The sequence below is a fragment of the Thunnus thynnus genome, chromosome 1 (assembly GCF_963924715.1).
Source record: "Thunnus thynnus chromosome 1, fThuThy2.1, whole genome shotgun sequence".
NCBI lineage: Eukaryota > Metazoa > Chordata > Actinopteri > Scombriformes > Scombridae > Thunnus > Thunnus thynnus.
In genome coordinates this window covers 16,836,744-16,980,922 of record NC_089517.1, presented here as the reverse complement: position 1 = coordinate 16,980,922, position 144,179 = coordinate 16,836,744, and the positions used below count along the sequence as shown (strand labels likewise).

At 38.0% G+C, this 144,179-nt stretch overlaps 2 protein-coding genes across 5 annotated transcripts; one reads left to right on the top strand and one right to left on the bottom strand.

Moving 5' to 3' along the window:
- Window positions 1-33,243: 33,243 nt before the first annotated feature.
- On the bottom strand, window positions 33,244-87,308 carry mettl15 (methyltransferase 15, mitochondrial 12S rRNA N4-cytidine). 3 transcript variants are annotated; one of them, XM_067587354.1, is made up of 6 exons: window positions 87,220-87,308; window positions 85,491-85,742; window positions 56,451-56,587; window positions 43,266-43,457; window positions 40,944-41,122; window positions 33,244-34,810 (listed from the first exon to the last, which is right to left on the bottom strand). In XM_067587354.1, exons 2-6 carry the CDS (start codon window positions 85,725-85,727, stop codon window positions 34,389-34,391), a joined length of 1,167 nt encoding a protein of 388 aa, XP_067443455.1. In that variant the 5' UTR covers window positions 85,728-85,742; window positions 87,220-87,308; the 3' UTR covers window positions 33,244-34,388. The 3 variants fall into 3 exon arrangements, with proteins under 3 accessions (XP_067443455.1, XP_067443463.1, XP_067443471.1); XM_067587362.1 differs by lacking the exon at window positions 87,220-87,308 and adding an exon at window positions 86,803-86,885; XM_067587370.1 differs by lacking the exon at window positions 87,220-87,308 and having other exon boundaries at window positions 85,496-85,622.
- A 10-nt stretch (window positions 87,309-87,318) lies between these two features.
- Window positions 87,319-118,900, top strand: kif18a (kinesin family member 18A). 2 transcript variants are annotated; one of them, XM_067587331.1, is made up of 18 exons: window positions 87,319-87,474; window positions 88,766-89,111; window positions 90,529-90,686; window positions 91,855-91,959; window positions 92,477-92,587; window positions 92,836-93,033; window positions 97,909-98,085; window positions 98,203-98,277; window positions 98,415-98,515; window positions 104,635-104,797; window positions 105,284-105,448; window positions 106,346-106,467; window positions 106,595-106,875; window positions 108,624-108,680; window positions 114,590-114,965; window positions 117,560-117,652; window positions 117,840-117,937; window positions 118,213-118,900. In XM_067587331.1, exons 2-18 carry the CDS (start codon window positions 88,796-88,798, stop codon window positions 118,347-118,349), a joined length of 2,733 nt encoding a protein of 910 aa, XP_067443432.1. In that variant the 5' UTR covers window positions 87,319-87,474; window positions 88,766-88,795; the 3' UTR covers window positions 118,350-118,900. The 2 variants fall into 2 exon arrangements, with proteins under 2 accessions (XP_067443432.1, XP_067443441.1); XM_067587340.1 differs by lacking the exon at window positions 87,319-87,474 and adding an exon at window positions 87,609-87,857.
- Window positions 118,901-144,179: the final 25,279 nt, after the last annotated feature.

Sequence of the window (144,179 nt, the reverse complement as noted above, 5' to 3'; positions counted from 1 at the left end):
TGATTTCTAAGATTTTTTTCTACTCCACCGAGAAAATGGTGGGAGAATTTGTTAAATTGCTGTATCTATATCTGTTCATTTCAGGATTTCTTGATTTTATTGGCCAATTCTCAAATTATAGGATACTGCATCTAAAAAATATTGGTATTGGTCTTTTAAAAACCAATAACAATATGTATAATTCTAAATTATGAAATGTAAATTGCACTGCAGTATCCTGATGTTCTTTGAAAAAAATACTAATGACATAGCCTTGGTGTCCTTGGCTGTAGCCCTGTCACTGTGAACGAATTGCTGGAAGTGTAAGTGACTAAACTTAAGTAAACCACAGCCTCTGTGAGTAAAGAGGCTTTTTACAGCCACCTTTCAAGTCTACAGGAGTCATGGTACTCAAAAGAGTATCACTTCATTAAGGAAGCGCAACTTATATGGTTTATTATAGCACCGATTTTAATTAATTTGTCACACAAACATTTTTTAAGAAAAACAACCAAACAAACTTGCATTCAGGAAGAAGAATATAGCCTGCAGTTGGTTGTCTTGGCTTTAAAATATAATAACCAAATATGACCTTACTCAGGAATTAAAGACCTTCAAAAAATCTGCTATTTACAATTTAATTAAAAGATAATTTTACTTGGCACATTACAGACAAAATTACATATTGCATTGGTCTGGCCATCTCTCCCACAGTCTTCATTCCATGAATTATTGAAACAGCGCCCCTCTCAAATGTAATGGATTGTAAATGTCATGTCAGTTTGTGTGGTGGAAAAGGGTATTGCACTCCTACACCAGAGGCCATCTTGTAAAGTCTACCGTGGGGAGGAGAAGCTGTCGTCCTTTAATTAAAAGATAGTAAGTATCTACGAATCAGTTGTGGGCAGTTGTCATACCACTGTGAGAGTGAATGTTCAAGATTATAGAAGAAAAAAAAACTACAAAGTTAACATTAAGCCAGCAGCAAACTGGCCTCACACCAGACAAAAGCAACATCATTCAAATTAAACAACTGGGAGTGTTAGCAAGTTCACCAGTGTTGCTAATGCAGCACATTTTCAATATTAAACAATAGTATAGGTCTAAAATTCAGCTGGCAATAAACAACCTAGTTCCATTTATGCCATCTAGCAGCCTTAGTAATGGACTCCAGAATGACCCATAGGTCCCATTTGTTGCTTTCCAAAGCCATTATAAATCACTGTTAAAAAATAATTTTGTTTTATGGTGTGTTGACGCTGTGGTTAAGGTCTGGTTAGTTTCAGGCACAAAAACCACTTGGTTAGGGTTGGTTTGGGTTAAAATGATCACTTGAAATCTAGTTTATATTTCCTTAAAGTTTCCATCGTCAAAGTCACCTTTGTCGTCATGTAAACGCGGCTGGAAACATGACACTCACTGTTGGAAACGGGAAGTTAAAAGTGTTCTCCTGCAACAATGTCCATTTTTTGCCAACTAACTAACTATCTAACCACAACTATCTGTCCATCCACCCAACCCACCTCCTCCTAATATGACAAAATCATCTTATCAAGTCACCTTATACTAAAACAACCATGGGAAATTAAACATGGATATTGACCACTTTGTCTTCATAAAGAGAATAGTCTTTAAATATTGTTACTCTCCCTTTGTCTGTAGTCTACAACGTCTCTGTCATTGCTCGTCATGGCTTTACTGATGATTAGCGGTCCAACCTAGCTGAATGTATTTACTTGTTCTGCAGTTGTTGTTCTGTTTGTCTGAAACCTTAATTATTTGCTTGAACACTGAAATTGTTGCGTTATTGTGCACTGCTTACACAGACACAATCAATAAATGAGACAGAGGCTTATTGGTTTTGAAAAAAAAATTGAGTTTGCCATGTATAATGAGTAATCTGCTTTAATACTTAATAAGGCAGTTGCTCTATTCCACTCATCTGTTTTTTATGCTTATGCTAAGAAGAGAGATTATAGAACTGATCAACACATTAGTAAGGGCTGAATTTCTGTAAACAGAAATAAAAGCCAAATCAGTATGTACCAGAAATCTAAATGTGATGCTTGAACTTATGATGTGTCCCACAGTAAAAGAATTGTGAGTCATGCTTTTGATAAGTGCCTGATGCAGTCAGTTTAAGGTTCTGATGAAAGAAAACAAGAACCTTATGGGGATTTATTTTAGTTTTGTATTAAAGTATTATTTCATTATACTGATTCGTTGTTCATGTAATGATTTAATCTCATTTCATCAGATTAGGTAGCCAGATGTAATTTCACTTGATAAAATCCCATCTCCTCTGGAAATTGGTACACATATATAGACAGCCAAGTTTTAGCCTATTATCATCCGTCTTGTCATTTTGCCTTGTTGCAAGTGATGAAATATTTAAAAAGCAATTAGGGTTTTCTCAGTGATCATCACATGAATCAAAGAGAAAACGTAGGGGAAATAGATCCTAAAATGCACAATTTCTGTGTTCAACAGTGAATCCAGCTGTTTATCAAAGTACAAAAGAAGTCATTCAGATGTTTTCTTTGATAGATATGCTGCAATTGAGTATTTATGTTGCTACTAATACAGTTCCTGAAACATAAAATATTCCTGCCCCACTTGTGGTGTTTCACCCGCAGATAGAACAGTCAATAAAAAAGTTACCATCTTCCAATTTGTGTCAGGATGCATCAAATACAGCAGAAAGAAAATAGTCATAATACCAGCAGAAAACATGGTTCACTTTAGACACATAAATGTACTCAAATTCATTTATGACTGAGGTTTTGCATTACAGACAAAAGTTAAGCTTCCTATTGTAACCTATTTAGTATTGGAGCAAGTAAAACATCTTAATCTCATAAACTACACTCATAAATTACCCTAAAAGAGATACAGTTGTTGATCAAAATATTGAGTAACTGAGCTAAAGGAATTGTTCATACTACTGAAAATTAAATATAAAGCATAAAGTCTGTCCAAAGGTGAAATCAAATGGACCCATTTTTTATCTTCAAAGGAGCTCTAAGAGTGTAGTTTGGGAATTTGTAGGCCTAGAATCGAGATTTTGTATTTTCCTTTGCTGGTTTTTGGGTCAGGGGCCTCATATGGGTCAAGGAGCCCACTGATAAAAGAGAATTTACATTTACATCAACTCAAACAGTTGATGATACATCACTGAGCAGAGACATACCAGTTCTCTAACAAAAGACACTCCGCTGACTATCTCAATGGAGTGACGTCAGTCCCTAAACAGCTCTGTGTTCTGTCATGCAGAGACGTCGGCCAACACCGCAACAAGTCTGGTAAATCTAAATAAAAGCGGACCGATTCTTTTTGTACATCATGCTGGAAAAATGCATAGTATGCACAGTGTTTCGCAAAACGGGCAAGGCCCAAGTCATGTATACATCATTTATAAGAAGAAGAGGGTGAAATGATAAATAAAAAGGAGCCGGGTGTTTGGAGGGAGAGTGTGAGTTGCCCTCCAACCTTTCAACATGATGCTTCACGATTAAGGTAATGTAATAAAGGTTTACTATGAGGATAGAGGGGCTGGTGAGTCATAGGTCAACGGTGGGTGTAAGGTGAGAACATCGGAAAGCCCGAGGCGTTTAGGGACTTAATGAGGCCTCGTGCATCTCCCGAGCGCCCAATATTAAGAGTTATTACTTCCTCTCCTGCTGTAGCTACAAGCACCTTGTTTCATTCACAGCCTTTGTACAACTGCTCTAATCGCATACACACACGCTCACATAAACACATGTATGAACTGCCTTTAGTGCTTTTGTCTTTGCTTTTGTCTTTCCTTATCCAGTTTAAATCCAAATGTGCTCATGCATGTCACAAATACACCTTTTTTTTTTACAAGCATCATGATCATTTTCTCAACTACAGCCATTGTGTATATTTGTAGTGATGAAAATAGGACAGTGCATTTAAAACATTTAACTTATAGCCAAAACAACCTTCCTTGTCTCTACATATGACCATGTAGCCAGTTCAGCTGGAGTTGCATTGCTATATCATGTCATTACTTTGCTGCATCTTACATCTCAAACACTCTTTGCAATGAGGTGGTCCATTGAATGTGCCAAAGCACTGGTCACTGCTTCTCATACAGCATTTCATCAAACGCAACTCCATTTATTACGTTTCATTCAGGAAACTATGGAGGCCTGGAGGGGAAAATAATGGAAAAATAATTTGTGCTCTTGAATTAATTATTTGTGCTTTTGATTTAGCATAACATTCATATACCCTTCACACCATGGATCACTTGTGTTTAAGGTTTTACATTGATCTTGGACTGAGATATGTGGATATACTTCAGGTTTTGGCTGTTAAATACATCTTAATGTTATATTTGAGATTCTTAAATGCTTTTTAGAGGAAAACGTGGTTTCGCTGTAAAGACTTTGATGACTGCAGATTTCTCCTTGTTAATAAAAACTCACCTTCAGGGTTCTTGAGCGCTTCATCAATGTCTCTTTGTCATCTTCTTCAAACTTCTGTACTGTATATGATATTAAATCAAGGGCACAAATTAGTCATTTGTGTGTTCAAATTATTAAATAGATATCACAAATTATTAAATTGTGTGCACAATTTTTTTGTCCAACTCCCAGACTCCATAGAAAACCACATGTGTAGTTTGTTAACATACACAATCTCTTGTAAAGTATTGCTTCATGTTGCTTCTCCTCTCTGTAATAACTTGACACACGTTGTTGCAACACCTCCGGTAATTTTTACACCTAAAAAGGTAGATTAGATCATGTAATGATGCAAAAGTATCTGTCTGACAAATGAGGTTGTTGAGATAGTAATGAAACTGCCATTCATCCAAGAGACTTACTGAAACTGGTCTGGCTGACTGCTTTGTTTAAGACTATAAATACTCCACTGAAGATGCTCGATTGTGATGTTTCCCTTGACCAAGCTGATGTGAGATATTTATGCAAGACTCATTCAGAAATATGTTTCTCACAACTAAAATATGTAAACTGCCATTTGCTAGTCAGACTGAACTCCTGCTCCCACAGCAGTTTGTGACAAGTTTCAATATTTACATTTTTCTGTGACATCAAAATGCACCAGACTTAACAAAAGAAGGATGAATATGGAGCAGAGTTCTGGCTTTGTTCTTCAAAAGGAAACAGTTTCTGCTCCTCACAATATCTGAAATGCTGTCACTTGGACTCCCTCCATGGAATTATAAGCATTTACAGGCTCTACCTTGTAACTGTCAAAATGCTAAGTGTTGAGGGTCAGTGTCGCTTTGCAGTTTTGGAATACCTGTTCTGCCACCACTATTTCTTTCCATTGTGTTTTGTGGATTTATTTTAGACATTAGTAGTAGTGACATTACAAGCTTTCAACTGATAAAAAAAAATCAAAACATCTTCATTTAACCCGACAAGAAATCAGAAGATAGTGGGATAAGACACAGGTGTTTTTAGTTGCCGGTCTACAAGCTAAAAGAGAGGATTGTGGGTTCATTTGAGTAAAACTGTCGAGTGTTTCTGGGAAGAGTAACATTTATGTATAAACCAAGAGACACCTGCATTGGAAGCTACACAGTCTATTGTCGTTAAAATATGTCAGAAGACACATTTGTTTTACAGTGTGAGCATGTTCCTTTCAAGGGCTTGCAGCATAAATGCAATCATTTATAACTGAAGGAAAAACATAGTTGTTCTCTTTTTGTCTGGACAGGTAATTTAAAAAGTCACAGCTACTTTTCTGGACTAGATTTGTTCTTCCTTTTTCTTCCTTTCATTGTTTACTTGAGATGATTTGTTTTCAGTTTTGTCTGGTTGTAAATTATTCTGTTATCCAGAGTTTTGCCGTCTACAGGGTCAATGGAAGTAGTGCTTCCACCTTAAAGTCCTTATGATCACATTGGATGTTATATACAAGACATCAGCGCTGGAGACTGAGGATCACCTCCTCACACTTGAGGGAAATATGAAGTGATCTCTGCAGAGAGAATCATCAGAGAATCTGAACAGCAGAGATGAGATGAGGTACAGACATAAAGTTTGTTGTTGGCTGAGAAACGTTAACTAAACCTCCTTCATTTATTGGATATCTAGTAAAAAGTTGGTAGTGATTTCCTTTTTCTTTGGTATTTTGCTTGTTTTGCATCATGCTGCAAAGTGAAAAAGTCAGCTTTTAAATGAATCACAGACTGACAAGCGACCAACTTCCTGTGCCACTGTGCTTTTTCTGTTAATATACTTTCTCTCAAGTGTATATATTCTGTTCTCACATACATACATTCTCATTTTATATTCTTTATAGTGGTTTTTGTTGGACCGACCAAGAACCAGCCCTATAACCGCAGGTGTCCGTGAGTGAGTGATGAAGTTACACCATTGGTCGGCCAGCCAAGTGTTGGAGTTTCCCCAACGGCTGTTGCTCTTTCAAAATGAATCAGTGCAAGATGATGGTCGCACCACTGTCCTCTGCGACAGCGGTGCGACTCAGAGTGACTGTGTTTCCTGCTCTGAGCTGGCAACACTGTCAGCAGCCAGTAAGACAGATACTCCGCTGTGCGTTTGGATTTTATAACTAAACTAATATCATTATTTCTCTTTTTTATTTTTATTTCTTTTTGACAAATAGGTAATGCAGTAACAGAATCTGGATCCATATTTGATCAGCACAGCGTAGTTTGACAATTTTATCTGAGTTTCATGAGTTGTCGGCTTTCTTTTTTTCCCAACTTTATTGACTAAACAACACACGTTTGTTTTGATCTGAGATGTTGGTGCTATATTGCGACATCTAGTGGTTGAAAGTTGTGTATTACGACTTTAACAAGTCAACAAACTCAATTGCTGAACTTCTGTCATTTTAAATGAAATTTTATGCCCTGAAAAAAAAAGATTAACCTTGTTATATGATTTTTTAAAAATCCTCAGTGAATGTGGATTTCAGTAAGTCCTTCATTGATCTGAGGCATTGTTCAAATCAATCTGGTGTTGATGAATCTCAGGTTTCCGGGACCACGTACAGTATAATTCAATCATTGAATAATTTTATAGCATTAACATTATGTGAATAAGAACACTAATATTTTCTTTTATTAGTCAGTTCCTAATTATTGGTCCACAGTCATTCATCCAGTCGTTGATGATATTTGTTTTCAGCTGAGTGGTAATAAAAAGTCAGTCTGTTAATGTGCCCTCCTACCATTCTAGACTATGACTCATATCTAAGCCTCACTGCAGAGAGTTATATGTGATGTGAATACTTATCAAGGCAACAATCCGAAACTTGTTTCTACACTTCAGGCTTTTGTGAGTAAATCAGTGGCACTGGAGCACACGTTTGCTTTTTTTTTTTTTTTTTGTATATCAACGATCGTACATGACACCACATCACACCATGATGACAGAGAGGATGCAGATATATGTTTTGTGAAATAGAATATAAAAAGGAAATGTATTGATACACAAATATTTGATTTGCTTTCTGGAACTGCTCTGATTATCCATTTAGATCTTACTTTTGATGATTTGGAAAGAGAACCGTATTCAGATAGGACATTCACATGATTGGTTGCATAATAGTGTTATTAAGATGAGATGCAAAGTCACTTATTAATATGTGGCTCTTGTTTACAAAGAAACATTTCTATACTATACTTTTTTCATGCTTGAAAGTTGCACTGTTATTGAGTGCGTTTTGAGGCAGGGAGGGGGGAAATGCTATCTGACCAACTGAAATAACTGTTGTTTGACGTCATGACTTTATTTTTAGAAGGTAATATATGGGTGTGGAAGTGCCTTTTCATGTTAGAATCAAAATACAAACACATAACATACACGTACTGATGCACCCGTGTGCACATGGGCAGACAATCACGTGTGCGTGTGCAGGCAGATGAGAGCTTTTTCTCCTAATACCAGGCAAATGTATATTCACACCTGCTGATGAGCTATATTTGTTTGCACGTGTACTGGTATGCAGTGATTTCGAGGGGTCACTGTGTTTAAGCCATAGAGAAACATTAGAGGTCTTACAAGATGGCTGAATTTTGTATTGCATCAGAAATGGAAGGATTTCAGATATATTTTTGTCTCTCACCTATAGTATGCTCACAGTGGGTGAAAGTATTAGTGGGATTATCCTGGTTTGTCACTGGCTTCTAGACCTCTAAGCTCACACAGACATGTGCAGTCCAACATGCCTTAAAACATATTACTATTCACATGAAATAAACATGTAGCAAGATGCACTAAAAAAATCTATGTGGGTAAAGGAGAGAAACATGTAAGCAAGTAAAAATGCACTCATAATAAACAGCTCTATTTATATATCACTGTTCAAAACAAAATGTTCCACAAAGCATAAAAATACCAAAATATGGCAAAACACGGTCAAGAGAAAATAGTTTGGGCTGCATATTGAACCTCAACATTTTTTCAGTACAATCTGAAATGTGTTTGTAGCACAAAGTATCAAAAACTGTCAAGTAAAAAAGCATCAAATGCTCGTTCAGATCTGTAGTCTTGTTAACTTTTAGATTACTTTCAGGTTTAAATAATAATATCAATTTTTATTTTGATGTTAGATGTTTTTTTGTTCTTGCTGCTTATGTGTAGAAAACATTCAACATTGGATAAGTTTGGCTTTTTTTGTTTAATTTACATTCAAATTTTCAATTGGATGTGACTTTTATACCAAAGGATTGTTTGTTTTCTTATTTTTTATTTGTTTTATTTGTAAAGGACTGTATAAAATGGCAAAGCTGAAAGCTAATGTAGCAACCTGATGATAAATCTGTGAAGTTCTGCAGAAGCTTCATTGTTGTATCAGGTCAGTGTTGGCATCAGTTTTGGGATTACCATTAAATTTAATGTGAAAACCACTTGGGGCCTTTGGGGAATTCCTTTTTGTATTTTAATTTCTCACTTAAGTTAGGAAATAATATTAATACATAAAATTTGATACATTAAAATGGTTGGCCCCTGAAGGAAGCAACAAAGAGGTTTTATTTGTTTTTAAAGCACTTTATGCAGCCGAGACTCAGACTCAAAAAACTTTTTTTTTTTTTTTTGTAGAATTAGATTACAGTGTTACACCTGCAAATTGAAAAGTGAAACATGTATTCATTCGCTAATTTACTAATTTAATTTAGTCAGTATCAGTTATAAGGTCCTGTTTGTCTGTTGGTAAGGTTTAACCAACATTTCAGACTTTCAAATCGTTTGCATGTATAAAATAAACATAAAACAAAACAAAATAACTAAATACATTTTAATAAATTCCTTCAAACTAAAGAACAGTCAAGTCTTAAACAGAATTAAGAGTAAAATCATATTCTTCTGCTGATATACAGAGATGAAGAAATCTTACCTTTGTATGTCATTGCAGTGTCTGTGTCCTGTATGGAAGTCCAGGACCGCCAACATTAAAATTAAATTAAATAGATATTTTTATTATCTTTGTAATAAATATTTCATTTTCCATTTGCATGTACATTTGTGCAACCAAATATAACATTAAAATGTGTCACATTTAATAACTTGTCAATTGACAAATAATTAGTGCACTGCTAAGTATAACTCAGGTTTTACCTGATTGTTTCAAATCTGCTTATCAAATCCACTTTAGAATCCCTTATTGAATCCACTTGGGTTCAGCTTTTCACACTTCTAAGTAATTAAAAATGTGATGAAAATAACTAAAATTCAAAGATTGATTTGAGAGCTGTATGTAGCTAATTAACATCAATGCTGTTAGCAACTTGACAAAAGGTGAAATTAAAACTCATGATCACTCTACAGTCGAGAGTGGACTGTTTTGTTAAGTACAACAAGACCAACAGAGTGATGAGTCCTCTCTGATCAAACAGTCTCACTGATCATGTTATGTCAGGTTCAGGAGTCAGATTTTCCCTGTTAAACTTGCTTGGGAAAATAATTTAACATCAACAGTTTAATAATTTTGAAACAGAAGGTCCTACAGTAGCTATATGTACAGAAGTAACTACACCTGATGTTCGACCGTGTTTCATACATTTCATATCTTCTGGCTACTGCTAAAAACTTGAACGTTTCTGCCTTCTCAGCTAACAAAATATGGTTACAGATATCAATTCAATCTTTGAATTTTAATTAAATTGAACATATGTATAGCTTTAATAAAGCTGAAACAATTAGTCAATAAATCGATTAATAGATGAATCAAGAAAATAATGAACAGATCAATAGATAAGGCCTGGATCACTGCGGAGAAACTGCTATCACACTGCTGCTGCTGCTGCTGGACAGCTTTCTGTAATTTAAAATGTGAAGTTTTGTAACTTACAAAATTTTATTCAATTATTTATTCATTGAGAACAAGTGTACAATAACCCTGTTTGTATATATGTGACTCTTTGGTTGTGTTCCTAAAATTGTTTATGTGAACATCATAAACAGTTTCAATCCCCAGTTTAACTACTAATCTGAATTATTCTGCGAGGTAGATTAAACTGCTGGTAGCCATAGCAACAACTCTTATGCTTCAGTTAACTCGTTAGTGAAACTGCACTAACCATTGACCTAGCCATTAGGTTAAAAGGGAAAAATGGATCAAGATTTATAAACAGCCTCTAATCCTTTAACAAGCAGCCGAGGTTTAAGTGCAATGATAGACTTCTACAGTAGGTGTCCTGATTTAGAAAGTTACTAATATACTCAGCAGATATACAGTACATAGTATATAGTATACAGTACAGAGAGTTAATAATACAAATATACCCTCACTGATTATATTGAAAAGTGTTCCTAATATTTTGCCCCCCTCATGTATGTTAACGGGCGGACAAAACATTTGTAACACTTTTCAATATAATTCACTCCAGTGAACCACCATAACTCTCTATGGTCTCAATAATAAACATAAAGTAGAATTATCACCTTTCTGACAACAAAAAGAAAATCTGAAAATGAATAAGCTTCATAAAAGTAGAATTTATGGCAGAGCTGTTGTATTGGATTGCATTGGATTGCACAGTTGAGTGGAGTGTATGTTTCATATTTGTAAATATGAGACATTTTGCTGTTTTCTTTTGTAGATTTTCTTTTGTTTTTGTTGAATTCTTACATTTTTTATATTTTTCAAATCAACAAAATAAATATGCCAAAAAAACTGTATTACTGAAAAATATGTAAAATTTGTCAAGAACCTACTGTCCATTTAAACCAGTACATGGTAGAGCCAAAGAAGCAGGATACTTTTATTGACCTGTGAGGACTAAATAAAGCTTTAGGTTTTTTTTTTTTTTTAAAAAAAGGAAAAGGTAAATATGAATGAATAAATGAATGAATGTGGGTCTGTGTATGCATGCGCATCTCTGTGAAATTTCCACTGAAAATACCAGACAGCATTTCAGTCAGTAGGGGGAGAAAACACTTCATCCCACTGTCGGTATCAGAGCTCTTGGTCTCCTCTCGCTCTCTCTCTCTCTGCCTCCTGAGTCTCCCTCCCCCACTGTAGGCAACACCATGAGTCAGAGAATGGCACATTGACATGAGTGGCATGGCCATCCTCACACAGAGTCAAAGATACAGCCTGGACTTTATTTCACTGTCCAGATTTTGTGAATATATGTTCTTGAAGGAGCCTCAGTCATAGATGGAATAAACTTTCAGAAACCATCATATGTAACTCAAAATCAGATTTATTGTTTGGAAAGAAACACATTTATGGAAACAGACACAGTCTACTATCAGAGCCTCAGGGAGTTAGTTAAGGGCACAAAATTGTAACGTACGACTCGCTGAGCTTTTTTTCCATCTCTCTGCTTGAATCTTTGCCTCCCTTTGCATCTGTCATGAATCAGGAAGTTGTCACATTAGATCATTGATGAAGACTGAAGTTGTAATAGTATGTAAATATGTCTTTTCAAGAGGGGAATCTCAGTGGCGTTGTCGGGTAAAATCAGTGGCACACAGATATGAATTAAAGGCAAGGGCAGGTGAAAGTGAGTTTAACGCTGTCAAAGCCAATTATGGTATTAATTAATTCAAGTTATAATGACAAAGCACAGCCCTGTCTCCTAGAAGTTTTGTTCATGCTACTATCAGTAATTTGCAACACATTTGGACAGAACAAAATGCTGCCTGGATTATGTTTTCTGCATAATTTTCTACATAATCACTAACAATGTATTTAATTTGTTTTCTATGACAGTATTCACTCCTGCAATACGATATTTCCTTGTATGTAGTAACTAAAGCACAAATGATGTTTGTATGTTAAGTTTGGGGAAAGATGGTGGTCCTGGTTTGGTATTGACACAGGATGTGTTTCATGTAAAAATAAAACATATCGCTTCCTTCACTGTAAAAAATGTTGCCAGTGAATATAATCCAGGCAGCAAATATATGTTCCCTTCAAAACATTTTTGAATAAATAAATTAGTATAATACTTTATGAACATAATTCCTAGATGAGGTCACAAAGTAACAAACACATAGAGTGTTTACTATCTACAGCTATACCGATCTGTAGGCCACAGAATGTGACATTGTAATCTTGGCAGTTCATACTGTGGTGATCACATACAGTATTTGTAATGCTGGTATCAAATAGATTGTTTGGACCAGAGAGTTATCGACAAGATAGATGCAAAAAGCAAAATGTGCAACAAATTGCAAAGTAACCAAAAGTTACTTTCTTTCTTAAAGTGCTGTAGATTTTGAAATAGCTTAATGGCTTTTCATGTGTACTTTATATCGTTGTCTTTAAAGGGGACATATCATGTTTTTTGTAATTTTCTGTCATTTATATACTGTTATGATGTCACATATCTATGTTAAACATGGTCAAAGGTCCAAAACATGATGTTAACATATGTAAAAAAGCCCAGGCTTCAACCGGTTCTGAACATTTCATTTGCAGTTTCATTTTTTTCTACCTTGCCCTGTAGCTCGTTGTGCGTGCCCATAAACGACTGTCCATTCTGTAGCCTTTGTTGCTAAGTTTTTTCCATGTGTTGTTTGCGTTGTTCACCCGCATATTTCAGATTGGATTTCAGCTACAACATGTATGGATGTATTTGAGAAGTTGACATTTGGGGTAGAGAACGAGAAAAAGTAGTGAAATCTATTCCCTACTACTATAGTTTGTTTCATGATGTGTTTACCAAGCCTCCTCGGCCACAGGAAGTCTGCTGATGGACAGCTTCCTGAAGCTGGCCAATCAGAGCAGAGTGGGCTTCTTGTGACGGGAAGCTAAAACGGCCTGTTTGAGAGAGAGACTGAACTGAGGGACTGCGGAAAGGGTCAGTATAAGTTCAATAAGGAGTTTTTTGAAATATAAATCATGCAAAGATATTCCAGTAGAGCCCCAGAATATAAATACAGACCTGGAAATGTGCATAATATGCCCCCTTTAACTCTGCAACACTCCGTTTGTGGTTTGTCTTTATCTTGCTTGGATTCAGCTTGGAGGTGGCGGTGATAGTGTTGTCTTTTAAATAAAGCTTACTACCAGATTCTGACCATAATAATAACATGCTCTTAACCCCCAGAAAGAGCTTCCAAAAGTGTCTTGGGAGGTACAAAGGGCAAAGGCCAGGATGCAGCGACTGGCAAAGACAGAGAGGTCAGGTTAGGTCAGAGGCAGGCCAGCATGCAGGCCAGAGACAGTCAGAAAGGGAAAACAGAGGACATGCTTGGCAAGTTAATGAAGTCAACGTCAATACTGGTTTGATGGCACAGGTTTTGTAATTGTTAGAAATGTTTCATGAAACATCACTAAAACCTTGAAGTCTGGTGTCCTCTGAGTGCTTGTATTCCGTGTTTGCTCAGAAGTGACTGTTGCTGTCGTATTTGAATTACATACGTACAATTTCTTGTCAGAATTAAAACTAATAAAAGGAGATATGAAAAGCACATCAAAAAAAAAATCTCGTTTGTTTGCTTTTTCGGGCTGCTTGTGGGCATCGTAACAAGCTGAAAATGTAGATTGTCCTTTTCTCACATTAAAGTTGTGTTGGCAAACTGTTACCAAAAAGTTGCCAATTCACATATCTAGCAGACATTCATTTGGACTCTGTAAGTCCAACCTTCACGCTTCTTTTAACTCTGTTTTGGTCTCCACCAACTCCTGGGGGGGAATTTCTGGCTCTTTAGCTGCTAAATGCTCCACTGTGTACATCAGCTAGTTGCCAACTCTGTCTGTCATTTGGTTCAGGGCAGATAGCTTACAGTTGTTGTTTTTTTTTAAAAACTTTTTCTCTGAAAGCAGTCACCTGCTGTGGCTGGAGACAGCAGGCATGGTGACATGGTGAATTTAAATAAAAACATTAATATAAAACAATGGGCTGAAAAGTTTTAAAAATGCTCTGTAGAACTGAGGGGAACCGCAGATATGGGTGATAATTCTGTGTGGGGTTGTCACTACACTGACCACCTTACATTACACAGTAATTTGATGCTGATATCTCACATGTATTACAAAAACTACACAGTACTCTGAGGAATAATTTTGCTCATGAAGAACTTTTTTTAAACAATTATCCCCTTTGGTCATATACATGTTTGTTAAGTTTGTGTATAGTATATGTATATATGTATAAGTTTGTGTAAGTACTATCAGTGTTATCTTTTCCTATCTTAGTATTTTTTCTAATCATATGTGTATGCTAAATATGGTTGCTCTCATTGGTTGATAAAAATGATGTTATCATGTTATTTTTAGCTCCACAAAATGAGTTTCTTTGAGAGGGATTATAGTTATTAGGCATAACCTGCAGTCTCTACTGTTCATGTTTGACGTCGTGTACTGTATGTCTCTGGAAATACAATTATAACAAATATTGCTGTAATTTTAGAGTAATTTCCAAGTGAATAGTTACGTTGATTGGGCTGCAGTAAACCTGGATTTATGTCAGCGGACCACATACGCTCAGAAAATGAAAATATAAGTGTAGCTAAAATGTGAATATTCTTAGATAATAAATGAAATAACAAATGAGGAAGTTGCCATGTTTAAGCATGATAGATGGGGTGAATACAATGGTTGAATGCACCTTATAACCAATCAGAAAGCAAGGGCAGACTAGTAGAAAAAAATGAGTCACGATTTTGATGTCTGCCTTTGCATTATATTGGGGTATGCATCCCAAATAAGAGAGCCTAAAAATAGAAACATGGGTAAATGGCATCGCACAAACACACACACTCAACACAGACATGTTGTGCATTTTAATTGTCTCACCGTTTGAAGTAACTCAAAGTGAATATGTGATTTGTCAATTGATTCTTTTCCTCCCAGGCTATGAATAAAATGCTTTAATTATTGATGTACTGACGTCAGATGTCCGCTTGAATGTTGTATGTGGTGCAGACCTCTTTCTCCGGGCAAGCTACTTCCCCCACCCCACACTCTCAACCCACCAGCACCCCCACCGCCACCCCTCCTCCAGCAGACAACCTCATGCTCCCCCTAGCTGACGCCCCTACCTGGCATGAATGGAACTTGAACATGTTGCAGGCAGCTTGCAGACAGGCGTCAACCAATTGGAAAGAGCTTAATGCAAAAATTAAGTCTGTATCTCTATATCTATCTGCCACCCCTCGCCTCTATCTACTGCAATCCTCCCCACTAGGGGCTCGTCTGCGCCATGCCATCGGAGCACTGTTACACTGTGGAGCAACTAGTATCTCAAGTAAATTGCATCTCAAAAGAGCTGGATGTGTGTAGAAATTATGGAAAACTGGGTTTTTATAGGTTGTTCTGAAAATATATTGTGCAAGATATTGTGAAATAAACATTTATCACTCTGTTTTTCACAGAGATCGATTCTGACAGTTGCTGATTATTGCCGTGATTAAAATCTCTGTCCCATTTCAGGACATGTTCTCCTCTAGTAAAGCAAGAAAAAGTGCTTGACCTTGTATAACTTTTGTGTTTTACGCCATACAACTAAACGTAGAGAAAACCATAAGGGGCAGAATGAAGGTGATAACTTTAGTTAGTTGATCAATTTCAGGAAAACCAACCTTTTAAGGATGCCACTAATATTAGCACTATTTTACCAATATTTGACAATTAAGTGTTTTACTTGTTTACATTAACGGCTATTTTCATTACTGATTCATCTGTCAACTATTTTCTTGATTTATCCATAAATTGCTTGTTCTAAATATCAACAACAAATTCTCACAAGTAGCTGGAAATAAGCAATCAAGTATAAAAAATAGTTGCTGATTATATTTCTGTCGATCAACTAATCGATTAATCAACATATAATTTCAGCACTAAATGTGATAGCTTACACTAAAATGAAAATAAAGATGTCAGAGAGTAGTAAATGACTAGTAATTCTTAATTCTTGAGACAATAAAGATTGTTATAATACATGTCACTAATTCTTGTTTTGTCCATCTATTTATCCATTTTTTAATCAGTGCTGGCTGGGCAATGCCTGTTCGGAGAGGCCCTGCGGTGGGTTAAGTGATGAAGGTTAGTACTTTGTGTCTGAGCGGCTCCTCAGAAATATTTAAAGTGTTGTTCTGCTTGTGATGGGTGAATCATCACAGCTCAGATCTGCCAGCCCCGATCCATCACTAACAGTATATCCTGCATTAATGAGCTCCTTATCAGCATAAACCTACACTGCTGAGATACATGAGCATTTGCTCTCTTAACCTGTACATGGTTAAGCCTGGGAGATATTAGAGGATGTCGGACTGTTGTGCGGTTCTTTGTCTAACTACCAGTGTCGAGCAAAGGTGTGACTCATTGCGCTCGCACCACCAAACTGTGTGTTCTCTGTACATTATCGATACGAATTTATAATTTTCAGTGTCAAGGTATCTGAAAAAATCATTTGTCTAACACATAATGACAAACCTTTGCACTTCTTTTGTTTGTTACATCTTTTACTCAGCTTTCTTTGATTACATATAAAAACAAAAGAAAGCTTTCACCATCATTACACATAAAACATTTCAGGCTTGATGAGTACCCACCCTAAAGTGAGGAGAGAGACAAAGACAGACAGGCATTGCTAGGACTGGCGTATGCCATGGATGTGAAGAGATCCTCTTGAGGAGGCGGAGGGATGGAGGGAGGCAGAGGCACATTGAAGCAGATGCAGAGAAATGTGAGAGGGTGTCAGTGAGACTGGTGATGACGCGCTCATGGCTGCGGAGAGCTGGCGAGGCCGCGGCCCTGGCTCTGACTCACCTCATCCCCACGGGGCCTCCTGGTTGACGTCACTCAGCGTGCGCTGTGGCATTTCTCTGCTTCAACTTCTTTGTGAGCAGCAGCCACACTTGAGCCTTTCTCACATCTAAGAGGCTCTGAAAATTTGTATTTGTCTGTGCTTACAGTATCTATCTATCTATCTATCTATCTATCTATCTATCTATCTAAACATACAACCGAAGCTTTGTCTATTTTTCAGTTTTTTGTCTAACTGCCAATGTTTAGCAAAGGTGTGACTCATTGCACTTAGACCAAAAAGAGAGAGTAACATGCTGTACATTATCAATAATTTTCACAATGTTTAGGTATATGACAAATTTCTTACATTTTCTACCTTTTTTCAGTATTTATGTCCTTCTGAACAGACAACCAAAGCTTTGTTCTGACATTCACGGAGGCATATTTTCTTGATTAAAGGCTCAATTAGATGACTTTATAAACTTTTAAAACAGTACAGTATATTAGCAATGTGATACATAAAATGAATGCAAAACTAATATATACATATAGCTTCTACATTAACATGTTAATGGCACAACTCAGCCTGTGTCCTGTGCCTGCATATTCAGAAAAGAAAATGCATTATTATCCATAATGGAGTGAATAATGGATTAGCTGATGCTCACAACCTTCACCTTCTGCTATCACCACAGTACAAATACAACCATGCAAGAACAAATACACTAAAGAAACTTAAAAGTTGCAGATTTCTGCCATGACCTACAAATTGCTATTCATTTACAGATGGATATTTATGCCTTTATTCCCTGTAAAATGGCAGATCAAGAGAACAACCATTGGATTTCTACAGTATATAAGGGGCAGCACATGAAGATTTGCTGCGGTAAGTAGTACACCTTGCTCTGCTCTGCTCTCACCTCTTGGATGTACATGAAGTCCTGTTGGCAGGTAAATCGCTAAGGTGCAGTCAGGTGTTTGAGAGCAGTAGGTGGTGTGTTGCATTGCTCCAGCAAGTTATAAAGTGCTCTTTACTGTATTTCTGGTGGCCATCGCGAAACATAAATCCAACAGTTGAAGAGGTTTGTAAAAGTAAGAGATGTTGGGGTGATGTTTGTTAAATTCTATACTGTTTTCAGTGTAAACACATTTCAACAAGGTGCAGAATCTTTAAGTCAGTTTTAATATGTCATGTCTATCCCGAATTCTTGACGTGGAAGACCTCTAAGATTGAGACATCGTTTCTTGGTATAGATATATATATTCATTTAATCTTGGACAAGTGAAACAACAGTGTGTCTGAACATGAATAACTTACATAACAATGAACCTCTTATTCAGAGATTCAGATGTCAGCTCTGAACATTGGTATGGTTTACTGAACAATCCAGCTCTGGATGGGAACACTACCTTAAATACTACTTTATCTAACATGTGTTGAATGTTAGATATGAAGGGCACAGTCATCTGCATATAGAAGTTCACAGAGCTGCGTATATAATATTCAGTTGTCTTTGCCTTAACATGGCTGCCAATAGGAAACAGTACACAGCAGACGTGCATGAGAGAATATACTGGCATGTATTTGTGTCTGTATTCAGCATCCGTTGCTCTCAACAAATGCTTTTTTTGAGTTTCACAAATAAGCTACAAATGAATTAATGTTCATATTAAAATGCATCTATCAGATGAAGACTGTCCCCCCAAGAAAGACAGCACAATATGTCGTAATATCAGTCGTTCAAAAAAAAAACAATGTATAGTCATGTTTGAGTGACAGATGCCATTTAGCAGCCATAGTAATTATGATCTGGAGCAGTGGCGCAGTTGAGATGACATATACATATGTCGATAAATGGCGGCGTGGATGGAGGCATTAACCCAACAGTGGACTCTGCCACAGGAGACCGCTGTTCATTTCCTGTTTCTAACCACAAGTGTGTCATTTCCAACCGCGAGTCAGGACAGTTTTTTAAAAACCATAACTAAGATTGGCCCCTAACCTTAACCTCATGGTTATTGTTGTAGCCATGACAACTAATGTCACCTAACTTTTAGCAACTTTAACTCGCATGTTTGTCTAACCATAACAAAGTGATAATTTTAACCCAAATCATGATCTTTCCCTAACCCTAACCAAGTGGTCTTTGTGTCTAAACCTAACTAGACCTTAAGCAAAGCGTTTTCACATTATAAAACATCTTTATTTTTTAACAATGACTGTTAATGGTTTTGGAAAGCAAAGACAAAAGATGTTCTGCCGATTACTGACAATAGAGGCACCAGATTAGAAAAAACTCCAGCTGTATGAGTTGTTCTGGAGTCCACATAGTCAAACAACATATTTGGTCATTTAATTTGGAGGACTTGTTTGATCAGATGCTACTAATACTAGCTGATAATTAGATGTTCAAGCACCACAAACAAAATTCCCATCAGCTTTAATGTATTGGCGGTCTCAGAGGTCTAATGGCTGACATCATTAAGGGTATTTGGAGAAATATGTTCATCTCATATTTATCAAAAACATAGCTTAATTAAATATATTTAGTTTTGAAACAAATTGTCACTGCATTTGAAATTGATTTTCAAGCTTTTCGATTACACTGTGGGCAATTGGAAACTGTGTCAGATCTTACAAGGCAAATAAAATCCAGCCACACTAAGCCAAGACCTCATTGATGTCTCTGTCATATGACTGTATAGACAAACAGTGCAATGAGCTGTTCTCATCTGTTACTACCCAGAAGCTATAGAGCCACAAGCAACACTGACCAAGAGCAGGATGAAGCTGACTTCAGTGTTCACCACTGTAAGACACAAACACCAGTCTCTCACACCCACAAGTCTATTCCTAGACATGCAACCACCAAAAAAGAGACCAAAAGTGTGTCACCTGTCAAGAATTCGCCACCACACCCCAACTTGCTGCTCTGTACAGTGAAGAGAGTGCACGCACAAGCCTAAAGCCTCTCACACCCACTCATGGACCCAAGGAGACCTGGTCATAAACTCACCATGCACTCTAACCCATCCTCTCTACCTCCACTGGGTGTGGGCAGTATACCCAACACAGCAAGTCTCACACGCTACCTGTTTGTTTCTGTGGAGAGCTGCAGCAGGATTAAGATCCCACGGGTCCCTGGGGACCCAACACAAATGTTGCAGCAATAATGCTATCAAAAGTGGGCAATCAGCATCATAATCACGGGATGAATGCAGGATGAAATTTCATATACAGTATATAAATAAGAGAGGCCGTCTGACATTCTAACATCTTTGTATTTATTGCTACAGGAAACTGCATCGAAGAAGCCGGTAAACAGTATGTTTTTATTCAGTTTTAGTTCCCATTGTATCAAGTTGGGTGTGTTTTGTACTTTTAAAAGCATTAATTATACTAAGTTTTCAGTTCATGCCTCCAAAGATGGCTTATTAAACAGTTGAGTAACTGTATTTGCATTAATTCAGATTAAAAGGTTTCTTACAGGCTACAGGACATGGCAGATAGATGTTCAGTAGAGAGAGGGGGAGTAAATCTCTAATAGCAGGTCTGGGATATGATGCATCTGCAGAAGCGGTGGAAATGTTTGAACACGCTGCAGGAGCAGTAACTCTGTGGGTGTCGGAGTGTGTAACCTGTAGCATTTAGCAGCCGTGATTAGCATTACTGTTAGTTTATCGTCTGAACACAGGTCACCGTCTTCACATTTAGCAGGCAGAAATGTTGTTAATTTCTTCCCCTTAGTGCTTTTTTGGGGGGTTAGCATATCATTTGTGGAAAGAAATGTGTGATCTAAATGGATTTATAGAGATCAGTATATAAATATATGCAGGAGCTATCTGCTTTAAAGGTAATCTACAGGATGTTAAAATTAATTATAAAATAAACTGAGAGCGAGTGTCAGTCAGAAACCTTGCTGCTGCATTCTGTACTGATTGCGGACATATTTTGCTGAATCATTAAGATAGGTAAATATAAGTTGAAATAATCAAGGTGGGAGGAGATGAAGCCATGTTGCTATGTTCTTTTTTTTTTTTTACAACACCGATATAATATTGGCAGTATTTCTGAGTTGAAGAAAGCTATACGGAACAAGGCTCAATTTGTCCATTGATGTTTATGGATCAAAAACAAAAGAGAGATCTCAGGACCAATTTCAAAACTCAAGTCTTGCCAGAATTCAACTGTATGAAGTTAGAAGTCATCTGTCTTTAATTGCAGCAAAGCAAGATCACTTTAAAACAAAAAATATGGTCCCCTTCAACTATTTCCAACAGTTTTTTTGGCAACCACCTTTATAAATACTTTAAAGCTGCACTAAACAAAATCCTTGAGGAGGGGTGATTTCAGAACAGCCAGATTGAATGTACGAAATTCTCTGAGCCATGTTGACGTTGTGATGAATAACCGAATAGTTTTGACTTGAGCTTCTGACTTTACAATACACGTGCAGACATGACAAGTTAAACACAGTAATATGAGACCTGCAGCATATTTGGTTTTAGTTAAAAGATGAGCAGCAGCCTTATTTACATAAAGTGAAGTCAAGCCTCAGGCTAAATCAAGTAAATAATGCATTGCAGTTGTCGTGACAACACAAAAGCACAAATCATTATTTGTCTTAAAAATGTTAGAGCAGGTCAGATAATAATGATGAGAGGAAAAACTTAATTGAACTTTTAGCCATGTATCCTGCACAACATTGGATACATTACCCAGCTTCTACATTGAATTCTTCATATTAGTGTAACAGCAAAGTGTCTAGATAATGCACTGGGCCAATAATAAGAAATTTACTTTGGGCAGAGTTCAGTTGAAAGAAATTTACTACAACAAGTCAATCAAGAACATACCAGGAACATTTTTACTGCTGTTTTTGTCTTTTTTGTGGCATTAACCTGCACAAACTTAAAGGTGACATATCATGTACAGTTCCAGGTTTATATTCTGGAATATTTTGCTTGATTTACTGTTCAAAAAACTCCTTATTTATCTTATATTGGCCCTTCATGCAGACCCTCAGTTCAGCCACTGTCTGAAACAGGCCGTTTTAGCTCCTGTATCTTTAAGGCCCCCCTCCCGATGAGCCCACTCTGTTCTGACTGGCCAGCTCCCAGAAGCTTTAGCTGGCTCCAGAGGCTACGCAAACAAACAATAGTAGTAGGACTTTGCTTCTTTTTTCGTTCTTTACTCAAAATTTAAACTTCTCAAATACATTCCTACATGTTCGGGACAAAATCCGAAATTTGTGAGTGTACAAAGTGAACAACCTTAGCAACAACCTTAGCAACAAAGGCTACAGAATGGATGGCCATTTGTCAGCATGTGTGAACAATCTGATGTCAGTTTGATGGGGAATTAGAGGTAACTTTGAAAACAGAGCATTCAGAGCAGGCTGAAGTCTGAGCTTTTTACTTTCAAGGACCATTTTTACATACATTCACCTCAAGGTTTGGAAATTTGACCATGTTTAACATAAACATCTGATATTATAACAGTATATAAATGACAGAAAATCACAAAAAGCATGATATGTCTACTTTAACAGCTTTCAACTGTGAGACATGGTTGAAACCTCTGGAAAAACCCCAGTAAACAGACCTAAGATTTTTTTTATTTTTTTGTCAAACTGTTTCCAAGATCAACAACAGCAGTGTGAAATGAACTTTCACGCTCGATTTGATGAATGACTCTTGAAATTAGACATTTTCCTTTAGAGCAGCTGCTGATGCTGACATTGGTAAGCTTGAAATGGGGAACTGAGCTAAAAGCAGTACTACTACAAAACATATTTACAACAGTGTTAGGTCAGAGAAATTCAGAAACACAATCTCTGATGCACAGTGAGTTAACTAGGTCCTGTCTTTACAGTTTCACAACAGTTTCCACAAGCCAACAGGAATCACACTGATGAGAAAACCATAAAGCAAGACATGGAGAGTATCCATTAAAGGTTGGAGTGAAGGCGTCCTGTGTTATAGAGTAATTTACACTTGCACAAACATTTTAACCCCAGGGTGACTGTGCGGCGTGTGACCTCAGTTTCACTGTCATTCTAGTGAGTGGTTCCTCTGTAAGAGCCAAATGGACGACTGCTGGGAATATTGCAGGCTTGTACCCAGACAGGCAATTTTCCCTACGGTGGGATAATGGCAGTAAGTGGGGGGGTGGTGGTAAGATTTAGTCATATACAGTACACCTACCTGTAAGGTGGTTATTTTATTCTGCTGCCACCATCCAATATATCGCCTCATTGGTGTTGATTACAGACAACTCGTGGTTTCAGGGTTTTGCCATCTCACCTCCTACAACCTGATTTAAAGGTAGTTGGTTTTTTTTTCTCCAGTGTAATTTTTTCTCTCTCTTATTGTGTTATTTTACCGCTATATAGGGGGAAAAAAGCCAGTTATTTTCTTGGTAAAGCATTTGCAGAACTGCTATGAAATGAAATACATTTTAGTGACATGGCTTGAACTAAATTTAGGGGAGAACGAAATATAAACCACAGATCATCTACAGTACTTCCATTTTCACAAGAGAGCAGCTCCTGAAAGAATAGCATGACATTAGAGATTCAAGTATTTTCCCTGGTTTGTAGCTGTTCATATTTCTACATATAGATTAAGCTTTCATCATAATAATAACAACCAAATGTAATCAAACATACACTACAGGCAAGGCAAGTTTATTTGTATCACACATTTCAACAAGAAGGCGATTCAAAAAGCTTTACATAAAACATGAAGGGCATCAAGACAACATGTAAAAGAAACAAATTATAAAAAGACACATTTAAATACAAATAGAAATAGAAAGAAATAAGTTGAAATAAAATAAGACATAAAACAGGAGAATAAAAGTTACAGTGCAGCTACAGTTGTACTGGTGAGATATGAATCAAAAGCCAAGCCAATCAAGAACAGTGTATAATTGGGTGGATCAGGACAGGAAATGATTATTAGAAGAAGGGCTATCTCATATTTGAAATTATATTTATAAAAACATTATGTAGCCCCCTAAAATGGTAGTAGGTTACCTAAAGACCTATTATTGGGAATTGCAAGAAAGTTTCAGAACGACAGAGACACAGAGCGTCCCTGTAACCATAGTAACTACTCTCACTGCGTGTGCATGGTGCAAGAGGAGAGGGAGAAACTGAGATTACTCTGAGCAGCATGCATTAGAATACATTACAATAATTGTGTTTATTATAATTCACTGCTGCATGGTGCTGCTGTTGTGCTGTGCTGCTCTGTCTTGTCTGCCTGTGCGCTGTCAGTGTCCTCTTTTCGTCTGATTTACAGACTGTGATTGACAGCCAAAGCATATTGTGGCAAACGATCAGCGATAGGTTCAAATGAACCGACTTAAAGGGTGGTCCAAAAATGTGTGATTTTTTTTATTACTTGTTTTTGTCAGTTGCTGAAAATAGAAAAATGATTGTTGATATAGGCTGCTTAAATATAATCACCTGATTGCGGGACTGTATGATGATAAGTTTATTTTTAAAAAGACAAAAAGTGGGGTAGAAAAACCATAACTTTGCTCCCCTTAACTGAATAATGGGGATGCATTTGCATTTCTTGGTATGTCAAAAAACATTTTTTGCGCATTTATACACTAAAATCCTTCTCTTTTTTCTCTTCTTGTGAAACATTATTAAATATTTTTAATGACTCATTTTGCATTTGTATTTATGTGTCGTAGTAGCTAGCTAAGATGCATGTTTGAATATCAGTTGTTAAAAACTTTGTTTACATTTCCAAAAGCGCATGTTTGCAGTCTAATTCATTAATATTTCTTCCTCATTTTCTGCTTTGATCAACTGTCCAATGAATATTTGATATTTTTGCTTGTAAAAAAAATGACTTAAATTAAGATAAATTATTAAAATTGTTGCAGATTAATTTTCTGTTGCTCTACTCCGACTACATTTCCTGTTTAATCAGGAGTGCGTCATCTTACAGAAAGTCATGGCAAACATGTCAAAGTGGTCCACAGTTTTCAGCAAAATTAACAGTGCAGATCATTGAAAACGTTCAGCTCCCTGAGTGAAAGCAAACTTTTACTCTCAGTTTACCATCAGTTATAATTTGGCAGTAGGCGAGGCTTTTTAATCATTGTTTATTTTTACATTTGTGGGACTCCCTCTTGTTCTGGCAGATGTCTTTGGCAGGGTTTGTTATGCAGCCAGACAGAAATAAGCAGGTGCAAAAAATGCAATTGGCTGTTATAGAAGGCAAGAAAGACAGTGTTGTGTCTCCTTCAGCTTGAGACCCTCGAGTAAGTGAGCTGACATCAGGTCACGCTGTACACCACCTGACACAACAAGTGGCACTCTGATGATGGCTGAGACATAACAAAGAGGCTGTGATCAGCTTAATCTCCAGGATGCACTAAAACACCTTTGATTTATTGTGGTGATGAACTTTGGTAAACTCTAAAGATGTTAAGAATTGTTATTAATGTTTTTTCAATGTCGTATTTTAATCCCTTGTAGTAAGTTTCAAATTGAAAGTCAGCAAAATGCAGAAGTGTAGCCCCTGGCTGTACACTTGCGCTATTATCCAACATGGCTGTCTTCTTTCACAGTTGGATCTTTTTCCCATGAGACCTGCAGGCCCTGCGTCAATCACAAAAATTATTCAAATAGCTTTGACCTCAGTGTTTTTCAGTGAGAATTCTTTTTATAGCAGGCGGAGCAGCACAGATAGGCAGGGAGTGAGAGTAGGAGGGAGGGAGTAAAGATGTGGATAGAATGAGCTTTCTGTCGCTGCCTCAGTCTGTTCTCTAACGCGGTGAAATTCATACATCCTTCAGTCTGTCAGAGGGGGAGCCACAGTCTCTTTCCTCACAGAGAGAGTTAATGGTCACAGCACCTGGATCACTTCTCTCTGCCAGAAATGGCAAAATAACAAAAAGCAGTAGTCAGGGGTAGATGAATATCTAGAGGTACTGCATAGTCATTCATTTCTGGGGGTAAAGATTGACTTATTGTTTCATGCTTTAGCCTGCAGCACATTTTTCTTCTTTCAGTTTCATATTCTTTGTCTAGTCGTTTGTTCTTCTGTTTGGTACATACAATTCAACTGAAAGTCGTTCTTACATTGTTAGGTTAACATACTGCTCCTCAAATGGATATCAAGTTCCTTGGTTACTCTTAATTTCTACTGTATAACAATTAATTTAAATTTACATAAATTTTATACTGTTTATATTTTTTTGCCAAAGGTCAATAAAAGGTTTTAGAATATCTTTGGGGTTTTTTCAGACAGTGAAGGGAAGAAATCTGCTTGGGCTTTGGGAAATTATAATGGTCATGTTTCACTCTTTTCTGACATTTCATAGACTAAACAAGTAATCTATCAATCAAGAAAATAATTGGCAGATTCATTGATAATGGAATTACTCCTTAGTTGTGGCCCCAATAATGAGCATCTCCAACAGCCAGTTTATATTGGCAGTTTACAATATACAGTATATTCCTTTAGTATCCCTGCAAGTCAAGGCCTTGGTTTATAGATATGTTATATATATCAATTAGATTATTATACAGAGCCCAGACTGTCCAAACTCATACTGTTGGAAGAATCTGCACATACGTATATACAGTATATATGGTTAAAACCAACCAATATACCTCAAATAAGACCTCTTAAGATAACAAGCATATGTTTATGAATCTGATGATTAGATATAATCACATTTATGCAAAATTTGGATTAAGGTTTATTTTCTCAACCACATTTTACAGTTACTCTGCACTTTTCACCTTATTTTGAATAAAAAGTTGGGAGAGCAGTATAGACAATTCAAGAGTTTCTGCTAAATATTTGTATATCATTGCACATTACTGTTTAACAATTAAACAATGTTTAGTACATTATTGTTTATCTATTATATTTATATATATTTAAGATTTTTGTAAAATTTAAAAAAATATTGACATCTCTCAATTATCAATATCTAATATTTTTTTATTAAAAAGTATCCAAGCAGTCTCTTCCCCAAAGAAGACATTATAGAACATTTATTGTTCATCCCCAAGCCAGAGAACCACAATAGACTGAACTCGGGCCGTTGCCAAACACACATCAGTCAAGTGTTGGAATCCAGCATGATGGATTAACACACAGATCTTATTCTGTAGGCAGCGTATTAAACAAGATGAAGAGCAGACGAGCTGCAACTAACAATAAGTTTTATTATAGATGAATCTACTTTTCTGATGAATGGTTTGCTACATAAAATGTCAAAAATAATTACATTATAATATTTTATAATGCCTTAAATGTAATATCACATTATAATAATGATAAATTCTCATGTCAGATTAATGGAAGTGATGCCATAAAATTGTTGATCAACAGTCAAAAAACCCCAAAGGTATTAAACCTGGAAGCAGGAAATGTGTGGTATTCTTGCCAGATAAACTACTTGAACAATTAATCGACTATCCAAATTGATTGCTTTGTTGATCGACCAACAAGTCCATTGACAACCACAAGCCTGCTAACATGCTTAACCAAGATGGTAAATATTATCTGTTAAACATGAGCATGTTAACATTTCCATTGTGAGCAGTAGGTTATTTGTTAATTTTTAACAGGGGAGATGGCCCAATGGGAAGGTTAGGGTTAACCGTAACTCTAGGACTGCAGAATTATCATATAGGCCTAGTCTAATTCTCTATAATTTCAATTTCATAGAACTGCTATTAGGCTAAATACATATTTTGTGTAGGCTCATTCTTTTACTGGATGTGGATATTAAGCATTTTAATAATGCTTATTTTTCAAAACACATTGTAGTTTTGACGATATAAACTTTACCTCCAATTAAACTGAAGTTGTCAAACTGTAGCAGCTGAGCGTGGTGTAGGTTAATTTCCTTGGTCACATTACCTGCTCAACTCCCAGGTTACCCCAAACAACTATAGTAACAACTATATCTGCAGTCATGTCTCCCCTCAAATATTTTGTTACTGCTACTTCAGCACCAGGGACAGCGCCATGGATTTATCAATACACAGCACAGTTAGGCTACTAATATTTCAGAGCCATGGTCAGGGCCATAGATTCTAACTCTCACAAACCTCAGTCAGATAAAGGATCAATGAATTAGGCAGACTAGACTAACATATTAAACTAAACAACCCCTCTGCCTTTCCAATCTCTCTGCCACGAGGGGATGGGAGGTTAACGAGGGGGATGCATTTTGGTCAATTTGCCTATTGTCACCTACTGATTGTGAAAATGTTAGCATGGTGATCTTTAGCTCAAAGCAGTGCTATGCGTAAAGCTCACAGAGCTGCTAGCGTGGCTATAGACTCGGACTCATGTTTCGAGTTAAGTTGGCTGCCAGACAGAAATTTCCATCAATTATCTATCAAAACGAAGAAGGAATTTTCATTCTGTATGTTGCTGAAACATTAATGATTTACAGAGCATTTCTGTCTTCAAGTGCGCTGTTTCCTATTTATTAAAAAAATTGCATTTTCCATGTCTCTTGGTAACTTATTATTTCTTCTTTCATAATTATTACTTATTTATTTTTGAAAGAAAGAGAAAGAGGAAAAAACTGTTGAACTGCATCACATCACACACAATAAATTCCAGTAAGTTTCAATGTCAGTACTTCATTTTCAGTGGTATTCTTTCATACCTTGAATTTTATTTCTTCTGACTCTGGGATTTGTGGAACACATGTAAGTAAGGACACATTGATACTGGGATTTCATGTTTCAGCACTGAAAAAAAAGCTTCTCAAGACTAATTCAATGCAAGGCTCAAATACCAACATTTCTCAAGATCAGAACACAACTGTGTTTCAATATTGTTAGTAAGTTCGATGTGATGTTCAGTGTTTGTGTGTCGTGACAGCTGGAGGTCGAACTGTCATTTTCTAGAGAAAGGATATCACAATGACAACACTTATGTACTTTTACATGAGTTTGCCTTTGTTGCACAAACTATTAGCACGTGGTAAGTATTGTGTTGAAATTCTTGGTATATTTTCAGAACAGCTCGCTCTACTTTTCTGACTGTGAAGTTTTTAGCGTATGCTTGTGAAGCTCATTTCTGTCCTCACTGGCATTAAGTGAAATAAAATAGATGATGGAAATTAGCTTTTTATTTTTTTTTAAGTTATTATTTATTGCACAACATCAAATTTTACAATCAAGACAAGCAAAGACTGACAACCAAATAATATACTCAGGAAAAACAAACACAGATGCAAGCCTAAAAAATTAAACAATAAAATTAAATAAATACTGAATGTAAAAAGGAGAACATGTTTCTTCATCATTAAATATTAAATGGTGGACATTTTTAGAAAAGCAGAGACTGGAAAAGGTCATTAATCAATTTTCTGTTTCTTTTACCAACATTTTTAGCAAAGAAATGCAGCAGTGAAATCTGATGATCACGAGAAGGACCGTTGCAAAATGACATGGCAACAAACTGTTTAGTTACAAAGTGCTGGTATGTGATTGGTCTTTAGTGAGGTGTGCATTTTTTTGTTTTGTTTTTTTTCCCATTGACTTCCATTAACTTTGTTCCATTAATGAAATTCACACTCATACTGGGAAATGATTTACATACATTATATTTATTCATGATGTGTTTGTTTAGTCTCATGCAAAGCAATTAGTAAAATGGTAATTGATCAAGTGTCCAGCCAACCACACAACGAGCAGAGACATGAAAACTGGATTTGTTTATTGTACGTACATCAGTGCTTTTAAAGATGGAGTTTCAAAGTTTAGCTGCTTTTTGTGACTCAGACCTACTCAGACCTAACATGAAATTGAACTTTAAAAAAAACCCAAGGCACTGTTGTTTTGTATTCTTGTGTTGAACTGAAACAATGAAAGCTATCAGAGGAATAAAGAGTGTATGTTTGCTCCAAGTGAAGACATTCATCCTGTGTCTACAGGTTTGTTAGCAGCAGGATAGGTGATGCTCAGTGTGTCTGCTTGCAGTTTCAGAGACGTGATTCAACAACAGTAGCTATTAGTTACATACCTGGTAGTCAATTTATGGATTGATCCAAGTCTACAATAATAGCATCGTCTTACAGTATATTTACTGTTATCTAAGGTTACTGTTTCCATGGTGATTGAGAATTTGCAGTAGTCGATAACAATAATTTGTAATCACTGATGTTCCTGTCTTGTGATCTTCTCTTGCATCCAGCAACAGACATCATTTGTTTTTTATATTAAGAACACAGAATTTTAGACAAAAGAGGTTTTAAAAAAAGCATCAGGAAGACAACTTGTCTCTGACACCGCTTACATTGTTTATGCACTTAAGAGGCCCTGCAATTGAATCTCCCTCTTGCTACAAATAAACCAATAAATAAAACATCCTCATCTCAAAAGAAAAAAAATGAACTTTAACATATTTGGTATAATCCTTTTCAGTAATTAGCTTACCTGAGACACTATTTTAAAATAAAACACCATCTGTGCCACAATTTATACATTCATCCATTACATCAAAATACTTATCCACAACATAATCTACATCAACTGAAACACAGTAAAAGTAGCAATACCACAGTGTAAAAAAACTTGTTCACATAAAAGTCTAGAATTTTAAGTACATAAGTATTATTTGCATATAGTTAAATTTTAATCCTAAACATTTTCATAAGATAAACATTGTTTTTATATTATTTATGGATGGCATTTTCTTAACAACAGTCAATCATTGTTTTTAGATTCTAAGATGTAATTACATCTCTATACATTAGTGTCCATCGTTAGTAGCTGAGTTAGTTTGACTAACAGGAGGGATTCACAGGAAACTATGCATTTACAATATGTAATCCAGCTTTTTTAATTGAAATCAGCCTCCATTTATTCTGTTCACTCTCTTACAGTCATATAAGCTACAGTATATTCAGTTTATGCTCACACAAACAGAACATTTCCTACTGCTGCTGTTTCACATTAAAAGCGCTGAAATGGCGAAACACTGGATGGCTTTTACTGTGAAGCTCTGACTGTGACTGTTCATCAAAAAAGCATCTACTAAACCATAGGCTGAAGGAGTAGCCACAGTGAGTTGTTGGAGAGCTGTAGACTACTCAGAAAGAAATCAGATACTTTATTGATTGACTTTATTAAAAACATCTGAATAAACAGATACACCAGTTTGTCTTCTTCTGTGTTATTTCTGCCAAAACAGCAGCTCAGTGTTTGCTGTAGTATTAAACTACACTTGCTCATCCCACGAGTAACCATGGGTGTTGCCAAATCAACCTAAAAACACAAGAAATGCCCAGTCAGTGTTGCATTATATTTTAAAGGTCCAGTGTGCAGAATTTAGTGGCATATATTGGAAAATGGAATACATAGGTATATACATAATTATGAATACAATCATAAGTATGTTTCCATTAGTGTATAATAACCTGAAAATAAGAATCGTGTTTTTGTTACCTTAGAATGAGCCCTTTATATCTACAAAGGGAGCGGGTCCTCTTCCACGGAGGCCGACATGTTGAACCGCCATGTTTCTACAGTAGGCCAGAATGGTCAAACCAAACACTGGCTCAAGAGAGGGCCTTTCACATTTTTCACGAGTTTTGTGGCCACCATAGGTTCTCCTACACAATTGGAGGGGGAGGGAGTGGTGGTGGTGTAGTGGAGTAGAAGTATAAAGTAACATAAAATGGAAATACTGAAGTAAAGTACATCTACCTTATTTTTTTACTTACTTACTCTATTTATTTTTACTTGAGTAAATGTACTTAGTTACAGTCAACACATGGCTGTACTCAAATATCTGTCATGAATATCCAACCTTATGGTACAAAAAGCTCTTGACCTGCTTAATGACTCATTAAAATCAACTAATATATTAAACATGACCAGCTATTAGGCAATTACTTCACACATCAATTATAAAATATTGCTATAAAAATCTGAAAATTAGACATCAGTCTAATCTCATCAGTGCTGTGGGTACGTGTGGTGAGTATGACATATCTGTAATCTGTAGATCTTAAATTAGTGTTGTATTAAAACACACACCCACACATCAAACTGACATCACATCCTGCATGCCAGGTATAATAGCAGCAGTACATAAAACACTTAAAAGGTCAAGGATAAACCTTTTAGAAATGCACTGTACTTTAAAGAATACATTTCACTAAAGAATGTGTTCACTTTTACGCTTACATGAACACCACAGTACCACGCACCAGTGTGGAATGAAGTCGTGAGTAACATTTTCTTACCCCTGCTCACCTCCTGTTTCATAGTAAACTGTTTTATTCAGTAAAGCTCTTATGGCAGCAGAGTAGAAACAAAGTACTCAAAAGATCAAATGTCATGACATCCTCCGTCAGCAGGGACAGTAATTCGCATTAACTGATGTCAAAAGTGAGGGACATTCAAATTCAAGATATGGCATCATTTCATATTAGATTAATACAGCATATAATTTTAGACATGGTTAAATGTTGCTTGCGCTATTTAGTTTCCAAGGTAACAAGAAGGGTATATTTAGAGTGCACTAAACTGAGACAGAAGAAAAAAGTGTTAATAATCTTGATGGAGCAATTACAATTAGTCAAAGTCAAATAGTAAAGATCAAAACACCTCATCTGCTTACAGCTGAAGGTGAGAGAATGCTCAAGAACAACCACCCAGCTCATTCAGCACCACTTCTGACACTTGCGTCATTCAGTATTTAGTGGCATTACTGATTCATACGGTACAGTAGAGGTTTCACTTGAGCTACTCATCAAGGGAGGTTCAGGGGAAATACAGACTTCGTTTTTTTTGTGCTATATTCTAGGTGATTTTGCAGCAATAACAACTTGATGCTCTGTCAAACATGAGCAGGTCAAGAAAATTAAATATATCACAAATCTTTACTTTAGGTTTGCTTTTTTTCTTATAAACTTCTGATTTAAGAATTCAGAAAAGTGTGTACAATCACACTTCTTATTCTTTAAACTCATTGCCTACCATCATTACAGTGCTTTATCAAACCAAAATGTAGCACTGGAGTGAAAAATTGGCTTCAAAATACAAAAAGGCAACCAATACAAAGGAAACCAACTGGTCATATATTTGTATTTTTATTTGGGTATAAAAAGTTTTCATCACAATTATATTTTTAGGTAAAACCTCAAACTTAAACCAGCTGTCATACAATTTTGTGTTCATAGTTGTGGCTCTCACTTGAGTTTGGGCAGGGTCTTCAGTGCTGAGGCAAGTTGAGAGATTTCTTCTGGAAACCAAAGTTAAAGTAATTAACTGTAAACATAATCAACTTCTTCTAATTAGTTCATTAGGTTTACTTATTTCATGATTTAAAATGTAGTTCTTTAAAACATGGAAGTTCATTCTTGACCTTTGGAAACAGTACATGTACCAAAACAATCTAGTATCAAAGGCCCACTTACTAGCTTTCAACCCCAACTTGTGGTCTATATTAAATGAATAGAGCTGAGTCAGCTGTCATCAAGTGACCTAAATATGCAAATTTCTCTCTGAGTCAGCTCCACTCGCTGAATGACTGCTATGAAATGCAGTTGAAAGCTCTGAAAGCTAGTAAGTGGAACTTTGAGTTTTTCTTTTTTTTTTTTTGCTTTGTTTTTATTCTCCATTTTGTCCAAATTGTAACGTCCAGTTTTCTATGCACTGCAGTCCTCATCACTGCAGACAGACACGTGCTACATCTGTGACATATGGTGTCACCAGCCGCTTTTGCCAGTAATGAGCTTCAATGGGAGAGCGCTCCATTTAGCAGGCTGATGTTTTCACTCCCAGAGCCGACCCACTGGCAGTGCTCCAACCAGTAGAAATCACCAGTACAGTGTTTGATGAAGACAACCCTCACTGGCTTCCCACCAGCAAACGCGGCCAACTGTGCTCATTGCAACACAAGACCAAGCTGAAGGTGCCGCTATCAGGAATTGAACCCTGGGTATCCGCAGAGGCGGGCTTTAAATTAGAAACTGTAAAAAACGTAATTTTTAGTGTAGCTGAGTACACACACACACACACACACACACATACACAAGAAAACTAACAATTACAGAAAAAAACAAACAACATAGTAGCATCCTCCGCAAGCAAATTACTGCATAAATGCAGGTATAACTTTTGCTTCACTTGCATCAAGTATTCAGTGTAAACAGTTGTTCTTAAATAAGTCCAAATTTTCTGATGATAAGACACAAAATCCTTGGTGTGACGTAATTAACGTCTGAGTGCTGCCCTGAGCTTTGCGGAGCGTCCTCGAGGGTTCTCTTGTACATCTTCCTTCTCTGGCTTGATCACTTTTCTTTGCACAGGAAGCCAATAAACACTTGCTCTTTTTTCCACCAGTTTTTGCTTCCCGTTGCCTTGTTTCTTCGGGCTGAAGTGATACTGATCTAGATTAGATAAGTCGTCTCCCTGGAGGAAACGTTTGACCAGTCTGTCTTCTAGTGAATGAAAGGTAATTACGCAGAGACGTCCTCCAGGTCTCAGTGTTGCCTGGGCAGCACGCAGACCTGCGTGTAGTTCGTTCAGCTCATCATTCACAAAGATGCGCAGAGCTTGGAAAGTCTTGGTGGCCACATGTGCAGATCGGTGGAGACGGTCCTTACGTGCATAGACAACAGCTGCAGGAAACGATCCTAGAGACAAAGAAATACTTTGTGAGTGGATCTGGACTCAAGTTTAAAGCATTACATTTTATTATCTTTATTATTTTTATTTGCAAATAGAAAGAGTAAAATTACATAAAGAAAAATACAAAAAAGCTATTTATTTATTATTTATTCATTTTTAATAACTTCAATATAGGAATAAAAATAAATTAAAAGTCTTGGATTGAACATTTGAGATTCAAGATTAGGTGTCTACAGCCATGCAAGATAACGTTTGCCATGTTCATGTTGGCTTAGCAAGACACTGTGCTAAAATTAGCTAATTAGCGCTTAACGAAAAGTACAGCGGAGGTTAATGGGAAAGTCATTAGTATAGCAAGTATTTGGCCAAAACAAAAGGAAACCGATCTGAAATTTTGACCTGTTGGTGGTACAAGAGGAAAAGTCAGAGGATCACCAAAGTCAATAGGTTTCATCTTTTGGGGACCATGAATGTCAGTACAAAATTTCGTGGCAATCCATCCAACAATTACAGAGATATTTCAGTCTGGACCAAGGTGGTGGGCCAATGTACTGACAGATACTGCCATCACTACAGCACTGAACTTAAACCAATCACTCCTTGGATAACAATGACAACTTAATCCAAGGTTTAGCAGAATAATAACATCAACATTCAGTCTGGCGAATGGATTTTACACACACAAAAAATAAGTATGGCAATGTAATATATGCAGTCCTGCAGTCCAATGCATTGAAAAGTGTACAGACTGATGTACTGAGACGACAAAACAACTGCTGAACAAGCTCATGGGCCAAGAGGGTCAACACTTCAGGTCAAGCCTCTCCAGTCTACGTCCATATAAGAGATGAGGCGCTACTTTGAGGTCAGCAACATACACGTGTTGGACAGACAAGACAGATCATTTGAAAGGAGGAGCAAAGGAGTCAAACTGGAACAACCACCCATAAACGAAGAGGGAGCCTGCTACACCACTTATCAGCTACCACGCCATCATTTCATACCTTGATCCATGTGACTCTGAAGACTCTCATGTGACCTAATGACTCATACATGACCTCAACAACCCCACAGGTGATATCAATGTGTGAATAACAGGAAAGAGGTTGAAACGCCTGGAATTCTCCACTAGTCAGGAGAACTGAAGAAACCTCTTAAATGAAAACATTTTCAATAATTAAATAAATCCAGTTGCATTTGACTTTATAGACACAGTAGGTCTGTTTATATTATTTATTCAAGAGGAGTTAAATTAAGTTCAAAGGAAATAAAAAAAGATATAGGCATAGCACAAAAAAGACATAGAAATATATACAAGTCACTGTAAGCAGTGCAGAGAGAGAGAGCTGCAGGTCCATCAGAGCCTCCGTGCAGAGCAGATGGAGGGTGGAGATGGTGTTGATATGGCTGATGTGTCACTAAAACACGGAGGTAAACGCAGCCAAATGCCTCTCATGATCTCTCAGTTCATGAATGCCAAGTTCAAGTTAAATCTTATTGAGCACAAAACAACTCCCCATGGCTCGATTACTGTTAAAAAAATACCAAAATGAAATATTAATATTATGTTTTTTTGTAGTTATTGCTCTCTGACTGCTGCACTCAGTCTGGGCCTGCTGTCACTGATTTTCCATACTTAACTTTTCTTTTCCAGTTATTCGAGCGATCCTCCCTCACAATAAGGAGAAGGACTTGCCTCACTGCAGACATGCAGAAAACACTTCAGATGCCAGGAAAACTGCATTTACAGGCTTGTGCACCTGTTTGATAAATAACACATTGGATGCAAAATGCATCTGATTTTAGCCACAAACGAGTCAATAAATGTGGAAATTAGAGGTTAGGGCCAAAAATTGACTGAAAATTTGCAGCACATTTGCTGCAAAGTTGGGAAACATTAGCCTGAAATTAACTGATGTGGAGAGATTGCACGGCCCAGCTTGATCAAACCATAAACACCACGCAGAAGACGAAAGAACAATTAAACAATTATATATACCTAAAGAGAAACTGCAATAAATAGAGAAGTGAGTGATGTGGCATTTCTCTCCTCCTGCACTAAACAGCCCAAGGTGTGACTCACACTGCAATCAATACAATGCCTGCACAGCAAGGACCAGCTCTGGTCTGGCCTCACCAAGCCATGTGCTCTCTCTCTAATTCATCTTTCAAAGGTCCTACAGACAGATCCATGGAGAAAAGAAGAGATTAAGATGTGTACATAAAGGAAAATCGGTTAGTTAAGAGGGAACCACAACATTGTGAATCTATTACATTGGACAAAATAAGACAATTATCAACACCATCTGCAATCATTGAGCTTATTGTAGAATCTTGTTCTTGTTTGTTAATACATGCTATAAACATCAAACATAGAAACTGCAGATGTCTGTTATGTCTCATCTACAATAAGCTCAATGAGGATCTTGACTGTGTTTGATGTTCAAAACAACTTTAACAGGGCAACTGGAAACAACTTTTTTTTCCAGGTCAAAATGTTTCAGTTTGAGTGACAGAAATATTGGATTGAGGTTGCATCAGCAGAAATCAAGAATTTATCAGATTTAAGTGCCTGGTCACACCATGAAGTTGCACAGTGGAATGCATTTACAGGTACTCGTGAAATAGGCGGTGCTGGAAGCTTGATGGCTTAGTAACTACTCATGGGGATAGTTGGTGAGCTGTTGTAGCTGGCAAGTTAAATGATAATATGTTAGCTAGCCAGAAATATGCTTACACAAACCAACTACAATAGCTCACCAAGCTAGTTATTTGTATTACTAGATGATTTGTACCACTGACTCCTCTCTCACAGCTGCCTGCAAAACATTCCTCTTTTGTGAAGCTGTGGATACTACAGCAGGGCTTCCGTTCCCTCAAATATCAGCACATATGAGATGGTTTGCAGTTGGTCAACAATGCAAATTTATGTGTCACAATTCACCATACTGAATATGCCACAGCTCCATATGGATTTACTTTGCCTCTGTAAAGAGGATTCACTGATTGTTGCAATTCTATTATCATTGAAATCACTGAATTTAATTGATTTGTTCAGATATTTTACTTTTATAAATGCTGGTTTGACTTGGCCATAAGAGAACATATGAAAGTGGCTCAAATCATAATTTAATATGTTTATTTAATACATTTACGTGCCTTTAAAAACAAGAAAAATTTTCCCCAAAATAGGGCTGGTCAATTTATAGAATTAATTTGATTATTTAAAATCTGTTTTTCCACAATGCGTAAAATGTCTAAATCATTAAAATGGAGTTATAACAACACGTACAAATAAGGCTATTTTTAGTTAAAACTTCTTGAGTCACGACACATTATTGATTATTGTAACTCCAGGTGGCAAGCGGGCTTTGGTTACAAGAGTTGAAGCACTGGGAGTTGACTGAACAGACTGCAGATTCTATTTTGTTCAGTCTGTCCCTACTTGCTAGCTACCTGGTAGTTAGTGTTAGCTAACCAGCCAGCTGTCTGCATATATCAGGCATATATTTTGTCAAGAAACAAACAGCAGAAGAATGACTTGGTGAACGGACCATTCAGCTCCATTTGTGCTGAAACTGATTATTAAACTTGATGCCGGTGTTCTAGCAGCAGTCTGGTACTGACAGTCCATAGCTGAGAGGGATAACTTATTTTATGCATAATGATGACAACTTTACAGGTGGTGCAGGTCTTTATTATTGTTGCTCAACTGTTTGGCACATGATGTCCTAAAAATATGATGTTTCCATCCTGTATTTTGCAGGAAAAAAAAGATAGTAAAAGTTGATGATAGATAATCAAATGATATATGATTAAATTTTTTGGCTTTATCACCCAGCTCTATTCAAATTACAAATCAACTTTCTGCTAATATCAACCTATTGAAGATATATCAGTATATCTAAAAAGCTTAGTAACAATAAAAAAGGACATTTATATTTATCAGACATTTATATAACAATTCGTCCAGGAATAATCACAAAAGAAACTGTTGATAAACTTTGTTGAACAAGGTTCTTCTGTTAACAAGTTTTTCTGAACTGCTTTTGAATTGCCAGTATTAGCAAGCACATAAATTAATGTTGAATTAATTCAACAATTTGGAGTAGCTAAGGCTGATGCCCTTTCGTTCAGCAAAGTAAACAAATTTTCATTTCAGTTATGCGCTGGGTTAAACATGGCTAAGGCTGCTCTGCTGTATTTTCACTTTGGGCTGTTGAAGCACCTTTTAGAACAAAAACAAACAGTTCTTGGCTTAAGGGTTTTTCTGTTACCATCGCCGGTGTATGCCATAGATAATGTGTCTCCATGGTGGCCTACGGTATCTGTGTTGAAGTCACTTGCATTATTTTTGTGGCCTTCCTTTACTATATCGTAGAAACTCCTGTTCCATGCTGGGGCCAGATGCACAAAAATGTGTTATAACAACTCAACTTATAGCACCCATACTGAGAGACGCTTTACAAAGTGCCACATAATAAAGGATAAAAAAGAACATAAACACAGGGCGAGAAAGCCTTCATGGATGATTCCAATGTATTAAGCATAAAAAACTATTGAATTAAAATGACGTTTATCAATGTGATTCAATTCCATCCACCACCCCCACCTTCACACCGTTTACTCTTGCAGTACAGCAATGAACACTGGCACTGAACACAAATCATGTCCTGCAGAATCGTCCAATATCAACGGAAGTCCTCTGGACACTGCGCCAGTATTTACACCACGCTGGATAAACAGTTGAAGAACAACTGTGCCAAACATACATAAATCCCCACTAGAGACAGAAAGTGACTATACAGTAGGAGCTGTTGAAAGTCTGCAGACATAGTAAGATGTTAGAATTAATATATAAAATGTTCACAACAGGCTTTAATGACTAAATGACTCATATTTTAAATTGATGTTGCTCAAAGACAGACATATCCGGAATAAATCAGCCTGAAACTTTGTAATGTGAGCTCTATTCATCTGTCTTAATAACAAGTGATGTGAAGCAAACAAAGTCCAGTGACTAAAACCATGTGTACGCACAAAGATGGAAAAACTCCTAAGTATTCTTTTTGTCAGATTTATAAAGTTGTGCGTGGGCATATTTTTGTTTTAGAAATCTCAATCATTGTAGAACTGGGTGCATGTGAAAAAGCCTAATTTCCACTTTAGCCATACATAGATGTAGTCATCATTTGCTTCAGTATTTGTTAAAAAAATAATAATGAAATTAAATATTGATCTAGACATTAATGAACTACTGAACAGTGTGTAACAGAGATACATCAACTGGAAAAAAAGAGAGTGTGAAAATGAAATGAAGAGGAGGGAAAATATGACCAAAAAGCTTTTCTTACACAATGTCTTAATACCGCTGCATCCCTAAATTAATGTGCCCCCTCCTCACATAAGCCCTCATCATTTCTCCTCAGACTGCAAAGTTTTTCTTGTCAGCAATGCTGTCACAATTGGTCACAGGTCCCCCCCCCCCATAGAACTTTCTTAAATCAAGACCTCTTGGATTGTGTTGAATAAACATCGGCAGTGACTTGCTATGCTCTTCAAAAAAAAAAAAAAAAAAAAAAAAAAAAAAGATCAAACAGCTGCTCTTACTCGCACCTGTTCTCCCAGGGTGACACTGACGCACATACTGCTCTGTGCAATAACTAGTGAAACAACATCTCACTCGTTCAGCAGCTCAAATCTGGAGGCATACGACTAAAAAAAAACAGTCAGTGCAGACAAACAATGTAATCCCGGCTTTATGCACGAGTGTGTCATGTGTGTGAGCATATGTGGGTGTTTGCATTTGTGTCAGGTGTGTTTGCATATTTGTGAGCAGAGAAATGGGGGGGAAAAATATAGAGGGGTGGGGTGGGACTGTATGTGAGATACTGTTTGTTTTCAAGGCACTGGCCACCTCTGGCTCTGTCTTTGTCTCATCTTTATCTCTAAAATGAAAGGTTAGGAAGAAAGGCACCAAAAACACAGGCAGGAGAGAGGACGAGATTACAGTCCACGTAATTTTCTGTGACAAATATGTCCCACCGGGAGACAGCCTTAATAACTCCACTCGTGTTTTATTTTCCCTTACAGCCTCCAGAATGCTGCGGGGAATTAATCAGGATAGTGTCTAGCTACCTGCCACCACGCTGGCCAGCTGCTGTGTCCGGGTGATGGGGTTGACACGGCGTGCCTCCACAATGGCTGAAGCTATTTTCCTGGCGTGTCTCTCTTCCCCATATGCAGTGAGGATGGATGCAAGAGCCTGTTGATCTAAGGTATTCACAACGTCAGCAGCGCAGGGCATGTCGGGGTACCTACGCACAAAGAGAAGCCCAATTAAGCTGCTTGACGTCATGTCCTTGCTGACAGTGGCGAATCCTGACAACCCTGAGATACAGCTGAAAACCTTTATGGCTGACAGTTATGAATAGAATGATTGTGAGGGAATGAAAAATGAGAAATGCAGCTTGTAGCTCATAATGGGGTTATCTTAGCTGGTTGCTTTGCATATTATACTGACATTGTAATGTGATTTTTAGATATATTTTAGAAAACATTCAAGAATCCTTAATTTGTAATATACAGTATATGGATGCACAGAAATTTGAGCTTGGTAAATATCAAAAAGACATGCATGACTCTACTTGACATGTCTGCACAGGGTTTTTAGATTATACTGTATATTATGTTATATATAATTTATTCTCTTTATATGGCTGCAAAAATATGATTATAATAGTAGAGTAATGACAACATTTGAATATTAATTATTCAAATTCCATTGTGAGAGCCCGTTTTGCATTTTTGTACACTTACTGCCGTATATTAAAATGTTACTTCAAAGTATAGCCCGACTGATAGTGAGTGAAAAAATCTGATAATAATATAACAGTCAATATTAATTTATTTAAATACACACATAACTAAAACAAACATTTTTGATAAGGATCCAATAAATTTGGTCTCTGTTGAACAATGAAACGGTGACATTGTTTCTTAATAAACATATCATTACGTGTCATATATTGTCTTACACACGCTATGACAGAACCCAGTCCTAATTATAGTTTAAGAGCAGTTTTTTATTGTTAATTACATGATCCATGACAAAAAGGAAATGGTAACACAGTCTGCCAAGTAATGTTTCATATTCATGATTTTGTTACATAAGCAGTACAAATCAAATTCAGTGATGCTTTTATCTCAACTTAACTTCAAATATTAAATTAAATTCCTTTATTAGCATTTTAATTGTACAAGTCGACAGCACCAATAGCAACAAATCCTCATAACTCATAAAAGTGGAATTTGACGTTTTCAGTGTTTCCTGATATGTGACCCCAGTGGTTCTAGTCATGGTTAAAATTAGGGAGAGAAAGCCTTCATGGTTAAAAGAAACCATTGCTGACTATTGGTGGGGGACGGGGTATGAATGGTGTTCTCCAGTGTCAAACCCACATAAAATTTGTACACGCAACCATGCAAACACTGTCTCAACAGCTAGTTTAAACAGGAGGTGTTTAAACCGCATTTTTCAGTCTTCCGTATAACCATGATACCAATAGTTCATCAATAAGGTTTGCCCGATTGCCCACGTCAAGTAAAATGCCAAGCCGGGCTAGTAAATCTGGCAACTCCCTTGCCCAGTCAGGCAAATGGTAAAAAAAACAGTAAATAAATAATCAATCAATAAATAAAATTTCAATCTTTTTTTGGATAATTGTTGTATCATGAATTATGTTCTCTCTCTGGCACACAGCATAGCCCCCTCCCCTTGCACACATCGGAGAATATTGGCATGCGCCGTTGGCCAATCAAGAATTGAGTAGGCTAGTGGTGTGATGCGTTTAACAAACGTTCCTCAAGATTATGTGAGATCTGTCAAATAGAGGAATCAGTGGAGCAGTAATTTTTCACTGCCATACTCGCGAGAATGAGAAACATTAAAAGAGGGAAATCAGGAAGCTAAGATCGGAATAAGTGACTCTAAAAAATGTCTTTGCCATCGTGTTAGGGAGTCTATTCCATTATTTAAAAGAAAATGGACTGATCAAAAGAATGTAATGTTCAGTGAAATATAGGGGGGGGGTTTACCTTTATTTATAGGACTAGAACAGATTGCTTGTGTGGAAAACATATGTTGTTTTAGGCAGTTACACAAACAAATTAAAAGTTTCCCATTACTACTTTATTCAACTTTATGAACAAATTGAACAGAAGAAATAAAAACACTTGTTTTCTGAATGAGTACCAATGTTTTTTGCACGTTCCCATGTTAGCTATACCCCTTACCATTAGCTGCACTTACATTACTGCTCTAATGAGTACAGAAGTAATTTCAAGGCACCAGTCACTTTGAATATCCAGGGTCTCCCAACATGATTTATTAGGAAAATTAAGTCTGCTGGTTTTTATGTCCAGTTTTGTTAATGCAGAAAAATCCCAATAATCTCTCACCTCTCTCCATCCATTCTCATATCCAAGGGCCCATCCTTGCTGAGGGCGAAGCCTCTCTCTGCCTGGTCCATCTGCATGGAGGAGCAGCCAGCATCCAACAGGACAGCATCAATGCTGCCTGGCTTAATGTTCATGTTAGACAGCAGGGCTTCAAGCTCGCTGAATCGTCCAAGCAATGGTTTCACACGGCCACTGGAGAAATTATGAGACAGAGGAATATTGCATGAAATTATACTTTGCATATCACTTTGTATGACAAAACTGGTATCAAAATACTCGCCACATATAGATGGAATAAAAAAGAAATCCACTGATATCCAGTGTTTTAAGATGGCAAAAAGAACAAGGTATGAAACAAACAATAACTGCAAAGTGTGTGAGTGCAATCAACATCTCTTATCTTTGTTTCTGTTTGTTTTTTAAGTAATCAGTTGATCAGCTGAATCAATTAAATTTGAGTGCAATTAACAGGGTTGGCTAGCATTTATTAATTCTCATTTTTAACATGAAAAACAACAAATGCTAGAGAGGATAAAGGAACAATAATAGCACAGCCTAATAAAACAAGACAAAAAGAAAACAGTGGTGGCAATGTGTCAAACATTACATATACAGATGAGGGGTTAAATAACAAACAATTGTTACAAAAAACAATACTTCATAAAATGTGCACAACATATAAGAGAGATAAAAAAAATATGGTTGTAACTGAAGACATGTTAATTATTACAATTTTGTAGTAGTAGAAAATGCCTTTTGTAAAAGTTTAAATTGTGGAGAGGAGGAGGTATTTCAAACAATCCAGGTTAAATAATACAGTAAAGGAGGAAAAAGGGAGTTATGTAGTTAGGCTCCCTAAATGAGCTGTATTATTATAGTACGTCGGAGCTTTACGTTGTGATCAAGCTACAGAGTGGTGAGTCCAGGGAGGTTTCTTAATTTCATATGATTTGGTGAGAGTTTAACAATTTCTTCAATATGTTCTGTATAAATACATGATGATATGTATTTGAATCAGGGGGAGTAAGATGTGGCCTGATTTGACTGTAAAGATATATTTTCTGATTTTAGTTTCCTCAGTAAATGAAAAATACAAACATTCTGGGTTTTTTAAACCTTAAAAATTTCATGATTTACCAATAAATAAGGATGTACAATCAGAAGACAGCAGACAGTTATTAATACCAATATCAGCATAAAGTAGGCCAAAAAATATAAAATATAAAAATACCTATGGTAGATGAATCATTAATAATAAGGTAAGAAGTGTAGTGGACCGAATATGCTTCCCTGAGGTATGCCAATATTACAAACAGCAGGGGCAGAGGTTACATTTTTATCACCGGGGATCAGTTAAATAAATAATATTAAATAATCTTTAAAACTGAAGGGTAAAATTGGAAGGAGTGTGATTTATTTAGTAAAATCTAATTATTCACAGTATCAAATGCTTTCTGAAGAAGATGTCCATCCAATTAAATACTGAGTTTTAAGTATCTTGAACATAACTAAAAAAAATAAAAATTGGTCTGATTTTTAAAAAGATATTCAGTTTACTGCCATAGAAGACTAAAGAAATCAGAAAATATTTACATTTGAGAGCAACTGCAATCTGATCTGCTGGCCACTGAGCAGTTCCACTGGAGCAGTTTGGGGGATAGGAGCTAGTCTGTGCCCTCCCTCATTATCTTAGTCATGGTAATAAGGGAGGGGCAAGCACTGCTTTTTCACTTTCTGAATGCTCTTTCTGCTCTTGAATGCAAATGGTAAGTAAAGTTCCTGCTTCCATTTATAGGAAATACTGACTATTGGTTGTTTTATGTTTATATCATCATACATACATTGAACAGAGACCACACCCACAATTAACATCTGGTAAATCAGTGTAAATTTTAAACAGACATGTTTGTGTAGAGACTAGGTGAAAAAACAATTCAATGGAAACCAACAATAGTTTGTGTAGCTTTCTGTCGACAGTCCAAAAATAAATCAGATATTTCCTTGGAAGCCAGGTAAACTGTTTTAGCTAGCCTACTGAGATCCTTCCCCGTATCTGACAGTGCAAGACTGTGTACTCAGTCACTTCCTCATGCACGAGTGGTAAGATCCTCCAGCCACATTCATGCATTTTTCATGTGACCTTTTAACATTGTGTGAACAAAGATGATGGCAGAAGAGAGCAACAGGAGTGAGCATCTATACATTAGGAGCGAAAGGTCTTCTGCAGTGTTTTCAACTCATGTGGTTGCCAGATATAAAAATAGGTCTCTGGTAAAGTTATTAAACAAAAGTAACAAAAATATTGCACTTTGATTTCTAAATGGCAACTTCTAACTTTTGTACATAAAGGACCCACAACCAAGTCAAGCTGCTCAACTTGACTACACCCTTCCCCATCCAGCAGTCAGTACAAAGTGTAATCAGTATGAGGTTAAGATCCATTTTTAATTAGTTTTAAACGCTGATGTAATATGTTTTAAGACCTCAACATGGGACTCACCAAAAAGGGAACTCCTGCTCGCTGTTATGACTTCTCGTGAGACTTTTCTGTGTGCTGAGATGACTCTGGGACAATTAAAACATTTTCTACTTTAGCCTTGATTGGAAGAACTGAAATACTGATGGAGTCCTTAACAGCTGGTGCTGCTGTTGGTATTCATTTCATTCATTCTCTCATTATTGGGATGCATTTTCAGTTTTCCTACTCTGAAATAAACTGTTTCGCTAAATCTAGCTGCCTGTTTATGATGAGCATTCATAAGTTTTGCCCACTAAATCATGGTTCTGTTCATACAGTATCACTTACACGTATGGTAGACAGGTTTAAATATTTGGACAAGTGGGATAACTTTAGCAAAGTGAATGAAATTACAGCTTACACTGCAAGAGGAGCAACATTAACAACCTAATGGGATAATATGCCCTAAATTTGTTGTCTTTCTGAGCTGCCTGTCCACTTCCCTGGGATCGAGTTTGCAAGTACCTCTGATGCCCAGAATAACAAAACAAGTTGACCTCAAATCAAACTAACTTGTTATCAGATAATACAACTATAGCTATTTAACTTTAGAAAGCAACACCGCTTGAATTTGTTTTACCTCTTGCGTTAACATAAGGAAGCAATGGCTGGCTAATGTGGTCCGACGGCCTTTGTGCTGTGAAAATTAAGCAATTCTCTGCTTTTAAATGAATGCTATGCACTTTCAAATGCTCCATCACATCTGATGTCTTACCCATCTTTGAAGCTACTAGCAACCTGTGCACATACGTTGAGTCACTGCTCTCAACACATGAACCTCCATCTGGAGGAGAAGGCCTGTTGTTTTTCCTGAATGCTTACCACGTGTAAGCTAGACCACAATAGCCATCACAGTAACTACCATTAATTCTCTCTCCCTCACCATTGGCACATTTATAAGGAGAACTGGTGCACCTAAATATAAATTTGAATCCTATTGTCTTGAAAACTAGTTGCAAAATGTGACTTAATGGCAGCAGACTGGGGCCCTGTAAAGGTATCTTTTGCTATTAGCTTCCAAGTAGCTGTTGCTCTACTGCTTTTCTACAGTTTTATTTATTTTTACTAAAGCAATAAAAGCACTAGAAATATACTTTTTTTTCAGAAGTAATAAAACAAAGCTAATAATTGCAAATATACTTGAAAATATACTTTTATTTTATTATTTACATAATTTTATGTAAAAAAAAAACAATAAAAGAGTTTTATTGCCGAGTATAAATATCAATAGGCAGCATCAGTATCAATACAGGTATCAATAAAATAATGGTATTGTTACTTACTTCCCATCTCAGATATTTTACTAAGTTTGACTCTTTCCTTTTTAATGTACATCACAGTGACTCCACCTTTCTAAAGATTGACTACGGGCATTCAAGGAAAGAACTCAAATTGGCAGGTCCTCTATTTCAAAGCCCACTAAAGACAGACAAAATGGCAAGGGAGCATCTCACCCACACTGCCAGGGCCTTCCTCTGTTTTGCTATTGTTATTCACTATCTTGCACAGTAGTTAATTTGTTGAAAAATCTATAGCAAAGGCTTTCTTGTTCTCTCCCATCACCTGTGCAATCCCCTTCTGTTACTGCCCTCTTTGTAGCATTTACCACACCACCTACATTTCTTGATTTTTTTCCCATTATTCAAAGATGCAGTATAAATTAATCTCTTAGTGCTTGTTGGGTGGGAGTTTACAAACTTTTATCTCATTGGGTTTAGAATATTTTTGACGTTCTGGACCATTTTGTGATTGATATGTCTTGAGAAAGGTCCTTGTGACCGGAATGGCAGGAATTGACTTTTTTCTCTGGAATTGGATCTTCGGGGGAATTGATTCCCTGCACCACAAACAAATGATGTGCATGTTGCCTTCTACTCATCTGACACTCTGGACCTGCCAAATGTGTCTCCAAAATTCACTTAAGCTCCTGATTATCCAGGTCTTCAACTTGCTAGATGTTGGACTTTTTTGACCAGCTAGTTGCCTTTGTCTGCAGTTTGGGCAGGTGGCGCACAGTACATGATTTTTCGCTGTAACAGTTGCCTGCCACAGCTGGGAACAGGTCTGATGAAAGCAGTAAGAAACCAAAGTATAAAGTATGGTTTTGGTCATTTTTGGATGGTTTGTTACCTCACGCAAACTCTTTTACATTAAATATACAGTAATGATTTGATTCAATGTCAATATAAAACATATTGATTAATTCATCTTTAAAGAGACTATAAGGAGAGAATGTAATAAATCTTTACATCTTTACATGGCAACACAGAAAACGTTAATTTCAATCATCTACCTTAATCTGAATAATAAAGAATATTACAAAGTAGTAAATTACAGGTTTTCAATAATGGTTAAAAACAAAACAAAACAAAACAAACAAAAAAAACAACTAATATGGTGGCATTTATAGTTATTCAAATTAATGCAAACATTGCTAAATTACCATACTATACATTTATAGTACCTTGTTAGCCAACAACAAACAATTAGCTATCTATAGTGGGTGGTTTAGGTGATGGTAAAGGTAAAGGTATCAGTAGAGGGAGAAGATGAATGTTTGGAGAAGAAAGAGGAGACAGAGCTCCTTTAAGTGTTTGGAGTGCCCGCCAGCAAAGCCACGAGTTTCCCAATGAATGTTACACGAGTTAGGCTGTTTAAAATGATTGCTGAATTCCTCATTTTATTAGTCTGAGGGAATTGAAAGAATGTGTGCCCACTGTAGAGTACCTTTTCTGTGTTAGTGCAGACAAGACACATTTTTTTGGTGCGGTCAGTGCCAGCTGCCATACTGACGGGCAACAGCAGTGAGTTGGGCAAGAGTTCAGGTTCAGACTGAGCGAGACCTCATAGCTTTGTTTGAGGACACAGATGGTAGGAGTTAATGTGAAGTATTGCTGCATTACCTCATGAAGCAGCGCTCTCAACCCTGCCCAGTTAATGAATTCAGTTCATGAATGGAAAAGGTGGCAATGAGTAGACTGATAGAACTTAACATTCAAATACAAAAGCTTTTATGCTGTTTGTAGTCATTTTATACACAAATCTGAAGCAAATATTTTATCATTTCACACAAAGTCTTGTAGTAGCTAGCTACAACACTAATACTGAAAATTCCGCCATGCTTATTGAAGACAGCAATTGCCTGCATTGCAATTATTTTAAAAATAAAATGTTTTACACAAATTACTTCTACTTTTTAATTATTGGAAACTAAAATTCTGAAATCTGTGTGTCCGCCCACACACAGGTGATAACATACCTTCCACTTAACACAGGGGCTTCTTCTAGATCATGTTTTTGTAAGCCACTGAAGGATTTAAAAATATGCAAAACAGTTACATAACATTTCTAAATTATTAACTTCTTTATGTGGCTTAGACACAGAGTTGGAGATATAAATGCCTTATGTAAGGTCTTATATTATTAAAGAGGACAAGTTTCAGTGGTGTATGTGCTGAGGTCCAAGTGTGGGCTCATAATTGCTTAAGAGATCTCAGCTATTTATAGTTGTAGCACCCCACAACATTGACATCATGCAAAATTTTCTTATTCTGGCATCTCGCTGGATCAACCTAACACTGAAAATGATTTTCTCTAAACTCACACAGAGATAGACCAAAACTTAACGTAATTTAATGTAAAATTCCAGTAACAAACATTAGGTGTCAATGCTGATAATAGTGGTGTAAGTCAATGGTGAAGCAAACCACTCATCTTGACCACAGCTTTTAGCACTCAAAAACATGTTGGCACATCCCCCATTTGCACTGAAAAATCCCCGTTTTGTGAGGTAACCACGTGCCAAGTAAAATTAGAACTTCTGAGTTTAAATAAAGTTAAATGGAGATCAGAATTCTCATCATTTTCTTAAGTAATGTACGATTATCATGTGGTTGCTCTGTGAGCTTTGGTGAATTCACATTGCACTGATCCACAAAGAAAACACTGCAACAGTTTTGCCATATTGTGGAAAATCTCTTTCTATTTACTTCATCTGGATATTTTTGGACGTTTTCTTTTTCAACAAGTGTTCTTATGTCCTCTAGTTCTGCATCTTTATCTGAGATAAAAGGTCATACTGTCTGTTGGTCCTTAATACACAGAGATGGTTTGAAAGCTCTCAATACAAAAATTGTTAAATACTTGTGCAGAGTCAAACGGTGTACAAAATTTCCCACCACTGTCCTTTTGACACTACAGGCTCTTTTGAACCTGCCAAAGTGTTTAACGCAGCTATTCTCAACTAGTGGACCATGGAGGCAGTGGTACTGCCAAATGGTTCTTTTAAAATTAGAAATAATTTTTTTTAGTAATTCACAAGGTAATTTACAAAGCTAGTTAATTTTATATCTAAATGAACTCAAGAATCCACATGAATAAACAACATCAAATTCAAATGCATAATTTCAATGACCAGTTACGTTTGAATATCACCATGCCAATCAGGACACATCATCAGGTAAAGACTGCCACTGTTAGCTAGCTAACGTTCCCTCAGATACAGTGACACAAAATGGATTGGTTTTTGAAACAAAAAATTGATGTGGGAGACAACCCTGCACCAGTAAAAGCTCCAAACTGTGTGGTGAGGAAATATGATACCAGAAAATACCCTGAATATATTAAATTATAATTCATAATGACAGACAGTGATGCTGAGCTGAAAGCACAGTGTGTTAAATGCGGTGAAATCTTGTCAAATGAGGCACTAAAACCATCAAAGCTCCAAAGACAATTAAACACAAAGCACCTGGGATGTGTTGGGAAACCAAAAGAACATTTCTTAAGGAAAAGGGACGGGCTTCAGACACAACAGAAAGTCATCACAACATTAACAACTCAGTCAAAAGCAACTCTGAAAGCTACCTTTATGTTTTCTGTTTGTGTAGCTCGTAGCAAGAAACACTTTACCATCGCAGAGGACCTTATTTTGCTTAGTGCTGTGGATATGCCGAGAGTTACTGAGGGAGGCAGCTCCAACTAAAATTCAGTCAATATCACTCTCCAATGACACCATGAGCAGAAGAATTGCTGACATGAGTGATGACATCGAATGCCAACTTGTGGAAAGAATAAAGGCAAGTCTATACTTTGCCATACAGCTGGACCAGTCGCCGGAAGTTAGCAATGCCGCTTTATTGTTAGCTTTTGTAAGATACTGCAGGGACAGTAATCTTCACAAGGATCTACTGTTTTGCAAAGAGCTTCCTACAGGAACAACAGCAGATAATGTAATGTGCTGCCTTGATGATTACTTCACCGAAAAAGGTCTTGACTGGAAATACTATACAGGTGTTTGCACAGATGGCGCTGCATCAACGACAGGAATACATCACGGTGTTGTCAGACAGATCCAAGAGAGGGCACCAGACGCCAACTAGACACACAGTTTCTTACGAAGGGAAAGCAACAAGGCAGATATCACCAGAACTGCGTGAAGTCATGAACGTGGCTGTGAAAACTGTTTACCATATTAAGAAAAATGCACTCAAGTCACTCAAGGTGTTTTGCTGCTCTGAGAGAAAGACTTTAAACAGATCATTTGCAGCTCTTGTACCACACTGAAGTAAGGTGGCTTTCAAGAGGACATGTGCTTAACATCATTTTGAGCTGAGAAAAGAAGTGCAGACATTTCTGAAAGAGCAGCACTCCCCTCTTTCTGAGCATTCCACTGATGGTAACTTTTGTGCAAAACCGGCTTACTAATGAGATGTATTTGACCAGTTATATCACTGCAAGGCACAGTGTTTTTCGTTTCAGACAAAATTGAGGGCTTTGAGAAAAAACTTATTCTTTGGAACTTAAGAGTCCAGGAGGGACGATTTGACATGTTGTCACTACTAAGTGAAACTTTGGAAGCCTCTCCTCATGTCAACATATTTAGTGCTATAACCCAGAATTTGACTCAGTTGTCACGAAAGTTTGCAGACTGCTTCCCAGTGGACCCATGACATAGAAACCTTTGGATTTTGGACCCTTTCTCTGTAGATCCTGCTTCAGGAGACATGGCTCTGTCCACTGTGTTGGAAAATGAACTGATGGAAGAATCAGCAGATAGCTGCCTGGAACTTCAGCTCACACAAGGTGACCTTATTGACCTTGGATATTGACTGCCAGACAATATCCTTCTCTGTCAAAACAGGCAATGAAATTTCTTTTGCCTTTCACCACCACCTATTTATGTGAGTCAAGGTTTTCCCTTGTGACTGTCACAAAATCAAAGGCAAGGAACAAACTGAAAGCAACTTTGAATGCTACTCTGCATGTTAGCCTCTCACCCATCCCACCATGACTTGATCTTATTATTTCCCAGAAGCAAGCCCAAGTGTCTCACTGAGGGTAAAGAAAGTATTTATTTTGGTCATTACAGCTACAGTGGCATAACACGTATTTACAACCCAGTTGATTTTTTTTCCTTTTTTGTCATGTTATGTTTTTTTTCTCATTTATTTGGGAAGGTGGTTCTCGGAAATTTTTTAACAATCAGAAGTGGGCCTTAGGTTACAAAACATTGATAATATTAATATATTCATATTCATAAGTATGTTTTAATTAGTGTGTAATCACCTGAAAATAAGAATTGTTGTGTTTTTGTTACCTTAGAACGAGCCCTTTATATCTACATAGGGAGTGGGTCCCCTTCCACGGAGCCCATCATGTTGCTCCACCACGCCATGTTTCTACAGTAGCCCTGAATGGACAAACCAAACACCGGCTCTAGAGAGGGCCTTTCGTGTTTTTCACGAGTTTCGCAGCCACCGTAGGTTCTCCTACATGCTTGGGAGGGGCAGGGTGGGTGTTGGGGAGGGGGGTATACAGTTTGCTGCAATCTGCAACCTCAGCGTTAGATGCCACTAAATCCTACACACTGCACCTTTAAAAGCTAGAAAATTACAAAGTGGTAATCTAATACATTTTAACAAACGGTTTTAAATTGCATAAGCAAAATATATGATAGATTGTATAAAAAGCCATGAAAATGAACAATTTACTTGCTTGAGTGTTGTATAACAATTAAAACATGATTTTGTAATACTGCTATTTCCAAGGTTCCAAGCCCTACTCAGACATTGTTTACTTAACATAAAACATAATGATGGCTACACTTCTTCACACACCATTCCCTCACTTAAATATTTAAATATTTGTTCTTGTCCATCTGGAATAAGAGTACACTCAGTGAGGACATTGAGAACCTTTACAGCAGCCTCAGTTTGAGCACATGCTCATTCAACACGATGCTGCCTCTTCACAAATCAAGCCTGAAATATTCCCTTGTGTTGACCTGCTCAGTTCCTTTACCTGCGTCACTGAAGCCTAAGACAAGATGCTGATTGATTGCTTTCAGCAGGGGAGCAGTGATGAAAATATCTACAGTCCAGTGAAGAAAAAAAAGAAGAGGCTACAAACATAGAACACACAAACACAGAGGCTTCTGTTTAAAAATGCGCTTTGTTCAAAATTTCAATTTGTGCTACCTCATTTCACCTCAAGAAGGTTATAAAAAACTCTTTGTGACTTATTTATTTAATATCAAAGCTATTGGAAAATTAATTAATTAATTAATAATTTCTAACAAAATAGATGTTTGCTCTTTGGTGGTTTTGCCATTGTCTCACATGTCATCAATAACTGTTAAATGTTTCCTTGGTGTTTTTCCACTTTAATGATATCATCTTTATTTTCTGGTTGAAAAGCTTGTTTCTGAATAGTTACAGTATCAATTGTTGCATCACAGAATAAAAAGCCTCCAAATATGGAATTCTTCACTGGCTATTGCTTATGATGTGTGATTGACTGAATGAGGTTATTAATCAGCTAGATAAATCGAGAGAATAGTGACTTTCAACTTGTGTGTAGTGCTGAACAGTGTGAATGACTATAATGCTTGGCTTGGTTTTGTCACTATAAAAAAAAATCCACCAACCCATTCAATGTGAGGAAGAATAAAGATGTTTTAACTGTATTCAGTGTACATTCCAGCCAGGACACCACAAAACTAACTGGGTATACTAAAAACAATATTTGAGTTGGGGAACAAATAACTAAATAACTGCAAATTGGCCTTGATATCAAATTTATTACATACATGTACAGTATTTTGCTGTAACAGCTGTATCTTTGGGCAGACGCATAATGTTAAACAAGCTTTTTGACATTAATAAAGCATGATTTACAGTTAAGATGTAGCTTAGGGGCTAAGTGCATAGTCTAGTGGATTCCTCCTACAAGGAAGGAATTTGATAAAATCACCACAGTTTCATCTTGGGTACTCAAGATTAGTGTCACTAATTCAGTATCTGACCAAATGTGAAATATGGTCACAATCTCTCCTTCTGTTCCTGAGTTACGGTGTTGAATAATGGCCAGAAAAAGTGTTTTTGCAGAACAATATGATGTCACAGTGAAGTTGACCTTTGACCTTCTGGATATGACATGTAATCACTTCATCATTCAATCCTATTAGACATTTGTGTGAAACTTTGTCATAATTAGCATGAATCCTTGAGCTATGGCAAAAAACGTGTTTTGTGAAGTCACAGGGACCTTTGACCACCAACTTCTAATCAGTTCATCCTTGAGTCCAAGTGGACATTTGTGCCAAATCTGAAGACATTCCCTCAAGGCGTTCCTGAGATATCACATTCACGAGAATGGGACAGGTGGACAGACGGACAACATGAAGACATCATTCCTCCGGCCACTGCTGTCGCTGGCGCAGAGGCATGAAAATAGCAGCATGGAGGGAATCAGTATCTTGTGCATGCACATGTATGGTTACATACTGGATGATGCTTGAGGAACGCTTATTTTAGGTTACTGTTGCCCTATTTGTAAGACACTCTGAGGTCCACTGCGTGGTTATTGTCGAACTTTGTAAAATTTGCAAAGTGAAAGGAATGAAACACTGAGTTCTGCACGCAGCTCCTTGTTGATGATTGGCTCGATGGGTTGTGGTATCCCAGAGCCAATTACTTCCTCTTTCTCCTCCTTAAAAAACACATTCGCAATCAAATTATTTTTAACGACAAGAAAAATGGGGAGGCATTAACAAAAAGGAAACATGTACAGCATACAGCCAGGGTGAAAGTTTTATCAAAGACACATCACGTGTCTTCTGCTTTTTTTGACTTAAAGATCAGCCCTCCTGTGTGGTCACCGTAGATTTGTCCACAACACTTACTGAAGTGTCGTAGAGCAACGGAGACTCCTTCATGGGCGAGGATGTGACTCACACGTCTACGTCCACATAACAGTGATGGGAGAAACACTTTCAAACAAACTGGAATTAATGTACCAATGTTTTTTTTTTAATTCTGCTATCTTAACGTGACACCCAACGTGGCACTTTGTGTAAATTCCACAAGTACATAGTGTGTAGAAATATAATATCACACCTTAATAGCTTGCCTGTGACCTCATAAGCACACATGTACATCTGTTTTCAATGCTGCTTGTAGCCTGTTCAGATTTATTTATTGTGGGCACAACTACTGCGAAGCTTCAAGTGCAGGGAAGTCATAGCAACAACAAGGATGGTGAAAAGCAGTCAGAAATGAAAGAATAGCAGAGCTCAACTTGAAGGAGACAAATCCTATTAACGACATGCGAGAATCAACATTCATAGAACAGACGGTTACTTTTATAAGCTAATGCTTTTTAAAATTAGGTTTAGATTCACACTAACATTCAACAGTTTGCATTAAGGTTATACTTTCCTCAAGACATGGGAGTGCAGAGGAGAGAGAAAATCCTCCAACCCTGTTGTGTGGATGCACTGCGTAGGCTGCCAGGGTCTTTTACTCAGGCTTCCAATAATATTGGTTAATTGCAAAGATTTCTCTAGCTTCTCTCAGCTTGCATCACGAGTAGGCGTGGAAGAGTTTACAGCAGGGCTATATTGCTGCTGACAGAATACAGTGTTCTGAATCTCTCTCTCTCTTAATTGTCATTCCCTTCTCACAGGCACATTTTTCTGGCAGATTCCCTTGAGAGAGGTTTCCCCAGAATCTACGTAAAAGGATTCCTTCCCACGCCATGGTCTTAGGAACATCTCATTTTCATCCTCCCTCGCCTTGCTCATGCACACACACACTCCCTCTCACCCTGGCATTGTGTCCTCGTGTCTCCCTGTTCGCTCACTCTTGTTTTCATTTTCTTTTTTTTTCCTCTCCACTTTTTAACTTCTCTGGGCTTCTCTCTACTTCCCGCCCCCCCTTGTATCTTATAGATCCTCCGTGGGAGGCAGCATCTCCCTCACACTGCAGGCGTGGGCCCTTACTCTGACAAATGACATGCCGGGCCCACCAGCTTTGCGTGGGGGGGAGAAAAGCTTTAAGTTAAGAAGGAAGAATGGATTTGATTGGACAGTGAAACTCAGGGGCTGTATCTTGGCGAGCAGTATTTGATCGGCTCAGGCAAGAAGTGAGAAATACAGGGAGAACTGCAATACTATATCACACCTACAGTATGTTTTTTTTTTTTTTTTTAGAGATAATGACCACAAACCAAACACTGCTAGAAATGGTCAAGCTGCCAACTGTGACAATAAAAAATTATGGTAAAACATTAACCTTGATATTGTATAAACATTTGTCTAGACAGCTTGTGACAAAAACATTAGCTTGTGTTTTGGTGAAGTTGATCCTTTTCAATAAATCACTTACGAGTGTTCCTTGGCCAACTGCTGGGCCAGAGAAATGGCTGTAGGATCTCGGTCTAAGGCCAGCACTGTGACTTCAGGAACCATATTCAGTATTGCTTTGGTATGACCACCACCGCCAAATGTCATGTCCAGGACCACCTACGTGCGAGAAAAAGCAAGCAAACAACACATTCTACTCACAACAGGATTTCACAGACACATTTAATCATCATCGTTTTATCATCACAATGATAATTCTTCATTTAACTGTTCACAGTGTTGCACTGACATATTTTTCTGAATCTGTCCTATGATGTCAATAGTAAAGCTAAACCAAATTCAAAATTGTCTATATGTTCAAGGTAGACTTCCTCAATATACAGAATATAGATTTAATTGATAAGGAGGGTTGATATTTTCAGCGAAGAAGTTGTCAAACATGTTCCACAAGCTCTTTTCATTTAGTTGTTTTGTTCTGTTCTTTGTGTTTTACAAGGTTGTGACAGATCAAAATGTATTGTGGAAACAGTTCATCTGGAAAAATGCACTGATACAAGATAAACATGACAGGGCCAGCATTTGTTTCCCCATAATTTAAATTAGCTATAATGTATTGCAAGTTGTGACAAATGTTTATTTTCCTTGCTTTATTTTAAGTCCCACAGGAGTGTTTCCATAGTCCAACTAAATCATTATTTTTTTTCCCCTTCAGTAACCAAAAGCACCACATTAAACAAGACTTGGGTCTCATGTTTGATGGCGTTAACCTTGTTCTTTATTAGGCAGAAAAAGGATGGTCCTCAAATCTGACACATACTGCTAGAATTTAATGTGGTTTTAACATAGTGAAAAGATAATGAGTTGTGTGGATTGTCCATGTACAAGCCACAGAAACTTGTGATAACATGAACCTTCATTAGAGGTAAACATGTTATTTCAGATCAATATTCCAAATCAGTTGAAGCTGCACTAATCAATATCTGTATATGAACAATAACTCAAATGGCTACGTGTGTGAAAGGGGTTGCTCGTGGTAACAAACCCACAGAGAATTATCACTCGACTCTGCAGTTCCTCGTAGCTCTTTGCAGCGTTTCATTGTCTTTCAGATTGTTTTTGCAACTTTATTGTTTGGTTCACTCTCACCACTCTCATCAAACTTGTTTCCACCCACAGGAAGCAACTGATAAACCACAAGGTAACCCCTAGGAAAGGTGGAGGTGGTAAGCGCTGCCAACTCAGTAACTACAAAAAAAAAAAACATGGTCACCAGTTAAAAAGTGACACTTGTTGATCTGAAACACCTGCAGTGCAGCGATGAGATCTTCCACTCACATCCCCATCTGTCTATGACTGACTGAGCCATTTGCCTTAATTTGTAAAAACTCTCAAGCGTTTCAAGCAAATGTAGGATGTGATCGATAAATCAATCACCTTCTGAGCTTGAATCAGACAGATCCAGACACAAAATAGATCATGGTCATAACAGCAGCTCACTACTATGATTCGCTAGTAAACCTGTAAACTCATTGTACGCTACCTGCCTAGCACCAAACAACAGACAGACCAAGTTAGTGATTAGCTGGTAGAACATAGTGGAGCATTTAGCTGCTTAAGACCTAGATATATTTCTCACAGAGGGAATATTAAACTTACATAAGTCAGGTCACCAGAACCATAACACAAGTACTGTGGAGTGTGATCCACTGCTCCTTTGCCGCTGTTGCTATAATTTACTGCAAAACTATAATCCTCCCAATGGGGGAATTACAATAATATGGAATATTTGCCATAATGATGGTGCTAACTATTGGGGTTAGGCTCACTGTTAACCAAATTGAACACTGTGAATGGAATGATTTGGAGACAGTAGATGTCGCATTGCACCCTTAGTAATATCCGAATACATCAATGGAGGCAGGGTTGTCAACTGTGACGCTCTTGGTGAGACACACATGGTATCAGGCTCTGTCTCATGTTATCACGCTACCAGAACAAATGTCACACAGAATAAAAAGAAATGACTCTATGATGAAAAAAATTTAATCAGCTAAGCTCAGGAGGCCTCCCACAATGATGAAAACTGAGTCGTGGAGATTTTCGGTCTTTATTAAAACTTTTAAACACGTTGGAGTAGAGGTGTAAAAAGATTAAAAATTATATATGAGCAGCCCGTTTAAGAAGAAATACCAATGAACATGTCACAAAAAGACATATGAAGATGAGTAACTTGGCTTTGGAAAGTTGATAGCACCCTTTGTTGTCATTCTTTTCAAGTCAAATTGAATAGAGATGTGCAGTAGTGTGTCATGCTGACAGCCACAAACATAAAGGAGGCTTTGAACTAGCAGTGCATGACAACATTCAATCATGTCATTTTTACTCAGAAAGGACACTCAAGATACTCTAACAGTTGTGACTCTGTGACGCAACCACCGGACAGCTGTTAGTCAAGACCAAGTCTAGGCCAAAACCTAGTATGAAATATTTGAAGACTTAGATGTTTGTTTAAATATAATATAAGATGGCAACTTGAATATCAATAACAAGTCATGTTCTTTGAGTGAAATTTCCTTATCAAAATATATTTTAAGATCTAACTGAAAATCAGCCCAAAACCATGTCACATGTACACACTAAATAAACACATTATAATGTTTCAACTATATAATTACAAAAAGAGCATTTGTCTTTTATATTAGGAATAAATGTGATAAGCAAAGTGATGAGCACATAACACCAGTTGACAGTGCATTATTTACAGTAGTATATTCTCACTTTGGGAGACAGGAACACTGTATTTTCTCCATAAAAAACTTATCATATGAATACAGAAGCCCTTCACAGTTAAATAGCTGTTTTACAAGCAAAATGTTGTTAAACCGATTCTCAAAAAATAATTTGTTTCTGTATGTGATATTGACATTATTCTATAAAAAAACATTTGTGAGGAGAATAGCTAACCTTAAAAAGCATTATGGATATTACAGCCATGCCCTTAAAAAATTAAGTATTGCTTTCAATGAATACTCACGAGTCAGTACTTTTCAATGGATTTTCAATTTCAATGCAGAAAGTAAGGTCTGTGATTGACAACAGAGTTTAAGTATGTTATAAGACAGAAATCAAGCCTGTTAATATTTCAAAGTGAATTCTTCTTACAGTAAATTCACTGTGCTTGTTTAAAGTACAAACATTTTCTTTATGAGAACAATGTGAATATCATAACCCTTTGACTGGCCGACAAGATATTTTCCAAATGTAAGAATGACACTGGATATCTGCTGTGTGAAAGTTCAGGTTGTCCTAAAAAGATACACAAGAGGATGATCAGTGGGAAACATGTTGTATAAACAATAAGGCTTAAAATCAGCAAAGGATACACTAACTTTTTATTGTATTGTATAGACTTTGTATTAATTAAATTGTGGACTTGTGAACACCTTCCTCAGGATATTTTGCATGCCAACATTATGGTGTGTTACAGGCATTTATTAACTGTTAAACACCACTTATGAATGTATCAGGTGGGGGTATAGGGTGGGAAAATATTTTATCAATGAAGGACATTTCGAATATCTGCAAACTATTCTGCCACAGCATCTTTAAAGTTAGTTGGGTAGCTGTTAACTCAGCTGTGTCTGTGTAAAAACACTGGCAAAGCAGGAAACATGTCCTGTCCAGATATATTTCCTTATATATTTCCTGACTGCCACAGCTACAAAAAAATCTCAGCCCTGCACTGACTGAGCAGTCTGAGATTGTTTGAATAATTGTATGGATTATGCTTTACTTTTCATTTTTTCAAATTTCTGCTCTGTGATTTATTATAATGTCAGCAAATGGTAGGGAACAGATGTAAAATGACACAAAAGGAAATGCCAGCTATTCCCCACAAAAACATTAAACATGTCGATCGATAGTGACGTTGAAGGTGGGGTGTGTGCGTGCATGTGTGAGGGAAGAAGTGATCAATGGCGGTTCCCTCTCCTTTCCAGCGCACAGCAGCAGATGGGGAGGGGGTGTGGGCTAGTGGGATGAGTCACACGCATAATGAACTTGCCTGTTGTGCTATTCAATACAAAAAAGGAAAAGGAAAACACAAACACAAACAGCAAAGTAGGCTGGCTTTTATCGAAACAGTCGACATAAGCGACCAGGAGACTAACTGGTCCTCCACAGGAGTGTTTGCAGCACTTGTCACAACAATCTTTTGTCACATCTTGAGGAAGCTGTGGCCAAAAGAACAAAGGTAGTGTATATTTATTTCACTGGAGCAAGTGATAAAAAAGACAACCGACTGATACTCAGTATTCTCAGAGGTGGTTGTTTAGTAATATTAATACTGTATGTTTACTCACATTTGAATCACTGCTGCACTGAAGGTTGAATACAAGTTTCACCTCTACTTTTACACAAAAACACACCGAATATACCAAGCTAAATATTAAATGCGTACAACCAAAACTTGAGAACTGAATGTTTACCAGGTCATTTATAAGGTAAATTGAAAATCTAGCCCCTTCATCCTGAGGGAAAACAAGCTTCTTCAAAAGCCCTGAATGCCGTTCTGAAAATCTTCCCTCTTTTTCATGAGCCTGCTACTTCTGCCACCAGATGGACAAAACAACTCCTTGAAAAGAGTTGGTGATAATGGGTTTGGCATTTGCGATGATGATTGACACCAAACTTGGGAGTGAGTCATTCACATTGATATTTCATACAGAGGGGTGTCAGCGAGGCTCTCAGCTAGACCAGGTCTTCCCAGAGAAAGCAGCAGATTGGAATAAAGCCAGAACACTACATGGGTCATTTCTGTCTCTAAATACAGAGACAATACTTAAAATTAAAATTAATTACTGTAGTCTAGATTTTGTTCTCTATTTAGGGTGTGTAATATCTGCCTTTCCCAGCAGAGGGAATAGGAGAGTTAGGAGTGGTCCGAGTGGTGCAGTCCGACAGTGAAACTGCAAGGTGCTATAATGCAGGACACTTCAGCAGTTACCCCACAGCATTCTTAATGAGAGCTTTTTCTTCCCATAAGTAAAAGGTTAACACATTATAGACTCTCATTTGTTATGTTAAAATCAAAAACATGGATCAGAGCATCTACATAAAGAGATTATACAAATATACATAATGTGAGAAAGTATATTTCTTGCATTAATGAGATTTTGCAAACATAATTCATGCAAAAGTAAAAAAAAAACAACAATAAAAAACATCCTGTATATGGTGGCCATATGGAAAAATGGGGCCTCATCTCAAGTCCTCTTATGGTTGAATTCATTAGGAAAAGGGGAACAGGAACCTGAGAGAAGGCTGAGTACTCACCTAAATCCTACTTGTGACTCCCCAGCCCAGGTCAGTTACAGTGGGGGATCTAAAATGTCATTGAGGGGAGTTTTTACAGATCTTGTTACACTAACACACAGACCATTAGGGAGACAGATACACAGGTACAGGATCGCTTTTCTTGTCGCGTCCGTTGCCATGGCAAGAGTGGAGGTAACCGGTTTGCATTTCTTTCTCTGTCACACAAAGTTCATGGCGAGATACAAGTGCACACGTATTGGGCAGGTTTGCGACATGAGAGCCCTGTATGAATAGATGAAGGTGGAGGTTGTGATTATGGGAATGATGGGGGTTTCAACAACTGGCGAGCTTTAAGTACTGTGGTGCAGTGGCTACATACCTGAACAGTGCCTGTGTGGAATGGACTTTGGAAATAAATCTCATGCTCAAACTGTATCGCTGTTCTCATACAATAAAACAACACTCTAAAACAATTTTAAAAACACCACACCTGACTCACATTATTAGAGTTTCAATACTTGTCTACATGTTTGTCTACAGCTTACCACATGTTGATTTTAACTACTTTGAAAATAAGTAAATTACATTTTTTCCCTGTCTCTACTTTATTGGCATGAAAGTGATAGGTGTTTGTATTGGTCTTGCAGGTAGGAGGTTGGGTGAGGGGGGAGGGTGCACCAAAACAGATGGCCAGTGAGAGCAGACAAACTCAAAAAGGCATGAAAGCTTCCCGCAATTACTCTGTCAAGAGATTATGTTGACGGTGATCAGTGATGTTTGAGATGTATGCAGCCTTTTGCCTAACTAAAGGTATACCAAACATACTGCCCATGTGTCTGTTAGTGAATAAGAGAGAGTGAATGAGTGAACAAGTGGTACAGGAGCACAAAAATGTTGACAAAACTCTTCGCCAGAGGGCTCCTTCCAAATGCCTCTTTGTATGTTGAGATAATCTCTCTTTTGTCAATGGAATGCTGCAGAGTTGCAACAAATACTTTCATTCCTCATCTATTCAGTGCTGTTTGCAGTCTTTTGGCACAAGTTTAAATAAAGGCATTTGAAGAAGTATTTGAGCTAGTTAAGACAAGACACGTCTACACGTGTAATAACAGCATTTGCTAGTGTGCCTCCAAGAACACCCATCTGAAGTTTGTAGGTCGTTTCCGAAAGAATAAGTGAGAATGAACAAATCCTGTCGGAGGCACACAGTCACAAAGGACCATAAAGGAAAGCCTTTTCTGAGTCAGCCAGTACATATGCAAGATATTTAAAATTGTAAAAATGATTTGTTATTACTTTTTATGTCCCCTGATGTTAGAATGCTGAGTTTGCTTAATTCTTCTCCAAACAGATATGAATTATCAGAAATTTGTGAAGGAAAAAGCAGCCAACTGTTACAAAACTTAGAACTCACATAAGGATAATTAAAGCAGGATTTATTCCAGTAGTACAGCCTTTTTTCTGTTATTCTGATGTATGTGCTGTGTGTAAAAACTAACCTAAAAATGAACTGAAATAAATCCCAATAAAAAGATGGGAAGAAAGGTATGACATTGTGTTTTACTTTTAGCCATACAAATTCTGTGGCTATACAGATAGACTTTGGTCATTTCATCGGTCCATTGGCTAGTCCATCAGTCCACCTGTGCGGTCTGACACTTTGATCCACAGTACAATATTTCATTTATTGGAACGATTATCGCCATGAAATTCAGTGCAATATCTGCAATGCAGATATTCATGGTCCCCGAAGGATTTGTGAACGTTCAACCTTATCATGGTATTTACATTTAGCATACTAGTAACGCTATGCTAACATGCTACATGTGTTAAACACGTGTTAACTGTAGGTGAGAAATGATTAAATGTGTGCTGGTGTTGAGAAAATAAGGACTAGCTCAAATAAACATGAGAGTAAAATAAATGTCTTATTTATTTACTCAAATGTTTTGAGATAGGGTTATTATTATTTATTCATGTATTTGACAAGACTTTTGAGTTATGACTCACGAGGGGGGCAAAATATTAGGAACACTTCAATAGAATGCACTCCAGTACACCACAACCACCCACTACGACCTCAATAATAAACATTAAGTAGAATTATCACCTTTCTGACAATGCCAACAAAAGCTGAAAATGTGTAAGCTTCATAAAAGTAGAATTTATGGCAGAGCTGTTGTATTGGATTGCATTATATCGCACCGGTGTTCCTAATAAAGTGCTCAGTGAGTGTATATAGTTATGTATATTCACCTTTTGATATATTTTTGACTTAGTGAGTGGGCTACCTCCAGACTACATGTTTTTTTGTCATGTTTTACCCCATACTTCCCTGTATTACTAGAGACACGTCAACATAAACCTCTTGATGCTGCCTGAGGAAGAGTGCCATGCTTGAAACATGTTGCAATCCAGAGTAGCTGCTTATCCAAGCCGTACCCGTTTATATTCCTGCACATATTAAGCTTATTCATTTCTCTCACTTTTTTGCATTTGACGGCTCCCTTCTTTTTCACTGAGTATTCATCTTTGCAAAAGTTAGTTGACTGAACCGATGAAAAAAACAGTAATATTATTACATATGTTGTTTATTAGTGTCAATCACTGCACTGTTACCTGCTGAGATTTCACATTTTCAAACAAGCACACTGGGTCACTTTCTTTGTTTTGCAGGAAATGTGCCCACACCTGCCAACATGTACGCATATAACCCATATAACAAGGCTGAAAAAGGTTAACATTGCTGGGATCACACAAAGTTTAACAAAGGAATAATGCTACATGCAGGAGTACTATATAAATCATAATGACAAGTTCACACTTAACTAGAGTTGCAACTAAGGATTCACAGACAAGCAATGTCTTCAAATTGCTTATTTTGTCCTATTAAATTTAAAAAAGGTTTCTAATTTAATGCCACGAAAAAGAAAAGCAATAAAATGTTGCAAATGTTTCCTACCACAAAATATTTTGCATGATTAATCAATTATCAAAACTTTCATCATTTAATTTTTCATTAGTAAGCACCAAAGGGTCCAACAAACCACACTACTTAAGTGACTTTGCAAATGAGGCAACAAGAATCTACAACTTCAAGTCAAACATCTTCCCCTGAAGAAGAGATCACTGGGAAAGAGATCAGCCCAAGAGCCACAGACTAAAAGAGACCGGTGGTAAATATGTATCATATACTGCACAGCCATATCCACAGAGGCACAGTTTATACACTGCAACAAATGGGTTAGTGCAGTTTTCAGTGTCAACCATGTACACTGAAAATAAAGATCACTGAGTAATACCTAAAATCTAAATTTTCATGTACACAAGTCCTGACAAAAATATCAGCTGCTGAATGTTGGAGTTTCTTAAGTAGTTATAAACTGCCTTTGGATTCTTCTTGGATATTTCTTTCCTGACAGAGTCACAAGTACAGACTTGGCATTCTTGGGTCTACCAATTAGACTATGTTTTGCCTTTTTATTCTAGACAAATCCCTTTTTTGGATTGGCTGCAGCCTGACATAGGCCATTGGTCTACAGATGTGTTAAGCTCTCAGTGTAGCACAAGGCAGAGGACATACTGGAAAACTATCTAAACAATTTCAGGAAGCTGGCTAGTCTGTTCTCCCCTCACCATATATAGGAAATTTCAGGCGTATTTAGGGCTGTTATGAAATACACACGGATGGTTAAATGTCATTATGTTCCTTCTGATGTCACCTTGTGTTAAGCATAGGCTGTGTTCATAAAGTGTAACTGTTGTTACTGTTGTAGAGAAAAAAGTAAATAGTATTGATCAAATATATGACATTTGCCTAAATAAAACATCTTTAAGGTCTAGATAAGCTGCAGAAAACGCTGCACCACAAAGAAACTGACATGAAATATGCCAACAGCCAGTTTTTATTACAGTACACACTTGGTTATAAGAAAAAAACACTACATATATACCCAATGCAATAGTGGACAAATACTTGTATGTTGGAGGTCAGAAAGGAAATACACTATGTGTGCCATATATGAAAATAAGAAGACAGAGGTGAAGAATGGAGACATCTCCGCTGAGTCTGTTATTTTCTACATCAAGACACCTCTAAAGGCCAATCCACATAGAAAACGTTTTTCACTCACCCGTCTCACAGAACAGAGCTTCCATTTTATCAAATGTATCAATCCACACGGACTACAAGACACGCACGACACCACAGGACCCCTGTGTTGAATTACATTGAATAAGTACCAGATAAAAGTTAAGTTTCAGTTTCTCCTCTCTTTCTGTCCATCTGCACGCTCTCTCTCTCTCTTTAGGTCGGTTAAGTCGGTTAAATGGTGTTCAAATGTGTCACTGAATGTGGGTAGGTCGTGAAGGACCCATTCAACTAGAACCCCAACCCAGTTTGACCCACCACTATGTCGGTCTAAATGGGGTATGAGAGTATTATCTTCTTTATACAACAGACGTTTTTCACAGCAGACATTTTGGCTTGTCGTGGCAGGAAAATCACAGATGTTACTAATAACATTAACGATGGCTCTGTTACATTTAAGTGTCCCAACCAAGCCAGTGAGCCAGCATGTACAATACGAGGCCCCTGACACTTGCATACATACATGGAATGCATGTGCTTTTCCTGGTATGACATGTTAAAATGCGGTTGGAAAAAAGGTGTACAGCCACTTTCCACAACAGGAGAGTGGGCAGAAGTGGGCAACGACAGTGACCTCTGTAAGGAGATGCACCATCACAAACTACAGTGGCAGCCTCTCAGTTGATAAACCCTTGTTTTCAAAGTTTAGAAATCAGTTTAAACAGCAGTTGTTTAGACACAGCCATACAAGCTAATCCTTACTTCGCCATTGTTTTAGATTACCAGTAGAAAATCCCCATACAATATCTCCAGAAAGAGAAAAGTCTTCACAGAAGTGAAGACACTTCTACTAGCTCACTACCTGTCAGACAGCGCCGTAATGCAAACTTACAGGCCACTCCACAACTTGACCTTAACAAACACAAACACACCATCTCTGTATTTACTGTAATAGGTCTACGACTATGAATGTTCTTCCTGAGTATGAATGCACTATATGATTATGTGGCCGATTTGCTGGTCAATGGGTTGTGGAAATATAAAAAGGGAGATGAAACTGCCATAGACTGTATTTAATTTGACAAACTGGCAACAATAGATACTTACACAGAGAGAAAAAAGAAATGTTGCGTCGACTCCTTAAAACATTTTGCCTGTGAATATGAAGAAACTTAGCAGAGATATACTTCAGTGGTACGCAAGCAATGCTAGCTGTCACAGGGGAGAAAGCTACATGACATGAATTGTTGGGAAAATCAACCTACAGTGAGACCTGCACACATCACATGCCAGCCACTTCTACACTATCATCTAATTTTGAATGAGCCGATTTCAAACTGATAGAGGGCCATGTGCATTTTTTTAAAGATATATGGACTCACTTTATTCTATTGTGTTTTTTATTTTTACAGCATGGGGCCAGGTTAACACGACTTTTATCTGTCTGAGGGATCCTGGATGACAACCAGGCTATGGTTAACTGAACAATCTACTAATCTGAAATAATATTGTGGTCAGCTGTAGTAAGGATTCCAGACTACAGCAGTTCAATCCTTGTGCTTTCAGCTCAGGTGAATCATTATTAACTTTTTGCAAGAAAGTGTGGCATGATCGCTGTCCAAGGTGCTGATCCTGGGACCGCCAGGGATGTGGGAGCTGTTACAGGATACTCACCGTGTCCCTTCAGTTGGGTAAATTGGCAGCAGAAAAACTGCATGCAGGTGAGAATGTATTATTTTACTTTGCTAAAAGGTGGGGCCCTATGGGAATGAACACCACAAGTGAAATTTCACTCACTTCCACTGTAGTGGGATGGCAACAGAAATTTCAGACACTTAACACATAAACCTCAAACTACATCCATACTAGATACTTCTAGAGGATTTTTTTTCATGATTTCGGTGAAGTGACCCTTCAATACCTGATACAACAAAACAAATAAAACTAATTTTACAGTGTATTGCTAATATTGTAAGTTATGAATATGTATTACTGTGTGAGAAGCTAGAGTATATTGGTAGAGAATACAAAGAGCATAACTATAAGCACATCATGGGTGCTTATGGGTGTCATAACCACTTATCGATGTCTGTGCATATTGGCCAAGTGGTGGAAGAAGAACATATGGAGGCAGCAATAATCTTCACCCAGTGTATGGTTTATTTGCTCTTTTGACCAGACAAAAAGTGTTCGGTTCAGGCTGGTAAAAGTGCTGTTTTAAAATAATTACATACAAAATGAAATAAACAATCTTACAAAAACATGTAAAAAGGAAATTCAGCAACCGACAAAACAAAAAGACCTTGGCTAGGTCCATACCTATTGAGTTCTAGCATATGCTGAAGAGCTTCTACTCCTGGTTTTTCAACAGGAAACACACCCTAAAGAGGCAAATCAAAGTTGGTGTTATCAATTAAACAATATAAACAATGTCAATACATTATTTTAATTGTCCTAACGTCAACATTTCAACAATCGATGTTGATTAGGGTACTTTTTAAAGACTGTTATCTGAAACAACCAAAATTCTGCTCTGGGGTCTACCCAACATGGTAAAGTCAGTTTTCTAAACTACAAAGCTATAACTAAATTACTATAAACCATTGGAATCTCCCACTTCCTGTTAGGCTCCTCTGCTAGCTTAGCCTGATTTGTTTTTAGCATCAAAGCTAGCTAGATAACTGGTGCTTCACTACTGCAAGCAGTGCCGTTCTAACTGTACCTATAATATGATACAGATCTGGTGAGAACGCTTTTAGCTTCTTTGGTCCTGTTCTCTGGAACAAACTGCTTGATGACCTGAGAACTGTCACACATATGGGCACCCCGGTAACTTCTGGTTAAGACACGTACGACGTAACTGCAACATCTACCTTTGCTGCATGTCCTACCTATCTCTCTACCCCTGTTTCTTGCCTCTCTGCACTTTCAAAATGGCAAATGGCAAAAAATACCCTTAAAAACCTAAACCAAACAGTTGAACAGTTGAGTCTACATCCAAAAGTAAACTGAAAACTTTTGTTGAGTCTAATGATAGTACGTAAGTGTGTGTGTGTGAGTGTGTTTGTCTCTATGGGATAGTTGTGTGGTTTGTTAAGGTCTTTTTGAGGGCAGGGGGTTTTGTACCTGTGTTCTTGTCTTTTATTTATTATAATCTCATGTCACTTGTTGCTGTATGCACTGTAATGTAAAGCATACTGAGCTTATCTGTAATTAAATGTACTTTATAAATAAAATAGCCTTGTGATAACAGCTGTTGATATATTATGAAGCTTCTTCTAATCTTGTAATGTAATCCCGCCCTCACACTACTCACCTCAAGACCAACTACACAACGCCCCCAGTGCCCTCCCTTTTTTCCTTTTCCCTTCTTCCTTCCTCTTCTATGTACTCTTCTTGCTTTTGTTCTCAACACCACTTTCAGATAATTCATGCCAGCTCTGCCTTTGTTATATGGATTGCATGGTTTGTTGCATTTGTTAAATTTAACCCTGGTCCCTGTCCTCCTCTACATAAAGCTCATAAAGCCCATGTCAAGCATCCGCCCACTTCAAGGAGTCCTGAGACTGGCTCTTACACTGTGGTGGTGCTGAGGAGATCCCTGGAGGAACAGGGATAGCAGGCACTTGTATCTTCTCTGACACTATGCGCCAATAACTCAATATTTACTGTACGTGGGCAATCCAAGGAAACGATTAGTCTTTCTACTGTTTTATAGGCTTTTTGCCCTCTGAAAAAGTAATCTGAAAGTAATTAAATTTTAAAAAATGATGAATTCATCTAGCTTCTGAGAGAACTATTTTGATTAAGTATTAAGCTTTTTTCTGTCAAAATTAAAACCAAGAGTATCAACTTCAAACTCTATTTCAGAGCATTTCACTATTTGTTCATGCTTGTTTCAGCTGTATTTGGGGCCACAGCATGACCAAGAAATCTTACATGTAGTGGATCATCATCAACACTGTAAAATAATCACATTATCAAGCAACAATCTGTGTGTCCGAAATGATATGAATGGTATTTTTATTTAGCTTACATGTTCTAAACTTTTACAAAAAGTGATTTACAGGGGATAGTAAATCATTTTATTTGGGGGGGGGGGGATCTGATTTGGAGGCAATGAGTGACAGCTGGGAAAGAACTGATTGGACACTGAAAGAAATGGAAAGGGAGGGACCTCTACTGTGTGCATGAGTCATCACTCTCCACCCCCACCCCCCCAGACAAACTGTCTGTTTTTGTCTTGCAGGTTGGAGATTTACTGAGCTACATTTTCTCTGCTGGAAAGATTCATTTTTGCATGAAACTAAATGCAGACTTTAACAAGCAAATGATTGTGATTAACATCATGAGTCAAATATGCAGGTGGATTACGACTCAGGTCTAATAGCTACTCAGAAATTACTTTGAAATCAGTACAAATCCTTAATATAAATGTATGTGTTTCATCAACATTTCATTAACACTGTCAATGGTTATTATACATATGTCATAATCAAGAGGTTTCTGAGTCTGCTAAAAAGTAGTTGCACTATGATATATCTTTGAAAAATTCCTATAAATATCCTATCCTTAATCTCTAAGGATTTAATAAGTAAAAAATGTATAAAAATTACAACTATCAACTCCATAAACTTCTGTATTCCAGGATACATATGCTTACATCAGCACAGACTACTACAGCTTTGCCTCTGTGCTCTGTAGCTGTGGGAGGGATAATCAAATTAATGTTTCCCACAGTCTAGCAGGTTAGTTTGGGGTTGAAAATAGGGGCAAGAGGGTTGCGATGTATGAAATTCTCCTCATTACTTTGATTAGTCTACTCAAATCCCAATTGTCACAACTGAGCTGGTATCCAAGAGGACTATATTTCTGTATTTTAGTTGACATTTTGTTCAACAAATTGATTATTTTATCATATTAAGCACTGGCAAACTTACTGCTGCAATATTACACATGATATTACACTCAGACAAATATATTAACACTGGTCTAATTCTCAGCTAATCAAGAAGCTGCTTACTCTTTGCAAATGGGACAAAAATAAGAAAGCCAAACAGACTTTTTTGTTCTCCCTTTTTCTTGCTTGTATAAGCAAATGTAGACAATAATGATACTGCACCTATTGTTATATTTTACTATTTTTCAGGAAAGGATAAAACTTTTTTGGACATATTTGTGGAAAGAGTTTCTAAGCTTCAAGTCTTTGGGTGGGTGTTTCCCATGGCAGTGGCTGACTGACATTTGACAGCTGACACTGCTAGAAGACATGCTGTCAACTTCCATGGTGCGCTGCTGACTGGAGAATGTCATAGCCCTGTTGCATATCAACGTTAATACAAGGTGGGTTTTTGTCACTTTTTCAGTCCACATAGCATTTTTTAGAGATTTAAGATATATGCCCATTAACCACATTCAGCTTTTGGGAGGACCCACCATGCTTTTATTGTATTCAACTCAGAAAATGGAAGCTAGCAAAAGCAAACTCGGAAAGTTATTGTTCACTTAGTTTAATAACGTTACCAATTCCCACTAGATGTTACTTTTTGTTCATGTTATTAGAACACCTGCTGCGTCTTCTCACATTATACAAAGGAAGGGGTCTACCTGGCATTAGTTGTCTCTCTTTCATGGGTCCAGTTGTGGCGATGGCAACTTACCAGACTGTCAAAACTCACAGCCATGTGTAGTTCTGTAACCTCAGCACTCCGTACTTCACTCCGTGATTGGAATGATGATACAGAGTAACATGTGGCGTAACATAGGAAATGCTCAAATAACAGATGGTGCTAAGCAATGGGTAACAACTTTAGCCTCGGAGCTAGCCTGTGTGGCCGTTAGAATTGTAGTGATATTACAAACTATTTATATTGTCCATCCATGCAGATATTGGAACAATCAAATTACAATACCAACTAGAGCTGCAACAATTAGTCAATTAGTTGCTAACTGTCAAACGCACAATATGTAATTTTTTTCTGCTAGGGGTCTTTCAATAAAGACAACAAAAGATGGAGTTTGATGATATTGTGAAGTAGCGTGGGATCACTGGAGTTGTTAAACAACCACCATTTCCGTCATTGCAGTCAGCTTCTCCCGGTTAGGATTCCTTTGTTGTGTTCATCGTTCAGGGAGCTTTTACCTGAGCAAAATTATCCGCAAAGGTCTCCTCCTCTCCAAAACAAATGAACAAAGTGATTAAAACTGGTAAAAAAAAACACTGAATAAAGCAGTCTCATGTTAAAAATCAGTGTTTCTCCAACACAGCGGACACAGGACGTCCGGAGGGGCTGCAAGCCAAGCTGCTGCTAACGTTTGCTCAGTTTGTTTCTCTGATAACTTAAGATCCAGACGTCCAATTACTGAAATCCTTCATCCGATTAAAAGATATAGTTAAAAACAACCAGGATCAAAAAGTGAATCATGAAAATGTGGCTTAAAACTGGATAAAAATTTATGACAGCTTCTGGCATACAACTACAACGCTGATGCATGCGCAAAGGGGATATGACACCATTGACAGGTGACCAAATGATTAAAATTATATTTCTCTGGGTTTGAACGTTGTTGGAAACATTCGGGATAATGTAAGTACACCACTCAACAAAATATATAACATAGGTCTAGCCATTTTTAGACACTGTAATGCGGAAAAGTTACATATTATACCTTTAAATTAATCGCCAACTATTTTGATAATCCAATAATTGTTTGGAGTAATTTTTTGAGAAAGAAATGTCCAAATTTAAAAGTTAAAGTTAAAGTTAAAGCTTCACAAATTGAATATTTTCTTATTTCTTTAGTATTCTATGATAGTAAACTGAATATCTTTGGGTTGTGGACATTTGAGGATGTCATCTTGGGCTTCGGGAAACAGTGATCAACATGATTCACCATTTTCTGACATTTTATAGACCAAACAACTAATTGATTATTAATCTACAGAATAATTAACAGATTAATCGATAATGAAAATAATCGTCAGTTGCAGACCTAGTACCAACATTGTCAATCGGAACCAAATTTATGGAGGGGTAGCTATCACAGGAAAAAAATAAATAAAACGTAAATTTCTACTCTGCTCTGTAATTACAATTTTCACCAAATAAGTACAGTCAAACAAAACAAAGGACAGTATACTGATTTTTTCATAAAAAAACAACATAAAGATGAGGGACCATATACCAAAGTATTACTATGCAATTCAAAATGTCTAAGCAATGTCTTATTGCTTAAATTTAAAGTTGGATACATTACACTATAAATGTATTCAAATGCATTCAAAAGTCAAGAGTCAAGGGATGGGGTCAGGTCAGGTTAGGGAAAGATCCTCTTTACACTGTCTATTGGTAGAGAGGGGACGCAAACCCTGATCTCAAGTGTTGAAGTCAAACGCTTTATATGACTGCTCCTCCCTACGACTATTAGCTGCCCTATACGTCACTGCCACTTCTTGCTTTGACACTGACTGTGAATGTTTTAAGCTTTATGAACTACCAATGCTGCAATTTGTGTTGAGAGCCTCGACTAAAAATGAAAATGTATACATTGTGTTGTCAATCTGGTTTTCTGACATCATACGATTTTATGCTGACTTGCCTACATAGTTGTCTAAATCTAATAAAAAAATATAGACTGCTAACCTCCACAAGATAGGAAAAGCCACGAACTATGACAGAAACGCCAAAAGGATATTTCTTTGTTTTAACAGGAAACAGGAAATAAGGTCAAATATGATGCAGTGGATCTATTCAAAACGATTACGTGCTTCATTGGTGCCTGCTCTGAAGGATGTCTCTTAAGTGTGACACTTCTGTCAATACAGCGCACCAAGGAAACAATGTAAACTATATAAAGCCCAAGAGAAAACAGGAGTGAAACTGAAAAGAGGGGGTGGAATCATCTAACTATATTCACAAAATGTAAAGAAGCATCAGGAAAGATGGCTTTCCCTCCTGAAGGTGAATTTCATGGTACTAAAGGAAGACAAAAGAAGAACAGGGCCAAGTCCATTAGGGAGTGCAAAGAGGAGTCAAGCTAAATGAAGGCTTCATGATGGAAGGCATGGTAATAGGGAAAAGACATCTAGAGGCATTTAAGGAGATGCTTCCAGTAATTTGAAGACTGGGTTGACAATACAATATGAAATGAAAGGAACTAGGGAATGGGGTGGGGGCAGTGAAGGTGGCTTGAGGGAGGGGGTGGGCTTGAAGGGGGGGCTTCCTAGTGCAGCGCTATGGACAGATTTTTGATAAAGTTGCCCCAGGCCCCTCCATGACTTGTTTTATCATCACTCCACTTGTGTTTTATAGTTACAGTATCTGTTAAAAAGAGGTGACGGTACTGTAAAGCCAACAGTGCATCACATTTCAGTCTAGTTAAAGCTACACAAGAGATTAGACATATTGCAAGCATGCCAGAAAAACAGATACCATACATCTTATTTTGTGTTGTCTGTTTTGATGGGTGGCCACAATCATAATTTTAGCCTGATAATCAGACAGAATTGCCATTTATTTCCCTTCATAACTGACATTGTGTGCATGTTAGCCATTTTTTGATTGGTAGGGGGATTATTTTAGCCTTGCACATCAGCAGTAAGAGACGTATCCATCCCTGTGCTGGTACTGTCACTTGACTCGCAAGCTGTGGTCTTAGTTGCTAAGAGCAGTTTCGTAACATTTTTACACATGAAGTAAAAATTGCCAATTTAGGAGTTGTTATTTCTGTAATTCATTTTACAACAACCAATACAGCAGCGTTGATCTTTATTCTGACCATTTCTCTGTCACAATTTTTCTGACTTTGGCAAAGGAAGGTAATGTCCCTATACTTTGGTTGTTTTTCTAACTTAGAAAACAGCTGTCAGAGCAACACCAGACCAATTTGAATCACTGAAAAAATCTTTGATGGGGCTATCACATAGGACTGTGCAATATATCAATATTATATCAATATCATAATATGAGACTAGTAGGGCTGTAGTCTCCTGGTCGACTGGTCAATTAGTTGGTCAATATGCTCTTGTCTGACCAAATTCTCAATGGTCAAATAATCGCCGTGTTACTTTCATGAGGAGTAAAGTGCTACATCAATAGCCTTCCAGGATTAATCCATTATTTCTTGCGGCAGGACGAACATACTAGCAAATTATTTGGCTAACATGCACATAGTGATAATTATGAACGGAAATGTATATTCAAAACACCCCTGTTGTTTTCACAACTTTGAATTCGCTCAACCTAATGGAGACTGTTAGGTCTAACTGTAGGTCTAACTGTACTCAACCTTTACTGAGCGTTTACTGAACGTACTGAATGTTTACTGAATCAGTGTTGTTATAAAGAGAACCCCTGCCAGGCAAAAAAAATATTTTTTTAATGCCAAAAATAACGCAAAATATCCATTAATTCGGAAATCAATAGCATTTGGGAGCCTCTGTGCAGCGCTGTTCCAAAACATGAGTCAATCTCTGTGTCGTTGCCTGGGAAACTCTTGGTAGCGTAGCTCCATTAAAGAATAGGGCAGTGCGTAATATGTGTGCGTAGCAAGTGGGAAAGAGCGAGCGGCAGAAAAGTGACTGAATACGAGCGGAGCAGAGGAAAAGGTGAACAGTAAGTTGTCAGTCTGGCAGTAAATGTACAGACAGACAACAGTTAATAAATGCTGCAGCTTCTCAAGACCAAGAAAAGTCACGTCTGTTATTTCCCCAAGTGCTTGAGAAGTAAAGGGGGTTAACTCCAAAATTAGCAACAATGAGTTAGCCTAACTTGAAGACGCTAAACAGAGAAACAGAGAACTGAGAAATATGTGGCTGCTGAGTTCACTCTGTCCCGTAAAATCCAACAATTTTTTTTTCACCCCCCCACAACTAATCGATTAGTTGAAGATTATGTGCGATTTCAGTCAACCAAGATTTTCGTTGGTTGACTACAGCCGTAGAGACTAGATATTGTCCTAGATTTTGGATACTGTAATAAAGTCATGATATGGCATGTTGTCGTTTCCTGGTTTTAAAGGCTGCATTACAGTAAAGTGATGTCATTTTCTGAACTTACCAGACTGTTCTATTATTTGCCTTTACCCAATTACTCATTATACCCACATTACCGATGATTATTTATCAAAAATCTCATTATGTAAATATTTTGTGAAAGCACCAACAGACATCTCTACAATAATATCTCAATATCCATATCGCGGTATTTGGTCAAAAACATTGTGATATTTAATTTTGTCTATATCGCCCAGCCTTACTATCACACTATCAATGTCAAGTTTAACAGCTGAAAAATTTCAATTGCCTCGCAGTGTATTGTCATATTGTCCGTCCCTAAGCTTAAGGTTGGGGCTGGCATCGAGACTGTATTTTGTAAACCTGGGTAAAGGTGGAAACAACAACAGAGCAGAGTTTTGAGCTGCCCAATACCCGTGGAGCCACAGGAAGAAATGACCGTGAGCCATCTCCGGTCTTTTGGTCCCTGACATCACAGCCTTTTAAGCCTTTAGGGTGTAGTGGAGGGGAGGTAAGATTGCATGTGATGGCTGCCTCTCAGCAGGACACTGCTGACAGAGTGAGCCTGAAATTTGCTACATCTAGCACTGCTGCCAGTGTGTACCTGTCAGTAGGTAACACACAGCTCCAGCATGCATATTTTTCCTTTAGGTACCCATGAGAAAGAGGTAAAGGTGTCATGAGCCAAAGTGTATCTGGCCTCTGAAGCATTATGTTTGCGAGGGTATACTGATGAGAGGATGTGACCACTAAGGAAAAGTTTCACTCTGGCTAATCTCACAGGATTTAATGTAGCTGTAATTAATGCAATGGTCCTCAGAAAGGCCTTTTCTCAATTGCTTGAGAGGGGAGAAAACTGCGCCCATCTTTAGGTGGAAGATGAATCAAACATGGGAAGACATGAAAACCAAGTAAGGTGTATAAAATCAGCAAACCCAAGCAGGAACACTGTGGTTAAACTGCGGAGGTAGACATGGTGTAGGAACAGTGAGAAGGAAACGAAAGTTCTGTTACTGGTTTAGGTCAGTAGTGTCATGTAGTGTCGAGCGGACATGCTCTTCCCTGCCAAATTAGTCAGGAAACAGAGTAGGCAAGGAGTAGGAGCACTCCAGCTGAGAACAACAGCACTTCATCTGGATGATGCTGGGAATATAGATCATGTTGGTTACACAGATAAGGTCACTGCCACTGACTTTTATCAGGAACAGTGCAACAGTGTTTTAATAACGATTGTTTATATGCAGGAACACATGCTGAGGAAGACAGTATACATCACACCTGTTTTACATTACCTTCAGTTTAAATTGGCCATAAGAACCACAAGTTTAAACTGTGTAAAATCTGCAGTCCTTGTCTTTGGACCTTCCTCCAGGAGAAAATATGAACATCACAATCTGTTGAAATGTTCAGTCATACTCTACTGTCCTTTTCAGGAAAAACAGCATTCCTTATGTCCAGTAGCAAAGGCGGATGCAGTGTGACGCTATTCTGCCAGAAAAAGTCTTACTTGGCATTCAGACTGAAAACACTGCTCTGTTAATAAAACGGCAAGCAGCTGTGTTGGTATGGGCGTGTTGTTGCAGGGACTGGTGAGACATGATATATGATCAAGGATGGCTGGTTTTAGTAATAGATCCATGAGTTTGAAGGCCTCTTAAACACCAAGGCGGTGCACAGTCGTTTATAATACTATTTGGAAGGACTTTACAACTCTTGAAAGTTACAGCAACAAACATTTTCTCCTCCACCTTGACAATCAGGTAAAATGTAGAAGTAATCGATCAGGATTACTTTTTGTAACTTTCATGTATTTGTCTTGCCATCAGCTCCTTGCCAGATGACTTTGAATTGATTTGTGGCAAAAGTTCAGCCATGGACCAATTTCACAAATTTTGCAACATGCAAGCTGTGATTTGCAGCATGAAATCATTTCCTCTTGCTCATTTTGACACATTTCAATCATGAAAACAAACCACATATTTGTGGGCGGCTCATGCATGAGAAGTGAGAGAGCCCTGTAGGACTTACAAATGAATCTGCAATTTGAGAGTGACAATCATTTGTGAAACGTAACGCTGCCAACATTTGTGATCTGTGTGTAAGAAGTGCTCACAAAATCACTTTTGTGAAATAGGATGTATCTTTGATGACATTAGACAACACGGAAGTGTGTGCTGACTAGTGTTGGCGGATCAAGACATTTACATCTACATCACCACTTACACGTGCAGTGGTAGCGGCCATCAGTTTGGCTAAGCTTCACAGCAGACAGTTGTGATACAGCAAAATTAGATCACCGTTTCATGCAAGAGAGGAAGCATGTCTAACATGAAAAAGTATTCACTGCAGCAAATTACTATATAAAAATGCACAATTTTGAATTGTATGGAGTCAGTTAATACCAGGGCATTTAACTTAAAAACAATTATAAAACAGGGACCATGCACCTTGTGCATTGCAATATACCCAAATATCTAAACATTTAGGATAAATCACTCTTCATATGTCCTAGTCTAAATCAGCTTAAAATAAAAGGTGGTTTTTGCTTTCAGCATATTTTCATAGCCTAATGGTATGAAAAGAAGTGAAATCATTTGACAAAAGCTTAAATCAATCAGCAAAATAATAATTAAAATCATGATCAATAAATCTAACCAATACCTAAACAAAAACAGTTATAAATAATAAATAAATTAAATTATAAATGTTCTGTTATATAATTATCCTGAACATATTTACAAGAAAAACCACTGAGATAATGCAGTTGGACCTCACACAAACACCAATTGAGGATGTGTTGCAGGAATGAGTCATCTCAATCCAGCTGTCCACAGGGCATGTATCTGATTAGCATACCCACACTCACACACCAGGAACAAATGTAAATATTGCAATAAAACCTGCTGTAATAGTATCAATTCAGCATCGGGGATGGATTCCAGTTTATTTTTACTAAGTTTAGCAATATTGGATGCATGCGAGTCTAGCGTCATACAATTTCAATAATTGTTATTAAAGCTATATGCAGATATGACTCTAGGTAATTGATGTTGAAGCAGCACACTCTCTCCCCTCCAGTTGCCATGCACTGTTATTTGATGTTATGTGCATCAGGAGTAAGGAGATTTTTTTTCTATCTCCTGCTCCCTCTCTCCCTCTCTCTCTCTCTCACACACACACAGACACATACAGTCAACGTTGTCATGGCAAATCTAATCAAACATTAATACGGAGCAACATTTAAGAAAGTATTTACTTTTAGGGGAGCATTGATGCTTTATTGGTCAACATGTTGTTCTGTAAGCTATGAGATATACAGCTTTGTACTGTAAGCAATGTCTCAAAACTGGAAAGGCGAGCAAATACAGTTTGGCGGGCAGAAAGGAGTTTTACCTGACATAAGCTATGATAGACACCATCTGCTCATGTAGGTTGGTACAGGCTTGCTTTATTTGTTTAAGTTGTTGTTCAAGTGAACCTGAAGCTGAAGAATGTGTAAGATGAAAGGACTAAAACAACTCTACAGGACAGTGTGGTGAAGCACCCACAAAGGGGTTGTCTGCTCAGCAAGGCTGAACGATCTGTAGACTGAGGCACCCCATTTGGCTAATGAAGTCCCAGACTGTCTTCACACCACACCCCCACCCACTGCTCCACTATGAAACATTCTACTCATGAAAGTAATGAGGCAGGGAGGGAGAAAGACTCTTCTGGCCACTGATAACCTCAGACTAAACTTGCAACCTTACGAGACAAGGGCCTAATATCTGGCCGTCAATCAGCCCCAGCATCCCTGGCTGGAGTGTTTAATTACAAGGATCAATTATTTACCAGCCTCCTCTTTCACTACTCAGTGCTCCCAAAAAGGAGTGTAAAGAAAAAAAAAGAAAAAGAAAAAACATTGGCAAGACCCTGAGGAGGCTGTGGTGGCAAGATTAGTACAGAGAAAACAGTAAGTTGCTTGTTCCAGATCATGCAGATAGTGTTATATTAGATATTCGATATTCCGTGCATTATGTAAAGCAGATGAGTTCGTCTTGACTGTTTAAAATGTGTAACAACTCCAATATCTGTTGTGAGATCAATATAAATAAAATGCCATGAGCAACTTTCTACAAATACCAATCATATTTGGTACATGCAAATACACTTACTGATTAGAGAAATTTAAAATACTGAATAAAAGACACAATAAAACTAAAGGATATTCATAAAATACATATGTTCATTTCCAAGAGGTACAAATATAAAATCTGTGGTTATTTTCATTGAACACATTCACTGAGAACACTGTCGTTTTCTATAAAAATAACTAAAACCTCATTTAAATAGCTCCTTTTTTTTCAAATGAAAAGGTGCAAAAGCAAACTCTATAGGATTCAAGTACTTTATTTCCCTGTACTTCATATTTACTCATGAAACTATGTCTTGACTTCCGCTGCATGGTCCAAACAGCAACAGCAAGGCTTTTAACTAATTTGAGGAGGCAAGATCATATTACTTCTCGGTTTGTATTCACAATAGCGCTTCAACTGGATGATGCTGGTATTATTCATACTACCAACAAAGAAACAAATAAAAGTCACCAAAATTGGCTTTTTTTACTTGAAATACAGTACATATACTGTTTTTATATGTCTATGTGCTGACAAAGATCAGAAAGAGAATTTATATCAGTTTTACAATAGATTTAATATATAATCTCTAAATGGTCTTGCACAAAGTACATGCACTTATTGTACTGCACTTACAGATCCATTTCTCACCTTATCTGGCCCAAAATTAGGCTGTAAGACTTTAAACTTGTTTTAAAGAGACAAGATCATATTAACCCTATCAATATCACTCTGTACAAGCTGGTACACTCAGTGCCTGGTAAAAAATGATAATGTGCTGACATTATGATTGACAGAACGTGATATGGGACACGTTCTGTCAGGTAGAGGTCTGCACCCTGACTACTTTTTTCCCCACACTTGAATACTGAATTAACATGTAATTGGTGTATTTCCCCCCCCTGACAAGCTCTATAAACTGTTAAATTCCACAAAACCATATTCAATGTAACATGTGGAAATGTGGACAGATACAATATTTTTCTGTCAGACATCTGTACACTACTTTTTCTAGTCTGTGTTCTATCTTGCATCTAAAAATGCAAAACAAACAAAAAAAACCATTGAGAAGTAGCAGCTGGCAGTGTTTTGTGGTCATCTATCCATAGAACAGAGTTTCTCTTCATGTGTCCGAATTACAGCCAGCCAAATAACCCAAATAACAGGGGAGACAAAAAGGAAGTGAAAAATGCAGCACTCAAATAAGTCTGCTGTGGTCCTCGGCCTTAACAAGCTACAACACCTGTGATTTGTGGTTTGCCTGTTTTGCTCTATTTTTGTGCAAGATTTCCATTGTCATCATAAGTCTAGTCCAGTTCATGCTATTTATGGTGAGCAACCTCAATAAACAAACACACACTTTTTTACATAAGTTGGCACTCATGCTTCTATTGCTTTCATAATGCCCCAGACCTTTAAAAAAAAATCCTGAAAAAAGTTTGTAGTGAGGTGAGTTTATCAGAATTTAAGATGCTGTGCATAGTTGACCCCAATTAGACAATATTAATCATTTCCCTCCTAATGTATTACCAGGGGGCTCTGGCTGAGTTACTACACAAGAGTCAAATAGCAACCAATAGTGACTGTGAATAGGATCAAACATGTGAGTGGAAATTTCTAGTCAGATGCCTTAGGTGATGCAACATAATTATATATATGCCAATTTTAAATTTGACTTATAAATACGTCAATCGTTCTAAATCAAGGAAGCCTATGATTATTAATGATCCTATCGCATCAGGAGATCTTTCTCAAAAAGTACAAAGTGGAATAAACTATGCAACCAATAATTATTATTTGTCTAATCTTGCTCAGCAATGGGTTGACTGTTAAAAGACTCCGATACTGATCCAAAAAAGTAGGTTTAACACTTATGGCCTCATTAATTCCACAAGGGGGAGCGTGTTGAGACTGAAATGTAAGAGTAGTCAGCTCGTTTCTCCTTCTACAGCAGCACAGGGTTTTTCCCCTGGACTCTCAGCTGATGGCTCATTAATCTATTCTAGAGGAGGTCCCCTACGCAAGCAGCCTGCGCCAGTGGAGGACTCCTCATGCTTCGTCCTTTTCAGAGCAGCTCTTTAACTTAACTATGAAAATTAGTGGAAAAGGGGGTTTCATGAGAGCATTATAACAAGGAAAGCCTACACCTAAAAGAAATAGTGAATTTATTGTAGGTTCTTCGCAGCAATGATAGTAGCAAAGTTTAACATCTCAATTTAAGCTGTGTTTTTTAAACATTAAAATTGAATTAAACAACTTTCTGTAATTTGAAAGGTTTGCAGCGCTGAACAGCTTTCAGCAGCTATCAGCTCATTGTCTTGGTTTTGCAGACTGTTGAGTCCATCCAGCTCTCACCAGCCCTCTGGTGAAACTTTGAGCAGCTGCGTTCAACTCCAAACATCTCTATCTGGTGAACAGTTAAAATCATATATTCGGTAAAAGACTGAGATAGCATTTAAAGGAAACTATGGTTTATTAGAACTTGGGTTTAATTTTTGTAGTACTGGCCTGTCATGATGACATTGTGCTCACCAAAGTAACTGTTAAGATCTCACTAAAAATAGGTCCAACAGGGCAAAACACACGCACAATCAGACATGTAAACAAGCTGACAGTTTAGCCAGAATATCAAAAATTTTATTCGGAGATACAACCAAATGGGAGTGTCCCTTTCGCTAGTGTCCCTCATTTCGTAATTAAACTCTGGGTGCTCTCTACTACAACAAGTATGGTATATCACAGTTGAACCAGTAAGTCAGTCTGTAAACTTTACAACAGACAGTTTTATCTCAATACAAAATTTGGAAATTGAAAAGAAACATAGGAGAAAGAACACCGTGGTTCTTTAAATCTGTGATATATCTACATATATCCTTCGGGAACCATGAAAATATAGATTCCAAATTTCATGGAAATTTGGTCAGTGGTTGTAAAGATACAATGGTCCATCAGGCCCCTCAACCCATGGAAAAAAAAAATCACAGGGAAACGTGACAGAAATATGACATTTATGTTCCATGTACTAATTAATTTGAGGAATGCAACAGTCTCCTCATCGGTCCACACAGATGGAAGATTGAGCACTTTTCCACCTTAGCCAAGCATAAAAACTATTTTATGATATTTTTACTTTTTTTTATTTCAAACATTTCCACTTTTTGTGCACAAATTGAAAATGCACATAATAACAGGTGGATGGAAATGGACTTAATCATTGCCTCTCAATGCCCTTCTGTCTTCCATCGCAAGAAAGTTACATTTTCTGACTAAAAACATTAAAATAAAAAAACTTTTCCCATTTTGTAGCCTTGTGTCCCCTGGGTGTGCAGTTTCACTCTCTCTTGCTGAATGCTGAATATGTGTCTAACTACAATAGCATTAACATGTCAGAGGTGTGTATTTAGGTGTCAGTTTGCAATAACTGTCTCCAAACTCAGCAGCATCTTTCTCCATATCAAAAGGCTCTTTCTCCACCGTCTCCACAAGGTAAAACGTGAGGGATGTTCAACAATAAACGTTACCATCCATTTTGTAGTATTTGTCCCAACTTCTTTTAAGAATTTTTCCCACCATATGTCTTAAGTCCTGTTCCAGTATCCTGCGTCATACAGATATGCATTAAATCAAGGCAGAAAAACAAACTCAAAGCTATTGCCATGGCCTGTAAGCTCTCCTTTGTTTCATAAATGTGTGTTTTCAGTGAAGAAATACAGTAATCAAAAGCATGATGGCTCTTATTGTGGAATTGCAGTGTAGGCTAACAGTGCAAATTAACTACCTGCATACACATTTACAGCCAGACGTCCTGTGTGGGAGGCAACAGGGCACTGAGAGGCTCCATTTACACACTTTGGTTTAACTGCAGTATTTGCTCTGACACCCATCATCGCTTAAGTACTCCATTCATACATACTCTGCTTCAGCTGACAAGAGCAATTACATATTGGTGATTATCTTACTATAGCCATTCAAATTATTAATCTCACTGCCCTCAGTGATTTCAGTGGACATCTGTCTGATATCAAACGTAGGTTTTCCTCCACACGGCGACTAATCTGTTAATGACACAGTAACTTCACCACTATAGATTTGACTGCTTAAATGGCACCTATTACTTGCTGTGTGCTATAACAATGTGACAGCACAGGATTACGGTTTTAATGTTGCTCTGGTTATAGAACCTGTGAAACTGCAAAGTTACACACAGCATGTGTCATCATATAAACGGATAAATTAACAGGCATCTGCAGTGAAGCAACATTTAAAACACTAACTCTGAGTGTAACCATACGACATTTCCACAGAACGTCAAACTAAGTGAGGTTTACAGCATGTACTGTACAAAAAAACAACTGTTTTTAATAGCATCTGATTGGCAAGCTGTCTTGGGACAGTTGGCAAATGGGCGGGCAGCGGAGGAGTTTAGAGGTGCTAAAGTTCAGGCAGGAGCGACGCAGCACCCTGTGTCCTGCCAACAGCGTTACAGTGGCACAATTCCTGACTAAGTTGTTGACCCGTAGCCCCCCACCTGCCTTGACCATGCATTATATATGGAGGGGGGGTGAAGGGGGGCATCACTTCCCCTCCTATGCTGCCTGTCACACCAGAAGGCTTTTGACTCATGCCCATCTGTCCTGGTAGTACATACATTAAATGACAGCCAAGCTACTGGCACCCTGTCCAATTCATGTGTGCCTTTATTAACAACAAGTTGTTATATATTGTGTGAACAGAATTTTTACCTTAGAAATAAACACCTCAGTTAAGAAAATTATTAGCAGTAAAGAGGTGATTTCTAATAGTTATCTACATTTTGTAATAAGCTACTGTTGAGGTGTGTATGATGCATTCATTTAGAAAACTACCTCTTGACACTGGTGTTAATTTATTTTTAATTCAAAACCAACCGATGTATTTGCCACAGAAAGTACTGCTGCACTCTTACTAACCAGTTTCTGACTTAGAGATGTAAATGCTAACACAACAGCCCTGCCTATCTTTTGTGAAGCTTACGATATGGTTGATTCAACGCCACTGTAATTTTTGAGACTGTAGTCAGTGGTGATGTTTTATGAAAATGCATTATATTGACAGGTGTTTCAAATGATCTGACAAATATTAGGAGGTCAGAAAAGGAAACACTTTTTAGCACACGTTTGCTTGCCAATGTCATTACCACAGCGACCAAGGCAGACCAGATAACAATGTCTCAAAACACAAATTTGACACAATCACTTGCGGATATCAGTATGGACAGTCAGTCCAACAGATCCAATTTAGTCACACACCAGATTTGCCAATAGTCTGAACACATTCTAGGAGCGAATGTGGGGAATATGTAAGTGGATAAATACAATTTCGTGGCAAAAATGTAATAGGAGTAAAATTACACCATTGCTTTTGTAAATGCTTTCATGTGACACTTACTTGGTCTAACTGAATCTCTCTTACTGTGTTAACAAACAGACATTAACTTTATTTAACACATCAAAAAGCTTGTAGAAATAACAAAAAAGGCAAACTTACCTGACCTGGGTGGATGTCCAAGTAATGAAGCACCTCTTTTAGCATGACAGGTGTGTGAGGAGGCTTTTCAGCTGAAACAGAAGACAGTTCGTCTGATCTGTCCAAAGGACCAGGACCAGAAGATGCACAAACTGTAGAAGAGTGCAGACTTAATTTCCATGACCTCCAGAATCTCCACAGAGCCAGATTTGTTTTCCGTAACATTGGGTTGAAGCGCAAATACAAATGGAACGTCATGATCCTTATAATGATCTGTGGAGAAAATAAGAGCAAGGTGATGTGATAATATAAGAATTAAAACTTGCACAGAAGCATAAAGGGTTTAAGCCAATTAAGGGGAGCAGGATTGGTAGACATGTTATTAACAATGTGACAGTTGATTTCTGATATGACAATAATTGTTTTTTGCAGTTACATGTACCAAGAGATAAAACACAGCAATGCTAGGTAGCAAGTACAGTCTGAATTGGTCTTTTGAAACAAAAATCTAATTGACAGGAATCTTACATGGCAGGCTTACAAAGTATTATGCATTTTTAGCTTTGATATTTCCAGTAGGAATGGAAATTTATAACCAACTAGTGGATTAGATGATCAAAACAAGCCGGCACCAGTCTTAACCTTTCAAGCACATCTGTGGTTCATATATTGCATCACCAATAAGACATAGTTTTTGAATCTCAAAAATCAAACATTTTGGGATTCTACATGACCGATACTGCCTGCAGGAACAGGAACAAAAGTGAGCCACATGGTTAAAAGGTATTCAGGTGTTTCCTGGCAACGAGATGTATTGAAAATTAGAGCTCAGTTAGTGATGTATCCAATAAAATAGATATTTGTGCAGCAGCTACATGAATTTTTAAATGGTAACAAGGCCATACCTGTTACATACCTGTACCCCAACAGGACTTGAAATAAACTTTTCATACACATTATAGTTTGCATATAAATAAAAATAAAAATATCACACATTCGGTGCAGACAAGTTATGTTGTAAACATTCATTTATCATGGTTTATTGATCATTCTGACCTGTGTCATCACTTCATATAATATGATATTATTTACTTAAGGGGGTCCTCGTCTCTCATCATTGCCATGGCTACTTGGCTGTTAGCTATTAGGCTAGAAGTGGGTAGAAGGTCATGAGCATAACTTTCTTCATCACTAGATTGGTAGCTGTTAGCAAAGTAGTTATACTCAACATATATTTACCAAACGCGTGTGATTAAGTGTATGTTGTTGCTGCTGTATTAGCACACAAAAGCACATGTTTGGTGTGAAGAAAGTTAGCAAACTAAAAACGCACCAGGTTACGTGCAGAAGTGAATGTGTGGAGTAAACGCTACTCATGTACACACTAACGTTGACACAATTGTTCAGGGGTGTTTGGTGTCGCTATGTTTTGAAGCCATAGATACGGTTGTTATCGATAACAGATATGCAACGTCCATACACCATTCATAGCTTTTTAATCACACGTGTATGCCCTAACTATGACCGCATTAAATCAACACCGGTTGTGCGTTTTACAACTGCGAAGCTATCGATACTGTTGCTATCCCACCATATTGGATGACCGCGCGCTATTAGCTACACAAATTGTCAACGAATATACGAGAGGGGACATACTAATAACTCCATCACATTTAAAAAGGTATATTTAATCAGAATGAACTGTGTCGGAGAGGCGACTCAACACCTCAGGAGGTTAGCTACAGCTTACCGTAACCGACGGTGTAGCTCCACCTTCAGCTTCGGCAGCAGCAGCGTGCACGACGCGTCACTCCGGTCCGCCCAATGAATGGCGACAGAGGAAGAGGGCTTGTTTTTGAAAATATTGGCGCTTGTCGCACTAACGTTGGTTATTGTCATCTAGGCTTGGCTTTCGACTTTAATTTTTTGGAATACGAACTACTTGCATCTACTCGGAAAATGCTACAGTGTTGATGGAATGGAAGTGAACTGTAACTGACAAAAGGTATACAGAGTGCACGCGACATAAAGAAAACGTAAATTAACCGTTAGTAGTTGTGTGATAGCTAGCTAGCTGGTGTTAGTTTACTGTGCTAAGTTATAGCTAGCCCGTGTTAGCTTACTGTGCTAAGTTAACGTTTGCTCTGTTGGCTTCACGTTCAGTCGGTTCCCATTTTAAAACGTCTCTAAGTTACACATTATGTGCTTGAGTTTAAATCTTTTATGCTAACACGTTGAGTACCACTCAGTTAACAGCAAAAACACCGTATCGTATCTTAAATCGTGACTTTTAAAAGTCGTTAGTTGCCATGGAGTTTTCATTTAGGCAGTAAGTTAGCTAATTCAGCGTATTGAGCCGTTATTAACCTTCGCCGTGGTAACATACAGGTAGATTTAGTTTCTTTGATTTTAACTGAGAGAAACTGTCATCCAGCTACTATAACGTTAGTGCATTAGCTTCCTTTGGTGGTAATGGAGCATGGGAATATTGTTATTAGCTGTTATTTTTCCAATGGTAGGGACAACATTGTGTAGCAGATGTAAAGCAGTACAAACATTGCACTCCTTAGGTAACATTAGTATGATTTTCCATATATATTCACTTAAGCTTGTTGTCAGTTTATCAGGCACACCTATCTAAAACACTGCATTTTAATACGACAGTAGAAGTTATTTTTTCTTGCATTTTATCCACATCATTTATATCAATGAGAGTGGGCAAAAGAAAAAAAACTTCACAGTACAACACAGTAGAATTTAACAGCACTGCAAACAGCAGAGTACAAAATTACTTAAATTTGAATCAACTCAACTCTTAATCAGAGCAAAACTGAACATTATAACCTTCATCAGGGTATGATTTATTGCAGGGCACCGCTCATATCTGATACAGATGTTACAGATCAATTCAGGGAATATGTGAACTACAATGATGTGATATAAAATGTTGGAAGTTGGAACCACGTTCTATTCAACCCTTACCAAAAGCAGATTTTACCCACCTGGTTGTGTGGCCATTAAAGTATGAGAGTTTGGTTCTACTCTAATTAACAAGCTTATCAATTATTGTCTATAATGCCATCAAGGAAAAGTTGTGACAAACCCTTCAGAGATGCTGAAGAAACGTGTTGATGACTTAACAAATAGCAGAGATCCATCATTTGCTGTCTTCTGTCCATTTTCCCTGTTTCTTTCTCAATTGGCATGATTTAAAAACCATATTTTCCAAAAAATTACTCTGGTGTTCGTAATTTGTAACGTGAAAAATGTAGTTAACCCTTTGTTTTGTTTTGCAGGAACACTTGAGTCACTGAAGAGGGAACACTATGGAAAGTGATGTGTGCAGTCACGTAAAGGTGGTTGTTCGGGTGAGGCCGACCAACGAGAGTGAGAAGCGTGAAAACTGCCGTAATGTGGTCCAGGTTGTTGACAACCACATGCTCATATTTGACCCCAAGGAACAGGACGTAGCATGTTTTGGGTCACAAAGAGCACGGAACAGGAACATTAACAAGAGGGCCAACAAAGACCTTAAGTTTGTTTTTGACTATGTCTTTGGTGAGAACTCTACTCAAGATGACATCTTTGAGAATACTACTAAAACAGTGCTGGACGGTGTGATGAATGGATTTAACTGCACAGGTAACAAATCGATAAATACATTATCGATTAATCTACAAATTATTTTATCAATTAATCGCATTGTCTAAAATATCCGAGGTAGTGAGAAATGTCCATCATAATATCCCTGTGGCGTCTTAAAATTACACTTTTTATCTGACCATCAATCCAATAGTCCATAGTATTCAATTTACAGTGATGTAAGACGGAGAAAACAGGCAAATCCTCAAATTTGAGGAGCTGGAACTTAAGAAGGTTTGGCATTTTTGCATGAAAAAAATGAGTAATTAGTTGCCTATTAACTTTCTGTTGATCAACTACTCATTACAGCTCTAATCTGAATCATATTTTATTTTTTCCCTAATACAGCTGCATTCATTAATATCATTATTATTATTATTTTTATTTCCTGTGATATTTTGTAAAGTGATCTGTTGTTGCAGCCTGGCAATAAACATAGGACTTTAAACAGGATTTTCGACAATCTCCCTTCAACCATAGCATCAACCAGATGCTGACGTTTAAATGCATTTATGACCCACAGCAGCACGACTTCAGAGGCATGTTTCTTCCAGTGTATTTATTTTTGCTCAACATGGCTCACTGAGTCACACAGCCATATTATTAATTGAAACTGCTGGCTGCTGTTAATTTACTTTGTCTGCTCTAGGGTTCACTTGCTGGTCACTAGCTCACAACACTGTGCAGTTCCAGTGCTTTAAATCAGCACAATGGGGCAATTTTGATAGCTGGTGTACATGCTGCAAACAGGGCCGGAAACAGATTGGGCTTTAGAGGGCCATCACAAAAACATTAGAAAATGCCTGGTTTGATAAGAAATGAAATCGTTTGTGATCCAGGCTGATTAGAACGTCTTAATTTTTATCAGTTAGACTCTCTTAAGACAGGTTTTTCATAACAAGCACAGTTTTTGAACTTTGTTTAACTGCAGCCATTAGTCAATTAATCAATCGACAGAAAATTAATTGCCAACTATTTTGATAATTGATTCATTGTTTTGAGTCATTTAAAAAAAAAACAATGTTAAAAATGATCTGGTTCCAGCTTCGTAAATGTGAATAATTCCTGGTTTCTTTAGTCTTCTATGATAGTAAACTGAATGCCTTTGGGTTGTTTGTTTGAGACAAAACAGGACATTTTAGGTTACATCTTTGGGAAACATTGATCATTTTCTGATTTTTGATGTTGTATAGCCCAAACAACTAATCAGTTAATAATCGACAGATTGATAGATAATGAACATAATTGTTAGTTACAGCTCTAGTTTCCATATTTCACTTTGTAAATTTTTCACATTACAGTTTGGGGTTATGCTCTATCCAAAGTAAGATTGTCTGTATAGCCATTGCTATTATTGCAGTTAGCATTGTTATTTTATATGCATGTTTTATAGGTATTTCTTTTTTGATTATTGTAGTGTTTGCCTATGGTGCAACTGGAGCAGGCAAGACACACACCATGCTAGGCTCACAAAATGAACCTGGGGTCATGTACCGCACCATGAAAGACCTGTTCAAACGCATGGATGATGCCAAGGAGGAGAAGGAGTTTGCTGTTGCATTCTCATATCTTGAGGTGAATATTTGAATCTTTACTGTTTTGTTTTACCAGTGATTCTTTGGCACTGACCAAACAGTTTCAGTGGCAATATTCATTTGTAATTGAATCACACTGGTTTTGTCTAAAGGCATTGCCGTTGTTTTCTGCATTAATAGCCAAGTGTAAAGGGACTGTTTTTCATTTGTCATGTTTTTCTATATCCTTTTCTACTAACTTTTTCAATTTTAACTCTTGTCCCTTACAGGACCTCAACCTAACTGTACATTTTTGTCTCAGCTGATCTCTTGAGATGCTTTTAAAGGGTTCCCGCCGATTCTTAAAGTCTTAAATTAGATTTTCAGAATTTGAGGTGATGCCTAGTTGCATGAGAAGTATCTCCTCATAGGATTCACTTATTTAAAGTGAATCGCCACCCAGTCCATTTCTTTCTTTTTCTGGTAATGTTTCGATTGGTTCTCAACAGGCCGCCTGCTCTCACGATTAAAGAAGTACACAGAACAGTACAGATGATGCTAAGCTAAAGATAGTTAGCCAGGGGGGGTTCAGTTTATTTCTGATAGTTGCTAGAATCTAGATAATAATGTTTTAGTGTGGATCCACAATGGCCAACATGCGACATGAGGGAGAGGAGCAGACTCTTAATTTAGTTACCACTTAGCTGGTGTTTACAGATTTAATGGACTGAAGTGGATGAAAGGTAGATAATTGTAACATGTATGTGTCTTAATGTGGAGAATTAACTGTAGCCTACTTTGTGAGTGCAAGAACAACAGGAACAGCCTCAATGTTTTACACAGTGTTGTCAAAAATAACAATTCCAAGCAAATTTTAATTGAAATTTTAAATAAAATCCTCTTATTTTAACCAAGTTTTATCTAATGTAAGGCATAACAGTGGCACATTGCTCATTGCATTTGCCATTAATTTACTTTTATTTTATAAGATTTTACATATGATTGTCATATGGAGATACAGAAATATCTAGAAAAATGTCCCTGTTATTGTCAAGTTGATTTCAAACACAAATCTCAGCCCTACTGTACATTTATTTTGCTGTGGAAAGGGTATTAAACTTTCTCTGTCAAGGTCTTAAAAAGCATTAAATATGATTTCAAAAAGTGCAGCAACCCTGTTTTAATATATTTGGCTCTATTTACAGTTAACATTTGTTGTTTGTTCACAGGTTTACAATGAACAGATCAGAGACTTGTTGGCTAATGCAGGGCCTCTTGCAGTGAGGGAGGACAGTTCTAAAGGAGTGGTTGTTCAGGGCCTCACACTGCATCAGGTTAGTAGCAACATGTATCCCACGCACCAGCCCGTAGCATCTTGTCTTACGAATATTGTCTGTAGAAGTTGTACAAGAATAAATGCCAAGGAATCGTGTCCTCTGCAGCCTTAATATTTAAAAATGCACCGCCCGTGTTAAGACATGATCAAAAAATATGTGTTACTATTCAAACTTTTTCTCTAGGGGTTTGCTCTCTCCTAATAAATGAAGGTTGTGGGGGAAAACATTTTGAATTGAAACTTAAACTTTGTGATGTTATCAGTTATATAAAACAACTGTAGTCGTTGTTGGGTAGATTGTTAGATGTTTTCCTAATTCACTGGGAAAATTGTCAAATCCCAATAAATGTAATTATTTGTATAAAAAATATTGTACAAATATTATCCTAACTGGGTTACATATACAGACTATTAGTGTTGACCCCCATTATTGTTCTCCTGCTGTGATGTTCCCAAATGGGGCCTTTTACTGGGTCACACACCATAGATGATGATGTCCTTTTTTCCCTATACAGCCCAAATCTGCAGAGCACATTCTTGAGGCTTTGGATTCTGGCAATCGAAACAGGACGCAGCACCCCACTGATATGAATGCCACCTCCTCACGGTCCCATGCTGTGTTTCAGGTATTTCAGTTCAGTCATATTCAAATCCGCAAGGACAGTTAGGTGGTAGCATGATATCATTACTTGAAGAAAACAACATAATGATAAAATGATTAACTAATAAGATTTTTTTTTTTTTTTTTTTTTTTTTTTTTTTTAAGTATGAAGTATCTTTTAAGTTCATGTTTCACAACAGCTGTGTAATAATGCATCTCAGTTTGCTTCCTGATGTTCTTAAATTGACAGTTTCGTATTCTTTTTTTCTCCAGATATATTTGAGACAACAGGACAAAACTGCCAGCCTCAATCCTAATGTCTGCGTCGCCAAAATGAGCCTGATTGATCTGGCAGGCTCAGAGAGAGCCAGCGCCACCAACACTAAAGGGGCACGTTTTCGAGAAGGCGCTAACATCAATCGCTCACTCCTTGCCCTAGGAAATGTTATCAATGCTCTTGCTGACCCTAAGGTGAGTTCAAATTACCCTACATTACATATATTGTACTCTGAGATTACCTACAGAGTGTTGACAAAATAATGTAACAGAGTGTACGCGATTTTGCGATAATGCAGACCTATGAGAAATAATATCGACACACAGGATTTAGCGTTAGATATTTATGTATAAAATAAGTTGTTTCGAGTTGTCTCGACCAGGTCTGGGTTTTTTTTTTCTCATTTTATTGCACTGTATTTCTTGCCCAGTTCTCCACCTGATTGTGATTTTCCCTGAAGGTAACAGGATTCAGGAAGTAAACAACTCCTTTACCGATTGTACTAGGCTAAAGACAGTCCCAGTGGTCCTCTGGGCAGATGCAAAGTCTTGTTATTTCTGTTTGATGGATGGTTCCGTCCGTCCCTTTATGTTTTTTTAAAGCGCTTGGCCACAACGGCCAATATGCAACACATGTTGGCTGAGGGGAGGAGAGCAGTGGTGTTTTTAAATTGGTGACCACTTTAGCAGGTGTTTCCTACGAATTTGATGAACTGTTAAGATCGACAAAATATTAGTGCAGATACGTCAATAACGTTAATAACAGAATAGGCCTATGTCTTAATTAACGGTCAAAACTGTAGTTATGTGTGTGTGTATAAGAGAGTGAGTGGTGTGGAGTGTCCTCTGGCGTGATGATCAATTTAATACTTTGTTGTTATGCATCCTTTTTTTCCTGATATTGTAGTATGAGCAATGTTATGTTGGCAGTTTAAGAGCAGATAGTCTGTGAGAGTTCTCCATGTTTATGAGATCCAGTCTGGGTTGTTTTTTTTTTTTTATTAGTGTGTATGCTTAAGTAAGTGTATGCTTTAGGTTAGTTAAGAAAATCAACGATTCAGCAGAAGTTCCGATATGATTACAGAAAATACTCCAAAGTGTTTGATAGATGAATAAATGTGTGACTCAGTCTAGGAAAGGGGACATATTGTATAAAGTCCAACCAGTTAGGCAAAGACAAGGACTGTAGATTTAGTCCCCTATCATTGGATAGACATTGCAAGTGAATTGGGAAGGTACTCTCTTAATGGCCAGTATGCAGGTATGATTACATCAAGCAACACAAGTTTAAATGTTCATATGGTCATGTCAGTGTTTTTTTTTAAGACAGACTAGAACTGTGAACCTATCTTTTTACACATTTTTAGTTTGATCATTTTATATGTGATTTTGCATATGATAATTTCTCATATAAAAGCCGGTATTCAATAATGGCAGAGTCTCAAATAATAGCTGGGGGCGTGGCCAGCACAAACAAATATGTAACCATCTTCTAGTAATAGAGACATTGTGGAAAAAGAGAAACTGTAAAATGTGGTCTCCCTTTAAATATTTAGCAGTGTTTCACATTTTCTGTGTACTGAGAGCAATTTGTCCGATGTCTCCGTGACAGCTGAAACTGTTTATTGGGGATCTGTTCACAGAAGAGTTAACATTCAAACAGTGTTGTGTGCTTGCTGTTGTAACGCTTAAAATTTTGAATTTAAATGTACACAAGACAATTTCTAGTTAGCAAAGACAGCAATGCACTGCAGCTTCTGTCAGACTGTAGACATTAAACAAAGTGTTTGGTTAGTTTGGTAACAAATTCAGCTCTGCTTTGTGATTGTCAAATAAAAGTTAAAATGATATTTATTTAGAAACCTTCTAAAATAATGTTAGGTAGTGGTTTAAAAATAAGGCAAAATTTAAACAACACAATTTACCAACACAAGCATATTACAATGACATAAAACATGTTAATAACTATCCACTCACATTACTCTATCACTAGTTTTAATATGGCATTACTAGCTCTTCTCAATATCAACAACTACATACACACAAAGAATGTTTATAGTGGCATGCTGTCGTTCCCATTATTGCAGTTACAACACATTTAAAAATTAATCACATATAGATGCATCCAGACATATGCACTGATACACACACGTATATCGAGTTTTACACCAATGAAACCGCTATCAAGCATGATGGGGGTTTTTTTGTATTCTTATGGTTCTATCAGCAAAATATATCATCAGCGCATATGGAAATTTTGCATAATGTTCTAAAGATTATAATACATATAGGTATATGAACTAAAGCACTAGCGTCCAGATGAAACAGAGAGCTTGAGAAGTGCAGAGTCAACTGAGTATTTGGGTATTATTTCATTCCAGTTGCATACATTAACCTGTCGAGCAGTCTTCTCATTTTACACACCAGTCTCAAGGGACGACGTGCAAGCAGGCCACATACATGTAGGAAATGCTGCACAAATGTAACACTGTCATGGTGAAATGTGATGCTTCCTCAACAGGTTACTTCATTCTTGGGTTAAAACTGTGTTCTTTAATGTATTATACCCTGCCCATCATTCTTAAGTGTTTCAGTGATGGACTCAGTTTGAGCTGCTCAGCCTACAATGCCCACCACTAATCCCCACTCCTTCCTCATTCTATCCCCATGGTTATTGGTGCTCCAGTGTTTACTGTAGGCTGAAGAGGAATTCATGTTGTGGCCATTGTTTACAGGAAAGAATGTCTCCGCTCGTGTCTGGGCTGACATGCCATTTGTTTGAGTGAGAAGAATGTCTGCTGCTTCTGTTTGGGCAGTTCAGTATGTCATCTTCATGCTATGCTGCATAGAGGTTTTTGTTGTAAGTTGTTTGCCTTAGGCCATGTCCAAACTAATGCAGATACATTTGACGACACATCCTTTTATCTCTGTTTAGGCCTTCCATTCACACAAGGCCAGCGTTTCCCACCCACGAAAACTAGGCTTTCTGAAAATGTTGTCTAGAGTGGATACATTTCATAGAACCAGTTTTGCATTATGGTGTGGACAGAGAAAGCTGAGCTTTTTTTTTATTTATTTTTTTTTATGATGTTGTGTGGTTGTCAACCTGCAGATGTGGTTGGGTTCCAGGCACCATGTTAAGCAGCAAACTTCCTGTCAACCTCAACTTTCCATGTCTCTTACTGATTGCTCAGAGTGAATTTAAATAATAAAACCTATAATGTGCAAGCATTAAATAGTGATTTAATCAAGGGTCTTCTTGCTCCAGCCCTCCTGCAGTTGCCGTGACCAGACATAGCCCCTTTTGTCACTGAGTTAGCTGTCATTGACTATGTCGGCTAAGGCTAAAACCTGTACCTGCTTCACAGTAAAATCCTTTAAATGACAGCCAAGGGGAAGCTTTAACTGCGAAATGTTATGTTATTATGTATGTGTTACATGTAACTGCAGCACTGAGTGAAGCAGCTGAGAGATCTGAGTTTGTTGCCAGAAACTGTTCAGTAGAGAATGAAGTCTAATTACCATGATTTTGCAGTCATGTATTGTATAATGCGTCCTGACCCTACTTACCAGATAATGGCAGAATTAACAGTTTTGTTTGCCAGCTGAAAGATGTGGAACAAAAAGCGATAAAAGGATTTGGCTTTTTTTGCGCATGCGCAGTTGCATCTACCGTACAAGGAACCTCACCCCTGAGGGTTACTATCTTATCGCTGTTTTTACTTTTTGGAACCATTTCTAAAGAAGTTACACAAATTACAGTAACCACTGTTTTCATGGATGAGGGATGTGGATTTTCCCCAGTGCAGCGGTGTGGCTCATTGATGTGTTTTTAAATGTTCTTGGACAACAACGGAGCTCTACAGCACAGAGGGATAAGATATATCAGGCTTTGGATACACACAATACTTGTAAGTAGGATGAGTTCATTGTTGGTTTGGCTCTGCAAATGAGATTTGTTGACAATAAGAAAAATATAGAAAATGGACAGCCAAATCCTTTAAACCAATCTTTCTGTTGTTTTGGCAACTTGAATGGCATGGTTTAAGAAATTGGTCTGAAATTACTGGTATGGATGGAACCCTGTTTGATATGTAAGGGGCGTTTTTAATTTTGTCCACATTAATATGGAAAATGCCTTATTCCTGCTGAACCCAACACCCATTTTTTGTGATTGTTTCACACCTGCTATTCACACCACTGCAGATCCCTCCATTTACCTGTAACTTGACAGGGTTATAATCCTCACGATTTCCCAAATGTATGGAGTCAAAACAAACATCTGAGTTTGGTGAAATATGGTTGTTAACTTTTAAATTCTGACTTTGCTGAAATAGTAAGTTTGAATGCCTGCTGGCACAACTACTCTGTAACTCCCTGTAAGGACCTGACATGAACTATAAGGTCTGTGAATCCAGATGTAGACTTAGGGTTTTTCCAAGGAGAAGTGCAGGCACAGCTGCAAACCCCAAAAGAGATCATTTTACGCTCATTTGTTGCTTTAATTTTAATGTGACTTTCTGCAATCCCAATGCCCATGAGATGGTGACCCACCTAAGCAGCTGTAGTTTATCTAATAACATTATTACAGACCGAGCTGTGTTCACAGACCAGCTGCAGAGAGGCTTCAGACCACTGTTGTAGATGGCTGTTCCATGTTTTGTGGATCTTGCGAACTTTAAAATGAGCTTTCCATGCTGAGTTTTGTTCCCCGTCACATTTATTGGTCCCCACCAAATAGTGTAATCTGACTAAGCTCACTTGTGGAGCTTGTCCAGATGGAGAATGCATATTAAGGTGTAGTACACATTTGTGCTCCTACATACAACAACAGTAATGCACCTTTCCTTTCCTTTATTTTGATTAGTGTTTCCAGTTTTGGGAATCTGTCATGTTTCCTAGATTTGGTATTTGTTCCTTTCAAACATTTTTGATTTATTTTCTAAGTAAACACTGTGGCATCCCAAACTTTTGTCATCTTTTCTGAAATGCTTGTTGCTGTACACTTTTAGTGAACGCACACATGGTCTTACCTCTTGGGCTAACATTAACTTTTCTCATTTGTTTCAGAGTAAGAAAGCTCATATACCATACAGAGACAGCAAGCTGACGCGGATACTTAAAGACTCTTTGGGAGGCAACTGCAGGACAGTTATGATTGCCAATGTTAGCCCCTCATCCAAGTCATATGACGACACCCACAACACACTGAAGTATGCCAACAGGGCCAAGGAGATTAAAACCTCGGTTAGTATTCTATTTATTATGTTGCTTTCACTGAAGGTAAATTGTAATATTTAAGAGTTGTAATACTTGGATTACAAATGTATGGATTGCTTTTAAATCATTTTCTTCTCCACTCAGCTGAAGAGTAATGTTTTAAGCCTGGACAGTCACATTGGCCAGTATGCAGTGATATGTGAGAAGCAACGACAAGAGGTAATCTGACACAACCAACACTACAGCACTGACTTTGAAAAAATCCACACAACTTCCGCAATATCTGATTTCAAAAGTTAGCGTTATCAGTAGCTCTTGTCTGACTATTATTTTAATGTCCTGTCACATTTCTAAAGATTGTACAGTTGAAGCGGAAACTAAAAGAATACGAGGAGAAGAACATGGTGCCTGGAACTTCTAACACAATCTCTTCTCAGAAACAAGCAGAGTTCAAAAGGTAAGCGTTTACGTGACTGTGATTCAGGGTGTAAGCTGAGACATATCAGTAGTTGCCTTCTTTATGTGTCATAAGCCCTTTTATTGTTATTTGAATACATGCACTGATTGCCAATGCACAGTAGAGATACATTTAAGGGAACTGTTGTTTTACCTGTGGTTATTGTGACTTTAGAGCCAGTGAGTGGACCAGGCAGCTCTGGGTGTAATTACGCATTTTGGTTCAGGTTATCAAATTAGGAGTGAAAGTCTAATTGGCTATTTTTTTATTGTATTTAATTTATTTATGGTATTTATGGTACAATAAATGTCATAGGGTATAAATACGCCTGCTGTAAATCTTGATTATGCCAGCTCAGCATGCAGTCAAGTCAAGTCAATATTTATTTTTATAGCACATTTAAAATAACTACAGTCGACCAAAGTGCTGAATAGGCTGAAAATACGAAAATAAGAAATATAAAAGTAGATTAAAGCTGCAAGTAGCAATGATCAGGCCCTCGCACCTTTGTGCATGTCGGGTTGCGCCGTAGTTGCGCTGCTATTGTGGAGCAACGCGATGCAGCGATACATTTACCAGAGGGCAGCAGACGCATACATTTTCCTCAATATTGGACATTGCATGTGGAAGATAACTATCACTTCCTCTGTCTACTATGTGGTGCTAGAAAACACGCACTAAATGTTCATTGTGTAGCTGCATATCAAATGCAGACCACACACTTTAAATTTCAAGTAAATCAAAGGGAGTTTGTAACATAAAGCTTGCTTCCTGTTGCCAGTAAGTGGTGCTACACAAGTGGATCATTAATGCAGTAATGCATTTAGTGGAGGTCGCCTGACACGCATATGCATTGTCATGAATATCGGATGTTGCATGAAGGAGTTAAGTACCACTTCCAGTGTCCACTATGTGGCACTAGAGAACACCCACTAATTGTACATCATGTTGCTATATATCGTGTTCATCCATGATATTCGATAAATTGATAAATTGAATTAAATGTATATCAGAAGATGTTTGTCACATAAGGCTGACTTTGTGTTGTCAGTAGGTAGTGCTATGACTCATTATTGACATGTAGATGTGTTCAGGCCTGGACTTCAATCAAGCATGTGAAATCTGGGGCAGATTGGACAAAGTCCAGTAGAGTTACAACAACTTCCTGTTTCATGGCGAAACATGCAAATTGAACAGCACGCCACATAAAGGGAGTTTCATGAAAACTCAAGATTTTGATCACTTTTCATCATAAAGCTTCACAATATAGCATCATCAAGGCCATTTGGCCTTTCTGACCAAATTTGAGATGGATCTGGTCAACCTGCTAAGTAGAGGACGTAAAAGTACAGCACCTGTAACTTCCTGTTACCAGCACTATGACTCAATATTGACACATAGATGTGTTCAGGCCAGGACCCTTATCAAACATGAGAAATCTTGGGTAGGTTCGATGATGCACATTCAAGTTATAACAACTTCCTGTTTCATGGCAAAACATCGAAATTTGCCGCATCACCACAGCAACGATGTTCAATAAAAAACTCACAATTTTGATAATTTTTCATGGTGAAGGTCTTTAGATAACAACGACCAATTTTGAAGTTGGTTGAGTTAAATCTATAGGAGGAGTTCGTTAAACATACAATGGCTGCAAATGGCAAAAACTGTGCAAAAATTGCACAGTAAATTCAAAATGGCTGACTTCCTGTTGGACTTAGGGTATGGCTCCAAAAGACTTTTTTGTAAGTCTGGACATGGTTCGTGTGCCTACCAAATTTTGTTAATCTACGTCAAATTTAAAGGTGGGGGCTTTGACTTTGAAATTTTGTAGGGGGCGCTATTGAGTCATTTTGCCACACCCTAGCCTAAGGCCCACAAAATACATAATTTTTCACCACTTCTGATGCTTGTGCAAAGTTTCATAAGTTTTCAAGCACCTGTAGCCCCTCAAAAATGCATTTCTTTCAGAAGAAGAAGAGTAATTCCTTCGGATACAATAGGGCCTTCACACCACTCGGTGCTCAGGCCCTAAGTGCCTATGGGTAACATATTAGCAAACAATCGCTTATTTACTAACTTAGTCAACACATCAATCCGCTAACTTCAGAGAAAAAATTCTGCATCTCTTTGGTTTGCTAGATATTAGATATTACTCGTAAACGTCTGCTCGCCGCCATTCTGTGCTTGGAAGGTAGCATGAGTGGCAGCAATCAGTCTTATACAATTGTTTAGTAAAAAAAGCACTGGACTTAACAGACCAGAACGGTGGGCTTAAAGCTGTTGAAAGTTGCATAGAGCTCGGGTCTGAGGTGTTGATTCTCAGTGTGATCGGTACAATTGGCATCACTTCGAGATTTGATTTAATGTCATCAAAAATGTTGCTTAATGAAGCTTCAAACCAGGCTACTGGAATATGAGGTGGTTGGTATGAACATAGGTGTTGGTACAATTCTTTTTGCCATATAAAGAATCTATTTATATTCTATGTATATATTTATAGTAAAGGCAATCCAATTTAGAGAGGAAACCCTTAATTTCCTGTATCACAGTTTTCCTTTAGCAGTTATCTGCAATGTTTTATACTGTATTGTGACCTATCATCCAACTATCGATCCATTTTCTGGCATTTGTCTGGGTCCAGGTCATTGTTGTGGCAGACTAAGCAAATTAGCCTAGAAGCTCCTCTCACTGCCCATTCTCTCCAGCTCTTCTGGGGGGATCCCAAGGCATTTCCAAGCCAATGGGATATATAATCCCCCTAGCGCACTCCAGGCCTGCCTCAGGTGTCCTCCCAGTTAGACGGTCCTGAAATACCCCAACCACCTCCAGTAGCTCCATTCAAAGCAAAGGATCAGTGGTTCCACTGTGATCTTCTTGTGGATTTTTGGGACCCTCACCTTGTCCTTAAGAGGCCGGACACCTTGTGAAGGAAACTCAGACATTTTGGCTGTTTGTATCCATGATCTCATTCTTTGTGTCACTAGCCAGAGCTCATGACTATAGATGAGGTTTTGGATCATAAACCAACCAAACCAAACGTCACTTCAGGCAGCAACTCATTCCCAACCCAAAACAGACTGTCCACCACTTTCTGATAGAGTACAGTGGACTCGTTTACAGTGGTGCTTCACTATTGGCTGCAAACCTGTCCAGTGCATGCTGGAGTTCACAGTTTGATGAAACCAGCAGAACTACTGTACATCATCAGCAAAATGCACAGAGGCAATCTGGAGGTTGCCAAAACTCGATGCTCTCTAGGCAGCACCTAAAGATTCTGTCTGTTATATTTTTGAATGGTGCAGTAGTGTAGTAATCTGTAATCACTGTGGAGAAATCAGTGACAGTCAGAAACAATTGTGGCCAGAAATGCTTTGATAGTATTTTGATAGCCTGTCTTCACCTTTTACATATACAAAATTTCAATGTTCAGACACAGTTTTCGGCCAGGAGCAGCGCAGTCAAGGTGTGCTGCACCAGAAAAACATGTTGCTAGAGTAGAAGCAAAAGGATTTTTAAACCTAAAGCAGTTCTACCTGCTTTGATTGGTAACACATAATGTCAGTGTGGATATCATTAGTTGAAAATGCCAGCTGCTGTTTATTTACTTGTTTGTGTTGCCTTGAGAACACACACACAACATAGTGCATTAGTAATATTTTTGACAGCTGACCTACCCATAGTGATACTGTAAACAAAGTATCAGAATTGATTATCCAATGCCAGTGCTACTGAATTGCTGATGAAAGGCTTGATCAGTTCCCAAAGCCTGTGTAGATCAGCTACACAGGCTGGTATTTTTTACTTTTTAAACAACTTGTTTGTGTTACTGCCATCCCATGAAACGGGCGCCTGAGTCTCCTGGAAAACGGTTTCTTCCTGGAAAACAGTGCGTCTTCGGTGGTGACCTCATGCTACACTAGTTGGGTGTAACAAAAAAGTCCAATCAAAAAGCACGATTTGTTTTTCAGCAATGCCGCCTTTCTGTCAAATTAAATGTCCTGTCTCTTCATAATTCATGGCCCATTAGTTTACACTCCAGATGGACATATAACTGTCTGATGTCCCGCTGTAACATTCTCCGTCAATAGGAAATGTGTCACATGAAGAAACCAATACTAATTGTTATGATCTTCACCAATATGTTTTTTTTTTTTAAATAAGTATTTACCGTGATTGTTTTAGAGTTAAGACTAAGTAAGAATATGAACACAACAATGTTTTTATACCTGAAGACTTTTTTTTTTTTCGACCTGCATATTAAGAGCAGCTCCGTGGTAAAATATTGATAAGTGCTTCTCTGTAATTTAAACTTGAGACAAATCTAAGGTAAATAAAGTATTTTTCTAGGTTTAAATTAGAATAATAAATAACACTCCTTTTTTTGTTATAATGTAAATGCTGCTGTCTATGCATATATTTTATTTTTCTTTAATTGAAACAGGATGATACAGTCCAAAACATTACAAAGAGTAGGAGATTGCAGCCTTGGTTTGAGACCCTGTGCACTGCTAGTTTTTAATCCAGCCATCTAATCAGGGACTATTTTACATCTTGGATTAAAAAAAACATATACTTTGAGTCCCAAGGATCAGGATTGAAAACCACTGGCCTTGGCCTTCGCTTTTTTGTGTTTGGAAAAAAAGAATTGCGTCTTGGTTTCAAGCCTTACCTCTTTGTGTAAAGGTATATAAGTGTTGGATAGAACTACTATAATCAACATTAGCTTCACTATAACTGCAGTTCCTTTATTCTAATTGAAATGATATATACCCATTTATTTCTTCAATATAAATCAGATCAACCACATCCCATCCAGTTGTCTTTAAGGCATACAGTGGCATCTGTCGGGGTATTTGGGTTGGGGGCGGGGGACATGGAAAAGCTGAATGAGTCTCACTCCCACACATTTCATTCACTGGCATCAGAATTCACAACTCGCACAGTGAGAGGCTCTGAATAGAGGCTGCACGCTTCTCACACTATTAAAAATTCAGCAGTCTAGCAAGGCCACGACGTCTCCTACGTCACTGGAGTTACATTGAAGAGTGCAGTCACATTTCAGCGACAGCTCTCCAGTCTTATTTACCTGCGTGCCTCTCATGTCTTTCCTCCTGCTTTAACTCAACTAGACAGTCACTTGCATCCAATCAGAATATCACCTCAACTCTATTCTAAGAATACATATATACATCATATATCTAAGAATACATTTCTGGCTCAGTCACTGGCATCTTGTGGAGGCCTTAGGCCGTCTTGAAGACATGATTTTTTAATCAGCTCAAGCCTTAAAATGTCATTAAGTAATTGTGCTAAATAACAACATTAGTCTGGCAAATATTTGATCTGATGAGTGATCTGACTACTTTTAAATGATCATTATAAGTTGCTATAGCTATATTAAAACTGGCTTAAATGTGTTGATAAAATATCTCATGGCCTCTTTATGACACGTTAAATGCTTGATTTAGTGGTTTGTAGGAGCTCTCGGCACAGCAATATATTAAATTCAGTCCTTACATGTGGCATAGCCGCTTCTAATCACATCTGGCTAGAATCCCTGTGGTGATGGCCATGTTTTACTGGATTGCATTATACTAAGAGGTGCTCCTAATATTCTGTCCCCTTCATGTATGTAAATCAAGGTGGGCAAAACATTACAAAAAGCCTTTCAACATAATGCATTCCAAAACAACAACAACCACTGACCACAGTCCTATAAATTAGTTTAAAGAACACCTTTCTGACAGTAGGAGCAAAACTAAGCATTACAAGCTCCACAAAGATGGGATTGCATTAGACTTTACAGGTGTACCTATTTATCTATTTTAAAGAGGCAATACATAATATATTCACATGTAGTTGTAGCGTGACCCTTTTGTTTATGTTTGAATCAGATTGTTCGTTTGATTGCAAAAAAAATAAGTTGTGACTGTAATGGCCTGCTCTGTGATATCATCAAATGAAATGGCCAAGGCCATTTTTAGAGCATTTATATAACTTTAAAAGTTTGACATTAATTCTTTTGTTTTACTTTTGTTAATTCACATTTCCTAGTGCAGCCCTTTTAAGTCAAAGCTTGTAATTTTCGAACATCACTCTTTTCCCCTTCTCTCTAGGGTGTCAGAAGCTCTGCAGCAAATCTTCTCTAGCCGGGCCCAAATCAGGAAAGAACAGCTGGATTTGGAGAGACAACTGAAGGAGAATGAGCTGCGCCAGCGCTACAGTGAGGAGGACAACCTGCAGGTCCAATATTTCTGTGCCAAGGAAAAGACTGAGAAGGTAGCTGATGCTTACGCTGCTATCCACACATTCCATCATCCCCGCAGAAAACAGCTGCCGAGTCATCATTTTACTTCTCTGTTCTCTATAGTTGTCTGAGCCTCTCATTTACGCCACTACAGGACAGGGTCATTGCTCCCCAGTTCCTGGCTTTTATCAGCCATCTAAGTCCAAGTGTTAGCCCCACCTGTAAATGCCATCCAACATATAGAAAGTGAATTCTCAAGAATGAACCAAACTTTGCAGAATGGTCCACTCTCATCCAAACTGAGGCAAACTAAACCGTGGGAACAAATCTTCTGAGGGCAATACTCTTTCATCTGTCTGACATTTTAAAACTTTCATTTATATTTTTATCTTAAGATAAATTGTTTCAGATTTGCCTCTCCAAACAAAGAATTCTCAACAAATGCTAAATATTTTAAATTAATGTAAATTTCCTGGTTGCCATTCATTCACCTTTTTTGTTGCTGTTGTTTCCAATAGGCCACTTGTAAGCATGAACGGAAGATTGCAAGTTTGCGCGCTCAGCAGCAGCACATTTGCAAACGTTTGAAGGAGGCAGAAACACGTTTCCTGGACAATGACGGCTGGCTTCATCGCGTCGAGAATGATATGAAGTTGTTGAAGTCGAACGATCAAGCCTCACAGGTTAGAAGAACTTACTGACCCTATTACATTTACTGGTGCTGAAAAATAACCCTAATAGCCCTAAATTTGCTCCATGGTTTGTTATAACCTTTATTTATGTTAATTCTAACAACAGCAAACAGAAGTTATGTCAAATTTGATTAATTAACTGATTGAACCTAATCGAAAAGGTGTAACCACAATGCCTGCGGCAGTATTTGCAGGTCAATAGAAGCATTCAGTAAGTAAAACTACAGACTTCATTGCATAACTTGACAACAGGATGAAATAGTTTGTAAACTTAATGTAAGCAGACAAATGAGCATGATTAGATATAGAGAAAAAATTAACAATGTGAGTTACATCCTTGAAAACTCATTGCTTGGTGTTTTTTGTTTGTTTATTTTGGAAGGTAGGCTGTGTCTCTACTGGTGTCGTGACTGTCTTTGTTTTCTTCCCATCTGTTCTCCCAGTAATTAGAACCGTGCTCATTTTATTTCTCCAGCTCACTCGTGGATCACTGAAGAGAATAAATCAATACCCTTTACTCATCCCTCACACAGCAGCCAGTTACCTAAAACCATGTCCATGTTATTTTTTTCTTCTTTATCCTTTCTTCCAGGAACTGACCCAGAACTATGACGCACCCACCGGTCAAATGTTCTCTCTGCTGTTGTTTCGTAGTTTCTTTACGTCAGAGTTCTTTTTTTTTCTCTCCCCTCCTTTACCCAGAGCCAGACAGCTTTGCAAATGAAACATGGATGAAAACAGAACTTTGCATCTTCTCTCTAGCGTCATGACCCCCTATCACCTTTTGTTTCTTTTAATTCTGCACACCAGAGTGCTAATGCTGTTATGTTATACCGGCTGTTGCATCATCATTCCTGCTCCCTGACCTCGCTTCTCCCCCTTGTTCAGGTGTTAGAGAAGGACTTGCATTGCCACAGACTGGAGCTGCAGGTAAACGACCTCAAACAACACATCAAGCAGATGGTCGAGCTCACTGCGCTGCAGGATCAGCAGAATAAGCGCATGCAAAAGTACGTTGACAATACTTGGAATGAATCCCCAGTGAATTAAGTAACTAATTACTTATTATAGAAAAAACTGTATTTCACCTCACACATTTTTTTTTTCTCTCAACATTATTCTTCCCATGCATTTCAGAATGGTGAACATCTTGTTGCCAGCTTATAATCGGCACTACTCTGCGATGCGCGGGGCCGGGCTGGTCACTGCAGCAGATGAGTTGGAGAACCACGAATTAGAGCAGGTTGTGTTGAGGGAGAGAGGCGTGGTCTGGGCAGACCAGGAAGAGGCGGGGCAGAATCTGAAAGGTGAAGAGGAAATGCAGGAGACAAACCAGGCGGGAAGCATTGGGCTCCACAGCGAGTTGGCACCTGTCCTTTCTTTCTCACATCTGCTCTATCATCAGAGTAGCCCCTGCAGTAAGTCAGCACACTTACACTTTATCCTTTTTTTTTAACCTCACATTTAGATGTTTTGTTTTGGTTTAATCACAATATTGGTGTATGCTTGGAATATTTGGTAGGAGAAATTATTGTATTTACATACATCCACCTTCTTTGTGCTGGTGGGAAGAAATATAAGGACGGCATCACTTTATGGGGAGCCAAGTCACCCCAATGATTACATATAAATGATTTGTCCCCCCTCAATTAACTCTATCAACTGCATGCGACAATCTCACCCCTCCCTCTCCCAGAATATGTGAAAGGATTAGAGAGAGAGAGAGAGAGAAGCTTCGCAGTGAATGAAGCTATGTCAAACCAGTAAGGGAGAAAATATCACTTGGCCATTCATCTCTCTCCCAGTTGATGGCTAGCTAATGTTTTTAAAATAGTGTACCAAGTTTTTTTTATTCAAATATGTTTACTTGAAGTTGAGTTCAACCATCAGGCATCATGCACTGCAGCTTGGTAAAGATTACTGATCTGACAGTCATACAGCAGACGTTAATTTCAGAGTCTTTTGACGTTACCAGGCAACCCATTAAGTTACATGAGGCCACAGTAAATTCATTTTGAAGTGTGTGAGGTTGACAGCCCAAAGTTATCTTTGCTTTTGGTATGTTATACAATAGATGGTTTATTCTCTCTTGAACAAGTCCGTTACAAAATACTTTTTTGATTTAATTTTATAAAGAGCAAACTTAAACCTGTCTTTTTTGATAAATGAGCACCTCTGTTGTGTTAACACTTCCCACTAAATGTTAAGCCCAAAGTTAAAATGAGAAGTTCACTTTTAAAGAAAGCATCTGAAAATGGAAAAAAAAAAATTGTGTGAATGTGTGTGTAATTTTTTTATTTAGGTTTGTTTTTCCATTATTTTTTCATTGAACTGAATATACAGATGTGACACTTGGATGTGAGATCAGTTTGACAAATAGTTAGGTGTCGTGTAAGATATTTCAGTGAGGACCAGTGTATTCGGTAGTCGTCCAGGTCTAGTGTGTATTGTGGGACCCATGAGATAACACGGTTCATTTTTAACTGTCATCCCTGCATGACCTAGCAGCGCCAGGCCCTCATGACATATAAGCCATGACAGACAGTGGAGCATGAACCAAAGCTGGCCAACAATACTCAATTAATATGATGGCGTCTTATCATTTATCAGACACTAAACTCTGCACCTGTCTCGCTGTTCCACAGCTTGCTTCTTTCAAATTGTATTATGTTTTGTTTTGTTTTTTACTGTGGTTGTAGTGAATTCCTGTTTAATTCAATTTCAGTAATATACCACATTTTATGACCACTGAATGCAAATATTAGCACCCATAGGCCATAATTTAAAGAATATATGATGTTTGTTTAAAACCAAAAATACTACACAACAACCACAATGCAATTAGCTGGTTGAATGTATGTACATGTGCGCAATGATCAGCCCTTGAATCAAAGCTTTGTTAAATTATGTTTCACCTTGGAAATTTTTGTCAGAACATTTCTATTAAAATTTTCAGTGTATACTCCTGATTGACAATCTATTAAGTGATAGCAACGAAAAGAAAGCCAGCACTTTTCAAACATTTAAGGATAATGTAGCATTTTTGTAATGAGACAAACCCGCCTAAGAGGTTGCAGTAGATTTTCTTATCTGTTTTGTATTTGTGGCAATGTTGATGATTGTTCTCTTCTTCTTCTTGAATCTCTTTATGATTTTGTTAACTCAGGTGCAGAGGGGCGCACAAAAAGAACATCATTGTGCAACGCTGCTCCGTCGCCAAAAGGTAAATCTACTCTGTCTTACTGTCTTACAAACATGCTGTAGCCATTAATCTCAACCCCTGCATACCTGTTAAAGTCCGCACATCTGTCAGTCATTCACTCATTTGCTCTCTCCGTATCACTTTTCAGTCAATCCATCACATGTTGAGAGATGATGCTACCCTTTACTGAAGTAGAACACACAGATTGTAAAATAATGTTTTTAATATCGTGTAAAGCTACATTTTCACTTTTCTGCTTTTTTATTTGGTGAACATGTTTTTAGTTGTTTGGCAAAAAAGACTTGTTCAGAGTAGTAAAATACACAGTAAAAATCAGACATGTAATATAATTTGATTTATAGTTGCGCTGCAGACATTCTGTCCTGGCCCAAAGTTGAATAGTGAAATGATGTGAATACTCACAACTGGTTTTATAGAGAGGAAACTGTACATGGAGAACCTTTGGGGATTTGTAATACAAAAACCTTTGTGAAATATTGCAGTTCAAATTGGCTGTAATGATATTTACTGCAGGTGGTCTACATTTCATTGAAACATATTGTGGGAAATTGAACTTATGAAGAAAATACTCCTGCCAGATGACCAGAGTTCCTTGAATGGAAATGACATATGAGAGTACTAGGGGCTTTGTCACTACTGCTATTAAATTTCCCCGCAACTTTTTATAATAAGTGAACTTTGGTACAGTTTTTGTTTTTTGAGAGTTTTTCTGGTAAAACATAAGTCCTCATTCTGTAAGGTCTGTCCGCCAGACACCTTTTCAGGCCTTATGAGTCAGTCAAGCCAGTTGCTTTAATGTTTGTTTTTTTCTGTCCTTTACTCGGTTATTGTTATTTACTCTTAATTATACTTTTCTTTCCCAGTTAATCTCCGGTCTTCTCTCCACAGGGCTCTTATTTAACTAATATTACAATCTTACAAGTAACAAAAACTTAAACAGCCACACTCTGTTGTCAAGTTTGCAGCTTGTGTCAAGTGCTACACTTGACACACCCATAGTAAACTGCAAGTGTGTATTCAGTATGTGAAAAACACAAATAAATGGTTTATTTTTACCTTCTACTCACAGAATAGTGCTTAATAATGATACTCTCTGTTATTAACAGCAAAATATATCAGTATAAAAATGGTATAGTAGCCTTAATCAATTCCAGATATCTGAAATAAGTATTTATCTTCAGTAATACTGGACAAAGCTAAATGTGCCTAAAGATCTATGTTAACATTATGTCAAATAATATCTTCATAAACTGCAGAATGTTTGCTTGTAGTCACAGCCCATCTTGCAGCAGCACCTTATGAAATAATTAACTGTCCATGCATGCCATTTCAAGACAAAGTACAGGGCTACGCACGCCTTTTATGGAGACTTAAAATGAGCTTAATGGTGAATTTCTTCATAATATAATCAGTGTAATTTATTCAGCTTTTAAATAACTGTTTTTGCATCACTCTTGTTTCCATTATTGGGATCATGTAGCCACTGTTTCATCTCTCTAATAAAATCATAACTCAGTGCATCCTCAATTATGCATTCACTGACTCACACTTGCATCCTTCAAAACCACCCTGTCCATCTTAATTTCACTCTAGAGCAACCACCCCTACATGCATGTAGTACACACACTTATATACATACAGTAGGTATAGTCTTGCAAATAATGTGCAGCCTTGTCAGCTCTGCTAAATGACTACTCTATTACTGACAAATACAAAATGATAGAGTTGAAATACCACAAATGTTTTAATAACTGTGGGTTTTATTTAGCATTCAGACAAACTGCTGTGATCTTATTCTGACGCTGCTCGTCAGTCCCTTACTGCTTCCTCAGCTCTTAATGGTAGTCACTGCAGCATGTTATGAGAAATAGCTCCACCCTGCAGCTTGCTAAGCCAATCAAATGTGATCGGTTTTAGAGAGGGTTGGGGTTTTGAAAGAGCGTTAACTCTTTGTGGACTGGTCATTAATAGCAAATCGCACGAAAGTTATCACTTTGAAGGAGCATTTAAGTGTTCCACAATTCAGTGATGATTACAACATGCCCACACATGCATCTATTGATATCTTGATGATTTTTCATTCAGTTATCTCCCACTGCCCCCTTCATGCTGTTCTTTTTATTTTCCAGTTCTATCATCTAGCCTTCACTTCTCTCTATTTTTTCCTGCCTGGATTTTTGTTCTGCCTTTTGCTTCAAATGTCTGTTAGTCTGCCTTCCCCCCCCTCCCCCATTCTACCTTTCTTTTCCCTCCTACCCTCCAATGTTGTTCTCTGTCTGTCTCGCATCTAACCCTCCCAATCCCTCTTGAGCTTCATTCATGAAAATGCAGATCCACAGCAGGGCAGGAAAAAACGTCAACAGACGTAAACTCCCCTGCTCCACCAACCAGAAAAGGCGCACTATAAAAAACAGGCAGCAGCAACCAGGCGACCCTAATTCAGTGCAGCCTCCACCAGAAATAGCAACTCATGCATGTATTAATCCCCTACAAGCCAAAAATATGTGATTGAAGGAACTCTGCTGCCATTTATTGCTAGGAACAACTCCTCTGCCACAGAAAAGGGCTATTTATCACTGTCTCCTCACTCGATGTGCTGTCTGAAGTGTGACTCACATTTGCTAAATATTGCATTTTGATATTTAGGGTAATATATAAGTCAGTCATTCACCTTTGCATTTAGTGTTCTTCTCACTTCCTTTATGTGCTGGCATTTTTCCTTTTTAGCCCCTCCATCCCCCCCACCACACCTCTGCAGGAAATGCCATGAGTGTAATGGTCGTCTATAATGTGATGCAGACACAGTGATTCAACCCCACTCTGCTCTGGAATCTGTACAAGTTTTTTTGTTATCATTTTCAAATACAACTGGACGAGGCACAAAATTACATGATACATTTTCCTGTGTTGATCAGTATTGAATTTTATGAGGATATATCTTGATAATGCTGCTTTAGTGGTTAAAATGTCAGAAGCAGTAGAAACTAGAAGGTTCATGATCATATTGGCTAAACATAGTGTATTTTTATTAAAACAGCAATCTACAATGAATACTTGACTGTGTAATCATGGCTTTGTATTACAGCTGCCTTTGAAAAAACAGAACAAAAATTTGCGTCCTTGCAATAATTACCACAAGTTAATACAAGCTCAACCGATCCCTGCACTGTTTGGAAGGCTATGGAATTCAAACATTTACTGTCCGCTAGCTGTCAGTCTGTACTCAACCACTATCTAGCTACAACATATGGGGCTGGAAAATAATATCCAGAGTCTGCTAACACTAGATCATTTATTGACAGACTGATCGAAACGTTGGTCTTTTTGATCATCAAAAACATGCAATTCTCACTAACATTTTAAATATAAAAACAGTAAATAGCTTTGCTTCTCTCTCTAACAAACCATTTTTGTCAAGCTTAAAAACACCATCAAGTAGTCATTTGTTAGTTTGGCTCACTTTAATCTTTTATTATTTTTTTCTTTATTTTATTGGGTACAGGGAGGTTACATTGGTGGGACATTATACTGTATGTTTTAAGGGGATCAGTTTCACAGTGGCACATTCTGCCTCAAACCTGGGCAGGGTTTCAAAACCATCAATATATTAAAGGTGCAGTATGTAGAATTTAGTGGCATCTAGTGGAAAGGACTTGGCAGAAATAGAATATAATATTCATGAGTATGTTTTTATTAGTGTATAATCCCATGAAAATAAGATCCGTGTTTTCGTTGTCTTAGAATGAGCCCTTGATATCTACCTAGGGAGTGGGTCCTCTTCCACGGAGCCCGCCATGTTGTACTGCCATGTTTCTTTAGTAGTCCAGAACGGACAAACCAAACACTGGCTGTAGAGAGGGCCTTTCTCATTTTTCGCAAGTTTCGCAGCCACTGTAGGTTCTCCTACACGTTTGGAAGGAGAAGGGGAGGGATATTCAGTTGGTTGCAATCTGCAACCTCACCGCTAGATGCCACTAAATCCTACATACCGCACCTTTGAGACAGCTGAATAACATGCCACCATTCAGCCTTGCTGCCGATTTTTCCCAGTGGCCAGTTGTGGTATTGCAGCGAAAAAATCCCCCATCCCCCCATCTATCTTCGTATAATACATCCATGCTCAAAACGTACTACTTAACTAATCAGTGAATGCTTCCTCTGCAGTGTTTTTCTTGCTGACCTCCAGTACCTCTGTTTATTATAAAATAATACAGTAAAAGCACACATATTCCATCATGTTTTTTTTTTTTCTTTCTTTTTTGTAAGAGCCCTCCCTGCTGTCTGATCTGCTCCTGTTTGTCATGCTAATTAGTTGTTGATGCTGTTTAGGATTTATTAACAACAGCTCAACAAAAAGGCGGGCACAGTGCAAAAAATCATATTTTAGTTTTTTTTTGTTTGTTTGTTTTGTTTTTAAGAGAAACTCTGAGTTAAAACAATTACAGTAGCCAGAAATAAAGTCACGAGAGATATGTGTTGTGTTAAACCATGGTTAAGGCTGTTGGCTAACTCAGAACTGCTAGCTAATATAAGAGCATTGGCACTGATTGATTTGCCATTATTTTATACTGTATGTCCCCTGATGCTCAGTGGGATGATACATGTTCAGGTTATGGGAGCAACAAACTATCCTATGATACGTTAACCAAGAGATTTTTATTTTTCTCAATTTTGAAGAAGCACTACATACCTAAATTTAATTACTCCTTTGAAAAGCTGAGTTCACAGTCGTGTGTCTGAGGCCATGTTTTACTCAGGGAATTTTAAAAAAAGTTCCAAGGCTTTTAGAAGGTAAAATCCTCTAGTTCTGGTCTATTTATAAAACGCTGTGCTTTTTAGGGGAATAACACATCACTGCTCCATTTTTACATTGTAAAGTTTATGTTTATATGTGCAAGGATATAATGTTTAATTGCCTTGTGCCATGCATAATATTTCTTGACACTACTGATCACACTTAACTTAAGGGAACGATCCATCTCATCTGACATTTTTTAAATTGCACTGTTTGGCCTACGACTGGGACTTCAGCACTTATTACTGATTACTGATTGAGTAACGGGGGTCGACATCATTTTGGGGAGCAATGTGTTTACTGTTGCCCTGCTTACTTTTTCAGGTGGTTTGATATGCTTTCACTTTCAAGGCCTTTAGTTGTGTTAGCAATAAGCCTTCCAAGGATGGCATGTTACAGGTGCTGACAACTGCAAAGAGGGCTTGAAATCATGCAGCATTAGTACTTGTTAATACATTCATTGGAAGACAATTGATGTAGGTCAAAGTAGCTTTCATATCAATTGAAATGTCTATCATGTCAATGTAGGTGGTATGACCTTTCCACGTTTGGGCTCTCTTTTTGCAAACCTCATATTGAATGCCAACACAAAATATTCTATCTGAAGATAACTGTGTATCCCTGAAATGAAAGATGACGTTAATTTTATTAGCAAACATGTTAGTCACAAAAAATGGCGACATTGTTGCCATACCACATTCTTTGTCCTGTGAGATATTGACCAGAAAGTGCACAACACACACAACATTTGAACCAATAAACACAGGATACATAAATTGGCTTGCAAACAGGTTGGACATCATTCTGCTTGGAAATCTTACGAAACAAAGTGAAGACAACATTTTCTGGGCATTCCCCGTTCACTTGGAAGTAGAATTCCCATTTGACTCCCATCTGTAATGTTCAAATGTTGTTTGTTGTAGTTGTGTATGAAACTAATTGTGCCTAATCTACTGTGTCTAATTAGCTGAGAACCACTTTCTTTGGTTTAAACTCCCTTTGTGACTACTCTACGTTCATTCTTCATAGGTCATTTATTAGTGTGTACTGTATAACTGTCACTGCATTGTTTGTTTGATTTCTATTAACTGTTGATTACTGTTTGTGTTCATAGGTAGAGGAAATCAGGCAGATGTGAAACAGGGAGCATTTCCCAGAAAGCCCACCAGGAGAAATCTGTCTGCATCACTGCCACCACAAAGCCCCAGGACCGTCTCCCAGACCCAAGTCTATGAGGAAGGCATGTTCCCGCTCCAGTGCACACCAGAACCTGCTCCAAAAACTGTTCAGACCATGAGCTTCTCCACCACCATGGATCCCAATATGACCTTTGAAGTTCTAGACAACGATGATGAAACTGCAACTAATTCAACGATAATAATAAGCAATGATGGTCCCTGTCAAGCATCAAGGTCTGTGGACTTCTCAGTTCCCAGCCAACCACTCAATCCTCCCAAAGCCAATGGGGGGAACCAGATTCCTACAAAAAGGTAAGAAAATGCTCAGTTTGTAACCCCTCTTTCAATTTAAGCATTTAAGATTTCTTTACATTAATGTGTACGATTCTCTATGATTTTAGTGTAATTCCTGGTTATTTTACAGCGATGCTGTTAAATGTTGTTCCTTTGGTCCTTCTACGTTTGGTCTATGTCATTTGCGCAGACTACAATTTGCACTGTATTATGGGCACATATCAGTAAACAAGACTAGGAATGCTGAGTTCTGAAGGCTTGACCTCTGAAGGTCAGCAAAATGTAGGGAATCATTTCCAGAGTGGTCTGTAATGTGGATTACAGTTCTTTTGCTGCAACATGTGCAGGATATTGCTGCTCTTTGCAGGCCATTCCATATGATGAAGCTTCCTACTTATTGCCCTACTGCACTACTTTGATCTCTCCAAAACATACTGTTACAATAGTTTACTCTCCTCTCTCCACCCAATTAGCAAATATTGTAGAAAATACAATAAGAAACACTCCTTTTCATGGGAACTGAGAGACTTGAGGAAACACCAAAGAAAATACTGGTCACACAACAGAAACCAAGACTGATATAGCATCACAATCTAACTGTGGACAAATGGAAAAATCGCAACAGCTGACACAATCTATCAGAACCATTCGTTGCACTTTCTCGCCTCCCGTTTACCAAACAATTAATCTTGCACACGTACTTTTCAGCATAGGGGAGTTTGCATGAAAGTGTTTTTAGCTGGCCTCTTGAGTGTTAAGCAGAACTTTGGGTGTTAGCAATATTAATATCATTACAGTTAACCTCTATGACATGAGGAGGAACAAGTTAGCAGCAAAATTTGTGTTTTCTGCTGAACATAATAATAAAATTACTTGTTTTCCTGACATTAACTACTGTTTAATGTAGCGCACATGCCTTTGATTTTCTCTGTTTTTCATGTGCTTGTTATCCTTTTGTCTGTTAGGGACTCACAGTCACCTGGATGTTTTATCCATTTAGGATTGATTTTTACCTAAAATTTCTTGACAAGCTAGCGAGTAGCCAATTAGTAGCCTATAAGCTAGTAGCTTGTAGATCATTTGTTCATCAGTGTTTGTCAAGAAGACAGAATGAGAATGTAGCCTACTGTAAGTTAAGATGGGGAAATGTGCATGCCACAAAAAGCAGAAACGTCTACAAAATCACATCAAAAACCTTTTTATTTTGTCACTAATCATTATTTTCAATTTTCCAATTGAGAGAAACTTTTACTTAACTAAATAAATCAATCCACCTTTCCTTACTTACATCACAACTAGCAAGAAAGTTCAAGTTGGAATTAATCAAAACTACATCAGAAATCTAAGAATTGGCTTTTGTTCAAAATAGTAAATGCAAATTCTGAATGTTATAAATTCTCTTAATAAAGTTTAAAAAGTTAGAGATATCTATCTAATTCAGCCGTCTCTCGAATCAGTTACATAAAATGTTTAGAAAGAAATCCTAAGACACATCCCTTTGGCTGCCGAATGAAAGACACACGCTGGGTGGTAACTAAACCATTCAACAGGGGTAAATCCCCGAAACCTTATTCAAAACAAAACAGAGACTAGGGTGGAAATGTTATGAGTGTAGGCAGCAAGTTTCCAGACTGGAACATCGGGTCAAGAGGCTTTAAATCATCTGAGCTGAGCAGTGTCTTGGTGGCGTACCAGTGTCTTCAGCTAGGAGTTGCAAACAAAATGGAAAATATTTTGATCTACAGCAGCAGTAGCAACAAGGGTTTACGTTAGTGAAGGATGCTTCCATTATGTATATGATTGAATTCATTGGATAACTTTGTTCTAATCAGGAAAAAAAATCACATTACCTCAATCACCAAAATCACAGGACAAATTGAATTGCTTCAAACATCTCTGCTACGCACAAACAAACTGTATCATGAGGGGTTGATTTTCCTCAAATACTGAAGAGCGGGGCTAATCCAGAATTTATGAGCGCACTTAGCACCTGGTAACTAAGTTGTCCTGCTATAGACAGGTCATATCTCAAAGGAGTGCATTTAGATAGCAGGAAAAAGCATTACCTCTATAAATATTTCTCGTGACAAGAGCAGGAGCTTTGTAGATGGTGTTAACAGTTTAAATGATGACACAAATTTAGAGGAAGAGGCTCAATGTCTTCAAGAAACTTTGTACTTAAGTTTTACTGTGGCTACTGCAAAAAAAAAAAAAAGTGTTTTTGGAACTGCGTGGTGGGTAAGTAACAGTTTCCTGGTCAAGGTTCACGCAAAGTTTAGCAGGCAGAGACGTCAGAGGGAGCAGCACAAGGATCTTGAGCTACAATTCGATCATATAGTGTTAAAAGACTTCTTATGCAACTAAATTCCAAACCTGCTCTTGCCTTGACAGGAATTGGCAAAGTATGAAACTTATGGATAACGCGTCTAAGATGCTAAAAGCGGGACGTCATCTCGTCAATGTGCAGCTTCATAAAAACAGGAATACCCAATCAAAAACAATGATTTACATATTTTATACCTGGAGGTGCCAGAGATGTTGATTGTCCCCGACGTGGAGTCTCTTAGTCCAAACAGTGGAGATGTTACGTTAATATGAACCCCTCCTTGCAGGCAACAGATGCCATCTTTACAAGACGTGAGACGAGCCAACCCGACCTACATGGACATGACGTCTGCTGCACAAGGAAAGCGTAAATTCAACAAGTAAGCGCTTAATTTTCTCTGTATGTCGTTTTATACAGGCAGTGGATTAAACAAACTAAAGCTGTGATGAACTGTCACCAAAATATTTTAAAATACTTAACAGGCATTCCAGTCATACATAAAAAATGTTTGGTTTTGTGTTTGTTTACTTTTTCCGTTTTTCCTGCCACTTTCATTCACAATACAGCATCAAAGATGAGTTAACACAGGGCCTCTCTGCACCGAAGCGTATAAAGAAAGACCCCTCTGTGGCCCGGAAACCACTCAGGGTGCATCGTTTTGCTGGTAAGTATCGACATAAAAAAACACAGTTGAAGAAGGCATTCGCTAAAGAAAAAATATGTACAGTCATAAAAATGCACACTGCAGAATATCATGGCCAAGAGTATGTTCATACATTAGATATTTAGCAAAAAAAAATCCAAATATTTTTGGTGAATTTAAATGAAAGCTTTATCTTTTTCACATTATATGGCTAAAGTGTTTTAACATCAGGAAAGAGGTGCAGCTTTGTTCATTCTTGATACTATTTCTTGTTTTTTTTTTTTGTCTGCCGTCAGGTTCAGAGGAGAACAAGCCTCGGAGAGTTGTGAGGAGCATTTCAGAAGGAAATCTGAGCCTCCTTCAACCTCAGAAATCCAAGTCCATTTTCTATAAAACGTCCCAACAGTTCAAGCGAGTCACCAAGCGGATGTAAAAGCAACGACCTCTTAACATCAGCCTTTATGGACATTTTCAGTTCCAAACTTCTCCGTCTGTATTTGTTGTTTTTTAAGTGTTTCTTCTCAAGACCTGACAGAAAAAAGTTGATTATTGTGTATATTTCTCAAACACAAATGCTGACATAATAAAACAAAATGTAATGTAATTTTCATCATTTCCCTGAAGGGATTTACTTGATTGTATATATTAACATTGTATAGTTATTGGTCGTTTGTTTAGATTTTTGATAGTTTGAAGACCAATATTTATCTTCTCTACTCATGGATTTTAAGATTAACTCACTCATGTACACCCTAACTGCAAGAAATAAAAAGTCCTGTGGATGTTCTGAGTTTTATGTACTGTTTCCCCGGGGCAGCTAATATCAGAGGTAGACTGTGCGTGACTTTAAAAAAGACAAAATGGAAACTGCTCTACACTGAGCTGTTTTAATTTTTGTGTTGTAATTTGTGGTTGTACAGTTAGTAAAATTGATCCACAATCTTTGGCTGTTTTTCAATAAATGAATCTCTTTCTAAAATGTAATATCTGCTTTTTTGTGTTGATTGATGTCTAAATGTGGTTTTCAATGACTTTTGGATTACAAGACGTTCCAGTGATAAATAAGTGATGTAGGACAAGCTCAGGGAAGGTGAAACAATGGCAAGAAAAATCGAACTGACTGAGGAGTGACTTACAGCATAACTCACAAAGATAATTTCCTGATTGTTTTTCTATTGAAAAAACAACTATTTCATATGTATTTAAGGAGGAACAAGTGAACCCCAAATGCAGTGATTGATAGGATGCTGTTTGTCTCAACACCATGTGTTGCAATTGAGAATGAATGGAATTGAATTAGAAATTGACGGTTTAAAGTAATGGATAAACAGGTGATATAGCAAAAAGTAATGGATACATGGTTGTAATAGCTAAAAATAATGAATAAAGTTAGCATAAAGTAACTAATAAACAGTGGAAATAGTTTGCTACAAGTGACAACAGTAAAAAAATCTTTAGCTAAAAGTAATGGATAAAGTTAGCCTAAAGTAGGCTAATTGATAAACAGTGGAAACAGTTTGCTAAAAGTGATGACTAAAAAAAATGGATAAGTGGTTCTAATAGGCAGCGAAATGTAATAGGCTAGATAAATGGTTGACGATTAAAAGCAATAGATAAATTAAGACTAAGTGGATAATTTTATAGTAGTGGATAAAGTAACGGATAAACTGTAGAAATGGGTGAAAGTAATTGTGTAATAGCTAAGAGCAATTAGTAAATTATTGGAATGTATAGCTAAGAATTGATACATTATTGGAAAGGATAGCTGAAAGTCATGGATAAATGGTTGAAACATCTGGTTTCTGCCATCCCAAGTTATAGTGGTACAAATGCAAACTTGACCAGAACAACCTACAGTTGTAAGAAAAAAATATTATAACAATATCCACTTTAATGTCATAAATAAATGGTGTTAAATGACATCCAGTTTAACATCCATTTAAAAGAGCGTGACGATAGCGATGATGAAGGGGTCCTTCATCTGATAGAGCTGTGGGGGTTCATCACACAGAACAGCTTGGGAACCACTGCTTTATACCACGTCTGAAATGCATTTCAAAGATATTTTAGGCTTTCCTGTGTTGCATTTTTAGCCTGATCCGATGTGAAGAATCACTTGGAAGCAGTTTATTATTAGAATTCTTTACTAAAAACGAATGTCAAAAAATACCTCCTGGATCTATGATGAGGGTGGGACCTCATTGCTCTGTCTGGAGAGAACTAGACTTGTCACTTTGAATTCAGTCTTGCAACTTTCAGAGGCACAGCATTCAGTATGATCTTTATTTTTAGCTCAGGAGCTCAATGCATATATCAGCACTGTACTGCGCAAGCACTGACACCCTCTCATGCTCTCATTCACAAGAATCTCTTCATTGTGTGTGTGTGTGTGTGTATGTGTGTGAAGGAGAGAGAGTGAGAGAGAGTGTGTGCGCACACAGGGAGGCAGGTCTTGGCTAAAGTTTATTAACTTTCTCTTAGCCAATGGGGCGCCTTGTGCGTTTTTCCTGCTGACCAATGGGACAGACTGAGAGGTTGGAGGTGGGTGTTGCTTAGCAACTGCAGGTAGAATCTCAGATCATGTCGGACCCATTGTTTTATCTCGCCTCCCTGAGAGACATTACATGCTATGTGTTGTGATTTGTTAGTAAAAAAACACCTCTGTGCAAATGCGTCACAAAGTTGTTAACTCTATTTTTGTATTGTTAAACAAAGATCACAGTGACTTTAATGGTATTTTGCCCTTAACACAGAGCACTTTTAATTGATTGTCATTATGTTACTATATGTAGCTGCCTTATTTTCATCACAAAGTCACTGGAGCACACACAAGTGAATTCTGATTTTATTTATTTATTCATTTATTTATTTTATTTGCTCCTGATCAGGACGATAATAACCTTTACTGTGTCTCATGCAAAGTCAGAGATGAGTGGTTATTATGAACATACAAAACAGACTAAGCTGCTAAAAAAACAAAGATGTTCATATAGATGAAACATCACAGCGTTTGCTCCTGAAGCGTTCACAACACTTAACCTGCCGCACTCCCAGATGCCATCACACAAACGCACACACACACACACACACAAAGACACACAAAGACACGTTGATGCAGTTAATTAATGTTAATAATAATTCTGATTCGATAAAACCTTGAGTATTGGTCTGGATGAGACTGACAGCGTGTTTGCTGCCTCCAATGGTTGAAAAGAATCTTTATTTCTGCACGACCAGCAGGAGAGACAGCGACTACCACATACAAATATAAGCATATGATCCCTCCTACAATGTTCCTGACTCCCACAAGGCAGCACGTCACAGCTGTGAACTTTTCGTCCCCTGTCTAATTAGATGACCTGATATCTTAAAGCAATATGTCACAGTGGAGTAACTCTGGCTGGTTGTCCTTTTACCACTAATAGCGTCTTTTGTTTTACCAAAAAATATACGTATACGCCCCCTGAAAATAGGTAAACATGCTGGATGTGTGTGCCAGACTCATGATGATGCGAACATGCTGAAGTTTAATATTTCAGATTCAAATAGTGCTTTTAATACTCGTCAAGAGCAGCTTTGGTTTGTATAATTTTTTATATTGTGCATTTGTGGATACTTTAGCTAAATTAACCAAAATAAAGACAAAAACGAAAAGATTAAAAAAGGAGTTCTGTGTCCATTTAACATGCTGTAGTGGAAAATTCAATTTATTTCATTTTTTTATGTTAAATATGGCTCCATAAGTGAAGCACAAAACAATCGCTTTTGCTCATTCCCCTGTCCCGTGATGCTTAATGCAAATATTTAAATAGGGGTTATGGAAATTCCTTGGATGCACACTGGATTTGGCATGTAAAGCAGGTCCATGAAGATTGTTGTTTACACCATGTCCCCTCTCTTGCCGGTACAACCGACTGTGGAAAGCAAAGAAATAGACATAAAACCATAAAATAAAATTATCTGCATCATCCACCGTATTGGAGCACATTTGGCGGCTGAACATTCAGGATAAGGTAAGCCTCGTCAGCTCACGCCTTTACAGATATTTAAACCTGCGGAAATCATGTGCATGATGTTAAGATTTTATTGGTGGGTTGTGGATTGAGCTGTGTAAGAAGCAGATTTTATTTGAGCGCTGGTAGCTTTGGATGATTTTTTAACATAAAAATGCAATATTTTTATGGAGTGCCAGCTTGAAAAAGAAAAAGGAGAGATAAATACAACAAAGAAGTTTATTGTTTGGCTGACTTTGTCCATCTGTGGTTACATTCAAACATCCACCTTCAAGGACATCATATGTACACCGTCTGCCACATACAGAAAACAAGATGGCGTAAAATTGTTTTGAGTCAAATGTTCCTAAGAATTAGATTATGATGTTGTCTTTTGCTTGATATCAAGCTGATACATTTAGTCACATTCGTGTGTTTGTCGCCTTTATTCTTCGCCCGGCAGATTATTATAAGATATCTTTCCTCTACATTTTACTCAGCAAACACATTTCGTGAGGAAACAATGTGCTTGCAAACACCTGAGTCCCTTTATCAATACTCTCTTGACTGTTGACAGGACCTTGTGCAGTGGTTATAGCGGGGGATGGGTGAGATTTACAGTTTCCTTTACCAGGTAATGTCTCCTGTTGTGAAACAATGTGACAGAAAATCAGTACAGCTGTGATGGCTCAGCAGTGTTCAGTGCCCCTTCTACATTCTCCTCCAGGAGCTTATCCAAAGCCCACCTCAAATGTACTGTATGTAGCCTGTGGATGACTCATCCTCAGGAGAATGGGCTGTATGGTGCAGGTAGCCTTGCAAATAAACATTTCACGATTTGCAGAGTCTACTGAAGTACTTTGCTGACTTAAAGTCTGAACCCACAGACTGCAAATACCAACTGACTAACCGATGCTGTTTTATTCTGTCTGCGTGTAAAATGTCCTCCTGTGTTAATGTGTCCCCTCTGCGTTACACATGTAATGACTGTATCACTAAAACACACAACAATGAGGCATCAGTTAAGGCTCCAGGATTTTAGTCATTTTGTTTATTGAAACAGCAAATTTGTCATCATTGCAGCAATTGCCATGGAGACAGGGTTAAGTCCCAAACCTACTGGTATTATAAAGTGCATGAGTGTGTGCTCATTACCCTTTACTGCAACTTCCAAGAAATACTGCACACTGTGAGTGGATGGGTGACTCCACCTCTTTATGATGGTTAGGGAATATGCGTACATTCAAATTATCTTTGTTTCCCGGCAGCTTTTCACACCTGTTTCCTATAAACGCCCTGTAAGTCCTCTCTTGTTTCCCATTCAGTTTGAGACATCGTGTTGTGCTGTTGTTGCTTGTGCCGTTTATATTAAAAAATTTGTCATTTATGGGGAGATTCTCAGCTCCATGATGATGTAGCTTACATTAGAGATACCGTATGTCTAAATTTCAGGGAGAAATTATTAATCCCTGTAGCAAAATTAGCCTTTTGCATTTCCCCCTTTCTAAACATTTAGGAGCAATGGGCAGACACAGTCTAGGGCTCACAGACTGACCCTATTTTTGAGACCGTTGCTTTGTTTAAAGCCAGCGGCAGGAGTATTACCCTTAATACCCAGCATGCATGTCTTCAGTACGAGTAGAGCTGTGTTTTCTAATATTTTGGTCTTGTGACCCATCAAAATGAAGCTATGTCCTTTTGTCACAGACTGGATATGTCTACAGGTTTTGACCATAGAAAACAAAAGGTGATTAAACACTTTCATTTTAATACTTTTACAGGTTTAAAGAAGCAGCATAATCCTGTAATTTAAAAGAAAAGCAAAGATTAGAAGAAAAACAAATTTTGTGTTGTAGCAAAAGTACTTTGTCCGTTTTTACTATCCTGTTAAAGGATTTGGCTGCGATTTGCTATATTTTTCTTATTGTCAACATATCTCATGTGCAGGGACAAACCAACAATGAACTAATCCTAATTACAAGTATTGTGTGTGTATCCAAAGCCTGATATATCTTATTTCTTTGTGCCGTAGAGCTCTGTTGTTGTCCAAAAACTATTAAAAACATGTCAGTGGGCCACACCGCTGCACTGGGCTACATGTTCCTTCATCCCTGACGACGGAGATTACCATAGCTTTTTTAGAAATGGCCCCAAAGAATACAGAACCACTTGACTTTGTACTACATTATAAATTTCTCAAAGCACTTCAGTGCAAAGTACTAGATTATAAATTTCTTAAAGAAATTCAGTACAAGGTCAAGAGGTTGTGTTATGTAGCACAACAATTGTGAAGCTCTGTAAATGGAACCGTTTATGCACAGTGGCGGGTTACTATCTTATTGCTATTTTTACTCTTACTCTTGCCGTCTCTGAACGAGCTACGGTAATCACTGTCTTCAGGGACGAAGGAACATGTCACCCAGTGGAGCGGTGTGGCTCACTGACATGTTTTTATATTCACTAGTTTTTGGACAACAACAGAGCTCTAAAGCACAGAAGAATAACATATTTAATAATAAGAAACTACTTACAATACTTGTAAGTAGGAATCAGTTCATTGTTGGTTTGGCTCTGCACAAATGATTTGCAAAAAATATAGAATATTGCTTATCCTTTACATAAAAGCAGACCCCTCCGATTTATCTTGTGACCCCGACCCTCAGGTTGGGAACCACTGGTATACAGCATGAAAACATCACATAAGAACTTTAGTTTTTAATTTGAACTGAGGACCTTCTTACAAGGGCAAGTGCCAAATACTGAGCGTCCATGCTGCCCAGCTGTAAAAAGGTTGCGTACCTCTGTGCATCGATCAGGATTTTGCAATATTTGAATCAATCTGTGATGACAGTTGTGGGGTTGCTCGTTTATGTTGCCACTGTCAATGAAATCCGAACAAACCACACCTACACAGTCCTGATGAAGCAGATTATCTGAGTGATGTCCTTTATTAATCCCGGAATAATCCGGAAAATTGCATGCAATACAGCAGAAATTTCCCATTTTTGTTTTGAAGTCTTAATAAATACCAGATTTTCAGAGGCTGTAGTTCTTTTTTATTTGTGCAGTCTGTTCTGTTTCAGATCCAGTTAGAGCCTCAACACACCCATCTTACACCCACACAGGTGTTTTCACTTACTTTGCCTGATTAGACCTTCTCTCAGGACTGTGTGGGTTTGTACAGACTTGATTCACATCTGCATCACTTTCCTGTTAGTATAGGCTACCTTCAGATTACATGATGAAGTGAACTGAATTCGATTTTGTTGCCTCCGTGTGACTCAGATCAGATTTTTGTCACAGAAGTGTGAACAAACCAGAGCCAGATACATGTCACCTACAAACATGTTTGCAAAATATCATCACAAAAAGATGAGATTGAGCATTAAGGCCTGTAATGTGAATGTTGCCTTTGTTGCACCTACAGTGCTACAACATCAAGGTGTTCCCACCTGTCAATAATAATGGACGTAGCCACCGTGACGTCACTCATTGGTTTGTGTACTCCCATTTTGAAGCCTCGAGTTTGCGTTTTGACCATCGCCATCTTGGATTTTTGGATCCAGCAGTGACCACATTTGGATGAGGGAGTGGAACTGACCCTAACGCTAACTACTAGCTTGGTTAGCAAGGTGCATCTATTGTTAACTGTGAAAAAGACACTTAAAACCATGAAAAAATAATGTACTTAAAACTGAATGTCCGACTCCTTAGACAGTCTTTTAGTACAACCAAACGCTGAACATTTAGGTAACCAAAATGTTACAATAAACTACCATGAACTGAAAACACACTGAAATTGCGAAGGCTATGGCTACGCCTATACTCCGTGAATCTGGGGTTATGCCATGGTTACATTACCTAACCAACGTTGTCACCATGGTAGCGATTTGCTTGTGACGGCACCCACCTGTCACTCAAAGTGGCCACGCCCTTAATTATTCATACCTTTAAGCCATATACCTTAAAGTTGGGCATTTTAACATGGGGGTCTATGTGGATTGACTTGCTTTTCGAGCCCGCCTCAAGTGACCATTCGAGGAACTGCAGTTTTTGGCACTTCCACATTGGCTTCATTTTTCAGCCCCCGAGGTTGCCACTTGGTTCCCGGCTCATTAGACCTCTACTCAGGTTAAAAGTGGGTGGAGCTATGCTGGGAATTGCATGACTCCATGTACCAATAAAAATGTTAAAAGGTGTAATTTGGTTCATCCTGGCAGGTACAGTAAAGCTCAAGGGGTCAAGACTCCAGCAACACTTTTGTAGTATAAAGATCAACTTTATTATTAGACCAACACGTTTCAATTTGTGGCCTTCATCACGGTATACGACACACAACAAAGGACAAGCTCACAGTCCTGAGAGGAGGTCTATTCAGACAAAATAAGTGAAAACAATGACTGTGCAGGGCATTTAACACATCATGACAACCTCCTGGATAATTTTGCAATATAATAGGTTAATGTTACGTTTTAACTATTTCATCTTTGTTTCTGAGTAATCGTGTTTGCTTTCTGTCACTTTGGCATGGTGGATGGCTTTAAATACTACAATCCCCATGAGCCTCAGTGACCGTTGCTATGGAGAAGTCAGTCACAGGCGCCAATCACAGCTGAAGCAAATTCAAAACACTTTTCTGTTGCAGTTGGGAACACAACTCGGCAGGGTGTCAAATTCATCCGACATTGATGCAAAATCTGAAAGTGAATTGATTTAAACTGCTGAAACTTTTATCTGGTTTCTGCAAAGTGTAATCTTTGTAATCTTTCAGGACTTTGTGTACACAGTCTCATACCTTTGACTGAATAAAGTTGCTCATCTTCTGTACTGATGATTCAACCAAGAGAGCTTCATGTCCATTTGAGCTTTGGATGTGCTCTAGCTTTATCTATGCAGAAAATGTTACCTCCAGAACCCTGAACATATAAAATAACACCTCTCACTTTGCCTCTCTATTCCCCGCCCAACTTCAATCAGCCAGACTTTGACTTAAAAACACCTGTGTGAGTGTGCAGAGCCTTTAATAGTGATGTTTGTGTGTTGCATTTCAAGATCAATAAATCATTGCAACATTGATTTAAATATATTAGCATAAAATTAGTAACAGCAAGGGGGTCTCCCTTGCTGTTACTAATTTTATTCTCATCTTGATAACTTGCAGCCTTGCTTGGTGTCCACTCTGCACAGTGTTCTGGATAACTTTGATAAAATGTGAAACATGGAACAAGCCGCTCCTCTTCCGGTTAAAGCAGAGCTGAAGCTGGTAGAATTGCAGTCAGTCAAGATACATGATTGTCTAGAAGGTTTATTTATGGTGCCGTCAAGTTTGTAGCACATTTTTTATGCAGTATCTAGCCTGTTTTCTCAAATTGGTGACTGTATTTCTTCATTTGCTTGCTTTTTTTCCTAAATGTCATCGATATGACAGAAGTTTTCTTCATTTGCTCGTGTCTTTGTCTGTTTTCTTACACGTTTCAATTCTCACATGACGATTTTGTAAATCATTTCCTCTGTGGTAGAGTTCAGTTACAAAAAGATATAAAAAGTGACATTACATTGTCAAATGTAGTAACACTGCTAAAAGAATTGGACAATTGTCATTATTAACCGAATGAAGTTAATGAAAACAGTTATAATTCATGAAGTTTAAGTCATGTTCATGTGACAGTGTAATGCCAGCCTTACACACACCCCTTCAAATAGTGTTACCATGGAATTTATAGTAGCTGTATGTGGGCTGGATTTCTGCAGATAGAGCTTAATTAAAATTTCTCCTGCCTACCTTAGACTTTATTTTAAAGACTTGTAAAAATTTGCACCTGCTTCGAAATTTCCACTTGAAACCAACCCTCACAAAGTGTGTGAACTTCAAGAAATCCAGCAGAATGTGCAATCAACCGCCCTCATCATACCTCCTCCCACATTTTGCGTGGTCCTCCCTCAAATGCATGCGGAGGCAGGGAGGCGCACTTCACTGCTGACACAGAGAGGGCTCCTCTGTCAGATGACAGGAAACTGTACTTCCAGGCCGGAGTGCCTGTTTGATAAATAACACGCGTGGCTCCAGGCACACAATGCGTCTGAAACAAAATGCAAAAGGCTGACAATGTGGCCCTCAGTCTTTGTCTCTCTCTGATACACATACTGTACTCCGCCACACACACGCACCCTTTCATCCGTACTGTACACACAAACACAAAAACGAGGTCTCTCTCTCACCCTTTCTCCTCCCTCTCTCCAATGATTAAAAAACAATATCCAGCTTATAACTGCAAGTTAGTCAGACACCCACACTCATTTGCAGTGAAAGGCAAATGACCCTGGTGATGAGTCATTGCATTCACTCAGAGACTTGCTTTATTCAACACATTGAAATCTCTTAAGGCAGAGTGAAGCAGTGGTTCTCGCCATTGTGCCTCTGATTGAGCTCAGGTGTGCCTTGACGTTTTTCCTCAAATGTAAAAAGGATGAAAAAAAAGTCAAACAAAAATAGTGTATAACGTCATTAAATTCTAGTGAAGTCAGACTATGATTTCCCAGCCACGCACATAAACACGCGACTCATAATTAGTAAGGGCTCCCTTCTCCTGTGATCATGCTGGGCTTTATTAAGTATAATAGTTCCAGCCAGTCAATAATTAGGTGTTCCTCAGAAATTAGTTTCTTGGGTAAACGTGTCTTTATAATGAAAAGATTGACGAAATGAATAACTGTGCTCCGGTTAAGCTGCTAAAAACTGCTGTGATAATAATTACGGTGACAATAGCAACTGTGTTTTATTCATTATGCATTTCATTGCATGTACAGAGAGTGCAACAGCTTCTGCTTAAAATGTGAACACTGCATTTCCTCTTTTCCTCAACCAAGAATCCTCAATAAAGTGAATATATTGTTGTTCTGATTTATGAATCACAAATCTTCTCAAACACTGTAACATTTCAGTTAATATCTGATAAATACCTGCGATACTTTAAGCCAGTAGTTCCCAAACTTTTTCCTCATGACCCCTTAAAATGAAGCAACATACTTACAATCCTTTGTTGCATACATATGTCTATGAGTGGTCAACATTTCAAGCTTCTGATTGATCGATTTCCCATTCTCAGTTTGATCCTTGTATTTGAATTACTGAAAAAGGATTGAAGAGGTAAAACTAGTCATTTAATGCTGCAACTAACAATTATTTTCATTATCGATAGATCTGCTGATTATTTTCTCATACAATCATTTCATCGTTTTGTCTATAAAATGTCCGAACAAAGTGAAAAATGCCAACATCTGACAGTTTAAAACCCAAAGATTCAAGTTTTTTAATCAGTTTATTCAGTTTAATATCAGATATGACAAAGAAAAGCATCAAATACTCACATTTGAGGAGCTAAAATAATCAAAGTTTGGCATTTTTGCTTGAGCAATAACTTACTGACCTACTGACTGACTATAGAATTAAATAACTCAAATATATCAATATAAATAAATAATGATTCACATTTTTACAAGATTAAACACAGGAAAATAAACACGTCATACACATAACTTTGACATCTGTTGAGCATGTTTGTACTTTGATGGACTTTGGATGACAAGAGTGAGTGAAGGAGCAGCAGAGCTTTATGTGATTCAGATGTGTGTGTGTGTGTGTGTGTGTGTGTGAGGTTGCCTGTCTGGATAATTGTGAGTCGTGTCAGAGTGTGTGCGGGCGGGAAGACTTCTCCGTTTTTTTTTTATCTCAGTGTGGAAAAACTTTTTAATTTAAGGTGATTCATTTTACTGGAATGTAAAAGATGCAGGTGACTGATGTTTTTAAAAGAAAAGGAAAACCAAAAGATTTCCGTGGCAACAATGAGACTTGTAAATTCTGTCTGACCACAGTTTGTATAAGACTCTTTACTTTAAAAAAAAAAAAAAAAAAACCTGAATGAACCTGAGACTCATTTTTGGGCATTAGGCCTGAGGGCTGCAAGTGTTATCTGGCTGCATCAAGTTTACTTTGTTTAAGAAAAGAAAGAATAGTGGAGTGTATGGGGGAGGGAGTGTAACGGGAGTCTTTAACAGGGAGTAAAAGGGACTGAAAGGATTTTGATCCAGTGATATTATATATCTGTCCTGGTCAGAGCAGACAAAAGCACACAGCAAACCACCAGAGAGCAAAGCATGTCATCTGAATAGTATTTTCTTCTTTGCAGTGTTGTACATCCAAAGGCTTTGTGTGCCTGAATTTGGCTGGTAGAAGGCACAAAGGAGGCAGTTTGTTCGCCCCTGACAAGTGTGCTTTTATTTGCGGCGGCCCTTTGATGTATAGAGAAACTTTGGCTGGGATATCCCTCGCAGACAAATGCACGAGAAATCCCACTCCTTTGTATTATCCTTAACAATTCCCTCACCATTCACTGCCAAGCTTTTATTCCCTTTAAGACCTTTATTTTAAACTTTGTGCCTACTGTCTGTCTGTCAACTGTAATGGGGAATCTTGTTTGACTTTATTGTACAAGGGGAGGGGGCTGGCGGGGGCATGAAGTTCAGATATGAAACAACATCACCTCACCATGTGACATTGTTTATGAAGATAGCGTGGTGTTTATAACATTTTGATGGTATCTATAAAATAAAGAGGTGTAAAGAAATATGAAAAGAAATATACAGTAACAGTAGTTGACAAGACAACCTCACTACTGGGTCTATTTAGTAGCTTTTCTGGGGCTTTTGATCATATCACACAATCTTCTTCAGCAGATGCAGTTTTACCGAATATCATGGATTTGTAAATGTTCAAATTTCCATTTTTTTGAGCAGTAAAAATTGAGTCGTTCAACATTTTGGGAAATATGCTTGTTCACTGTCTTGGCAGGAGTTAAGTGAGAAGATTGAAACTACTCTCATGAGAATGGTATCGATCTTCTCATCTAACTCTAGGGAATAAAGTAAGTTACCATATTTCCCAAAATGTCTAACTATTCCTGTTCTTCATCCATGCTAAAAGATAAGATTGAACATTCCTTCTTGACCCTTGAAACTTATCTCAACTTTTAAGCCAATGTGCACAAGAGCTGAAACTCCTGAACATCCACAATTTCATGACAATTCGGTAGAATTCATCTACTAAGATTGTGTGATGCGATCAAAGGCTCCAGCCACTAACTATAGCTACTAATTGGATGTTACAGTGATATTATTTTGTCAGCTACTGCGTCTAAGGTTAAGAATCAACTCTCCGTCTCAAAGATGAAAATATAATACGCTAATGGTTGAATCACACTGCTCAAAACTGTTTTTCAAATAGCGGAGAAGCCAAGCTTCCATCAGATTTGGGGGTAAAAGTCGACTGTGTGTTAAGATATTAGCTTGTTTTCACTAATCGAAGGCTGCAACTAATGATTATTTTTAATTTTTAATATGTTCTTAATTAATCGATTGATTGTTTGGTCTACAAATGGGAGAAGTAGTAGAAAATGCCTGTCACAATTTCCTGACATCATCTTATTGTTTGGTTTGTCTGACTAACAGTCTAAAATCCACAGATATTCATGCTTATTATGACATATGACAAGGAAAAGTAGCAAATCTTACAAGATTCATTGATTATCAAAATGGTGGATTCATTTCTGTTGACTGACTAATCAGTTCATTGAAAAGTGACTGGTTGATTTATCATTTCAGCTCTACAGTAATCGTCTTTTGGTGTGAAAGTGTGAAAAAGTCCAAGATAACTTTTACACTGATTTGTTCCACAGTGCAGTACGACTGATACCAGATGTTTCAGGCCAATATTGATCAATATTTTACAGTTACAAAATACAATACCAATATATAGAGTCTTAGTTTTAATTGGTAAAGAATTGTGACCACAGTGTAGTGTTAATTTTGTTAATGAAAATTTTGACGATAACTATTCGTTGACAACCTTTTATTTCACGACTAAATTGTAAAGACAACATAAATGAAAAAAATATTGACAACAAAAATCTCTGTTCATCAAGCCCTGACGAGTAAAGACGAGACGAAATAGCTGGCTCTGTCTGGCAGACAACCTAGATGACAGTAGCCATGTTAAAGCATTGGTTGTTTTAACTAATCATTTATCTGCAAGTGCAAGTACAAATTCTCACTGTCTCTGTGCATCTTTCTCATTGGATGATATTTTTTCCTGCTGGGTGTAAAATACCAGCTTCCAGTATAACTAATATGATCCAGCTAACTTTGTCAGAGCCTACCTTGTCTAGCTAGCTTAAAAATCTGCGCACCATTAGCTGTCCTCTCAAATGATGAGTGCCTAATCTTCACCAGCAGCCTGTCAGGTGGGAAGAAAGAGGAGAGATGATCTGTGGACATATTTCTCTTATATTCAAACCGAAAGAAACACTAATTGTACAAAGTACGGTAAGTCAGTAACACATCTCAGCCTGGATGACTGAATTCAAGGTACGCTTACTTCTCAATGGAATTTTTACAGCCAGAAGAAATATTCAGCAAAATACATTAAAGTATCATGAAACTATCTGAGAAAATGATGACTAAAACATTGCCTAAAATTAGACTAAAAGTAAAATTGAGTTTCACTAACTAAATCTTGACTAAAACAAAACAAACAAAAAATACTTAAATGTGACTTGAAACTATCAACAATTTTTAGTAAGCGACTAAAACTAAATTTAAAATTCTTGTCAAAATGAACACTGCCATGATGTGTAGTGAGCAGAACATTGTACAGTTGAAAAATAAACTTGTCAGTGCTCTCTGATAGATAAACTATGAGATGGAGAAATTGTATATAAGTTACCTCAAACATACTGTACGTTTGGCATTTCTGTACTGCAATTTTTTTTGTTGAATATCGGCTCATGTAATCGCGATGTAGCCAAAATAAGCTAAAATCAGCCAATATACTGACTCGGAGGATTTATCCACACTATTGCACTTTTTACAGCCCTTTTAAATTGTGTCAGAATCTCATTCAGTACGTAATATTCTGAAATACTGTAGTGGCATTAAGATGTTTGTCTTGTTCTACTCAGAAACTTTGAATATGGAGTCTGACAGGCCTCTTTTGTTTAGGAACATCTAAACAACCACAAAGCATAAGGTGGATAATATTGTGAGTATTCCATTTACACAAGTATTCATAGTTTTACTGAATTCATTTACAGTTATGTCCATTCAAATGTCAAAAGTAAATCAAATTACATTGTCCAAAATAACATTATTGGTAGTTTGACTTTTGGGATAGAGATCAGTTTTTCAAAGTAGGACACACGATGCCTTTCTATGCTATTAGGGTTGCAACAGACGATTGTTTTCACCGTCGATTAATTTGACAGTTTTTTTCTTGATTAATTCATTGTTTATTACATAAAATGTAAAAAAGAAAAAGAAAAAGAAAAGATCATCACAGTTTCCTACAGCCTTTGCTGACGTTTTCAGAAAGCTCATTTTGTCCAACCAGCTGTCCAAAACTCAAAGTTTTCAGTTTACTATCATAGAAGACCAAGAAAACCAGCAAATATTCCCATTTCCCAATAAATATTGGACATTTTTGCTTTAAAAATAACTTAAATTATGTTTTGATTATAAAAAATAGTTGTCAGTTGCCATTTGATTAATCAACAGCTCTAAAATCTTCTTATAAACAGCCACACATTGATTCATGTTTGATCAGCAAACTGCCAGCTTTAATTCAAACATACATTATCATAATCAGTAATCTGACCAGACAAGGTGAGGAGGAGGTCCACACGCTCACACCTGGGAGCTGCCCAGTATACTGCCACAGTCTTGCACTGTTTGTCACTGAGCAATTGGGACGTCAGTGACTCTGTACAAAAGTGCTTTGACAGTTGCTGCTGAGGCAGAGCACAGTGTTACTTCCCTACACAGCTTTCGTCAGGCAGTTGAGGGATTTGAACTGCCAGCTTCCAAGTCACGAGCCTCCACCTCCGCTGCAGGCGGCAGCTCCTGTCTTTTACATCAGATGACCAGTAAAAGAGCTAAAACTCTTGACCCGTCCATTCCTGGGCGCTCACAAGTGCTTAAGCAGATAAAGATTATATTCATCACATAGGCATTTCAGTATGGGGTCAGAAAATAGGGCTTTTACATAAAAACACTGAAAAAAACTGTTTTGTTATGTATAAAGCCTAAGTAATGGTGGTATGAGTGTTGAAGGGTTGCTGACCCAGTCTGACTGAATATTTTAAGATGGCTTACACTAGATTTTACAGTAAGGTATTTACAGTGGTAAGTGGACTAAGAAAGCCCAGGTTTTCTCATAGAAGATCTTTGCAGGCTCAGCGTCTACCTCTGAAATCCATTGCAAGGTCAACAGCTTGTGGTGCTACAGTCCACCTTACTGGTGTCGGACTGAATCACACAAAGTGAATTTCCTCTGAGTATGAATGTAGAATCACTGTGTAATGACTTCTGTACATCTACAAGCTATAAAAATCACCACCCTTTATTGTTGTGGTCATCTTTTCAGTCCTTTTTTTATTATTTTCTAGTATGTGTGACTTGTTACTTGCTTGAAAACATGTGTCGCATGCAAATAGGACTGAATAATAATAATAACTAAAGTCACCAAATCAGTGTTGAACCGTCGCACTCCAAATGCAGGTTGTTAAGATAGACGTAAATACATTTTACTGCTTCTCCTTTCCTCGTAGAATTCAGCCGAACAACTGCGAAGGAGAGACAGTCATGAAATGTGAACATCTTGGTCGACGTGTGTTACTTATATGTGCTGCATTGAAGGTCAGTGCCTTGTACTTGTACTGTGTAATATTTGGCTGATCATAAAGGGGTTACCATTTGCAGAGTTGCCGTGCATGCAAAATTTCAGGTCACTACCACTGGGAACCAATAATGCCTTTGGCTAAGCAACAAGATGCAAATACATCTATTCAAATTCGCACACCACTCCATAGACTTTCAAGCTTACACAAACACTCACACACAATCTCTTCTCAGCGCACCACGCTGCAGAATTAAAATACAATGCATTCATTTCGATCATGAATAAGTCACAGTCCTGGGGCGATATCTGATTTGAGTTTGGATCCATATTTCTTGTCTTCGCTCTCCTTGATGCCCACGATAAGAAACTGATGATCTAGATCATTTAAATCTTTGTGTTAACCCTTCTTGTTGCTCACTTTGGCAGCCTCTCAGTCCAGTGACAGGCCCAGATTACGCGTCTCACCCAGGCAGTCATAAAGCTAATGGCAGACAGGCAGCATCCTCCACTCCAGGCTGTCGAGCAGACGGAGGTTAGTCAGAGTTAGGAGATCAATGCACTTATATGTCACACCCAGAGCTCCAGATTTCTCCCCTCAGGTACTAAAGACAGAGTTTACATAGTCACCTGGTGTTCAACTGGTAAAAAGATGGTCAGGGGGAGAAGACGGATGATAACGATAGGAACCCTCAATATCACACAAGCACATTTGGTTCAATTTCAGCCTGCTAAGCCACTGGGGCAACCCAAATACCATCCATCCTGACACTGTCCGTCACACTATACATAGAACAGCGAAATTAGCACAAATGCAGCGCTCGCCATCAGTGTGAAGTATGGTGGCAGCAGGGCGATTATTTACGGGCCGTATTACTTTCTGAAGACCTGAGCTCTGAGTCACTGACCGAGCCTGATAATTAATTCCACACTGCACAGAAATATTATGAAATTGCACGACAGAATGACAGATGTACAGCATGAAACACATTGTCAACAAGGTGACAGAATGAAGCTATTTTGACCGGTTCATTATGCAGAAATTTATAGGAAATCATGTTTTTATGTCAGTGAATCAAGACTTAATATATGTTGTTTTTTACAAGCTACATTTTGTTTGACTGGTCGAGGATAAATACAAGAGGCGTGAGGTACAGTAGTTTGATTTACTGGTGTGTAATCAGAGTATTTGTTGTTTTCTGTCTGCTCTTTGTTTGTCCCAGAGCGCAACTTCCTGTAGATACAAGAAGTAGTGGGAGGGGAGGGAGGGGGGGTACACAGGGATCTGACAGTAAGAGATAACCTGCCATCAGCAGGCCTGCTATTTTTAACAGCAGGTACTAGTAACACATGACGTGGGGCTCTTGTTATCAATATTTATGGAACAAAGATTAAGACAGAGTAATGATACACACAGCCCAGACTGGATCCATCCTCGCTTAATAGTTGTCATTACGGCGAGGGGGAGGAAAGTGCTGATAGACTCAAAATTTTAGGCTGGCACTCGACATTTTAGTAATGATTCCAGAGACCAGACAGGGCCCAAATGTAATTAGCAGATGTAAACAGGGATGTATGATGACTGCAGTGTTAAAATGGCTTTAACAATACTTTTTTTGTTGTTTTGGTGATTCATTTTGTACAGTTGTCATTTGAGAAGGCGGAGCTGGGATTCGTTTTCAGGCTTTTATAGGCATATTGTTGCCAGTCGTCGCAAAAGGTTGGATGAAATTGGCATAAGATCACATTTTAAAGGCAGTTTTACAAAACATAAAATAATAAGAACAAGTGGTAATGAGCCAAGTGGTATTTCTGCCATTATTCTCACACTGTAAAAATCATACATCACCCTCTCTGTGTTTACTGTACCTAATGAATATCAATATCTATACCAATGTAAATCTTTCTTTACAGACCACAAAAAAGTCTGTAATTGTGCACATTCATCTCCATATTTATCCCACGGTGCTGCCCGCTGGCTACAGATTTTAATAACACTCCCTCTGCCAAAACATATTCCACTCAAACACTTAAAAGTTCCAAGAGTAAGCTCAAAAGAGGTGAAGTATCTTGGCAGACCACGGAGCAAAATGCCATGCAGTCATATGCAGCCCAGGGGATGAAGTGATTGATCTGTGACCTCGGACTCAGCCATAAGATATTGTGGTGAAGAGTGCGGGGGAGGGCATGGATAGTGGAAAAGGGACGAGCATGAGTCAGTAACAGAGTCTGCGAAAAGCTGTGGGAGCAGAGGAAGTGTTAACAACATCACAAGTAGGAGCAAGTCAAGTTACCACGTCAGGAAGCAGAAAGGACTGAGAGTAGGATGATGGTAGGAGCGCAAGAGGTGATGGGACACATACATCCTGATCATTTAATCATGTGCGGCGAATGAAAGTGAATTGTTCATCCTCAGCATGCTGTCCACGCCGAGCTGATATGTGTTACCTCTCGTTTTCTCTCTCTCTCTCTCTCTGTACGTCACTCCCTTTTATTAGTAACCTGTAATGAGTAGCCACTGTGTGAAAAGCCTACATTTAGAAAGGAGTGAGTTCAAGGATAATAAGCTATGTGTGACTCTCTAGTCCAGCACTTGTTGCCTGCATGGTGCATGAACATCTTTCCTGGCAAATAATAATCTTTTTTTTTTTTTTTTTTTTTCTTTAGTAATGATTCTAATTTTATCAGATTATGCCATCTTGTGTCTTTGAGAAAGAAATGTACTGAAACAAACTGCAAAGAAAATAAGTTTTTGGCTTCTGCCTCAACAAGCAAGATGACAGAGTACATGCGTAGTCAGACCAAATTAGAATCATATATTTTTGCCAAGAAAGACTTTTGAATGTGTCAGAAGTTTGCTGGTACAATATTGTGAAGTGACACTGGCAACAGTGACAACACAGAAATCTTTTTTTTTTTTTAATATAAATTTATTGTCATAAACAAACCTGCAGATGAAATGTTCAGATCAGTGCAGCAACATGTATGTTTGATGGCTTCTTTGAGGCTTTTCTAAATCCATGATTCACATGAGGCAGAAGGCAAACTGAGTATCAAGTCTGAGTGGCATCCAGTTACCTAAAAACACTTTGATGAGCAGCCTTTTGTGTGTGTATGTGTGTGTTAGTGAAAGAAGAATTTGTCAATTTGGTGCTATAGTCTCTTGCAGACGCACGCCTACAGGTTCCAGTAACGCGCCACCCATGCAGTGTGATGTCCACAAACTATGACAAAAAAGTAATTTATACCACAAGAATGACACTTTCCTTACAAGCACTCTGGAAAGTTTTGGGTGCTGGCAAAGAGTCAGGCAAATATCACCTATTACTCATGTTACTTAGTACATTTGGGGCTTCACTTGCAAGCACAGCGCTTCGTCACTGCATAACAATCAGATGGCTGAGTGTTGGCAGTGCAACTGATGGAATTTTACTGAAAACAGATTTCGCCTTTGAACTTCCAGATATTCCTGATCGAAAAGTATCAAAACGCCCTGATCGCTTCTCTCAGTGTAATTACGCCTCTGGAGGACGTGGATTAACTTTTTTTTCTGATTTTCTGTTATATCTGTTCGGGTGGAAGAACAAAAAAACGCAGCACTTTAACAGAATTGACAATGTAAGTATACATGTAGAGTGTTTGGTCCAACAACAACAACAAAAAACAAAAAAAAAAAACGAAAAGGGGGGTTCTTTTTAAAGCAGCAACAAGTTCCTCAAGAACTTGACAGGGAGACACAGGGGCGCTATTAATGTGATATTTGTTTTCTAAACCGACCTGGCTGCGCATCGGTGCGTCTTAGAAAAATCTAAATGACCAGTTGTGCGTATGCGTAATAGGCATATGGCCCTTCGCCAAAGAGGGAGTTAACAGTCTATAACACAAACACGTGAATATGGATATGTCTCAGAAGTTTTATGTCTCTGTCATTGTTGGTCGGATGCGGATTTAAAGATTTGAGGCAGTGAACGAGCGATCAGTCAGGAACTAGTATCCCCCATAAACTTGGATTGCCGTCGCTTATTTCAATCACGTAAGACCCCTAATGGCGTTGTCCGGGCGAGGGTGTTACGTATAGCCTATCTGTACAAGCTTTTCTGACAAGCCAGGCTTGTTGATATTTGTCTTTACTGTAGAGCCACCAAGGTGTTGCCTAAGAGAGTTTAAGCACGCCGATATTGCAAAGGGTTATTAGATTCATAAGTCAGCGAAGTGGTGGGCGATCTACTGAGCACAGCAGAAGTTCTCATATGATGACTTCAAACAAGACACATTACCTACCAGCATCTGTTGGAGTGAGTGGATATTAAGACACTTCTATCTCCAGGACAGCGTAGGGGAAAATGGTAAGTAGCAATGAAAACACACAGCATATAAAGGGATGATTAGCAGTAAATAGTCGTGCTTGCTGTTTAGTCTGGCAACGCATTGCTGGAAGGGTTGGACTCAGTGGCTACTTGAGAAACTCAGTATCGAGACCCACGTCTGATGAGGCTGATGTTGACAAAGCTTGTGTGAAAAAAAAGATTGTGTGGCAATTTCTCGGCTCAGGATATGCCGGTACAGTGAGAGAGAGGTAAGGAAATATTACATTGTGTCTGCGCGCAATGTGTAGATGGGATGTAGGCTATAGAGGGATGTGTGTGCTGGCAGTGAGGGCTGTATATTTTATGCATGTATGTATGTTCTTTTTAGGTGCCCGTGTTTTTTTTTTTTCTTTTTTCTTTTTTTTTTTTAAAAGCAACATGTGCCACTTACCTGTGACACTTGCCACAAGCATGACATTAGGAACAACGAGGCTCAGTATCAGTGGTGCCAGTTGTAATTTGGCGTGAGAGTGGAGCCTTTTTTGAGGCGACTATAAGGAGGGGGGGATCGAACCGGCGTTTGTGATATAGGTGCTGTTATCTGGAAGGAAATGTCCGACCAACATGTGATCAAATATTAACAAGACTGGTTTGGCAAGAGGGGGGGAAATACACATGACAAGACGCGGGGAAGCAGCAGAGTAAAAAAAAAAAAAAAAAAAAAAAAAAAAAAAGCAGTTTAAAGTGGGCACTCAACAAAAGTATATAGATATTTTCTTGGCCCCTCATAGTTACCCTGGCTGTGTTATGCTTTCAGCACGTTGGACAGAGGCACCGGAGTCGTGCATGGACTAAAACGCCGAGTGGACGCCAACTCTCTTTCTCTCTTTTCCCAACCCCCCTTTGCCAAACCTGGGATTGTTTTTTCAACTTTTGGTAAGCTTATTTCTGAGGGAGCCTGTGGTCTATAAACGGAAAAAACGGGATTTAAAAAAAGGCAATTCAAAAAAAAAAAAAAAAAAAAACAGAAAGGAAAAGCGCTTGCCATTAAAAGAGCTTGTGCTTTTTTTAAAGATGTGTTTTTGTAGAGCATGGTGAAAGTTAAAATGTTAGGGCGTCTTGGTCTTTTGCACACCACATTCTCGGTACCTATAAGCCCCCCCACACTGCGTTAAACTTTGGGACATGCAAGTCTTGGTCGCGGAGATCTAACCACGCACATAGTGGTTGTCAGCCCTTGTAAAGGTAAGAGCATAATCCATTGTTTTCATGTCACTCTTTTGTTCCTGTCGTCTTTACGGGCTTTCCTCTGGCTTATTTCTGAAAAGAACTTCGGCTTAAACTACAGCATGCAGCCCTCGTCTAGCAGTGTGTTAAATGTGGGCATCAGTGACCGAAATAACTCCGGAATGAAATCCGATCCAATCCAGGTGACCAACATCTCTCGTAGATGTCTTTTTTGCCCCCCTTTGCCTGTTCTTTTTTTTTTTTTTTTTTTTTAAAAGATGAAGTTATATCTGTGAAATGTTGGTGCGTGCACATTCACGTAGGCTTCGAGTCATGTGAAACGTATAAATTGGGACTCGGTTTCGTGCTTGGGATTTTTTAAAATAGAGCTTTTTGGAGTTTCCTGAACACTGCCTGCTGCAACACAATTTGCGTAATCGTTGCGTTGTGCCTAATCATGCTCCCAATATGGGACTTAAGACGCTGCAGTGATCCTTCCAGCCTGCACGAACTGGAGTACTGATGCTGGTGCAGATCATAAAAAAAAATTGTCTGGGAAAATGAAACTCTGCCTTTCATCTATCCATCTATGCTTATTTTTTCTTGTTTGGTCTGCTGCATTCATGTTTTGTCTTGATGTCAAACCCTCTGGATTTTGTTATCGACCAAAAATAGCCCTACTCTTTACCCCCCCCCCCCCCCCCTCCCCCTCCTCCTCCTCCTCCTCCTCCCCCTCCTCCCTTCTCCCTCCCTCCCTCCCTCACCCCCTCCTCCCGTCATCGCCATCAAATCACTTGTGTTTTTACTACGACCGCTCCACGGTTTCATTCATAAGGTGCTTTTCACTTCACCTGCTACCCTACCCCCTCTTTTGTCCATACGCGGCTCTGTGTCGGTCTGTCAAACACATGCTACCAATGAATAATGGAGAAAAAAAAAAGATGAATTAATTGTTAATCGCTTTGACTCGTGTAATTTGCGGGTTTTGCCGAAGCGAGGCTCCTTTTTTACAGCACACAAACTGTTGTATTACTCTGTGTATAAAAAAAAATTACAATAAATATGGGCGTGGTCAAAGTGCATCCACTGACAGATGTTATGGCTGAATGTGATGGAGAGATAAGATGTCTTGATATGCAATTGTTCGGGAGGCATCGATTTTTTTTTCTTTCCGTCGTCGTCTCTTTTTTTTTTTTTTTTGTTTAAAAATAACGGCACGCATCACATCTATCACGTGAGGCTGTTAAGATTGAGATGATCATCACACACAAAACTGCTCTGGGATTTTATTGCTCTGCTGTTCCTGAAGGACTTGTAGCCTAAAAAATTCGTCTCGCACCGATGCAGAAACGGTGGATATTGTGTATTTCCTCTCTCTCTCTCCCTCTCTCTCTCTCTCCATCTCCATCTCTCTCTCTCTTTCTCTCCCTATCCTTTTTTTCCCCTCCTCTGGTCAAAGATTTAAGATTTTCTGATCCAAGACGAAGCAATTGCATGGCAAAACAACTGCAAGAGAAGAGAAAAGCCCCAACGCCCACTGGCAGTCCTGTTTTAATCAAGGCTCCTCTCTCGCAGGCTGCATTTTCAAATAAATACTCCCAAACTGAATCTAGCCAACAAATCTTCTAATTGCATTTGAATTATGTGACTTCTCCGCTGCTGGCGTTGTCGGTATTTTTTATATATATTTTTTACCCAGCAATGTAACGTGCGCAGATCATTTACTGCATATTAATGTCTATTATTCCTCATTTTATATGATAGTGAAACCAAAATAGATCATATTACTTATTGGGCTGCCCGACATTCATAAAAATGCTGCTTTAATAAAGGCTGCGTCGCAACTATAACAGCCACGTTTCAGGCTTATTAGTACGACAGAACGGTTCACTGCACAAATTATGATCAATCAATAATTTATCTAACGAAGCGATCATTAGTTTAGTTGATATTAAGATCAGAAAAATTGTGACACTTTAAAGAAATATTTGGCCTTTCATGCACAACAAAAGAATGAGATTTCTCTTTATTGCAGCATCTTCCCAGCTCTATTTGGTTTACAAATATAATCTTTTCTTTGCAGAATGCCTCTTTTCTGGCCATGTAGCAGTATTTTTATTTTTTTATTTTTTCCTCTACTGAGACGTGGGATTATGGTGTGGGCGTGGGCGTGTTGGGTGGAGGAGGAGGGATGAGCGGAGGCGGGTTAGGAGGGGTCTGTGGGGTGGCACGACACACTTTGTATGTATGAAGGTTTTTTTATAGCACTTTTCTGCAATGTACGTCAGCGGATCAGTCCATAAATGGGGCTGCGTGTGTTTGTGTGCGGGCGTGCGCCTGCGTGCGCTCGCGCCTGTGTGCGTGCGTCTCCGCGTGTGTTATCTTTACCGAGAATCTCCCCTCTCTCTCTCTCTCTCTCTCTTTCTCCCTTTCTCTCTCTCTCTCTCTCTGCACTCTCAGCTCTGCAGAGTTGGGGTGGGCGTCAATAACAAACCTGATGGTAGGTTTCATTGCAGAATCAAATGAAATTATTTCGGTAGGCCTGTTTATTTAACGAAATAAAATAAACCCAGCAGAAATAAAGATAATATTAATAATTTCCTTGATTGTTTCATGCAGCTGACGTGTCTGTTGCTCTTGTTTTCATAGTGTAAATGTTGGCCTTTGTGTGCCGTTGCGATCAATTCATGCACTTTGGGGACTAAAAGGATTTGGTGAAATCAGGTTTTCAATTAAGGAGTTTTTTTTTTTTTTTTAAATTTAAATAATAGATAGGCTATAACCTAACTCGATTTCCGATCGTGCAGTTGCCCAGTTGCCACAACGTCTTTCATTCATGAAATGTAATAACTTGTCTATGTGTCCAAGCTGATGTCTAATATCAGTTATAGGCTATTGATTATATTGGGGTGGTGGGGGTCGTGATGGGGGGGTATAGATGGCGGAAATCTCGACTCACAATTAGGCGGACGTCACGATATATTTAGAGAGAAAATGAATCATCTTAATCATTATGGAAATGTAGGCTACATCGCCCGCTGCTGCTGCCGCCACCGCCGCCGCCGCCGTCGCTGCTGCTGCTGCTGCTGCTGCTTTAGTCACCATCATCTTCATCACCAACACCTTCAGCCAATTAACAGGCTTGTTTAAACAAGTTCTGGCAGGAGGCGAAGCTTTGAAGCTCATCCCGAACCTTTAATTATCAGTTATACTTCACGCCACTGTGGCTTTTATGATTTATTTATTTTATTTCGTCGGTGGCGTGATTGTGTGCGTGCGTGTGTGTGTGTTTGTGTTTGTGTGTGTGTGTGTGTGCTTTACAGTGCTGCTCAAAGCCCACGGCAAGTTATCAATACACTGTGGATATAGTTATTCTGACTGTAAAGACATCTTACATGTCGGACCACTGCGGGACAACGAGGATGCTGTGCAGTGTGTGTGTGTGTGTGTGTGTGTGTGTGTGTGTGTGTGTGTGTGATCAAACCATTCAAGTGTGTCTCTCAGCATGTGAGCACGCTGCACATCACTGAATTCAAGCAACTTCCCGAAATAATAATAAAAAATATATATATTTGTATTTCCTGAATATGAGCTAGACCAGAAGTGATTCATGTTTGGACTAACTTCTAGATTGATTTTTTTTTTCATTTCTGTTCATTATTTGGTAAAAGATGTATCTATAGTTGCATATAGTAGCAGGATATGTTATATTAAACCAAGTAGGAGGTTTATTCAAGCCTTTGATTTAGTTGTCTACAGCCTCATTTGTGTGGTTTCTGCGTTCCTGTTGAAACATAACAAATATTTCAGCATTTCTAAGTAATTTTGTGGTATGATCTGTGTGTTTTCATTCAGCAGTGAACCATGCAAAGGTTATTGATGCTGTGGTGATATTGGATTGTGGGGGGAGGAGAGAAGGAAGAGGAGGAAGAGAAGGAAGAGGAAGGAGGGAGGAGGCATAAGCCAAGAAAAGAGACAGACAGAGACAGAGAGAGGCTTAATAGGCTGTGGAG

Coding starts and splice junctions, on each gene's coding strand:
- kif18a (XM_067587331.1), top strand. CDS start 88,796: ATGGAAAGTGATGTGTGCAGTCACGTAAAGGTGGTTGTTCGGGTGAGG. Junction 105,449..106,345: donor CGAACGATCAAGCCTCACAG/GTTAGAAGAACT, acceptor CCCCTTGTTCAG/GTGTTAGAGAAGGACTTGCA. Junction 106,876..108,623: donor TCATCAGAGTAGCCCCTGCA/GTAAGTCAGCAC, acceptor TTGTTAACTCAG/GTGCAGAGGGGCGCACAAAA.
- mettl15 (XM_067587354.1), bottom strand. CDS start 85,727: ATGACGTTCCATTTGTATTTGCGCTTCAACCCAATGTTACGGAAAACA. Junction 41,123..43,265: donor ATGAGAATGGATGGAGAGAG/GTGAGAGATTAT, acceptor CTTTGTGCGTAG/GTACCCCGACATGCCCTGCG. Junction 34,811..40,943: donor GCTGGCCAGCGTGGTGGCAG/GTAGCTAGACAC, acceptor CTTTGTCTCTAG/GATCGTTTCCTGCAGCTGTT.